Raw genomic sequence first — 144179 nt, forward strand, 5'->3', positions numbered from 1 at the left:
GTTTGTGGTCTGCGACCACGGACGTTACACAGATTCATAACTGGTCAGGGCCTATACTAGCGCTCTGCAGGGGACTCCGGCTCTGGGAAAAGCCCCAGATATCGCTGTTAATATGAGGACAGCGATGTCAGGGGATTGCCCAGAGTCCTGGAGCAGAGCCTATACTAGCACTCTACACGGGACTCCGACTCTGGGGAGGCCCCAGACATCGCTGTCAATATGTGGATAGCGATGTCAGGGAATTCCAGAGTCCCGGAGCAGAGCCTGTACTAGCGGCTCAGCATCCCGCGGGCTGCAGATGACTGCCCCGCGGGAAACGTGTTTGAGACCCCAGGTGTAAGGCCTCATACCCACTACAGTTATTTTCTTCAGGGTGCTATCCATTTTTTAATGGATAGCACACTGACACATTCATTTCTAAGGGGCCATGCACACTTACGTTGTTTTAACCGAACCGTGTGGCCGTTCCGACAAAAATAAGACATGTCCTACTCCTGTCCGTTTTTGACGGAACAGTCTCAGCCATTTCATTAATTTGGTCCATTAATACAATGGACTGCACATGGAAGCCATCCGCGTTTGGTCCGTGTTTCACGGATCCGTCGTTAGGGACCGTATGACGGGCAACGGAATAGTGCATGAGGCCTAAGGGAGTATACACAGGTTGATTAACGGAGCCCCAGACGAAGGCTCTCAGCCGAAACGTACATCGGGTGTGACGCCAGACAGCCCAAATCTATGGGTAAGTTGCTTATACTGTATATCCACATATACTTGTTATGTAACCATTTGTTTGGGTCTGGTGCTGACTGCATCTTTGCCTTCAAATGATTACTCAGACCTGGAACTCTTTGTATATTATCTAGAACACATTACATGTCTCCTGGGTTTATATATTGTATACACTATGTAGAGCACTGAATGTGCTTTCATGGTTGGAGTACACCAAGCCTTACTCATGATACTTTCAAAACACATATATGTTTATTTATTATCCAACTATTGACAACTGTCTGGTCTCAATTGCTTCACACTGTGGTGATCCTCTTTGATTTTAATGTGTGTTTTTTATAACTTGTACCAATAAAATTATTTATTTTATCAGTATAAGCATGGTTTTGACTCTATTTTTAGGTTTTTATTCTGAATGTTATGAGTCACCGCTGACGTCACCCATAGTCATGGGCGTTTTCTAATATATGCCCTCCCCCCATATTATATACTGTATGACCTACTGATATCTATTTAGTTTCTTTATAGAGGGGTATTTAGGTTGTCCTCCATATTGGTTCAGTATATTGATTAACGGAGCCTGTACAGCAGCGGACATAGCCTGTACAGCTCTTGTACATGAGCCCTTAGAATAGAACAGTGAGTAACGCTTATTCAAGTTACCAATTCCTTAAATATCCTTTTATGGTCTTTATTTAATTAAGAAAAACACATTAATTCAAAGCAACTTACATTTTTTGGATATTAAGCTCTATATAAATGACCCCTAAAACCCACCTTACCAATATATGAAAGAGAAGAGGTGGGAGGTGCAAAACAAAATAAATAAAGAAACTTATTCAAGTTACAAACTACCCATAAAGTTTATAAATAAATTATTGATAATAAATCTCAACAAATATTAAGAAAATTGGAGCAGAAAATATATATATGAAAAATTGAGAAATTTTCAGCAGTAAATTTAAGTAATTGGTTTGTTAGTTCATGGAGTCAATCACTGAACTTGTAGAAACTACCCCATTCAGATTGCTTATAAGACTGTGTTTGCAGTGTACGTCGGAGGTATACATCAGAAAGATCTCCCAATGTATACCTCTGACGGAGGTAGCGACGTATCTTACTGTTTAGGCATACAGTAGTGTACGTCACCCATAGGGTCCAATTGTAAAAATATATATACTTTTCTTTACTGGATACCGTTGTATGGAACAGCGTAGTCTGCTATGCTATTCCATACCTTTTTTTTTTTCAGTATATCGCCCCGACGTTAATGGGGTCCTGTCACGATCCTGGGGTATGTGGACCCACTGGGCCGCTCCACCGTAGCGGAGTGGCAGAAGGCCAAACAACTGTCTATGCAAAGTCTTTAGCACTAGGGTACCTGTAGGAGTCCAGACAAACACGAAGTGTAGAAGACGCTTTGACACAGACGGAGCTTGATGTGGCAGATTACACCAGACATGGCGGATGAGACACACTCGACTCCAACTAAAGGCTTAGACTCAGAAACAAACACAGGAAGCAGGATACAGGAAGCAGGATACGGGAACACTGGGAGCAGCAAACAACTAAGGGACCATTTGCAATACGAACATGGGTAAACAACAACAACGCTCAGGCAAGGGTGATCTGGGGATTGGTTGGGGAACTTTTTACATGTGCGCGTGCTGGCCCTTTAAGGCAAGGGACGAGCGCGCGTACCCTAGAGGACCGAGGACGGCCGCGTGTGCTGGTGCCTCCGAGGAGGGAGGCGCTGGCAAGAAGCCAGAGGTCTGCGGTCGCGGCTGTCAGAAGGTGAGGAACAGTGGCAGTCTGCGACTGCTACAGGGCCTATGAATAAATTTAATGTATACGCTGGGAGCTTTAGTAGTGTCCACAAAGCCTTAGAATTTCTATGTCCCATGTCCAAAATTTATACAATCACTAAAATGGTAAAAAGTGGAATATTGTGTCGGATTTATTTATTATATTATTTATTTATTTATTATAAAAAGCATTCCACATATGTAAGAAACTAGTGTCCGCTTTTGACACAATTTTTCCGAAATAAATGTGATAATGACCTACTGCAAATACACTCCCGGAGCTTTTTTCTTATTTGCTACTTGATTCGTATTAAAGCATAGAGCACCTCCAAAATGTAAAGTGCAGTTCCATCTCAAGCTGTTGCAGCTGCTGTAGGAATCCACGGTTGGGAGCAATACGACGATGCTCAGAAACATGGCGGATCGCATCTACTAGTGAGAAACCTTGGTAGATCATTAGGTAGGCCAGGACCAATGTGGCAGAGCGGCTTTTCCCCAGAACACAGTGTACAAGGACTTTCCCTGTAAAAAAAAAAAGTTACATCTTTAGCGCTAATCTCACTGTGGTACAATACGTTATTCTCAAGGTTTATCAGTACTGATGTTCGGCAAAAAACAGATAACTTAAACGTAAGCTTAAAAAGAAAATCTAAACCATTTGGATGTACAAACTAAATACTTTGGGCCATTTGTCATAGTATTGTTGGGCAATTCTTTGAGAATATATTTTTTATTGCAGAAAGTTGGATGTAAATATTTTTTTTAAGTCTCACATTTCATTTTAGTTTTTGTAGAAATTTAATGCCAATCATCTTCTTCCAAAAAATACTTGTAGAGAAATGAAGGTAGATATACCATACTGGGAGTCCATCACCACCAAGACAAAAATGGCAGTTCTTTCTAGTGTCACCTAGATTACATGTGACAGTGCTAAAGGGGTTGTCTCCCCACAACAACCGCTGTCCATATGCCCTATTAGGGCATATGGACATCATAGTATACCGTCCCCAGGTCGCAGGTACAGTTGAATCCAAAGCTGAAGCATGGTAACGGTCAGTTCCCTGCTCCAGCCAGGGACTCCTGTCTTGGCAAAGCCATTGACATCATTGTCCTGGAGCGCGATCATAGACCGACGCTCTATTCTGGGATTCCCCTCCTGGAGAAGCCCCTGGCGTCACTGTTCATATATGGACAGTGACGTCAGGGGCCCCTCGTGGAGCAGAATCCCCTGGCCAGAGCATTGCCGACGCTCTGGCCGGGGATTTCCCCCCTGGAGAAGCCCCTGGCATCACTATCCATATATGGATAGGGATATCAGGGGCTCCTCCTGGAGCGGAATCCCTGGCCACAGAGTGGCCGATGCTCAGGATGGGGATTCCGCTCCTAGTGGCACTATGTGGGCACTATCTACAGTGGACACTGTGGCACTATCTACAGGGCATTGTTGCACTATGGGGCATTATACTGTTCCGGGGACATCTGTGTGGGCATTATACTGTATGGAGGCAGCTATCGGGGCACTATACTGTATGGGAACAGCTACAGGACATTATACTGTATGGAGGCGGCTATGGGGCATTATACTGTATGGGGCAGCTATGGGGGCATTATGCTGTATGGGAACAGCTATGGGGCATTATAATGTTTCGGTGCATCTGTGTTGGCTTATACTGTATGGGTGCATCTATACTGTGTGAGGGCAGGTTTTTGGCATTATACCGTGGGGGGGGGGCAGCTCTAGTGGCATCATACTGTGTGTGGGGTTCTATGGGGGCATTATACTGTGGGGAGTCACTATGGGAGCATGGTACAGTGTGGGTTGAACCGGGGGTGTATGGGCGCGGTAGAGCAACATCTGTTGTCCCTCTCTGCAATACTTGAAAGTTAGGAGGTATGGATATGCTACGAAAAAGTATGCAGCGTATCCGACCTGGAACCCGCATGGAATTCCGGCCAAAAGGCCATACTAAATTGTGGTACAGATTTTCGCCCGAATCCGCCACTGCCGAAAGCAGAGCAGAAAAAGAAAACAATACTTACCCCTACTGGCTTTCTCATAGCGACGCTTCCCTGCTCCCCACCTTGGATATCTTTTGCAGCCCGGCCTCCTGTTTTGATTTTGCATCCCATTTGATTGCTACAGCCTTTGATTGGTTGCATCAGTCATTTGGGATGAAACATTATCCCAGGAGGCCAGCAGCACAGAGAACAGGCGGGGGAACAAGGAGCCATTGCTATGACAAGGCCAGGGAGGTAAATATAGACTTTTTTTTATTACAGCCTGGATGAAGTAGGATGCCCATGGCGGACAGGCTGCTGGCTCCATGAATGAATTGTCAGTGGTGGAGTCCCTGAATTCCAAAGGGCTTCTTCACAAAGAAGTAATTTGTCAGGTCAACCCAAGCGTCCCTGGGTAGAGGCATTACTGCTCCCGTTAGTAGCTTCTAAAAAAAGTTGTCAAAAAAAACAAACAAACCAGGTTGTCTTTGTAGATACTGTGGCTGTATTGGATGAAAGTCTGGAAAGATTTCAGCTGCGCATTGCATACACCAAATGTTTCCACTTTCCCTATATTAAAATTCTGAATCCACATTGGTTAAAAGTCCGAAGTGAAGAAAACTTTCAACAGAAGCAGTGGTGAAATATTAATTCACGAAAGAGTAAATATGTGCCTTAGGCTATGTTCATATCTGCGTTGGAGCACTCATTTCAGATTCCATCATATTTTCCCATGAAAATGGCGGACCCAAAAGCGGAACCTGACGGATCCTATTATAAGTCAATGGAGTCCATCAGGTGCCGTAGGTATTCGTCATATGACATATCTGGCACAGCATCCTGGTTCCATTATAAACTCAACTTTTTCAATGCACACAACTTTTGGCATATCCACTAAGAAAACACACACAGACCCATAGGCTCACAGTGTACGCTGTATGGTGCCTCTGTGGGGCACCGTATTGTCCCCTAGAAGCAATGCTTCTAGTAGATTATACCTTTATAATACTGCCTGTATTGGGATGCCATAATGTTTTTCTCATGCATTCCATATGGATCTTGGAGAAACAAACCTTTCTGTGCCTCTATAAATAATCAGAGGCACACAAAGGCACAGTATGGGCCTATTGCAGTCTATGGGTGGCATGATACAGATCTGTAAAACTCAGCTGCGTAATACGGAAGCGCACATTAACCCTTAGGCCTCATGCACACAGCCGTTCCTGACGGCCGCGGGCCCCACTTTCGGGCCGTGCTCCCATTCGAAGTATTGGAGCACGGCCCGTAAAAAACGAAAAGTAGGATATGATCCATAATTTCCGGCACGGTTCTACGGCTCGGACACCTATGCGTAGCGATACAGAAAGGTGTCCGCGGCCAATAGAACCAGGTGGGTCCTAGATTTTTTACGGTCGTGTGCATGGGGCCTTAGACCACTGTCAGATGTGGCGGGTTCTGCAATAAAATTCAGCGACAAATCGCAGTACAATACATGGATGGGGTTTTCTAAACCCCATCCATATGTAGTGGAAAAAAATCTGTGCGGAATTCAGGTCATACTACAAAGTTTCAAAGATTTATATAGAAGCAAATTGTATTCTAGACACAACTGGATCTTTTTTATTGGCTAGCAATATCTTAAGATACTTACCACTTGGCATATTGAGGGCTTGGTGAATAAACTGTGCCCCTCGATGGAAATATATCCTCATTTTAAATTCTGGACAATCTTCTGCGGTAATGCCATAGTACTGAATATGAGGGCCATAGTCAATGCCGTCTCCTGTGCAATCCCATGAAGCATGAGCTGCATTTAGGATGTGGGTGATGCCCATTTTCTTCAGCTTCTTTTTGTCATTAGCGATCACACTATTACAGGTTTACATCAGAAAGTATGTAAGTATAAGTGAAGTTGTGGATATATTGCATTCTGAGTACCTAAACTTGTCTATTACATTCTTTAAAGTGACTGTCCACATATAAGTGAAAGAAAGTAGAACTAGCGTACTAGGTGCATGAAAACAATTATATTGTACAATAATTAGTCGACCGTCATATCACCTAACGTTAAAGGCCATGTACACCTTTGAATGTTTTATTTTTATTTTTAATATCAGTGTGTTTGGTTTTGGTTTTTATTCAAAATTATTTTTACTGTTTGAGATACAGCAGCCAGGCTCATCTTTCTGACCAACCGCTACACCAACGCCTCTACCCTCTGGCAGTCCCTGCAATGGTTGCCCATTCTATCCAGAATTTAATTCAAACTTATTACTCTCACCCACAAAGCTCTCCCCAGTGCTGCACCTCCTCACATCTCCTCCCTCATCTCTGTCTATCACCCTACTCGGGCTCTACGTTCTGCCAATGATCTAAGACTAACATCCTCCATAATCCGAACCTCCCACTCCCGTCTCCAAGACTTCTCTCATGCTGCACCCGTCCTCTGCAATGCGCCACACCGAACAATCAAATTAATCCCCAACTTCCACAGTTTTAGATGTGCCCTGAAAACACATCTTTTTAGACAGGCCTATAATATTCCCTAATCTGACTCCTTTCCCTGTATCCCCCCTTTTACATTAGACATGAGGTCCCCTCATTCAGCAGTATCCCCTCCTTGCACCCTAATGCACTTCATGTCTGTCATACACTGGCACTGGCTGGTGACCGGCTCATGCAACTTTATGTGTATTACCCCATATGTATAAAAGACGGCTGGACCATTGTACATAAGAATTTTTTGAACTTTATGTCTCCCTTATTTCCTCATAGATTGTAAGCTCTTGCGAGCCGGGTCCTCACTCCTCTTGTTTGAATTGTAAATTCGTTTTGTCACTATGTAATGTCTGATATTGTCTGTACAATGTACCCCCTGAACTGTAAAGTGCTGCGGAATATGTTGGCGCTATATAAATAAAAATTATTCTATTATTATCATTGTATCCTGTATACAGAGCAGCTGTATATATAGCGCTGAGACCTGTATATGTCAGGTCAGTGGGACTGACGGGTTCATTGACAGCGGGTCAGGTCAAGTTCTTACCAATCACATCTAAGTTCCTAACTTAGATGTGATCGATTACAGGTGGATCCTGCGTGTCAGACACTGAACCCGTCAGTCCCACTGACCTGACGGATTTAGGCTTCAGCGAAAGAAATAACATATTCCCAGGTGTACATAGCCTGTAAATGCGTGTAGTAATGCAGCAACATATTTAACCCGTTGTACTGTTTGAGCTTATCGGCGCCGCTAGCAATTGCTCTGATTGAGTTAAATGTGACCTCTATTAGGTTATTGTATCATTTACTACTATAGAAATGCAACTTACATATCTCCAAGGTAAAGGTTTGGGATGACTTCATCCACATGGTGTGTACCCCCTTTGTAGTTTTCTAGAAGTGCTTCCAGCTCTTGTACAGGAGGGGGGTCCCTACAGAACGTCCTCATTTTGGGAGCCCCAGTAAAGCAGCAAAGTGTAAAAAGATTCCCGGGAGTGACAGTTGTGTTCTCGGTCTCTGAAATGACACTTGATGTCAAGTAACAGCTGACTGCCTGTCATTAAATACTGCGTGATGTGTTAAAAAGGGGGTTGGGGAGGTTTAGACACAGAATAATTGTCCCGAGAATGTCAGGAGAATTCTGGTCCTACAATGAACATATTGTATTAGAGAGGGGAAAATAGCTGAAGCAAACAATGGGATTTTTCGTGTCTAGGACAATTGACTTTCCAACCTGCTAAAATATAAAACATAGAATCTATTTCATTTTCATGCAAAATATGTTTATCCTGTTTTCATTTCTTTGAGTTAAAAGGGTTTTCTGGTTTTATGAAAATTAGAGTAATTCTTAAAAAATAAACAGTAAAGCATCTTTCTAGTATGCTTTGGGGGCAATTTTTGTATTCTTTCTACACCAGTTTTCTCCACCCACTTTTCAAAAGGAGGAGCTTACTGGAAGGGGGCAGGGCCACCGTAGCAAAAAAAAATAATTAATTACTATAATTTACACCAGCTCATAGCTGGGGTAGATTTAATTTTAGGCACATCAAACTCCCATGTAATCCAGATTAAGACTGGCGTAAGAAACCCCAGTATCAATAAATTCACCACCTTGTGTTTCAATTCCTTACCATTCTTAACAACTCTGTGCGCTATCAGTGAATGGGAGCTTACTTGTTTACCTCTAAGGGACGAAAACGGATTGAGTTTGCTACAATGGAATTCAGTCTAGAAAACTATTTTAACTAAAAGTAACTCAGAAACTAGAACAGAAATTGCCCTTATAGAGGTTATCCACTACTGAACAAATGATGACCTATCCACCAGATAGGTCATCAGTATATCATTGTGCGGGTCCGACACCCGGACACCGCACCGTTAAGCAGCTCCTGTATCTGGGCACCGGATGTTATGGCCCATTATGCAGTGTACGGAGCCGGAAGCAGTTGGCTCCATACACAGCATAGCGGCTGTGCTGCCGAACTGCAGCTCTGCTCCTATTCATTTGAATAGGAGCAGAGCTGCAGTACGACAGCTTGGCTGCTATTCAGTGGCCGAAGCCAACTGCTTCCGGCATGTACGTCCAGAGCTCGGAGGCAGCCGGAGCGGCTTAATGGTGCAGGGTCCGGGTGTTGGGCCCCCACAGATCATGTACTGATGATCTATCCGGTGGATAGGTCATCAGTTGTCTAGTAGTGGACAACCCCTTTAAGGCAATTATTTATTAAATTATAATTTGTTTTTGTTTTATGATGTATTTTTTTACGTTTAGAGGTACTGGGGCGGCCGCAGGATGGTATTATTCAGCTGGGAAAGCCCAGAAACAGTGGCCCTTCCCACCCTGGTAATGCTAGTCTGCTGCTTCTATATTGTATCTGGATGGTTATGAAAAATGGGGGGGGACCCCATGTCGTTTTTTCCAATTATTTATTTAAATTAGTTTTTTTTTAAAACACAATGCCCCTGGACTATCCGCCCTGTGTGAACATACTCCTTCAGCCCAGAAATGCATGGTTCCAATGGGAAAGTTAAAATATAGGATTTTTACTAATAAATATGACCCGTAGTATTTGAATGGTTAGAAGAGATTTTGTACTAATGGGAAAACCTCTTTGATGCAAAGGAAAAGTGGAAGAATTGCCCATAGGAAATAGCTAGCGCTCTGCTTTAATTCACCTTAAAAATATAAGCGGTTCTCTACTTAGTTGTCAAGGTGAACATCATAGTTCTTGCTTTCCTATACAAATTGCACACGCGATTCATGAAATCCAAAGGTCTTGCAATCTACACAGAGTCTGAACTCCGTTCACATGAACTGTCGATTTAATTTGATCAGCTGAGCAACAGCATTACCTGTTGCAAGGATTTCTGTACCTTTTATTTTAGGCCTTATTATATTTCTTTGGTTTGGCTTCCCGGTTTTAGCAAAAAAAAAAAAATTGAAAATCTGCACCGTGGCAGGTGTGTGTGTGTGTGTGCGTGTGCGTGTGTGTGCGTGTGTGTGCGTGTGTGTGCGTGCGTGTGTGTGTGTGTGCGTGTGTGTGTGTGTGTGTGCGTGTGTGTGTGTTATCCTGGCCTTAGTCTTTTTTTTTTTTTTTTTAAGCCAAACACAGGAGTGAATACAAAAAAAATACACTTCCGCCTTTCCTTTATATTTTTCCTTCTTTTTGGATACACTCCTGGCTTTGGCACAAAAAAACTCAGACGAAAACTGCATGTGTGATTCCAGCCTAAGCCGTTTTGGTTCCTTTTTAGCCCACCTCACCCTAGACTTGTGAATCATGTGTCTACAGAACATGACAAATATATATCCTGCATACAGTGAAAGTCATAAAAGGTTTGTTTTTTACAATGAAAAGTAAAAAAATATATAAAAAAATCATTACAAGCAAATGTAAAAGATACACATATCAGCCAAACGTTTAAATAGCATTATTTGAAATCGCAACGGCTGAACATTTACGAATAAAAAAGTTTTTACATAAACTATGTCCGTTTTTGTTCACCTTTACCCCTTCTCTCCGTGCTGGTTGGTCTCAGTTTGGCTTTGTCTAGTTTGACACAGTTCTTCATCCAGGTGTAGCAGCTGCCGAAGAAAACCTGCGTTTGGGGATATCCAGCGGTTCTTCTGTACAGTGTGAATGGCTTGTACCAAGGAAAGTTGATGATGAATCATTAGGTATGCCAGAATCAGGGTTGCAGACCTACTGATGCCAACAACACAATGGACCAGAATCCTGGCTGGGAAAGAGTACATTTCACTGTCACAAAGAATCAGTCACTCAAGTTTGTCTTCTGTTTGGGGGTACATCTGACATGTTTGGGAACTGTATTATATGAAAGCAGGAGTAAGTGGTACAAGGAGCAGTGTAGCTGTGGAGACAATAAATTCTCTGCTAGTCCCCTGCAGACATCTATAGGCAAAAGGCATTAGTAATAGGTCTGATCTCTGTAGACAAACCATAGATTGTCATAATTTGTGTAGTATATCAAGGGGCTGCAGGGGCGCCGTGGGAAATGTATCTAGATTCATAACTCTCATACTAGCAACAGCAAGTCTACCTCCAAACAAGTTCTGTCTTTTAAACATTATTATATTCTAGAAAAGTGGTCTGCAGTCTATGGATTTTCAACTACAAGTCCCATCATGTGCTGAAAAAATTAAGTGTAGAAACGTATGAATAAATTGACAACTTTGTGTTACCATTCCCCTTGTCAAAGGGGTGTGTCCCTTCACAGTCTTAGGCCTCATTTAGACGAGCGTAATATACGCGCGTGCGACGCGCGTGCTTTTCACGCGTGTCGTACGCACCTATATTACTCTATGGGGCAGTGCAGACAATGCGTGAATTTTGCGCAGCGCGAGTGTGTTGCGTAAAACTCACGACATGTTCTATAATCGTGCGTTTTTCACGCATCACGCACCCATTGAAGTCAATGGGTGCGTGAAATCCACGCAGGTCGCACGGAAGCACTTCCGTGCGAACTGCGTGATTTGCGCAAGAGCTGTCAAACTCTGAATGTAAACAGAAAAGCACCACGTGCTTTTCTGTTTACTAACATCCAAACGGAGTGTCTTAGAGATGAGCGAACCGTCCGAACCAAACCGAACTTCACCGGGTTCGGCCGAACTCGTTTTGACCGAACCCGGCAAAAAAATTTCCGGTACGCGACGTCAGGAGACAGTCACTGTCCAGGGTGCTGAAAGAGTTAAACTGGTTCAGCACCCTGGACAGTGACTTCCGATCACAATAAACATGAACGTGTAAACAAAAAAAATAAGTTCTGACTTACCGATAACTCCCGGCTTCTTCCTCCAGTCTGACCTCCCGGGATGACGATTCAGTCCAAGTGACAGCTGCAGCCAATCACAGGCCAAGCACAGGCTGCAGCCAATCACAGGCTGCAGCGGTCACATGGACTGCCGCGTCATCCAGGGAGGTGGGGCCGGATGTCAAGAGAGGGACGCGTCACCAAGGCAACGGCCGGGAGACCGGACTGGAGGAAGCAGGAAGTTCTTGGTAAGTATGAACGGCTTTTTTTATTCACAGGTTGATGTATATTGTGATCGGAATTCACTGTCGAGGGTGCTGAAAGAGTTACTGCCGATCAGTTAACTCTTTCAGCACCCTGGACAGTGACTGACGTCGACTAGCCTCATCTCTATGATGGCGGCTGCGCGAAAATCACGCAGCCGCGCATCATACACTGATGACACACGGAGCTGTCAAGTGCCTTTTGCGCACGCAAAACGCTGCGTTTTTTTTGCGTGCGCAAAACGCACACGCTCGTGTAAATGAGGCCTTAGGGTAAGGCCACACAGAGCAATACAGACCTGGCCACGATGCAGCAAACAACCGCACATGCCAATAGTCCCGAATTTGTCGGGACTGTCCTGAATTTACAGGGACAGTCCCGGTAACTTGGTGTCCCGGCAACTGCCACATTCAATTGTATCTGCGCAGTATGCAGATATAATTTTATATTATGGCAGAGCAGGAAACTATCCGCTTCCTGCTCTGCCATTCACTCATCCTCAAGCGGAATCCCCAGCCAGAGCAATGCTGATGCTCTGGCCGGGGATTCCGCTCATAGGAATATAAGGACAGTGACATCAGGGGCTCCTCCTGCAGCTGAATACCCGGCTTCCGCTACTGGAGGAGCCCCTGCCATTACTGTCCATATATGGACAGTGACGTCAGCGGCTCCTCCAGAAGAGTAATGGCCGAACAGAGCATCGGCAACGCTCTGGCTCAGCATTCCCCTCCCTGAGGGAGCCACAATGGCTCTTCCTACATAGGTGGGGTGTAGGCACCAGCTACAGAGGGGGCTGTGTGGCACCAGCTACAGAGGGGACCATGTAGCACCAGCTACAGAGGGGACCGTGTGGCACCAGCTACAGAGGGGGCAGTGTTGCAGCAGCTACAGAGGGGACCGTGTGGCACCAGCTACAGAGGGGGCCGTGTGGCACCAGCTACAGAGGGGGCCGTGTGGCACCAGCTGCAGAGGGGGCCGTGTGGCACCAGCTGCAGAGGGGGCCGTGTGGCACCAGCTGCAGAGGGGGCCGTGTGGCACCAGCTGCAGAGGGGGCCGTGTGGCACCAGCTGCAGAGGGGGCCGTGTGGCACCAGCTGCAGAGGGGGCCGTGTGGCACCAGCTGCAGAGGGGGGGCCGTGTGGCACCAGCTGCAGAGGGGGCCGTGTGGCACCAGCTACAGAGGGGGCCATGTGACACCATCTACAGAGGCGGCTGTGGCACTATCTACAGAGGGCACTGTGGCACTATATACAGAGGGCACTGTGGCACTATTTACAGGGGGGCCATGTGGCATTATCTAAAGGAAGCAGTGCGTAACAATATCTACAGGGAACAGTGTGTGGCATTATCTACAGGGGGCACTGAGTGTGGCACTATCTATGCTGGTTTTTACACTACCAGTAGTGGTTAGCACATATTACCTAGCCCTAGTGATAAAGTGAGACATCACCTTCCTGTAAACAACCGGATAACAAGAGACATACTGGTCACCATTAACAGGCTATTTGACAGCTCGGTCAGCGCCGCTCTGTGTGGACTTACCCATAGGGACGTTTCAACTCATGTGACTGATGCAGCCAATACAATGTCATCCCAGGAGGCCAGGCTGTACTCGGAGCAGAGGGAGGCATCACAATGACAATGCCTGGGTAGTAAGTATAAGCTTTGTTCCATGCAAGATTTCTGCAGCGGACATTCAGTCCGAAAAACTGCACCACAACTTCCCTGTGGTTTCCAGGACAGATACTCTGTGTACTTTTACGCAACATATCCGCCTTGTGTGTCTTTACCCTTACACGGTCAGCACGGATTTGACGTTGTCAGTCTATATAAGGAAACACCCTTAACTGGTAACACCCTGTTGTCAATTTAGGATGCTCCAGTATTATTTCATGGGGACTGCAAGTATTTACTAAAACAGTCATGTCAGGAGAACTGTCCTCTTCAATCGATTAAGGACGCAGTCTATATTGGAACTTTAGAATACATTGATTCCGAGAGCCATAACTTTATTTTCTGGTTGAAGTAGCTGTATGATGACATTATTTTGGGTGTACATATAATTTATTCATTAACGTTCATTATTTTTTGGGGGAATCGAAGAAAATAGCAATTCAGACATTATTTTTTACAATTTTATTTCACATTGTCACTGCATGGCATAAATAACGTATTCATTTTTTTTTTTGCCATTTTATATAGTTGGATAAATGGATTTTCGGGGAAAAAAAGTTTTTTTTCTTCTTTGAACACTATTTATTCTGTTTTATTTATTTAAAGTATTATTGTATTTTTTGATGGGGGGGCAAGGTGCGAGGCCCATCATAGGCCTCTACCTATCTGGGCCTCTACCGATCTATGATGCTAAGAGAGGGCGTAGATTTCCCCTATAGCTTACACCTGTTTTCTGGTGTATATGCTCATAAATTTGTCGGGACGCATTGGCCATGGCCTTTTCCAAAGCCACCTTGGGTCCATTGCAGTCCATCGGACCACAAAAAACCCTTGTTGTCCATCCGTGTGCCATCGTTACTCACGGATCCACAACAATTCACCAATCCGCAAATCCGGACCTCAAAATGTTCTGAGTTTTTGCAGTCTGAATTTGCGGAATCCGCACTGATCTGTGTAAATCACGGTCATGTGCATGGGGCCATAGGAAAAAATGCATCCGCAATTTATCAGCAAAAATGCGTATAAATTGCAGCCGCAAAAGCACGGTCGTGTGCATAAGCCCTTAGATCAGGTTACACAAAAAGAGTTTGTTTGTTTCTATAGACACACATTCGTCTAGATAGGAGATGCATAGACAAAACAGTGGAATATTTTTCCTTTTTTAGATGCATTGCATCGAAGCAATAAAAATAGTTGTCATAGACACAAATTACTTTTCTGGATTAATTTTACCTCCAGGTGTAGTCAATGCTGTGTGAATAAATTCTGATGCCGAGTAGAAATATTTACTCATATCAAAATCTGGCACATCATTGGCTGGTACTCCATGGTATGTGATGCTGGCTCCATAAAAGTCAGGGTTGCCTTCGGTATACCTTCGCCCATGAGCTACATTCAGGACATGTGTGATGCCTAGCTTCCATAGCTCATACCTGTTATTCGCAGTGTTCCTGGGGATTTAGAGTAAAATTATAAACCGACATTAAATTGGTTTTCTGAGAAAAAAAATTCTCTGTTCACACTACCATCATGGCATCTGTTGTTAATGGAGCTATGACAGGTATGACTGATCCAGTGCAGAAAAATTAGAGGGTTGCATAAATCAGCATGTATAAAAATGTAAACCTTTGTGATATATATCTTGTTTTGGGATTTTCTTCATCTTCCAGAAGCCTGTAGACTAATTTTCCCTGCCTGCAAGGTCTCTGTATATTTTCGCAACCATAGTGGGGGCACTATGTTGGCATGTTACTGTGTGCAGACACTATGGGGCACCATCTGCATTATACTTGGGGCACTGTCTGCATTATACTTGGGGCACTATGCTGCATTATAATTAATGGGGGTGTGCTGCCGGGCATGATACTGTTTGCAGGCATTATGGGGGCATGATACTGTGTGGGAGCACTATGGGGGCATGATACTGTGTGGGAGCACTATGGGGGCATGATACTGTGTGGGAGCACTATGGGGGCATGATACTGTGTGGGAGCACTATGGAGGCATGATACTGTGTGGGGGCACACCCGGGGCATGATACTGTGTGGGGCACTATGGGATTATTTACAATGTGGGGAGCTTTTTGGGCGCACTACTGGGGCATGATACTGTGTGGGGGCATGATACGCAGCAACGCCGCACAGAACTCCCAGCATTAATTTACATGCTGCGGAATTTAAAGTTGCACCACAGAACACAACTGCATGACTTTTCTAAAAAACAATCAGCGTGTGCATGAGATTTGTCAACCACTGTTACTGAATAATACTGCTACACCATAACCACATAGTGATTAAATAATACACCCGCACTGTTACTGAATAATACCTCCACACCATAACCACAGTGACTGAATAATATCCCTATACTGTTACTGAATAATACCGCCACGCCATAACCACAGTGACTGAATAATATCCCCATACTGTTACTGAATAATACAGCCACACCATAACCACATAGTGACTGAATAATATCCCTATACTGTTACTGAATAATACCGCCACACCATTACCACATAGTGACTGAATAATGCCCCCACACTGTTACTGAATAATACCACCACAGCATAACCACATAGTGACTGACTAATACCCCCATACTGTTACTGAATAATACCGCCACACCATAACCACATAGTGACTGAATAATACCCCCATACTGTTACTGAATAATACCCCCATACTGGTACTGAATAATACCCGCATACGGTTACTGAATAATACCCCCATACTGGTACTGAATAATACCACCACACCATAACCACATAGTGACTAAATAATACCCCCGCACTGTTACTGAATAATACTGTCATACCATAACCACAGTGACTGAATAATATCCCTATACTGTTACTGAATAATACCGCCACGCCATAACCACAGTGACTGAATAATATCCCCATACTGTTACTGAATAATACCACCACACCATAACCACAGTGACTGAATAATATCCCTATACTGTTACTGAATAATACCGCCACGCCATAACCACAGTGACTGAATAATATCCCCATACTGTTACTGAATAATACCGCCACACCATAACCACATAGTGACTTAATAATATCCCTATACGGTTACTGAATAATACCGCCACACCATTACCACATAGTGACTGAATAATGCCCCCATACTGTTACTGAATAATACCCCCATACTGGTACTGAATAATACCCCCATATGGTTACTGAATAATACCCCCATACTGGTACTGAATAATACCACCACACCATAACCACATAGTGACTAAATAATACCCCCGCACTGTTACTGAATAATACTGCCATACCATAACCACAGTGACTGAATAATATCCCTATACTGTTACTGAATAATACCGCCACGCCATAACTACATAGTGACTGAATAATACCCCCGTACTGTTACTGAATAATACTACCACACCATAACCACAGTGACTGAATAATATCCCCATACAGTTACTGAATAATACAATCACAACATTACCACATAGTGACTGAATAATACCCCCATACTGGTACTGAATAATACCACCACACCATAACTACATAGTGACTGAATAATACCACCATACTGGTACTGAATAATACCACCACACCATAACCACATAGTGACTGAATAATACCTCCATACTGTTACTGAATAATACCACCACACCATAACCACATAGTGACTGAATAATGTTACTATACTGCTACTGAATAAAAATAACACTATATAAAGACCAATATTACCACCATATAGTGATCATATAGTGTTAGATGCCAGTTATACACAGGAGCTCTGCAGACGATATAAGTGATTACCGCACATTTATACCCAGTGACTCACGGGTGATGTTTTCTCTGATTAGTTGTTCACTTTCCCTTTTTTTCTCCATCTGTCCCAGACCACTGTGACGACTTATTCCAACCACGACTTGACTCAGAATTCGACACACAGACATGTTTGCATTTCCAGCACATTCCACACCTATACCCCGTCCTCTAAACAAACTTGTAATCCACAGTGCCCCAGATGATAATAATGATCCCTCTGTGCTAGACACAATAAAAGTGCCCCATCAGTACCCGTGCCCCCTTTGTGCCCCCACAGTAATAATCCCCACTTTGTGCTCCCTGTAGATAGCACCACACAGAGCCCCCTGTAGATAGCAACACACACAGCCCTCTCCTATGCCCCATCCTCTAAACAAACTAGTAATCCACAGTGCCCCAGATGGTAATATTGATCCCTCTGTGTTTGAGACAATAAAAGTGCCCCATGATTAACCTTGCCCCCTTTGTGCCCCCACAGTAATAATGCCCACTTTGTGCCCCTGTAGAATGCACCACACACAGCCCTCCTGTAGATAGTGCCACACAGCCCTCCCCCTTTTATATAGTTCCATACAGCCCCCTCCAATAGATAGTGCCACACAGCCCCCCCTTATAAATGGTTCCACACAGCCCTCCTCCCTCGTATATAGTGCCACACAGCCCCCTCCTTTGTACAGTGCCACACAGCCCCCTCCTTTGTATATAGTGCCACACAGCCCCCTTCTATTGTATATAGCGCCACACAGCCCCCCATCTCTTGTATATAGTGCCACACAGCCCCCATATATAAAGTGCCACACAGCCCTCCCCTTGTATATAGTGCCACACAGCCCCCTCCCTTGTAGATAGTGACACAGCCCCCTCCTTGTATATAGTGCCACACAGCACACCCTACCTTGTATATAGTGCCACCCAGCCCCCTCCCTTGTATACAGTGCCAAATATCCCCCTCCCTTGTATATAGTGCCACACAGCCCCCGTCCTTGTATATAGTGCCACACAGCCCCCCTTGAATAAAGTGCCACACAGCCCTCCCCTTGTATAAAGTGCCACACAGCCCCCCTTGTATATATTGCCACACAGCCCCCTCCTTGTATGTGGAGTCACACAGCCCCTCCTCCCTTGTATGTAGTGCCACACAACCCCCTACTTGTATATAGTGCCAAAGAGCCTCTCCCTTGTATGTAGTGCCATACAGCCTCCCTTCCATTGTATACAGCGGCACAAAGCCCCTCCTCCCTTGTATGTACTGCCACACAGGCCCCCCCTTGTATATAGTGCCACACAGCCCCCTACTTGTATATAGTGCCACACAGCCTCCCTTGTATATCGTGCCACACAGCTCCCCCCTTATATATAGTGCCACACAGCTCCCCCTTGTATATAGTGCCACACAGCTCCCCCTTGTATATAGTGCCATACAGCCCCCCCTTGTATATAGTGCCACACAGCCCTCCCTTGTATATAGTTCCACACAGCCCCTTTCCCTTGTATATAGTGCCACACATCTCCCTCCCCTTGTATATAATGCCACACAGCCCCCTCCTTGTATGTGGAGTCACACAGCCCTTCCTCCCTTGTATGTAGTGCCACACAGCCCCTATATAGTACTTATATAGAGTGCCACACAGCCTCCCTTCCATTGTATATAGTGCCACACAACCCCTCATCCCTGGTATGTAGTGCCACACAGCCCCATACTTGTATATAGTGCCACACAGCTACCCCTTGCATATAGGGCCATAAAACCCCCTCCCTTGTATATAGTGCTACACAACTCCCCCCTTGTATATAGTGCCACACAGCTCTCTTCCCTTGTATATAGTGCCACACAGCCCCCTCCCTTGTATTTAGTGCCACACAGCCAGTGCCACAAGCTCCCCCTTGTATATAGTGCCACACAGCCCCCCTCCTTTGTATATAGATTCTTCCCAGCGCTTTATAGGCTGCAGGCCTAACGTGGCCTGCAGCCTATGGTATTCAATTGTATCTGCGTCCTGGGAAGGTGCCTCGGGCCCCGTAGCAGCCGCTATGGCTGCAATAGTGGGCAGGGGGCCCTAAGGGGTTGGAGGCCCTGGGCAATTGCCCAGTTTGCCCCCCTAACGCCGGCCTTGGTTACATAGTATGGCTGAAAAAATAAATATGTCCATAAAGTTCAACTAAGGAATGGGAAAAAGGGAAAGGATGGAAGGAATTTTTACAACTTTGGTTTACCCCTATTGATCCAGAGGAAGGTTTAAACCTTTCCCGTCTTTTTTTTTTTTATGTTTTACTACTTTTACAAGGATAAAAACGGATTGTTAAAGGTAAAATTTAGTTTTGTCGCCATATTCTGAGAGACATAACTTTTTTGTTTTTCAGTCGATTAAGCAGTATGATGGCTTATGTTTCAAGGGCGAGCTGTAGTTTCTATTGGTACCATTTTGAGTTAGGGTATGTGCACACACACTAATTACGGACGTAATTCGGGTGTTTTTGCCCCGAATTACGTCCGAAAATAGCGCCGAAAATAGCGCTGACAAACATCTGCCCATTGAAAGCAATGGGCAGACGTTTGTCTGTTTACACGAGGCGTAATTTACGCGCCGCTGTCAAATGACGGCGCGTAAATAGACGCCCGCGTCAAAGAAGTGACCTGTCACTTCTTTGGCCGTAATTGGAGCCGTTATTCATTGACTCCAATGAATAGCAGCGCCAATTACGTCCGTAATGGACGCGGCGTTCAAGCGCCTGCACATGCCGTTACGGCTGAAATTACGGGGATGTTTTCAGGCTGAAACATCCCCGTAATTTCAGCCGTTACGGACGCCCTCGTGTGAACATACCCTGAGATGAGACTTTTTGATCACTTTTTATTCAATTGTTTGTGGGAGATGAGGTGTCCAAAAAAATAGCGATTCTGGCGTTAAAATTTTTATTTTTTACGGCATTCACCGTGCGTACTAAATAATGATATATTGTAATAGTTAAGACTTTTACAGAGGCGTCAATACCAGTTATGTCACAGTGTCCCCCAGCATGTAGAAATGGGACCAGTCTTTAGCTGGTCATGTGATGTTGTGCTGAAGTTTCATGGGATTGATAGCAAAGCAGAGAGGAAGAGAAAGTTGGGGAAATCTAAGAATTAAGATGGATGCTTTTTTAAAGCACAGACAAGGCAGTAGTTCAAAAAGTAAGTCCAGAATACATAAAAGAAGTGTAGAGTGTGGTATACAGTCAGGTGGGGAATGTAGACATGGAAAGTTGTGTTTCCCCTGGAGGTCTTCTTTAAGTACATTAGTGGATGTATTAACAGCACTGACAAAGCCTACATCAGCTGATCTTTATTCTGTTGTATATAACGAGCTAAGGAACATATTTAGTAGCTTTGTCTTCTCTTGATCCCCCATGACCGACTCCCCAATACAACTATTTAAGGGTTCTACATGTTCTGACCTTGGTTTTTGACATTTACATACTTTAAAAAAATTGGGGATTTATTTTACTATCCTTGGTCACCTACCTTTCATTTTGTATTTTTGTTGATTTTATTACTTTTTTACAGATTTTATTAAGCTTTTTGGAATTTTCAAAAGCTAAAGTGGTACCCTCAGATATCTAATTTTCAAACGCTCTTTTTTTTGTCAATTATTGCCTTTTTACAGAAGATGTAAGCTATGTTTATATTTGTTACCTATAGGAATAATTGTTGCCGTATATTTAACCAAAGTAGATTTTAGGCACTTTCATTTACATCATTATTTGAGATTAGTTGTTCCCAGTCTATGTCCTGAATTGCAGCCCTCACTCTGGGGAAATTGGCCTTCTTAAAATTAAGTGTTTTTGCCCTCCCAGCCTGTGTTTGTTTTTTACAGTATAAGTAAAATATAGATATATTATGATGCCCGTTACCGAGGTTTTCACGAACATTGACGTTCCCAACAAGTTCTGCATTATTAGAAATGACCAGATCCAATAGAGCTTCACCCCTAGTCGGGTCTTCCGCAAACTGGCCCATAAAATGTTCCTGCTATAAGTTAAGTTGAGAAAATTTCTCCCCTTCACAGTTGAAGAACAATGACTCCAAATAATATCTGGGTGGGTGATTAAAATATCCCATTATCACTACAGTACACCCCCCCCCCCCCCCCGTGCAGCCTGGTCCATCTGTTTACATAGCTTACCTTCCATCTCCTCAGAAATATTGGGGGGTCTATAGATTACACCAAAAATAATTTTTTCAGTGTTTACCTCCCTTTGTAATTCCACCCACAAGGTTTCAACCTCCTCACAATCTTCACCCACTACTGTCTCTTTTACACTCCCCTTCATATCACTTCTCACACAGACATACACCACCACCTTCATATCACTTCTCACATACAGACATACACCACCGCCTTCATATCACTTCTCACATACAGACATACACCAACACCTTCATATCACTTCTCACACAGACATACACAACCGCCTTCATATCACTTCTCACATACAGACATACACCACCGCCCTAATATCACTTCTCACATACAGACATACACCACCGCCTTTCCTGTTTGTCCTGTCTTTCCGAAACAGTGTAAAACCCTGCAGATTTGCAGCCCAGTCATGTGAAGAGTCCGGCCATGTTTCAGTAACACCAACTATATCTATATGTTCCTCCAGTACCAAGGCCTCAAGCTCCCCGATTTTGCTTGCTAGTGTTATGGACATCAATTACTTCTTGTATTTGTGAACATACACTTTAACTTGCCTTTTAATTTTTCACATTCAGTATCAGAAATGTGATTATTTGACATTATTTGGGCATTTTTATCTTCAATGCTGTTTTGTAACACAAGGATCTCCTTATCCTGTTGCCTGGGCCTCCTCCACAGTCCATTTCTCAACCCACCAATATAGTCTGATCCCTCTCTAACCTAATTACCCTTTATTTTCTACATTGTCCTCCCTCCTCAGCCCTAGTTTATATACTCCGCCACCCTAGCTAGAATTTGATCCCCCAGCGCAGTGGACCCCCTTCCATTCAGGTGCAAATCATCTGCAGAATACAGTTTGTACCCCAATGAAAAGTCAGCCCAGTGCTCTAGGATCCCAAAGCCTTCTCCTCTACACCAAACCATGCATTTAACTCCCTGAGCTCCCGCTGTCTTTCCTGTGATGCGCATGGCACAGGCAGTATTCCTGAGAATACTACTTTGGAGGTCCTTCCCTTCAGCTTGTAGCCTAGTTTTTAAAATTATTCTTAAGGCTCCTCCACCTACCATGTATTTGGTCATTGGTTCCCACATGAACCAAGACAGCTAGATCATCACCAGCCCCTCCCAGTAATTTATCCACCTGTTCCACCACATGCCAAACCCTGGCACCAGGGAGACAGCAAACCATTCGGTTGAGGCGGTCTTGGTGACAAATTATTCTATCCGTCTTCCTGATTATAGAATCCCCTACAACTATCAATTGTCTTGCCTTACCTGCATTACCATCCCGCCAACTACTAGCTGGGCTGTTCTCCCGGCTGTTAGGGAAATCAGTATCCACTAGAGCTGCCATTTCTGAGACTGACACCCCTGCATCATCACCCAACTTGTCAATTTTGCTTGGAATAACAGAAACAGGATTGGCCTTCCTTTTCTTGGACCCCTTTCTACTGCCCCTAACTACATTAAACCAGCTACTTGCCTGGTCCTGCTCACCCATGTCTTCACCCTCCAGACCTACCCCACTAACTGCATGCTCAGTGAACAGCAAGCTCCGCTCAAGATTGTCAATCGCCCTCAGTGTTGCATTTTGCTCCTCCAGATCTGTAATGCGAGCTTCCAGGAGACCAACATGCTCACATCTGCCACAGAGGTATTCACCCTAAAACTCCTGCTCCAGTCCTGCATACATATGGCAAGTTCTATCATTTCTCCCATCACTTTGTTCAACTTGATGGTACATATGTATTTTTCAATCATGCTAAATATGTAAATATGTTGTTATTACATCCAGCATTAAGATAGCAGTCGAGATCTCCGCAGTACACATACTGCGTGCTCACAGTCTCCCCCCACACACAGTGGGCTCTCCCAGCTTAGAAGCAGGAAGTCTCAACAGCTGTCAGAATCTTATGGGACTTTGACTGCTCACTGCTGCCGACTCCAGCTGTTTACAGCACTCGTTAATTGAACAGTTATAACTTTTTTAATTGTTGGTAGAGCAACTAGCGATTTTTGCAATGTTTTATTTGTGATCGATGCAGTTTTCTTATCTTTTTTAAACACAGAATTTTTGATTCTTTAGCATTTTTAGGCTAAGGGTATGTTCACACGCACTGTTTTCAGACGTAATTCGGGCGTTTTACGCCTCGAATTAAGCCCGAAAAGACGGCTCCATTACGCCTACAAACATCTGCCCATTGCTTTCAATGGGTTTTACGAGGTTCTGTTCCCACTGCTGTCGCATTGCTGTCAAAAGACGGCGCGTAAAAAGACGCTGCGTCAAAAAGTTGCATGTCACTTCTTGGGCCGTTTTTGGACCCGTTTTTCATTGACTCCATTGAAAAACAGCTCCAATAACGTCCGTAAAATATGCCGCGAAAAACGCGAGTTGTTAAAAAACGTCTGAAAATAAACAGCTTTTTCGCCTGAAAACGGCTCCGTATTTTCAGACATATTTTGCTAAGCCGTGTGAACATACCCTTATAGTTTGGAATAAATAGTAAAATCACTCAATCTTTGTGATTGCCCTTGTGTATCGTCATTTTTTTTATACATTACATGTCTATTTTAGGGTAAGTGGGTTAGAGCTAGCTTTACGACGATGATTGGCGGGGGAGCGTTCTTTTGGTGAGGTATTTTATGCGTCATTTTTATAAAATTCTTTTTTGCTTGTTTTTTAAAAATATCACTGCCCATGTGAACGATTAAAAACCGAATTTTATTGAGGTAATTCAAGACACTAAAAAATGGCTGATTGCCCAGGATTCTAAACAGGCATAGGTAGTATGACCAAATGGGAGGGTGCAAAAAAGTTATCACACATCCATGTATACCTCCAGTACCAACATGTTATTCTCCCTTCTTATTAGATAACACTTCGGTCACAGTTACCACTGAAATTGTTTTTCATTTTTGTATTATTATGGCCTGTTCCTCAAAAGGTCAGAAAATAATTGTTTCATTTTATTTTTTTTATACTTTACTTTTTCACTGTAACAGATGCTGCACCGCAAACCCAGTTACAAAGGAAATCAGTCCTGTAATAGTAACCAATATCATTGCTAGGACTGTGCTTGGTCTACTAGCATCCCGGCGATCCCGTGATCACCGGGACCAATAGCTGCCGCGGCCTCTATTGTATATACACACTCATTGAGCGCTGTGTACGTGAGTACAGAGAAGACAAAGGTGGTGAACACTGCTTTTGTCTTCTCCCCAGGGTCCCTGGCACTCTAACTGCCGGGCACCTGACATTCAGCTGCCCAATCGCTCAGGCAGACAGATTAAACTCACGCCATATAATGTGTATATATATATATATATACACAAACACACACACACACACACACACAGTAGGCGGTCCTCAATTATACATATTTGAGAAATGTTTTATATTTTTTGTCTCCTATTACTTCGGGAGGTCTCCCAGGTTGTTTTTTGGGGGGGTTTTAAACCTGAAATCAGGTGTAAATCTAAAAAAGAGAAGTATAAATTATTTTGGTTACATGTGTCCATCCTTTAGTAATGTGACAGATGGTCCATTTGCTTATATTCTCAGTGTTAAATTGGATTATCGAGCAGGATGCCGGATCATGCAGAGATCTAATTTCTATTCCATCTGCAGTGACTTCCCCCCCCCCCCCCCATTTCAGAAATATATAATCTCTGAAGGTTCTTTCTGTAACCTTGATAAAGTTAGCAGTTTATGCAGGAGAAAAGAGGATCATTCCAGGGGCGCTGCTGAGTGGTGGTAATAACAGGATCGAAGTTCGGAGATAATAAAAATGAAGGACTTTATTGGCTACGCGTTTCGACGATGGACAATCGTCTTCATCAGGCCATCGTCGAAACGCGTAGCCAATAAAGTCCTTCATTTTTATTATCTCCGAACTTCGATCCTGTTATTACCACCACTCAGCAGCGCCCCTGGAATGATCCTCTTTTCTCCTGCATAAACTCTCCTCTCAAACGGTCCTTTTGGATGCCGTCTCGGATCTGGCAGCAGCACTGTGGTTACATTTATATGCTTGTTAAACTCCCTACCTAGGTGAGCATAATACTTATATTACGGCATCATTGCCCTACCTTTACCGACTGATCTGCACAAGGTGGCGCCGTGTTTTTTCTCTCTTTATTCCAAAGTTAGCAGTTTGGCTGAACACCCAGACATGAAGTTATCACATTCCTTATTAATTGTCTCTTTTTCATTATTCACAATCATATTCGCAAATAACTTCCACACCTCCTCCATTTAGAGGACAAATAGAGCAAGTCTGATGCAAGCATCTAATGAATATTATAATATTCCATTTGAAATGTTATGTCTGTGATTGGCTCAATATGAAATATTCTCATTTTATGCTATTGGCTGAATTAGAGTTATTGTCATATTGTAAATGATTGGCTGAAATCAAGCCTACACCCCTTTTGAAAGATATTATTATAATTGTTTTGGGCAATTAACCTTTCTGAGCTTGGTGGTTTAAGTGGCTTGTGATATAAGAGGCGTTATAAAACCGGATTGTGTTGCTGTATTTCTGTATTGTGTTGCTGTATTTCTGTGTTTGTGAATCTGTTTTGATTGCTTGCAAATAGAAGATAGCAAAAACTGACACAATTTAAAAACGTTTTTTTTTTTCCTTGCAGATTAATTCCAGCTGAGCAGCTGACTAGGGGGAGGGGTTAATTGGACACAGGTGGTATAAATTAGCCAGCAAAACTCATTTTGAGCTGGTTCTTTCTGAACTTGGTGGTTTAAGCGTATTGTGATATAAGTGGAGTTATAAAACCGGAGTTAAAACCTAAGTAAGTGCTCTTCATTTCTCTTACTTTACCAATTGTTCACTGTTTTGTTGTAACTCGGATAATGGACAGGAAGATTGGAGGTTTTCTTCAGTGCACAGTTTGGGTATGTGCACACACACTAATTACGTCCGTAATTGACGGACGTATTTCGGCCGCAAGTACCGGACCGAACACAGTGCAGGGAGCTGGGCTCCTAGCATCATACTTATGTACGATGCTAGGAGTCCCTGCCTCGCTGCAGGACAACTGTCCCTTACTGAAAACATGATTACAGTACGGGACAGTTGTCCTGCAGCGAGGCAGGGACTCCTAGCATCGTACATAAGTATGATGCTAGGAGCCCGGCTCCCTGCACTGTGTTCGGTCCGGTACTTGCGGCCGAAATACGTCCGTCAATTACGGACGTAATTAGTGTGTGTGCACATACCCTTTGCCATATGTATGCACGACTGGAGCCGGAGTTCCAGGGTGAATATCTCTGTGGCAGATGTGAGCATGTTGGTCACCTGGAAGCTCGCATTAGAGATCTGGAGGAGCAGAATGCAACACTGAGGGCGATAGACAATCTTGTGCGGAGCATGCTGCTCATGGAGCACGCAGTTAGTGGGTTAGAACTGGAGGGTGAAGACATGGGTGAGCAGGATCAGGCAAGTAGCTGGGTTAATGTAGTTAGGGGCAGTAGAAAGGGGTCAAAGAAAAGGAAGGCCAATCCTGTTTCTGATATTCCAAGCAAAATTGCTAAGTTGGGTGATGATGCGAGGGTGTCGGTCTCAGAAATGGCAGCCCTAGTGGATACTGATCTCCCTAACAGCCGGGAGAACAGCCCAGCTAGTAGTCGGTGGGATGGTAATGCAGGTAAGCCAAGACAATTGAGAGTTGTAGGGGATTCTATAATCAGGAAGACGGATACAATAATTTGTCGCCAAGACCGCCTCAACCGAATGGTTTGCTGTCTATTGCTGGGAGGGGCTGGTGATGATCCAGCTGTCGTGGTCCATGTGGGTACCAACGACAGAATAAATGGTAGGTGGAGGAGCCTTAAGAATAATTTCAAAGAACTAGGTTACAAGCTGAAGGGAAGGACCTCCTAGGTAGTATTCTCAGGAATACTGCCTGTGCCATGCGCATCCCAGGAAAGACAGTGGGAGCTCAGGGAGTTAAATGCATGTCTGAAGTCTTGGTGTAGAGGAGAAGGCTTTGGGTTCCTAGAGCATTGGGCTGACTTTTCATTGGGGTACAAACTGTATTCTGCAGATGATTTGCACCTAAATGGAAGGGGGTCCGCTATGATGGGGAGAGAATTCTAGCAGGGGTGGTGGAGTGTTTAAACTAGGGCTAAGGAGGGAGGCCAATGTAGAAAATAAATGGGTAGTTAGGTTAGAGAGGGGTCAGACTATATTGGTAGGGGGAGAAACAGATGGTGGGGAGAGGACTAAGCAACAAGATAAGGAGATCCTTTCGTTACAAAACAGCAGTGAAAATAAAAAAAAGCCCAAAGGTCAAATAATCACTGAAAGTGAAACATTTAAAGGTAAGTTAAAGTGTATGTTCACAAATGCCAGAAGTCTAGCAAGAAAAATGGGGGAGCTGGAGGCCTTGGTACTGGAAGAAAATATAGATCTAGTTGGTGTTGCTGAAACATGGCCGGACTCTTCTCATGACTGGGCTGTAAATCTGCAGGGTTTTACACTTTTTCGGAAAGACAGGGCGAATAGGAAAGGTGGTGGTGTATGTCTGTATGTGAGAAGCGATATGAAGGCGGTGGTGTATGTCTGTATGTGAGAAGTGATATGAGGGTGGTGGTGTATGTCTGTATGTGAGGAGTGATATGAAGGTGGTGGTGTATGTCTGTATGGGAGAAGTGATATGAAGGCGAGTGTGAATAAGACATTAGAGGGTGAAGATTGTGAGTAATCTATAGACCCCCCAATATAACTGAGGAGATGGAAGGTCATCTATATAAACAGATGGAGTGGGATGCACAGGCGGGTACTGTAATTATAATGGAAGATTTTAATTACCGGGATATTAATTGGTGTCAGGGTTCGGGTTCAACTGCAAAGGAGAGAAATTTCCTCAGCCTGTTACAGGAAAATTTTATGGGCCAGTTTGTGGAAGACCCGACTAGAGGTGAATCTCTGTTGGATCTGGTCATTTCTAATAATGCAGAACTTGTTGGGAATGTCAATGTTTGTGAAAACCTCTGTAACATTGATCATAATATAGTTACATTTTACCTATACTGTAAAAAACAAACACAGTCTGGGAGGGCAAAAACACTTATTTTTAAGAAAGCCAATTTCCCCAGGATGAGGGCTGCAATTCAGGATATAGACTGGGAAGAACTAATGTCAAATAATGGGACAAATGATAAATGGGAGATTTTTAAATCTACTTTGGGTAATTATAGTGCAAAATTTATTCCTATAGGTAACAAGTATAAATGGCTAAAATTAAACCCCACATGGCTTACACCTTCTGTAAAAAGGGCAAAACATGACAAAAAAAGGGCATTTAAAAAATACTAATCTGAGGGTACAGCTGTAACCTTTTTAAATTATAAAGAGCTTAATAAAATCTGTAAAAATGTAATAAAATTAGCAAAAATACAAAATGAAAGGCAGGTGGCCAAGGATAGTAAAACAAATCCCAAAAAATTATTCAAGTACATAAATGCAAAAAAGCCACGTTCTGAACATGTAGGACCCCTAGATAGTGGTAATGGGGAGTTCGTCACAGGGGATGAAGAGGAGGCAGAGTTACTAAATGGGTTGTTTAGCTCTGTATATACAACAGAAGAAAGAGCGGCTGATGTAGCCGCTGCCAGTGCTGTTAATATATCAGTTAATATTCTGAATTGGCTGAATGTAGATATGGTGCAAGCTAAATTAAATAAAATAAATGTGCACAAGGCCCCGGGACCAGATGGGTTACACCCTAGAGTTCTTAAAGAGCTTAGTTCAGTTATTTCTGTCCCCCTTTTCATAATATTTAGAGATTCTCTAGTGACTGGTATAGTGCCAAGGGACTGGCGCAGGGCAAATGTGGTGCCTATTTTCAAAAAGGGCTCTAGGTCTTCCCCGGGTAATTATAGACCAGTAAGCTTAACATCCATTGTGGGGAAAATGTTTGAGGGGCTATTGAGGGACTATATACAGAATTATGTGACAAAAACTTGTATTATAAGTGACAGCCAGCACTGTTTTACTAAGGACAGAAGTTGTCAAACCAACCTGATCTGTTTTTATGAAGAGGTGAGCAGAAGCCTAGACAGAGGGGCCGCTGTGGATATAGTGTTTTTGGACTTTGCAAAGGCATTTGACACTGCCCCTCATAGACATTTAATGGGTAAATTAAGAACTATAGGTTTAGAAAGTATAGTTTGTAATTGGATTGAGAATTGGCTCAAGGACCGTATCCAGAGAGTTGTGGTCAATGATTCCTACTCTGAATGGTCCCCAGTTATGAGTGGTGACCCCAGGGTTCAGTGCTGGGACCACTATTATTCAACTTATTTATTAATGATATAGAGGATGGGATTAATAGCACTATTTCTAGTTTTGCAGATGACACCAAGCTATGTAATATAGTTTAGACTATGGAAGATGTTCGTGAATTGGAAGAGAATTTAAACAAACTGAGTGTTTGGGCGTCCACTTGGCAAATGAAGTTTAATGTAGATAAATGTAAAGTTATGCACCTGGGTACGAACAACCTGCATGCATCATATGTCCTAGAGGGAGCTACACTGGGGGAGTCACTTGTTGAGAAGGATCTGGATGTACTTGTAAATCATAAACTAAATAACAGCATGCAGTGTCAATCAGCTGCTTCAAAGGCCAGCAGGATATTGTCGTGTATTAAAAGAGGCATGGACTCACGGGACAGGGATGTAATTTTACCACTTTACAAAGCATTAGTGAGGCCTCATCTAGAATATGCAGTTCAGTTCTGGGCTCCAGTTCATAGAAAGGATGAAAAATACAAAGAAGAGCAACGAAGCTAATAAGGGGAATGGAGAATCTAAGTTATGAGGAAAGATTAAACCTATTTAGCCTTGAAAAAAGACGGCTAAGGGGGGACATGATTAACTTATATAAATATATAAATGGCACATACAAAAAATATGGTTAAATCCTGTTCCATGTAAAACCCCCTCAACAAACAAGGTACTGCAGAGGCGACAAGCCTTCTTTACTGTGAGAACTGTGAATCTATGGAATAGTCACCGCAGGAGCCGTCACAGCAGGGACAGGAGATGCTGCAAAAAAGGCTTAGATAATTTCATAGAACAAAAAAATATTAGCTCCTATGTGTAGACATTTTTCCCTTCCCTTTTCCCATCCCTTGGTTGAACTTGATGGACATGTGTCTTTTTTCAGCCGTACAAACTATGTAACTATATGTAACTATGTGACTATATGTAACTATGTGACTATATGTAACTATGTGACTATATGTGACTATATGTAACTATATAACTGCTTCAGATCAAGTCATTACTTACAAGTCTCCTAAGAAGAGATTTGGCCACACTTCATCCACACGGTGAGTGAAAGAGGTTCGTCTGCTATCCAAGAGACTTTGTAGCTGAGCTACGGTAGGATTTACATCTGCTTGAGACTCTCCTGCCCTGGAGATTGTACTACATTTCTCTGTGTTCTCCGCCATAACATCACAAGCAGGAAATGAAATAGCCCGAGAGAGTAGAAACTGTGACAGATGAACTGTGATTACATGTGACAGGTGACAAGTATGCTTTTCCCTGAAGTAAAGGCGGCACCGCAGCAAAGCCATGATTTTTGTTTTTGTTTTTTTAAAATCAATACAAACATTTTATAAAAATAATGTAATTTTGTTGTTTGCAGTATTAAGAAATACAAAGTATAAACCTTTTCAGTCTTTCATAAAGAGTGGGTGTCTGAGAAACATTCGACCTGGCTCCTTCTCCCCTCAAAAGCCATTCCACAAAGGCTTTGAAAGAATAGCCAAAGCCTATCCAGCATTTATGTATTCCACGAATGCGGGGAAACTCTGTATATAGTTCCCTACATATAGCTCCCTCTATAGATTGTGCCCAACATATAGCCCACCCCTCCCCTCCTGTAGATAATGCGACGCACACTTTTTAAAGAAAAAAACAACTTTACATACCCACCTTGATCCCGTTCCCACAACGTCATGTGTCAATGCAGGCCTGCTCTCTTCTGAGAAGGTCTGCTGGGGCTGAACGATGCAAGCGACACGATGACGTCATTGCGCCTCTTGCATCGTTGAAAGGCGCTGATTGGCAGGGCAGAATGACTTACCCCGCCAATCAGCGTCTTCCAAAAACGGTAGCGGCGCAATGACGTCATCGTGCAGCTAGCGTCGTTCAAAGGCGATGATTGGCAGGGCAGAAAGACTTGCCCCGCCAATAAGCGCACTCCAACAACAGAAGCGGGTCATTATAAGGCGCTGATGGATCGCTGAATGGTCGGGCATTCAGCGCTTATGCATGTAATTGTACCTGCGTTCTATAGACGCAGGTACAACTAGTGCAGGAGGGGGTGGCGGCAGCTGATTTCAGTGGCGCCGCCGCCCCCTCACAGAGGCAGTAGGCCGACGCCTGAGGCGAGATTCTCATCTCGCCTAATGGAAGGTGCGGCCCTGGCTGTATAACACAGCCGTCACCCGCTGAGTATGGAGCGCGCTCAGCCTGTGAGTCCGCTCCATACTTCCCCTTAACGGCTGTCACATACTAGTACGTGACATGTCGTTAAGGGGTTAATTTCATATTATCATTGTACACATAGGATACGTATATCATCAATAAGGTCTTATAGGTAATTTGTGAATCATTTCATAAGAAATAGACCCCCGTGGCAAGTGATTTTTCGGTTTCCGCGTCAAAATCAGCGCCAAAAAACTCCATGTGAACTGACCCTTACACTAGATGGAGCTAACTTGGTATATAAATGTACACTATACAGTTTGCCACCATAGGTGGCTGAATAGTACAACATGGATCCATACACTTCATATGCAGTGCTGCTGAAAGACTTTACCACTGCATATGTGGAATGGAGAATAAGGGGATGTTCATACGGCAACGCCAATTACGTCTGAAATTACGGAGCTGTTTTCAGGCGAAAACAGCTCCTAAATTTCAGACGTTTTGACAAGTGCACGCGTTTTTCGCGGCGTCCATTACGGACGTAATTGGAGCTGTTTTTCAATGGAGTCAATGAAAAACGGCTCCAATTACGTCCCAAGAAGTAACCTGCACTTCTTTGAGGCGGGCGTCTTTTTACGCGCCGTCTTTTGACAGCGGCGCCTAAAAAAAAAAAGCCTGTCTGCACAGAACACCGTAAGATCCATTGAATTCAATGTGCAGATGTTTACAGACAGTTTGGAGCCGTTTTTTCAGACGTAATTTGAGGCGTAAAACGCCTGAATTACGTCCGTAAATAGGGCGTGTGAACATACCCTTAGGGTGTAAGACGAAACGTGCCCGGCCATTCAGTGCTTATGCATGTAATTATACCTGCGTTCTGTTAGAACCTCATAAAAAAACCTGCATCTGAAAACCACAAGCGCATCAAATCGCGGTTAAAAATGCATGTGTTTATCGGATACGGGTTCCATGCCTAAAGCCCTGTTCACACCGAATTTCTTGCTGCGGAAACTGCAGCAAAAAAAGGGCCGAAATCACCTCGCATTGATTTCAATGGGAGGCGGAGATGTTTTTTTTACAGCAAACGAAAAAATAAACAACATGCCCTATCTTTGGGCGTTTCCGACTCGGACATCCCATTGACATCAATGGGAGGCAGAGAAAGCGTGTTTGCAGCGTTTTTTGCCCGCGGCCAAAAAACAGTGAAAAACGCAGCAAAGAGGGTGCAGGCAGGTCAAAATCTAGAAGCAGATTTTTCTGCCTAGAAAAAACTCTGTGTGAACAGGGCCTTAAGGTTGGAATCACACATTTAGTTTTTGGTGCAGTATGAGTTGCATTTTTTTAGCCAAAGCCCAGAGTGGATTCAAAAGGAAGAAAATAAATTAAAACGCAGCAAAAATTGACATGCTGCGGATTTAAATTCATTAACGTTTCCGCAGCGTGGGCATGAGATTTTCAAAATGTCATCCACTTTGCTGCTACTGTAAATGCTGCGGAATTTCCACACTGAATTCTGTTGCGAAAATTCTGCAGCATTTACGCTACGTGGGTACCCGGCCTAAGGGTCAGTTCACACTGCGTTTTTTGGCATTGACTTCTACGTGGAAACTGCATCAGGGTCAGCGCCAAGAAACGCTCTAAATTGCCCTCCATTGATGTCAATGGGAGGCAGAGGCGTTTTTTTTCCCTGACCCTCAAATGAAATCAATAAGAGGCAGAAGAAAAATGTGGCGCTCATTAAAAGTTTTTGGGACTTGATTTGTTTAAAAAAAGCTGAAAAAAACGCAGCAAAAATGCAGCCAACCTGCATGTGTGATCCTGGCCTTACGAAAATATTTTTGCAAGCAGTAACAGCAGGAACAGGTATGTCCCTTGGGGTATGTTCACACGCACAAGTAAAAACGGCTAAAAAATCACTGAGCTATTTTGAAGGGAAAACAATGATTTTCAGCCATTTTTGTAGCCGAAAACATTTTTTTAGGTGTTTTTGGAGCTGTTTTTCAATTGACCCTATGAAAAACAGCTCCAAAAACGTCTCAAGAAGTGACATGCTTCTTTTTTACGCAGCATTTTTTTAAACAGCGGCGTAGAAAAACACCCTGTCTGAACTTAACGCCGTTTTTCCATGCATGAGACCCTAGTTGTTTGTCACGTAGATTTCATAGACTTTTCAGGGCCGGGTTCCCATGGGACGATACGCTGCGTATAAACCACTCAGCGTATACGACCTGGAAACTGCCACATTGTGGTGCGATTTTTCGGATGGAAATTCTGCTGCGTAAATAAGCGCACGTACTTACCCCCTCCCTCCTCTGACGTCTGCTCCGGCCTCCCTGGATGACGTTGCAGGCCATGTGATGCTTCAGCCTGTGATTGGCTGCAGCGGTCACATGGGATACAACGGACTGCAGGAAGGAGGAGGGCGTTCTGGGTAAGTATTATTATTATTTTTTTTACCAGCGTTGCGATTTTTGCAGCGTAAACGCCGTAAAAGTCGCAACACTTGACTTTCTGTTGCGGGCCTTGCATCCCCGTTGAATTCAATGGGTAAAACCCGCAGCAGAAAATCAATGAAAACGCAGCATAAACTGACATGCTGCGGAATAAAATTCTGCACTGCCGGTCATTTTATTAACGTTTACGCTGCGTTTTTAGATTTATGCAAATTTGGTCTTAATGCCCAACTGGGCATTTTATACTTTTCACCAAGTGGGCGTTGTATAGAAAAGTGTATGACGCTGATCAGTCAGCGTCATACACCACTCTTCATTCCTGCCCAGCTTGATCCACAGCACAGCGTGATCTCGCGAGATCACGCTGTGACGTCACTTCATCCCGCGAGTCCTTCAGCGCAGCGATGGAAGACTGAACAGACATCGCCTCCAGCCGCTGCAGATTCGGATATACATCCTGGCACGGCTGGAGGCGATGTCTGTTCACTCTTCCGTCGCTCCGGTGATGGACCCGCGGGAAGAAAGTCACATCACAGCGTGACCTCGAAGAGAAGTGTATAGCGCTGATTGGTCAGCCTTAGGCCTCATTTACACGAGCGTGTGCGTTTTGCGCACGCAAAAAAATGCAGCGTTTTGCGTGCGCAAAAGGCACTTGACAGCTCCGTGTGTCATCAGTGTATGATGCGCGGCTGCGTGATTTTCGCGCAGCCGCCATCATAGAGATGAGGCTAGTCGACGTCAGTCACTGTCCAGGGTGCTGAAAGAGTTAACTGATCGGCAGTAACTCTTTCAGCACCCTCGACAGTGAATTCCGAGCACAATATACAGCAACCTGTGAATAAAAAAAGCCGTTCATACTTACCAAGAATTTCCTGCTTCCTCCAGTTCGGTCTCCCGGCCGTTGCCTTGGTGACGCGTCCCTCTCTTGACATCCGGCCCCACCTCCCTGGATGACGCGGCAGTCCATGTGACCGCTGCAGCCTGTGATTGGCTGCAGCCTGTGCTTGGCCTGTGATTGGCTGCAGCTGTCACTTGGACTGAATTGTCATCCCGGGAGGTCAGACTGGAGGAAGAAGCCGGGAGTTATCGGTAAGTCAGAACTTCTTTTTTTTTTTACGCGTTCATGTATATTGTGATCGGAAGTCACTGTCCAGGGTGCTGAACCAGTTTAACTCTTTCAGCACCCTGGACAGTGACTGTCTCCTGACGTCGCGTATCGGAACATTTTTTGCCGGGTTCGGTCAAAACGAGTTCGGCCGAACCCGGTGAAGTTCGGTTCGCTCATCTCTAAGACACTCCGTTTGGATGTTAGTAAACAGAAAAGCACGTGGTGCTTTTCTGTTTACATTCAGAGTTTGACAGCTCTTGCGCGAATCACGCAGTTCGCACGGAAGTGCTTCTGTGCGACCTGCGTGGTTTTCACGCACCCATTGACTTCAATGGGTGCGTGATGCGCGAAAAACGCACGATTATAGAACATGTCGTGAGTTTTACGCAACGCACTCGCGCTGCGCAAAATTCACGCATTGTCTGCACTGCCCCATAGAGTAATATAGGTGCATACGACACGCGTGAAAAGCACGCGCGTATATTACGCTCGTCTAAATGAGGCCTTATACTGTTTTCTTTACTACGCCCACTTGATGAAAAGTAAAAAACCGCCAAGTTGGGCATTAAGAGCAAATTTGCATAAATCTTAAAATGGTCATAACTTTTTTTGATGTTGTTCTAACCGCGCTGTCAAAACCGCAAAGTGTGAATGGACCTTAAGGCCCGGGCTCCACAGCAACTTTCGGCGAGACACAGGTCATTGCGGACAGGTCGCAGTGGAAAACCTTTTTTTTCCTTTAGCTTTTTAGGTTTCTTAGCTTAGACGTTGTGGAAAATAACAGTGCGGAATTGAGGGTGTGTTCACACAGGGCCTGGACGAAGAAGCACAGAATTCTGGGTAAGTATAAGACTTTTTTTTCTTCCTCAGTTTTCGATTTTTGTGGCACGACTGCAGCTTTTCCACCGCAAAAATCGCAACATCTGCTTATTGTTGCGGGTTTTACCTCCCCGTTGAATTCAATGGGTAAAACCTGCAAGAAAAAAGGCGATTACGTGAACACAATTGACATGCTGCGGATTAAAAAACGCACGGCAGGTCAATTTGCGTGTTTTTTTCCCCGCTTATTTACGCAGCGTGTGGAGATTTATTCAAATCTCACGCACTCTGCTGCTACTGTATTATGCTGCAGATTTTCCACAACTTAATCCGTTGCGGAAAATCCGCAGTATTTATGCTATGTGTGAACTTACCCTTAGGCTGTAATCACACGTGCAGTTTTTCATTCAGTTTTTTATCTAAATCCCTTAGTGGATCCAAAAGAAAGGAAAAATATAATGGAAAGACTGATATAGCTGCTCTCTTATGACTCCACTCCTGTGTTTCCCTCAAAAAAAAAACGCATGAAAAACTGCACGTGTGATTTCAACCTAACAGAGATTACAATGAAATGGCAGACAGCAGAGGACGACTGAAAGATAAAAAGGAAATGTCAGACGATTTTTATACATGGCAGAAATACTGTACTAGTAGGACTGGGTGTGCAGTTATATTAATCATCTAGTATTATGAAAATATGTCCTGAAAAAAACCTGGGACCGGACGTGACCATGCGGCACACTGCTTGCGCGTAATGTCCAGGAGGTGGCGCTGTAGAAGAGCATTCGCAGTACGCTATGATGTGTCATATCACTGTGCGGCGGTGCAGAGATAGACGCTCTACCCTCGTCCCCGAGACTCCTCTTGTTACTGCCGTTTCTATGGACACGCCAGCGGCCTACTCCCGTGTACTAGGCCTGATTTCGAGTAAAACTACCGGGTGACCGAGAAAAGGGACCCTGCTGGTGGATATATCTGGGAAGCGGGGTCCCTAAAACCACTCGGCTCTGTACAGGTGAGAGGCCATTTGGCTATAGATAATCTGTTGAGGGGCTGCAGCTTTACGTGTACACGTTATGTGGCCGTTCCTCCTGCCGCTTCTCGTTTGTTTTCACTGACATCTAACTGCTTATTTGCTTTGTGTTTATGAGCAGCTCGTTCAAGTTCTAATTAATTACTAGAGTTAAAAGGACATTAATCCCCACTGCTATTTCCAACTCTGGACCTTTTCCATATTTTCTATATATATATATATATATATATATATATATATATGTAATATATGCGCGTGACCGTAGAACTTCTCCGTAATTATGGACCCATTCATTTCTATTGACCACGGACATCTTACCATATATTTACGGGCCGTAGAAAGCCGCCACAAACGATAGGACATGTCCTATATTTCGCTTTTTATGGGCCGTGCTCTCATACTCTGGGCGCACGGGCTGGACATGTGGCTGTCCGCGGGCAATGATTACGGGCACTGCCATGTGCATGAGGCCTATGTAGTGGGAGAGGTGAGGGTACCCCACGGGTCATGAGGGTACCCAACGGATCAGCCATGGCATTCTATCTAGTGTCTTATCTGGTAAACCTCTGCACTTACATATATTACGTAGTCCGCGCGTTCGTTTCAGTGGGTGTAGTAGTCCTGGTACGCAGGTGCCAATCTTGCCAAGATTAAAAACAAACTACGGTACGGCGACTACTTCTTTGTTGGGGTCCCAGCTGTGCGATCAGTCACAGTTTGTCCAAACTAGACCCCTCCTTTAACTTTCTTCCTTCCAGATGTGGTTTCATTGCTGAGATCTGTATAAAGGTTGCCATGTACAGGAGTTCACAAGTCCCACAGAATAGCTACTGCCAGACGGGGCTGATCTCCCACAGGAACAAGGAACTGAGCAAGTTAAAAGGGGTTATGTGGGAACCAAAAAGTATTCGTGGTGTAGTCCCTGCAGTATGTCATACTCGCTAATATACATTCCGGTCCCTGTCGCGCTGATTATGGGATTTTTATAGCGCTGGCGGCTGACCGGAAGTCTAGTTGTAGAGCCGCCTTTGATGAAGATACGGCTCTTCGTCATGTGACCGGCCGCGCTGTACTCTATGTACAAGCAGGAGCGGAAATACAGCGATTACATAGAGCACAGGGGGGTCGGTCACGTGATGAAGGGTCGTGTCGTCGTCAAAGAAGGCTGCGCAACTAGACTACCTGAATTCAATGGGGTGCTTAAAGCCGCAACAAAGTGTGTGTTGCGACATTTCACAGGTAAGAAAAAGTTATACTGACCCAGAATTCCCTGCTTATTCTCCATTCCAGCCTCTTGGGATGACGTTTCATCCCATGTGACCGCTGGAGCCAATTACAGGCTGCAGCGTTCACATGGCCTGCAACGTCATCCCAGGAGGCCAGACCGCGCGCAGAGAAGAGGGAGGGGGTAATTATGAACACTTTTTTTTTCCAGCGCTGCTTTAACCCCTTAAGGACGCAGCCTAGTTTTGGCCTTAAGGCTCAGAGCCCATTTTTTCAAATCTGACATATTTCACTTTATGTGGTAATAACGTCGGAATGCTTAAACCTATCCAAGCGATTCTGAGATTGTTTTCTCGTGACACATCGGGCTTTATGTTCGTGGTAAAATTTGGTCGATATATTCAGTGTTTATTGGTGAAAAATTGCAAAATTTAGAGAAAATTTTGAAAAAATTGCATTTTTCAGAATTTAAATGCATCTGCTTGTAAAACAGACGGTTATACCACCCAAAATAGTTACTAGTTCACATTTCCCATATGTCTACTTTAGATTGGCATCGTTTTTTGAACATTCTTTTATTTTTCTTGGACGTTACAAGGCTTAGAACATAAACAGCAATTTCTCATATTTGTAAGAAAATTTCAAATGCCTTTTATTTAAGGTACCTGTTCAGTTCTGAAGTGGCTTTGTGGGGCCTATGTATTAGAAACCCTGATAAAACACCCCATTTTAAAAACTAGACCCCTCAAAGTATTCAAAACAGCATTTAGAACGTTTTTTAACTCTTCAGGCATTTCACAGGAATTAAAGCAAAGTGGAGGTGAACTTTGCAAGTTTCATTTTTCTTGCGGAATTTCAATTTTATTCTTTTTTTTTTTTCTGTAACAGAGAAGGTTTTACCAGAGAAACACTACTAAATATGTATTGTCCAGATTCTGCCGTTTTTAGAAATGTCCCACATGTGGCTCTACTGCGCTCGTGGACTAAAACACAAGCCCTAGAAGCAAAGAAGCACCTAGTGCATTTTGAGTCCTCTTTTTTATTAGAATATATTTTAGGCAGCATGCCAGGTTTGAAGAGGTGTTGAGGTGCCAAAACAGTAGGAATTCCCCAATAGTGACCCCATTTTGGAAACTACACCCCTCAAGGAATTCATTTATGGTTGTTGTTACCATTTTGACCGCACAGTTTTTTCACAGCACGTATTTGAATTGGGCTGTGAAATGAAAAAAATGTCAATTTTTCCAATAAAATGTCATTTGTGATCAAAATGTCTTAATTTCACAGGGAACAAAATACCCCATTTGGTTGCCCAATTTGTCCTTAGTGCGGCAATACCCCATATGTGGTGATAAACTGCCGTTTGGGCCCATGGGAGGCTTCAGAAGGAAAGGAGCGCTATATGTTTGTTGGAGTCCAGATTTTGCTGGATTGGTTTTCGGGTGCCATGTCGCATTAGCAGAGCCTCAGGGGTATCAAAGCAATGGAAACCCACCAAAAGTGACCCCATTTTGGAAACTACACCCCTCAAGGCATTCATGGTTGTTGTTAGCATTTTGAGCACACAGTTTTTTCACAGCACGTATTTCAATTGGGCTGTGACATTAAAAAAATGACATTTTTTCCAATAAGATGTAATTTTTTTTATCAAAATGTCTTATTTTCACTGGGAACAAAATGCTCAATTTTGTTGCCCAATTTCTCCTGAGTGCAGCAATACCCCATTTGTGGCAATAAACTGCCGTTTGGGCCCATGGGAGGCCTCAGAAGGGAAGGAGCGCTGTGTGTTCTTTGGAGTCCAGATTTTGCTGGATTGGTTTTCGGCTGCCATGTCGCATTTGCAGAGCCCCAGAGGTATCAAAGCAATGGAAACCCACCAGAAGTGACCCCATTTTGGAAACTACACCCCTCAAGGAATTCATTTATGGGTAATGTGACCATTTAGACCCCATAGTTTCTTCACAGAACTTATTTGAATTGGGCTGGGAATTAAAAAAATATATATTTTTTCCAATAATATGTCATTGTAGCTCAAAAATTCTTATTTTCACAAGAAATAAAATACTCAATTTTGTTGCCCAATTTGTCCTGAGTGCGGCAATACCCCATTTGTGGTGATAAACTGCCGTTTGGGCCCATGGGAGGGCTCAGAAGGAAAGGAGCGCTATGTGTTTGTTGGAGTCCAGATTTTGCTGGATTGGTTTTCGGGTGCCATGTCGCATTTGCAGAGCCCCAGAGGTATCAAAGCAATAGAAACCAACCACAAATGACCCCATTTTGGAAACTACACCCCTCAAGGAATTCATTTATGGGTGTTGTGACTATTTTGACCCCATAGTTTTTTCACAGAACTAATTTGAATTGGGCTGGGAATGAAAACAAAATTATTTTTTTTCAAATAATATGTAGTTTTGGCTGAAAATTTCTTATTTTCACAAGAAACAAAATACCCCATTCTGTTGCGCAATTTGTTCTGAGTGCCGCAATACCCCATTTGTTGTGATAAACTGCCGTTTGGGCCCATGGGAGGGCTCAGAAGGAAAGGACCACCATTTGGCCTACTGGGGATTTTCTAGTGCGAAGTCATGTATGCAGAAGCACCTGAGGTACCAGTACAGTTGAAACCCGCAAGAAGTGACCCCGTTTTAAAAACTACACCCTTAAGGCATTCATCTAGAGGTGTAGTGAGCATTTTGACCGGAGACCTACACCCCATAAACTGTAATGTGGGTTCTCCCGGGTATGGCAATACCCTACATGTGGCTGTTATCAGCTGCCTGGGCACGCGGCAGGGCTCAGAGGGGAAAGACGAGGGGGGGATAAGCTGTGCGGAGTGCATCAGGGTAAGTAAAATTGGGGTAAATTATAAACCAAGGGATGTATGATAAATTTTAAAACACTCTTTCATACAGAGCTCTGGTTATTCGGGACACGTGTCACATTAATATATTGTGTCATCCATTATCGCCCTCTTATAGCAGACTTTGCACCTCTTTTGACTTTTTTTTTCCCTTCTTGCCAGTTTGGGGAACTTCCCCTGGAAAGCGTTGCCGCCCTGGTACGATGCGTGTGGCCCCGCTTCCAGAAGTACTGGGTGCCCCCCCTTCTTGGTCCCTAAAGATTAGGTTCTTGATAATCACCTCTTGAAATTCCTGGAAAGTTCCCGTCTGGCCTGCACATCGATGTAGCACGTACGCATTGTACAAAGCCATCGGTATGATGTGCCCGGCCAGCTTCTTATACCACACCGCATGGCGCTGTAGGGCTTCAGGGCTTGATCTTACAAGTCCATCCCTCCCATGTACCTATTGTAGTCCAGGATGCAGTCTGGTTTGGGGGTGGCCTTTCCTTCATATATCCTAAACCTGTAGGTATACCCTGATGCACTCTCGCAGCTTATACATCTTCACGCCATACCTTGCCCTCTTACCCGGCAGGTACTCGCGGAATTGAACCCTCCATTTAAAATGTACCAGGGACTCCTCAATAGAAATACACTTCTCGGGGTGTATGCTGGGGAAAACCGGGCACTGGAACGATCTAATAGGGGTCTCCGTTTATACAAACGGTCAAAACTGGGGTCATCTCGGGGTGGGCACGGCTCATTATCAGTATAATGTAAGAAGCGAAGTATTGCCTCATTTATTTATTTTTTTAGGTTCCAGTTCAGTTCTGAAGTTGCTTTGAGGGGCCCATATATTAGAAACCCCTATGAAATACCCCATTTTAGAAACTAGACCCCTCAAAGTATTCACAACAGCATTTAGAAAGTTTATGAACCCTTTAGGTGTTTCACAAAAATTTAGAGCAAAGTAGAGGTGAAATTTAAATTTTTTTTTTTGTCAGAAAATCCTCTTTATACCATTTTTTTTATAACACAAAAGGATTTATCTGTGAAACGCAACTTAATACGTATTGCCCAGATTCTGCAGTTTTGAGAAATATCCCACATGTGGCCCTAGTGCGGTAATGGACTGAAGCACCGGCCTCCGAAGCAAAGGAGCACCCAGTGGATTATGAGACCTCTTTTTTATTAGGCGCCATGTCCGGTTTGAAGAGGTCTTGTGGTGCCAAAACATTGGGAACCCCCCAAAAGTGACCCCAATTTGGAAACTAGACCCCTTGAGGAATCCATTGTAGTTTTCTTGGGGTGCATGCGGCTTTTTGATCAGTTTTTATTCTATTTTTAGGTGGCGTGGTGACTAAAAAACAGCAATTCTACTATTGTTTTTTTATTCTCTTTTTTTTACAGCGTTCACCGTGCGCTATAAATGACATATTCACTTTATTCTGCGGGGCGATACGATTACGGCGATACCAGATGTTTATAGTTTTTTTTTAGTCTTATGGCGTTTGCACAATAAAATACGTTTTGTAAACAATCATTCACTTTTTGTGTTCCTTATTCTAAGAGCCAGAACGTTTTTATTTTTCAATCAATCAAGCCGTGCGAGGACTTATTTTTTGCGTAACGAACTGTAGTTTCGATCAGTACCATTTTTAGGTACATGCGACTTTTTGATCTCTTTTTATTCCATTTTTTGGGAGGTGAAGTGACCAAAGAATTGTGATTGTGGTTCGGTTTATTATTATTTTATTTTACGGCGTTCATCGTGCGGGATAAATTACGAAATAGTTTTGTAGTTCAGGCCGTTACGGACGCGGCGATACCAATTATGTATAGTTTATTTGTTTGTTTATATATTTTTATTAATAATAAAGGACTGATAAGGGAAAAGGGGGGATTTTTACTTTTATTACTTTTAAATCTTTTATTTTCTTATTTTTACACATCTTTTTTTAACTTTTTTTTTACTGTATTACTTTGTCCCACTACGGGACTTGAGGGCAGGAGGCCCTGATCGCTATTCTAATACACTGCACTACATTCGTAGTGCAGTGTATTAGAACTGTCAGCTACTCACTGACAGCAAGCATAGTGGGTCCGGACGTTGTCAGGACCCACTAGGCTTCCGTCTATGGCATAGCCGGACGCCATTGTTTGGTGTCCGGTTGCCATAGTCACCATCGCCGGCCGCTATCGCGTAGCAAGCCGGCGATGGCAGCTTAACCCCTAAAAAGCCGCGATCTCTATAGAACGCGGCTTTTAAGGGGTTAATCAGCGGGGACACAGCGATCGGTCTTACCTGCAAACGCTGTTGCTGCTGCAGAATCAACTGTAGCCTCTGGTGCCGATGTGGCCGTCACGATGCAGGACCTGTGAGTGACGTCACAGATCTGCACTGTCACAAGCTGGGCGTTCTGAAGAGAAGAGGATGTTACTTCTCATCAGAGCGCCCAGCTAGTGAAAGTATTAAAAACGCCCCGATGTACGCACCTAATACACACCCACTTGGACTTTTACTTTTAAACACGCCCAGTTGGACTTTTGCAAGCCTCATTTGCATAACTACAAAAATGGTCATAACTTGGCCAAAAATGCTCGTTTTTTTAAAATAAAAACGTTGCTGTAATCTACATTGCAGCGCCTATCTGCTGCAATAGCAGATAGGGGTTGCAAAATCTGGTGACAGAGCCTCTTTAACAGCTCCGTGTGTCATCACCATATGGTGCGCGGCTGTCTGATTTTCGCGCAGCCGCCATCATTATGACACTCTGTTTGTATGTTTGTAGCACGCGGTGCTTTTCTGTTTTCATTCATACTTTTTACTGCTGTTGCGCGAATCAGGCGCGTCACATGGAAGTGCTTCCGTGTGGTGCGCGTGATTTTCACGCACCCATTGACTTCAATGGGTGCGTGATGCGCGAACAACGCATAAATATAGGACACGTCGTGCGTTTCACGCAGCGGACTCACGCTGCGCAAAAATCACGGACTGTCTGCACGGCCCCATAGACTAGCATAGGTCCGCGCGAGGCGCGTGAAAATCACGCGCGTTGCACAGACGTATTACACTTTCGTGTAAATCCGCCCTAAATGTATGTTTCATACTCCTAATGCCTTTACCAGAGGATTAGCTGCCTGTTGAGTAATTAAAGGGTAAAGTAATTGCTACTTAATTATTAACATATCTTGAGATAATATTACTTGGCATACCCAGCTTAACAGGTTACCTCCTCGTTGAGCAGTAGAGGTTTATGAACACTGGTAATGTGTGCTCCACCTTTGAACTAATTCACAGAAAAATGGGACATACATATACTCAAAAAAACAAAAACAGGCCATACTTACTAAATGGGCAGGTGAACACCAGTTCCCAACAGGATGCAGACAACCATAAATGCGGGGAGAGTGCTCAGGTGCATTAACTAGTGATATCCACTCCCACTTTTTACTACTTTGTTGTTATTTTAAACCTGTTCCCTCAATACAACTGTATGCACAAAAAAAAAGTAGCTTTTTGCTTCCGAGACAATTTTCATACTTTTTTGACATACAGAAATAAAACTTGAATTATAAATTAGAAAAATCATATTATACCCCCATACAAATTTATTTTATGAAAGTGGGCACCTTATACATTGTAAAAATGCCACCCAGCTCTTTACTCTCATAAGCGCCTTCATGCCATTTTTCACACAGGGCGGATTCGCTGCGTAAAAGTACACATCGTATCCACGCTGGTCCCTGCATGGCATTCCGGCTGAAAAACTGCACCAAACTTTTTTTTGTGGTCGAAATTGCTGTGGAAAGTAGCGGATAAAGAAAAACAAAAAGTCCATACTTACCGGAAGTCACGGCGATGCGTCCCTCTGACGTCCTGCAGGCCGGAATCCTGCTATGACGTTTTATCCCATGTGACCGCTGCGGTCTCCTGGAACGGAACGTCATCCCAGGAGGCCGGCCTGTTAGTAGGGGCCGGCTAAGTGCTGCAGTTTTTCGCAGCGGACATTCCGGGCGAAAAACTGCACCACAGTTTGGTTCGGTTTTTCGCCCAGAATTTCCTGCGGTGCACAGGGCAGATACGCTGCATGCTTTTACGCAGCGTATCAGCCCTGTGTGAACTCAACCTCAGGGTATGTTCACACGGAGGAATTTTGTGGCAAATTCCGCTGCAAAATTCCGCCTCCCATTAATTTTAATGGGAGTCGGACGCTTCTTTTTTTCCGCTAGCTAATTATTTCAGCTAGCGGGAAAAATACATGTCCTGTTTGGGCTGGCGTCTCTAACAAACTGGCCGTTCAGTGTATATTACGGTGCGTGAACACATTTTGCTCAGTCTATAACCGTAGATTGAGTAGTGAGGAACCCATTTAACTGAAACCGATTTAGTCCAGGCAAAAATCCATAAACTGTGTGCAAATTGTTGAAAATCAGAAGTAAACAGCCCAACAGGTATTTTCTTAGGCCTCATGCACACTTCAGTTTTTTCCTTCAGGGTGCTATCTGTTTTTGTCACTGATAGCACCCTGAACCCATTCATTTCAATGGGGCCATGCACACTTCAGTTTTTTGGACGGTCCCGTTGCTCCGTTCCGATCCAAAGTAGAGCATGTCCTACTTTGGTCCGGGATTCCGTGACCGTGAGGCCCATGCAAGTCAATGGGGCCGTCAAAAAAACTGCAGGCACACGGGCGGGCAGAAATACATTACAAAAATATTACACTAATCGGCAGCCACTTGTCTCTATCAATAACTGATAGAGAAAAGAGGCTGCTGATTAAAAATAAAATAAAAAGCAGTTCATACGTACCCGGTCGTTGTCTTGGTGACGAGTCCCTCTTCTTCCTCCAGTCCGACCTTCTTTTGTGACGCGGCAGCCTGCGATTGGCTGCAGAGGCGGCGGCAGCCTGCGATTGGCTGCAGAGGCGGCGGCAGCCTGCGATTGGCTGCAGAGGCGGCGGCAGCCTGCGATTGGCTGCAGAGGCGGCCGCTGCCTGCGATTGGCTGCAGAGGCGGCCGCTGCCTGCGATTGGCTGCAGAGGCGGCCGCTGCCTGCGATTGGCTGGAGAGGCGGTCACGTGGGATGAAGGAGGCCTTCTGACGTGCGTGACCGCCACTACAGCCTGTGATTGGCTGCAGCGGCGACATGGATTGAACGTCATCGCTGGAGGCCATGGAGTACCATGCTCGGCGCACGGAAACGGGAATACGGAGTGCACACAGAAATCACACGGCCGCCAAAACGGGTTCACGGACCCATCAAAAGCAGCCGTGAAAACGGTGATGGAAGTGTGCACGAGGCCTTACAATCTCCTTCTTAACTTGAAGTTCACTAGTGCAGTAAGTCAATTGCAGAATCACATAAACAACGTGATTTGTGGGTTCCCCTGTCCTGCCTGAGTGACTTTTCACCCTTCCTATTTCCAGTACTGGCATTTCAGTCTGTGCTGTGGGCACACAAAGTTCCAGCTCACAGGAGAAAGTCACAGTGATTCACCCTCTGTTCCGCCCTACAAGAGGCCGCCCACTACAGGGCTCCCTACACTCGGCACAGATAGGAGTTCCATGCAGAACGACTGCCGCCCTGCTTACATCGATTGCCAAAGTGCACTTGGGAGTCTCGCACGGCCTGTATCACTACTTAGTCATAGTATTCTAGTGTCATTTGTGAAACGCTAGGGAGCCCTTTGCCTCACTCCCTTATCACGAACAATGTGCTGTGTTAGTGGTTTTTTCTTGATTAGTTCTAACAAACTAAACTGTGTCCAATACGTGTCCTGAACATTGGGCTTCCATGAAACTTGACTGAACTTCAAACTTTCTTTTGACGTTTTTGGGAAACTGTCTGCTTGGTTTCCAAACCTGAAGGCTGCAACAACTCTGCAATGATGTCTCCGCAGGTAAGTACTTGAGTTGTGACTGAATGGGAAAATACTTGTATATAATACTAACCAGTGAGAGAGATATGTTATTTATTCCACCTGCTTTAGCTACATACAGATGTGTGCTTGCTATGGTTTAGACAATTGATTTGTTACATTTATATATATATTTATATTGAACTACTTGGAGGAAAATGAAGAGTTGAAGTTTTGATACATCTTGGGCTTCGTTCACATCTGCGTCGGAACAGAATCCAAACTGAAAGCATAGGTTTCCGTTTGCATCGCCATTGATTTCAATGGTGACGGATCTGGTTTCCTTTTGTCACCGTTGTGCAGGGGTTCCGTGGTTTTGACGGAATGAATAGCGCAGTCGACTTCGGTAATGATTCTGTCAAAACTACGGATCCCTTAAACAACTTTGACAAACGGAAATCATTTTGCACCGCATCCGTCGCCATTGAAATCAATGGTGATGTAAACGGAAACCTATGGTTTCAGCTTAGATTCCGTTCGTGGGTTTCCCTGACGGAAAGGTCAGACGGAACCCATAAACGGAGCCCTGACGCAGATGTGAACGAAGCATTCGGCCCCATGCACACGACCATATTTTTTATCTGTAATTACGGACCCATTCATTTCTATTGGCCACAGACACCTTTCAGTATTTTTACGGATGGCTGCCATGCGGAAAATTATAGAACCTGTCCTATTCTTGTCCGTAATTACGGCACTGACTCTCCCATAGAAGCCTATGGGCGCTTCCGTAAATACGGACGGCTACGGATGTGCATCTGCAAACCGTCCGTATTCACTGAAGCGTTGCTATGCGACATGTTGGTGCGACCACCTTTTTATTTATTTTTTTTATTTTTTTTTACATATCCACATTCATTAAAACACACTTTTTTTTTTCCCAAAAAGATTTTGGGGTGAATTAAGAAAAAAAAAAAAAAACCGTATAAACGGTACATAATAAACATTGTATAGAGAATCATCAATATTCCGGTTATCCAGGAGCATTCTTTACCCACGATGCCGCCCAATATCAACGTTTAAACTTTACCAAATACTGGAACTTTTATGCCAATTATGACAGAATAATCAGTTGCCATACTAAAACGTACTTTTTCATAATTCCTGAGATTTAGGGCTTGTCCACACATAGCGGAATTGCTGCATCTTTTCCATCCAGAATAGCGGGCGGAAAATACGCAGCAGAATACAGTAGCTTCATAGTGGGTGAGATATAATAAATCTCATCCACGCTGCCTAAAAATTCAGACCCGAAATTGACCTGCGGTGTGTATTTTTTTGTATCCGAGCATGTTAATTCCTGCTGCGGGAAGTGGCCTGAATTGCTGCGTTTTGATCCACATCTACCAGCATTGAGAAAAACATCAAAATCCGCACCGTTTTATGCAGTAAAAAAACTCAGGAAATGTTGCATTTTTTTCTGCCATCGTAAATCCTGCTAGTTTCTGCGGAATTGCTGCAGAAATTTTCTGCAGCAATCCCGTTACGTGTGGACGAGCCCTTAATCCTAGTTCACATTCCCTCTCCGGTCACTGAGGATAACTGCTATATTCCTAGAAAATGAAATGTCCGGATAATACTAGGGACAATGATTGATTTCAGCTTTTATTTCTTTCATCACATTCCTAGTGGCTCAGAAGTTTATCAGCTACGGACCGTGTCAGAGCGGCTTGTGCTGTGACCTCTCGCGGGATCACAATCTTGTCATCACTGACCAGACCTGGAGAGAGAAGGGCCGTAGCAACGTTGTCTGAGCCGTGCGTGCGCTCTCCTCCTCTGGTCAGACAGTGATGACAAGGTTGCGATCCCGCGAGAGGTCACACAGCACAAGCCGCTCTGACACTGTCCGTAGCTGATGTGGCTGGCCCACTGTGGAGATATGTCATCCCTATTGACTACACGTCATCACGCATGAGTGCAAACAGAGTGGCAACGGTGTGTAGTGTCAATGATATGAACCTTGGTTTTCCCACGAGAGACATGTATGACATGTCCACAGGATACGTCTCTCTCGTGGGAAAACCCCTTTAAGGCTTGTTCACAACTGCGCCGCCATCTGTTATTCTGATCCGTCAAATGACCGACACCCACGTTATGCTGCGCTATTTTGTCCGGCAAATATGACGGAATCTGCAAAGGAGACTCATAACGGATCCTCCAACGCAAATGTGAACAGGGCCTAACATAAATTAAACTTCCTCTGTTTGGAAACTAGGCAAAAACTTGTATATCCATAGAAAATTTTCTTAAAGCCAGAGTTTTTATTAGGTAATAAAGAAGACGTTTGAGAAAAGGAACCTGGACTGATGGACCGTAGTAACATAACAGCGAGGTTCAGGATTGCACATAGCATGTTTAACCCTTGCAGATGAAGAACACGTATGACTAAATAAAGGGATTGTGTGAGATTAGAAAAAATGTTCTGCTTTATTTTCCAGAAACAGCGCCACGCTTGTCAATGGGTTGTGTCTGGTATTGCAGCTCAACCCAACGGGAAAATAAAATAAAGATTTTTCTTATCCCACAACCTCTTTAAGAGAAACATGTAGGTGGCAGAAAAAACTATAACAGATAAAGGGGACGCCCCACGAAAAATATTCCTGTTGGGTGTTTTTATTTTATGAGCATATGTAGGGAAAAGGTCAACCATTTATTGCATTTTTCACTATGCATGTATTCTGTGTAGAAGAATCTGGGATCTTGCTCGTGTTTACTTGGCCTGTTTTTCCCGGCCTGGTTTGACTCCTTAAGGAGAGATCCCGCAACACCACCTCAGTAACCGTGCCGAGGTGGACATACATGTGCAGTGGTAATGCTGTCCCGTCCTGGGGGTGGAAGGATCCCTGGTTTGGCATGAAGTCTCTGACACTGCAGCGTCTGCTTTGCTTATCTAGAGAGACTTCTGAGCAAGTGCCATGGCCGGTCTGACAAGCCGAGAAGTAATTGCATCACCGCTGCGGGCAGCTACTTTGGCATTCATGCCCTCTCACTGGCGGACACTGATTTTTATGGGCACTATCGTAGATGAGTATGTTTGTTAGTTATTACTGCCGCAGCGGGAGCCATCAGACTGGCTTATTACCGCCAAGTGGCGCCCCCTAGCCAGGCACGGAGCCCACAAAGGGCCTTGTTCAGAAGGTAAGCAAAGACATTAGATCTATTTTTAAAAAAAATTTAGGCTGATTGGTATTCAGACCCCAATCTATGCCCGGCTGTACTTTGCAGCCTAACACAATTCGTTGGATTACCCCTTTAACAGAGTAACCAGATTACGATATGGTCTAGTCCAAGTGGATAATTTTTTATTTATTTTTAATCCTGATAAGATTTTTGGCAACAATTTGCAGATTATAGGTATTCTAGCAGCAGAATAACCCAATTTATGTTTGGCATCTTGAAATTTTTGTCTACCAACGGGTAAAAGATCTAACCTTTAAAATATGCGAAGTTGGCGTGAACGGTAATCAATCCAAGCTGAACAATTTTGTCTTTCTTTACAGGTATCTGCTAAAACAATGGCAAGTAACAGTCAGTTATGCATTAGACGTTGGACTACGAAACATGTGGCCAAATGGCTACGAGAAGAAGGGTTTTGTGACTATGTAGATATTCTGTGCAACAAACATCGTCTAGATGGCACCGCACTGTTAGCACTGACGGAATATGACTTGCGCTCTCCACCACTGGAAATTAAAGTGCTAGGGGATATCAAGCGCCTTATGCTTTCTATCCGTAAACTCCAAAAACAGCATTCCAGTGTCCTAGAAGAGTTGGGATTAAGCAGCGAGCCAGCCCCAGGAACCCTCAGCCTCAGTTCACCAAGTCCTGAATGGTTATGTAATGGAAATCTCACAAGGGACTTTGATGGACATGGAACAGATTCTAATGTGGAACCGCACCAGTACTCGAATGGGAAGCACAAACATCCACTAAAGAGGCTGGACCCGGAGTACTGGAAGACGGCCATCAGCTGCGTTTATGTGTTTATCGTTTTCGGCTTTACCTCCTTTGTTATGGTTATTGTACATGAGCGAGTTCCCGACATGCAAACCTACCCACCTCTGCCAGACATCTTCCTAGACAGGTGTGTAAATGTCTTAATCCTAATGTTTTGTATATAAGGATATTACAGTTATACAAGAATCTGCATGGCTTTCTGCTTTTAACAGGGTCTTTTAGGTAGGGCTGGGCAATTCATCGAAATTCAGCCCAATTAATCGACGTCGTCATGTGCATTTGGGTTGCTTAAATATTTTTTTTCTCCCTGTTTCATCTGTATCTGTGTCCTCAGGACGCAGATACAGTTGAGTCCAATGGTAGAGCGGGGAACCATAAAGTCCCTGCCCTACATTCACTATGGATCGCTTCACGCTCACGGCTCAGCGCAGACAGGCGCAAGGCAGTGATGTCATCCAGCCTTTCTGCGCTGAGCTACACGGAGCAGAGGGATCTCCGCCACTCGTCGTTGGAATGGGGTTAGGTATGTATTTTATTAGGCACTACTGTGGCTGTGTGGGCGCAGATGTTGGGGAATTATACAGCGTGGGGGCAGCTATAGGGGACTTTATACTGTGGAGGGCAGTTATGGAGGCATTATACTGTGAAGAGGCAGCTATAGGAACATTATACTATTATACTGTGTGGGGCAGCTATATGGGCATTATACTGTGTGGGGCAGCTATAGGGACATTATACTATTATACTGTGTGGGGCAGCTATAGGGACATTATACTATTATACTGTGTGGGGCAGCTATATGGGCATTATACTGTGTGGGGCAGCTATAGGGACATTATACTATTATACTGTGTGGGGCAGCTATGGGGGCATTATACTGTATGGGGCAGCTATAGGGACATTATACTATTATACTGTGTGGGGCAGCTATGGGGGCATTATACTGTGTGGGGCAGCTATAGGGACATTATACTATTATACTGTGTGGGGCAGCTATGGGGGCATTATACTGTGTGGGGCAGCTATAGGGACATTATACTATTATACTGTGTGGGGCAGCTATGGGGGCATTATACTGTGTGGGGCAGCTATAGGGACATTATACTATTATACTGTGTGGGGCAGCTATGGGGGCATTATACTGTGTGGGGCAGCTATAGGGACATTATACTATTCTACTGTGTGGGGCAGCTATGGGGGCATTATACTGTGTGGGGCAGCTATGGGGGCATTATACTGTGTGGGCAGATATGGGGGCATTATACTGTGTGGGGGCATAATATTGTGTGGGGGCAGCTATGGGGCAAGTTACTGTGGGGGCGGTGTCAGGGGGGTATATTATATACAGTAGTTTACATCAGGCTCGGATAAATAATTCAATGGCGTAGCATGCAAATAGGGGGCGTGACATTCAAAAAGGTGTGTGGTCTAGATAATGGTTCATTAATTGTAATAGAGGTTACATAATCAATTAATCGCGATTTTGATTTAGGTCATAATTGCCCAGCCCTACTTCTAGGTCTGAAATATTGATGGCGTATCCTTAGGATAGGCCATCATGCAGATCTGCTGCACAACTGAGGACCTGCAACAGAAATCCAACGATCAGCCATGGATTTCTGCCGCAGAAATACAATGTGTGAACAGTGGCTAAAGTTTGTATTGATAATCTATGGGGGTCCTTAGTCCTGTAGAAATAGTAAATACAGCCGAGTCCTTGACATTTTCTGTAGTTATTACTCACATAATAGATGAAAGTGAATCTCTCTCCACAGGATTGCTAGGAATTATAGCTATCTTGTCGATGTACTGTGCACGGAGGGTGCTTTGTAAAAGGCTCACTGCATAAGATAGGCACTCGGAGCACAGTCTTCCTCTTCTGGCCTATAAGGGATCAGGTTGGGTAAATTATCAGCCCTTCATTTTTTAACTGCTGCAAGATCGAAAAGACCTTGCGTTACATCCAAATTATAAAGTGTCAGTCAGGCCCCATGCACACGAACGTAAAAACGCCCCTAATTACGGCCCGTAATTACGGGCCCAAAGACTTCTTCTATTGGCCACGGGTACCCTCCCGTTTGCTCCATAGAAGTCTATGGGGCTCCCGTAATTACGGGTGGCTACGTGTGTGCACCCGTAATTACAGGAGCGTTGCTAGGTGACGTCAGGGGATAGTCACTGTCCGTGGTGCTGAAAGAGTTAACGGATCGGCAGTAACTTTCAGCACACGGGACAGTGACTACCACTGGAGTTAATAGTATTAAAAGTTAACTTACCCAGAACTCCCTGCTTCTTCCTCCAGTCCAGCCTCCCGGGATGACATTTCATCCCATGTGACCGCTGCAGCCAATCACAGGCTGCAGCAGTCACATGGACTGCCACGTCATCCAGGGAGGTCGGACTGGATGTCAAGAGGGACGCGTCACCAAGACAACAGCCGGGGTGCTTATGAACTTCTCTTACTTTCAATCTCTGCGGAAACTCTGCCTGAAAGAGCTGCCCCTTCTCTCTATCCAGCACTGATGGAGAGAAGGGGCTGCCGATTAGTGCAGAGAAAACGGGTCCGTAAATACGGGTGGAATACTGGTGCCAACGGACCTGTATTTACAGGCACGGGTCCGTAAATACTGGTGGAATACGGGTCGAATACGTGTGACAAAGGACCCGTATTTACGGGCGGAAAAAATAAGTTTGTGTGCATGGGGCCACAGTGTCTGTTTTGTTTACCCTCCATGCCCGTGCAACACAGCAAGTGGACAGTGCCCTCCCCAATGGTTTATACACGGATGATGAGGGTTAAATACAGGAATGATGGGGGTTACATAGAGGGTTGAAGGGGTAGTATACAGAGATGGTGGGGTCCCCCATCAGTCCCCCATATAACCCCCATCAGCCCTGCATATTACCTCATCAACCCTGTATACAGGGATGATGGGAGTTATATACAGGGATGGCTGGTATATGCAGGGATGATGGGGATTAGATACAAGGATATTCGCTGACTGGTATATACAGGGATGATGGGAGTTATATACGAGGATGATGGGAGTTATATACAGGGATGATAGGGGGTTATATACAGGGATGATGGGAGTTATATGCTGTGGCCCCCATCATCCCTGTATATAACTCCCATCGTATCTGTAAATACCAGCCCTCCATTAACCTTGTATATAACCCCATCATCCATGTATATGCCATTGGGACGGGCACTGTCCGCTCGCCATGGCACGTGGGCCTTGAGGCTAAACAAGAAGTAAATGGGACGGGCATTGAAGACAATGTAGAACAATTGTATGCCTGAAACGCCGGTATATGGCAGAAGTCCAGCGGAATCTGAAAATGTCGTTGGTATGGGGTTAGGTGAGTATGTATTTTATTATTTTTATTAGGCACTATTGGGGCAGCTATGGGGGCATTATAATGCGTGAGAGCAGCTACAAGGACATGATACTGTGTGAGGGGCAGTGTCGGGGGTATATTATATACAGTGCATTCGGAAAGTCTGCAGACCCTTTCACTTTTTTCACATTTTGTTATGTTGAGACCTTGTGCTAAAATAAAAAAAATCCCGTTCTTCCCCATCATTCTGCACTCCATACCCCATAACGACAAAGTGAGAACAGAATGTTAGAAATTTTTGAAAAATTCATTAAGAATGAAAAACTTGGACATAAGTCTTCATTCAGACCCTTTGGTTTGACACTTGAAATTTAGCTCTGGGGGCCTCCCATTTCTCTAGATCATCTCTGAAATGTTTCTACCCCTCGATTGGAGTTCACCATTTGATCAAAAACAAAATGTGGAAAAATGTGAAAGGTCTGAAGCCTTTCCGACTGTATTGTACAGCAGGCTTAGGGTATCTATATTAATTCAATGGTGGGGCGTGGCATGCAAAAATGGGTGTGGCCAAATGTTTTTATTAATCCTAATCGAGGTTACATGTTTAATTAATTAATCGTGGTTTTGCTTTAGGCCGTAATCGGCCAGCCCTTGTACAGCGTGTATAGAGCGATCCCATATGATACATATAAAAATAACGTGTTAGTGTTTTCACAATAAAACTTACATGTGACAACCCCATTAGGAGTCACCGTATATATGCCAGTCTTGTTCATACAGTATAAAACTGAGGGTGCCAAGGGGCACAGCGCTGAGCTGGGTGATTCTGCCCCGTTGTTCTAGCGATGGGTACATGTCCCAGCAAGATCCCAACCTGCTGCTATGAAAACTGCCGGACAGAATGTGAACTTGATGTATGGAGCGATATTTATAGATTACAACATACAATTTATCGGCGAACACTAATGCAGACGGCTCAGGATCGCAGAATCTCAAGAATAAAAGGGAAATTGCATTAATAATAATTGCAAATTGTGTTTTGTGAGAACATTTGTATTAAACTCTATAATGAGGTCAAATGTTTGTTTGTATCAAATAGTTGCTCAATATCAGGAGGAAGAATTGAGTAACACATTGCAACCTTTCTGTCCCAGCCACTGTCTATGCGCACGGAGAGTGAACTAGAGTGACTTCTGAGACTCCCGTCACATGGCTCAAATGTCAAGTGATCAAAACACCGATCTAGAATTAAACCTTTGACTTCAGCAAACAAAATGAGCATGTCAACTAATATTTACCATACCGAAAATCCACAATGAAATTCCTAATATTCTGCACAGTGTGAGGCCTCGTGCCCACTTCAGTCTTTTCCTTCAGGGTGCTATCCGTTTTTGTCACTGATAGCACCCTGACACATTCATTTCAATGGGCCCATGCACACTTCCGTTATTTTGACGGATCCGTTGTTCCGTTCCGTCAAATGTAGAGCATGTCCTACTTTGGTCAGTGATTCCATGACCGTCTGCCCATAGAAGTCAATGGGTCCGTAAAAAAAACAAAAACGGACGGCGCACAGAAGGCTTCCATGTGCTGTCCTTTTTTGACTGGTACGTTGCCCTAGCAACGGCAGGGCGTGGCAAAGTTCACAGAATGGGACATGTGACAAGTTCAATACCTTCCGTTTTTTTCACGGAAACGCAGAAGCCAAACCGAAGCACAACGTCCGTTTGAAACGGAAACACGGAGTACACACGGATACCATAACGGACACACGGATCCGTAAGAAATGGCCGTGAAAATGGTGATGGAAGTGTGCATGAGGCCTTAGCGACCAAATACCCGCTGCTGTAAACCAAGTCAGGCTCTATACACACAACAGGGTCCGAGTGTCGACCGATAAAAACGTTTTGGGCCGTTTTTCCCGGCCGTTTTGCATCCATTCCGGGCCGTGTTGCCGTTTTTAATGGCCAATTTTGACCCGTTTTGCATCCGTTTTTTTTCCCTGTCCGTTTTAAAATCGGATGAATTTCATTTGTAATTTTTTTTGCCACATACTTCTCTCTGTAGATACTTCCACAGCCTCCCTGTAGGTAGTGCCACACAACCCCTCGTAGGTAGTGCCGCGCAGCCCCCCGTAGGTAGTGCCGCGCAGCCCCCCGTAGGTAGTGCCGCGCAGCCCCCCGTAGGTAGTGCCGCGCAGCCCCCCGTAGGTAGTGCCGCGCAGCCCCCCGTAGGTAGTGCCGCGCAGCCCCCCTGTAGGTAATGCCGCACAGCACCCCCATAGATGGCACCTCCCTACCTGTCTGTAGATAGCGCCACCGTTCCAGGAGAACTCCCTGACTTCAATGTCCATATATGGACAGTGAAGTCAGGGACTTCTCCTGGAGCGTAGACACCGGCCACAGGGTCGGGGATTCCGCTTCAGAAGTCCCTGACATCACTGTGTCCGTATATGGACACAGTGAAGTCAGGGACTTCTCCTGGAGCGGAAACACCGGCCACAGGGTCGGGGATTCAACTTCAGAAGTGCCTGACGTCACTGTCCATATGGACACAGTGACGTCAGGCACTTCTGAAGCGGAATCCCCAATCCCCGGCCACAGCGTTGCCGAAGCTGTGGCCGGGGATTGGGGATTCCGCTCCAACAGGGAGCAAAAAAATACCCTCCTCCTCACATGCACTTTGCACCGTGAGGAGGAGAAGGAGAGAGAGCGAACAACGGAAGACACAGCCGTCACTCGGGACACATTCCAGTGATGGCCGTGTGTTACCCGGCCCCATAGACTTCAATGGGGGCCGGGAGAAAGGCCGAAAATAGGGCATGTCCCATTTTTTGACGGCCGGATTTCCCGGGCCGTCAAAAAGTCGGTCGTGTGAATAGCCCCATTAGGGGTCTATTGTTCCTACTGTGGCCGCGTGACGGCCGTTTTATGAATGACAGTCACACGGCCGGGAAAAACTGTCGTGTGAATTAGCCCCCCTGTAGGTAGTGCCACACAGCCCACCTTGTAGGTAGTGCCACACAGCCCACCTTGTAGGTAGTGCCACACAGCCCCCCTACAGGTGGTGCTACACAGCCCCCTTGTAGTCTCCCCCCTATAGATGGCACACCCCCCCTCCCACCTTCCTGTAGGGAATGGCTCCAGGAGAAGTCCCTCGCTTCGCTGTCCACATATGGACAATGAAGTCAGGGACTTCTCCTGGAGCGGAATCCCCGGCCACAGCGTTGCCAAGCTGTGGCCGAGGATTGGGGATGCCGCTCCTACAGGGAGAAAAAAAATTCCCTCCTCCTCCTCACATGCACTTCGCACTGTGAGGAGAGTGCGAGCGACGGAAGACCCAGCCGTCACTTGGAGCACATTCAAGTGATGGCCATGTATTACCCGGCCCCACAGACTTCTATGGGGGCCAGGAAAACGGCCGAAAATAGGGCGTCCCATTTTTTGACGGCCGGATTTCCGTGTGAATAGCCCCGTTAGGGGTCTATTGTTCCTATTGCAGCCGTGCTACTGGCGTTTTATGAACGGCCGTGTCACGGCCGGGAAACCCTGTCGTGTGAAGGTCTTAGGCTCTATTCACACGACAGGGTCCGAGTGTCGGCCGATAAAAACTGCAGTTTTTCCCTGCCGTTTTTTGCATCCGTTCCGGCCTGTGTTTCCGTTTTTACCGGCCGATTTTGACCCGTTTTGCATCCGTTTTGTTCCCTGTTCGTTTTAAAATCGAATTAATTTAATTTGTAAATTTTTTTGCCACACTCTTCCCCCAGTAGATACTGCCACAGCCCCCCTTGTAGGTAGTGTTACACAGCCCCCCCTGCAGGTAGTGCCACACGGCCCCCCTGCAGGTAATGCCACACGGCCCCCCTGCAGGTAATGCCTTGTACATAGTCACCCCCCCACCTTCCTGTAGGGGATGGCTCCAGGAGAAGACCCTCACTTCACTGTCCATATATGAACCGTAAAGTCAGGGACTTCTCCTGGAGCGGAATCCTCAATCCCCGGCCACAGCGTTGCCGAAGCGGAGGATTGGGGATACCGCTCCTACAGGGAGCAAAAAATACCCTCCTCCTCCTATGCGCTTCGCACTGTGAGGAGGAGGAGGAGAGAGCGAGCGACGGAACACGCGGCAGTCACTGGGAACACATTCCAGTGATGGCCATGTATTACCCGACCCCATAGAAGTGCCTAAAATAGGGCATGTCCCATTTTTTGACGGTCGTGTGAATAGCCCCATTTGGGGTCTATTGTTCCTACTGCGGCCGTGTGACGGCCGTAAAGCCGTATGTTTATTTTGAAAAAAAAAGTGTTTTTACTGTGTAAAAGTAGTAAAACAATAGAAAACCACATAAATTTGGTATCGTCGCCGTCGTAACGACCCGCTGATCAAAGTTATGTTATTTATACCACACAGTAAACAGCGTAAATTAAAGATGAAAAAAAAGTGGCGAAATTGCTGTTTTTTTTTTCTTTTACGCCCCAAAAAAAGTTAATCAATAAATTATATGTACCCAAAATGGTGCTATTAAAAAATAAAACTTGTCCAGCAAAAAAAAAAAAAAAAAGTCCTTACACAGCGACGTTGACGCAAAAATAATAACCGTTATAGATCTAGGAATGCGACGATGGAAAAACTTAAAAAATGGCTTGTCATCAAGGTTTAAATTAGGCCGGTCATTAAGGGGTTAAGACATGCCCCTTTTCCCCAATAATATTTCTTCTGGTGTGTAGTAGTAGTGTGTGATATAAAATGAATGTAGAAGGGGCAGGACCTGGGATGTCATGAAAACGGCTGCTAGGTATTTGTTTTTCCTTTTTAACCCTTGAGGCTGGGGTTGCATGGGGACATTCAGTTGGAAATTGTGTCATGATCACGATGTGACTCGAATTGTTTACTATGTAAAACTTTCGCAGTTGTCTGTTGACCCCTAGGGAACAAATGACGTTGCGTTTCAATTTTACCACAATTTTCACGCAAGCAAAAGTCTCGGTGTAGTCCTACCCCGTACGTTCGGGTTTCTTTAATAGTAAGAATCTTGTTCTCTTTTACCAATGTGTAAGGCCTCATGCACACGACCGTATTTTTTCCCACCCGTAAATACTGGCGTAAATACGGGTCCGGTGTCGCACGTATTTGACCAGTTTTGCACCAGTATTTACGGACCCGTGCCTGTAAATACGGGCCCGGTGTCACCCGTATTCCACCCGTATTTACGGGCACGTATTCTCTACAGTGCTCTAATCGGCAGCCCCTTCTCTCTATCAGTGCAGGATAGAGAGAAGGAGCAGCCCTTTCCGAGGTAAAAGTTAAAGAAATTCATACTTACCCAGCCGTTGTCTTGGTGACGCGTCCCTCTCTTGACATCCAGCCCGACATCCCTGGATGACGCGGCAGTCCATGTGACCGCTGCAGCCTGTGATTGGCTGCAGCGGTCACATGGGCTGAAACGTCATCCAGGGATGTCGGGCCGGATGTCGAGAGGGACGCGTCACCAAGGCAACGGGCGGGAGACCGGACTGGAGGAAGAAGCAGGAAGTTCTCGGTAAGTATGAACGTCTTTTCTTTTTTTACAGGTTGCTCTATATTGTGATAGGAATTCACTGTCCAGGGTGCTGAAAGTTACTGACGATCAGTTAACTCTTTCAGCACCCTGGACAGTGACTATTTACTGACGTCGCTTAGCAACGCTGCCGTAATGACGGGTGCACACACGTAGCCACCCGTCATTACGGGAGCTCCATAGACTTCTATGGGCTGCCCGTGCCGTTATTACGGCCTGAAATAGGACATGTTCTATCTTTTTCAACGGCATGGGCACCTTCCCGTAAGAAAACGGGAAGGTACCCGTGGCCAATAGAAGTCTATGAGCCCGTTATTACAGGTCGTAATTACGACACGTAATAACGGGAGTTTTTACGGTCGTGTGCATGAGGCCTTAGATGTGAAACATTTTATAGCAGGAAATCGGGATTTAGGAGGTTTGAGATGTGTCGATACTCAACAAAATCCCTCAATTTCTGTTGCACACTAAATAATGATTCCTAATTATAAGAACATGAAAAGTTGCACAGAACCATCGCGGATCCGTTCTACAGAGCTGCCGTGCACTGCGTATAGTCCTTTTATATCTGATCAGATCGGACATATGTAACCACATTTGTTACCTTACAGAATTCTTTATGTGACTAATGTTTCATCTATTTTTCTATATAGTGTTCCTCGAATCCCTTGGGCCTTTGCAATGACTGAGATGTGTGGAGTCGTTCTTTGCTATATCTGGATTCTCGTACTACTTCTCCACAAGCACAGGTAATAGATTTATATGGTGGTTTTTTTATGTTCAACAATTTCTAGTAGTTTTTCCGCTTAAAGAGGATCGGTCACTAATTTAGTAATGCCCTATGTCCTAGATAATCTAATAGGCGCTGTCACACTGATAATACTAGTGAAAATTGTGTCCCAAAAAGTTTATTTGAAAAGTTGTTTTTTTTTTCTAAATATGCAAATGAGGTTATACTAGACAAGTGGGCGCCAACATCAGTGATTCTCCTGAGGTGGAGCCTCCTCACAGCCTCTGACACTGTCCAATCAGCATGAAGCTGCTTCACACAGTGTGAGAGACTGAGGCTGGAGGGAAGGGGGATCGCTTCAAAAAGCCATATCTCAGGCTGTGGACCACATACAATAGCGGTTCTGGTGGCGTATGAAAGAGGAGATTCTAATTTGTCATATGCCACGCCGTTCTAGCTGTAAAACAACCGGATTGGGCATTTACTAAACTAGTGACAGATCCTCCCTAAACATTTGTCAGTATTTAAAGGATAATTCCATTATGAAACTATGATCTGGTCAGTCACAGGAACATATCGGATGTTATCTGTGGGGTCCTTTATTGTGATTACAGCACTTTGTAGATTGAATGAACCCATTTTGGCAGAGTCTATTTATTTCTGCTATACCAGGTTTCAGAGGTATATTAGTATTTTGTCAGTGATTTGGTCTGAAAGGCTTCAAGTTCGTGGTTTTTTTTTTTTGTTTGTTTTGTTTTTTTAAACCAAGGTCAGAAGTGGACACACAAACAAAGAGAGGTAGTCATCTCCTCCTGAACCATGAAATAGATATGGAGGTGCTAATCTGCTGTGACTTATGCATTACCAGTATCAAGAACATGCAGATGCACACCACAGGCGCTTAGAGATATATATATATATATACACACACACACACACACACACACACACACACACACACACACACACACACACACACACACACACACACACACTATATTATGCATTTCTATTTTAATTGCATTACTGCTATAGTTATGTTTATAAATGCGAGGTTCTTAGTGCTCAGTTTGATCAGCGCTAAGAACCTCACATTTATAGACCTATCTATAGCAGTAATGCAATTAAAATAATAGAAATGCATAATAAACAAAGTGTGTGTGTGTGTGTGTGTGTGTGTGTGTATGTATATATATATATATATCTCAGCGCCTGCGGCGTGCATCTGCACGCTCTTACAAAAGAAATGAGATGCATCAGTCTTTTCTTTATACCTTTTACTTCTTGCTTTGGCTCAAAAACCTGAGCCAAAAACTTCATCAGAACTGTGTGTGATCTTGGCCTAATGCATTTTATGTTGCAGACACCTCTAACTGCAGTAAAAGCACCGGTCTGAGATAGATGCCTCCTGCTTCCCCTCTGTTATGTGCAGCGTCATAGTCTGATATCCATGGCGGTATGGTCATTGCCGTACTGTGCTTCGAATTACCATTTCCTAACGTGTGTTCGTCCTCCAGTCTGGAAGATTCTTGATCGGTTCATTCCTACTTCTTCGGTGCGGGACATCTGAGCGCGTCCTCCATTACTGATCTGACTGACTACTTCAGAATTACTGTCAATATGTGCTGATGCTGGATCTGGTTATGCAACAGCCCACGAACCTTACTGATCAGCCCAAATGATGCCAACGTTTCTGAATGCTTATGTATCCCTGTACTTCTTAAATGCCCTTTATTCTTCATTACTTACTGTTAGACCTTGTTTTCCGCTTCTCCAGGTCTATCCTCTTACGTCGACTTTGTAGCCTGATGGGAACGGTCTTTCTTTTGAGATGTGTCACCATGTTTGTCACATCTTTGTCAGTTCCTGGTGAACATTTGCAGTGTTCAGGAAAGGTAAGACTCTTCCTAATCTCTTTCTTAGTTGTCAGAGCAGGCCCACAACTCCTGCCACATTTCCCCCTCCCTACAGTAGTCACAGCAGCGCCCATGTACTCCCCAGCAGCGTGCCCCCGCAATGCACCCGTTGCAGACAGGAAACTACATACATCATCCTGTTGTCGGCTGCTTTATTTAGCTTTTTGCCTTCAGAGGAGCAGTCGTTAGAGGTATGTGATGAATTCTGCAGAGGGAGCGGGAGATGGATGATGTCAGAGACATGACATCAGCAGGTGGAAGCACCCAGCAAATGAATGAAGGGCATGAAGTAAAATCTGATTTGATTTTCCAGTTGCCATGGTGACCTATTTTTTTTCCTAGCCCTCTTCTCTTCTTTGTGAAAACCACCACTCTACATGAACATTACTGCATTTTGTCTGGTCGACCCAAATATTTCTCTGTATTTGGAAGATTTTTTTTTACTATTTTCACTCTATGTTTATAGTGTGTCCGTCATGTTCCTGCCAGTAGATATCTTCACTAAGCAGTGTCCCAAATGTGACCACCAATTCTAGTCCTAGTTGCCATCTTTCTTTCATTGGCAGCTGGGACAGGAAGCCTTGCTTAGGTTTATGGCTGCGTTCACACGTTTTGCTACAAAATCTGTATGTTACATATGCAGAATTTTGTTGCGGATTTCAACCCCCTCATTGAAAGGAGTGAAAAACCGGAACAGAAATTGGCATGCTGCGGATTTGTCTAAATCTCATCCACTTTGCTGCTACTGTAAAACGCTGCAGATTCCACCCGCAGTTCCGAACAGAAAATCTGCTACTTGTGAACATACCCTATGTTTTTCGTGGGCAAAAATGTATCCCATTAAAATCGAAATATCATTTTTCTCAAAGACAGTGTGGACTAATAACCAAGTCACCCAACCCACACTGGTTTCCATGCATGCAGACAAGATCTGCGGAAATGTATAAAAGAGGCTCTGTCACCACATTATAAGTGTCCTGTCTCCTACATAAGGAGATCGGTGTTATAATGTAGGTGACAGCAGTGCTTTTTATTTAGAAAAAACGATTTATATTCACCACTTTATTAGCGAATTTCGATTTATGCTAATGAGTTGCTTAATGCCAAGTGGGCGTATTTTTACTTTAGACCAAGTGGGCGTTGTACAGAGGAGTGTATGACGCTGACCAATCAGTGACCAATCAGCATCATGCACTTCTCCCCATTCATTTACACAGCACATAGGGATCCTGCTAGATCCTTATGTGCTGTCTTATACTGACACATTAACGATACTGAAGTGTTTAGACAGTGAATAGACATTCCACGGGATGTCTATTCACAATCTCTGCACTTCGTTACTCTGTCTATGGTAGTTACAGCCGAGGAAGAGTGATCTCGTTGTAACCTGTCATTTACCGCGTAATCTCGCGAGATCACACTTCCTCTGCTGTAACTACCACAGACAGAGTAATGAAGTGCAGAGATTGTGAATAGACATCCTGTGGAATGTCTATTCACTGTCTAAACACTTCAGTATTGTTAATGTGTTAGTATAAGACAGCACATAAGGATCTAGCAGGATCCCTATGTGCTGTGTAAATGAATGGGAAGGAGTGCATGACGCTGATTGGTCACTGATTGGTCAGCGTCATACACTCCCCTGTACAACGCCCACTTGGTCTAAAGTAAAAACACGCCCACTTGGGCATTAAGCAACTCATTAGCATAAATCTAAAATCGCTCCTAACGTGTTGAAAACAGATCGGTTTTTTTAAATAAAAAGCACTGCTGTCACCAACATTATAGCGCCGATCTCCTTATGTAGGAGACAGGACACTTATAATGTGGTGACAGAGCCTCTTTAAATGAAATGTCATGTTTGCAAAAATGTAAAGCTTCAGCATTCATTGTGAAATAAGGGTCTCTCATTAGAATTTTATAAATACTGGAAGCACTTACTGTGGTGTTGGGCAGCCCTCTACATTATGGGGACTTCAGATGGGATTCGAGGACCACACACTTCATATGTTATATTAAAGGTCTCAACTACATGAGTTCACGGTATGGTGCTGCCACCTGCTGGCTCCATTAATTAGTTATTCTCTAAAACAGAGACCTCATTATTGAAGCTTGCTAAGTATTTGGCAGAACAGGGCAGGGGAGCCAAGGGCCACATGGAGGGCACCTGCGCACCTTCAATTGCCCACCACTGGCTTAGTGTTCTAGTTGTGTGTAGCGGTATGTAACATTAAAAAGTCAATGTTTATAAATCCAATCTAGATATCTCATTTTCATTTTTTTCCCACACAGTCTTTCAAAAGCCATCATTTTATTTATTTTTTTCCCTTGACGTAGCCATGAAGTAGGGCTTGTTTTTTGTAGGGTGAGGTGTGGTTTTCAATGGCACCATTTAATGTACTATATATTGAACTGAGTAAGTAAAAAAATATATATGTATTTTGTGGGTTGGCATAGGAAAAAGAGGCGATTTCCTTCATTTGTTTTTGTTTTTTCGTTTCCGGCATTCACCGTGCGGTACAAACCGCATATGAACTTTATTCTGCGGGTCAATACAATTACAGCGATCCTTTGATCGATTACAATACTTGTGTATTGTAATTTTTACCCGCTCCTAATAAACCCGGACTGGCAGGGCTTAATAGGAGCACATAGTTAGCAGACCTATGGGTCTTTATTAGGCCCCCATATTGTCGTGACAACAATCGGCAGCCCGCAATAGTCTTGCGGGTGGGCCGATGGGATGACGGAGAGTCATCCCCTCTTCCTAACGGCTTAGTTGCCATGGTCATTGACTACGGCATCTAAATGGTTAACTCCGATCCCGAATGTTTATCTCCAATCCCGGCCGTTGCAGTGAAGTGTTGGTTGTAACGTACATCCAACACCCCCTGAGTATGGAGCAGTAATGTCAAATTTTCGGGAAGGGGTAAAGACAACAATATATTATTTTTTTTTTAGCCAATTCTCGGTGTACTTGAGGTGGCATAAGCAACAGAACAGGGTTTAACATGCCGAGTGAGTTGCTGATTCGCTGGTTTCCCGTCATTCATGTAACCTACAACACTGCGGCTAAATCTCCATGATTTAATTCTCTAACTATTTTAGCGATTTTTGTCGTTTCAGCTCTACGATAATATGTGGGCCAAGCTTCAGCGTGCCTTTGCTATCTGGAGTGGATTTGGGATGACACTTACCGGAGTGCACACTTGTGGAGACTACATGTTCAGCGGTCATACTGTGGTCCTCACCATGCTGAACTTTTTTGTCACTGAATGTAAGTCCATGGAAACCCCCCCGGACCCTGTGTAATATTTACTAGATTCTGGAGATGGGACGTTGATTTATTCTGATTTCGGGGAGGAATTTTTACCCTAATGGGGCAATTGGCATCCGCCTCCTAGTGGCTTTGCCTTCCTCTGGAGTAACACGGTAGGATTATAGGTTGCACTCGCTGGACCTGTGTCTTTTTTTTCAACCTTAGTTACATAGTTGATATGTTTGGAATATACTTTGTGCATCAATTCATCACTATTTGTTTTTAACATTCAGAGGCCGAAACGCTGCCATACAAAATGTGAATCTACCATGTTACAGCAGCATTTGTTAAATTGGGGAATGGATTACCAAAATATATTAAGTGCATTGTTGTTTTTTTTTTAAAGCATTCATGTTTTTGGGTTTTCTGCATTAATCAGTAGCATATGTGAATACATGAAACTTTGTACTAAATCTGATCAGTGTAAAGTGACACTTTCCTCACCTGCCAGCACTCTCTAGTTCCCATATTCCAGCCTGCTGGCTCTGTAAATGTTAAGAAACCTCACCCGTCACCAAACTAAATCCATATGGGATAAAACCGTAAATAGAAGAGGGAGATGCAGCCGCCTCAGTGTTTCGGTGATACAGCATTGTCATTTTGGTTTTGTTAAGCTTAAAGACGACCCGTCACCTCTCAAGTCATGTCTGTGTTTGTAAATACTTGTATTCCTCATAAAATAACAATTCCGGAATATATGTTCTCAGAACTTTGCATTGTGCCGTTCCTCTGTTATTCCTCCTAGAAATGTATGAATAAGTGGATAACTGGGAGGTACCATTTACCTTGTCATAAGGGTGTGTTTGTACGGTCTCACTCTGTCAACACTGATTGGACATTGTCAGTCTGGGTCGAGACACCCCACCCCCCCCGCCCACTACTAACACCCAAAAATCAATGTTAAGTAATTTCTAGAAGAAATCACAGGAACTACAACACGTTGAGTTCTAAGAAAAGATGTCCAAGAATTATTTTACTGAAGCAGACATGTTTCTATTAAAAATAATTTTTACTCTTTGAGATACAGCTGCTTCGTACTTTCCATACGGAACATCTGTATCATTGGCTAAGACCTGCATCTGTCAAGTCCACGGGACTGACGGGTGCAGTGACAGCGGGTCCTGTCTGTGTTTGACACGCAGGATCCACCTGTAATTGATCACATCTACGTTATGAACTTAGATGTGATGTGATCGGTTAGGGTATGTTCACATGACGGCGCCAAATAAGTCTGAAATGACGGAGCTGTTTTCAGGAGAAAACCGCTCCTGAATTTCAGAAGTTTTTACAAGTGCACGCGTTTTTCACGGCGTCTTTTACGGCCGTAATTTGGAGCGGTTCTTCATTGGAGTCAATGAAAAACTGCTCCAATTACGACCCAAGAAGTGTCCTGCACTTCTTTGACGTGGTCATAATATTACGCGACGTCTTTTGACAGCGACGCGTAAAATGACAGCTCGTCTGCACAGTACATCATAAGACGCATTGCAAGCAATGGGCAGATGTTTGCCGACGTATTGGAGCCGTCTTTTCAGGCGTATTTCGAGGTGTAAAACGTCACCATTACGCCTGAAAATAGGTCGTGTGCACATACCCTAAGGCTGGATTCACATGAGCACATTATGTCCGTAATGGACGGAACGTATTTCGGCCGCAAGTCCCGGACCGAACACACTGCAGGGAGCCGGGCTCCTAGCATCATAGTTATGTACGATGCTAGGAGTCCCTGCCTCTCCGTGGAACTACTGTCCCGTACTGAAAACATGATTACAGTACGGGACAGTTGTCCGGCAGCGAGGCAGGGACTCCTAGTGTCGTACGTAACTATGATGCTAGGAGCCCGGCTCCCTGCACTGTGTTCGGTCCGGGACTTGCGGCCAAAATACGTTTCTTCCATTACGGACGTAACATGGTCGTGTGAATCCAGCCTAACACTTTTTAATCCTGCGTGTCGGAGACATACAGAATCCGCTGTCACTGAACCTGATGGGTACAGGATTTAGCAAACTATACAGCTGCTCTGTGTGGAAAATACAAAGCAGCTGTATCTCAAAGTGTAAAGAATTTTTAATAAAAAACAAATTTGGACCAAACGCACTGACTGAAAGTTTTATTTTTAAAATAAAAATGTCAAAGGTTTATTACATTGTAGTCGGTGGAGATGGATTCCAAATGCATCACTTATTCTTTGCTGTTCAGTAATCATAATCCAGTGCAGTAGTGATTGGAGATGTACACCACCCAAAATGTATATTGGGGTTGTGGGAGCAGAACAGAATATATGATTACCAAGAATCTTCTTCCTTTCAGACACTCCTCGAAGCTGGAACTTCCTACATACCCTATCCTGGGTCCTTAACCTGTTTGGCATTTTCTTTATTTTGGCTGCTCATGAACATTATTCCATTGATGTCTTCATTGCATTTTATATTACCACAAGACTCTTCCTCTATTATCACACTTTGGCCAATACACGTGCGTACCAACAGAGCCGCCGAGCCCGAATCTGGTTTCCCATGTTCTCTTTCTTCGAATGCAATGTAAGAGGACCTGTTCCTAATGAGTACTGCTGGCCTTTCTCTAGGCCTGTGTTTCTAAAGAACTTATTCAGTTAATTTATTTTCCCCGTGCAGAAAACTGCCAGGGATTGAAAAAGAAAAAACATTAAACCCAGCAAAAATGAGTTTAAAGCTGCATTTTTTTTTTTTTTTTTATATATATATATTTTTTTTTTTGCTTTATCTGGTTTACTATATGTATGGGTACTTGGAAGCATGAAGCACCCATATTGGCTGCAGAACTTTACTTTATGGAAGGTGAATAGTTTTCGCGGACTGAGTTTAGAAGGAGCGCACATATAAATTCATCTCTTAACAGCAAAGGTTCACAACGTTCACAAAACTTACGAGTACGTTTATAAAAGTCTTAGAAGTAAACTTGGCTTTGGCATTCTTTAAAAAAAATACCATGCATGTAAATCTCTCTGTATCCGGCGTTTATAAGGAACTATATACTTCTGCAAACCTTTCATAAGGTATGTAATAAATGCTATATATCTACATTGATAGCCCTCAAATCAAGTTTGTCAAGAGATGTCGTTAGGAGTTTTTCACAATTTTTTTTTCAAGCCAATACTGTTGAAAAAAAATTATGAAAATCTAATTAATGGTGGGAGGGGAGTTATTGGGGTTATCGCTCCATTCCTGGTTGGTTGCGGTTATGATTTATACATTCATTCCACTTAAACACTACTGTAAGCAGAATGCTTGGTAGAACCTACGGCGAGTTAAGATTTTGTTTTAATGTTTTTATTAATATTGCTGCTATGGTAACTCCAATAACATTTTTGTTGTATTTATTCGATTTATCTGAGATGCAGAATGAGTATTTTTTTCCATGATCTGGGCTGGTCTAGTCTCTCTATTCCTCTCTCTACCTCTGTAATTCTCTCTTTAGCACTATTCTATTTTCCATGGCCACGTGCACATGCATTAGGGGCTGTTCACATCTGCATCGGAGGCTTCGTTAGGGGTTTCCGTCGCAGATCCGGCAGAAATTACCGGAAACAATGCTGCACTATTGTTTCCGGTAAGGCGACGGAACCCATTAAAGCCAATGGGTTACGTCGGCTGGTGGTGGGTGCGTTGCAACAGCACCGTTGCATCCGGTATTCCCTTGACGGAAGAGAACAACGGAATACCCTGAAGCAGGTGTGAACAGGGTCTTAGTTGTGGATTTTAGATGTACTGAAAATCCATGCCAAAAATACAGTACAATACACACTACAGAAAAATGCACACAGATATGAGGGCATGCTGCAACTGGTCCATTTTCCAGCATGCCCTCTCTGTCGCAGATTTGCTATGCAAAAGGTAAAACCCGCAACACAATTTTTCATATAATACATGCAGGTTTCAGGCGCAGATCTCCTCGTGTGAGCACGTGGCCTATAGGCTTCATTTTAGTTTTGCAAATTACGATCCATTAGAAAGCACACAGGAACTTTAGATCAGCACATGACGGTTTTATGGAATTAAAAAAGCAAATGATAAATAAGCCTGTGTATTAAATGATCTACAAACATTTTGGATACGGTTATTTGTATTGTAGGTCAGCAATACATCCTCTGAATGCTGCCTGATGAAGGTTTTTAGGAGTTTCCTTAGTTACTGTGATCTGTTATCTCTTCTAATACACCATGTACCGATGTCAATGACGTGTCCTCTACAAAGAAACTAATTCATTTTCTTATTCAATTTGATCTGTAATGAATATATCAGAACGCACACGGTCAGTGAAATTACTTTCTGAATGATTATTCCCCTAGTTTTGGGATACATATTTGTATGTGTATTTATATACCCTCTTGTTCCCAAATCGGATCTCTTTATTTGCAGGTTAGCCGAAGTAATTTGAATTGTTTACACTTAAAGCCTTTACAAAATTGTATTTAACATTTTGACAGTATTTGGTTTAAGTTCTCATTCGTTTTGCACCTTGTTACTACTGATTACAACACGGGACTGTGTGCCGTTACCCAAGAATGAACATGGGATGTGTGTATTGTTTACATAACTGTGGAAAAGTATTAAACCGGAGACTGAATAAAATCCATCTGTCTTGTCGTTTTATACAGCTTGAAATGTTTTAGCAAATGTGTCAGGTTGTCTCCCGAAGACTTGCTCGGCCTCTCTAAACACAGATCAATTGACTCCACGTCTGGTCACCCATTTAGCATTACATGACAACCATTTAAATAAATGACCATTCATGGAATGCGTGTGTGGGCCAGGTCCATCAAAGCTGAAGCTTCTCATACAGATTGATAAGGAGCACTCGGGATCCCCTCTATAAGGCTGGATTCACCCGAATGTGGGGAAACTCTCAGAGGTGGTCAAGTTTTCACGGATCCCCATAGGCTTGAGCCGATGGAAAGATCTGTGAAAACAGAAGATAATAGCACAGGTTCTATTTTTCAACGGACCCTTCACACAGTCCATTGAAACAACGGCCCCATTGAAAAACATGCGTCCGTGTGACAGCCGTTTTAATGGCCATCACACGGACATCTTCAACGCTCCTGTGAATCAGGCCTAAATCAGGAGAGTCAAGCAACCCCTAGGGCAGGGGTCTCAAGCACGCGGGCCGCATGCGGCACCTGGGGCTGTCATCTGCGGCCCGCGGGACACAGCCGCTAGGTTCGGCTCTGCTCCGAGACTCTGGAATTCCCTGACATTGCTGTCCACATATGAACAATGATGTCAGGGTCTTTCCCAGAGCGGAGTCCCGGGCTGAGCGCTATTATCGGCTCTGCTCCGGGACTCTGGGGAAGCCTCTGACATGGCTGTCCATACATTGACAATGATGTCAGGGGCTTCCCCAGAGCAGGAGTCCCAGTGATGTCAGGAGCACAGCTGGAGTCCCAGGAAGAGCCTACTAGCGCTCTGCCCGGGATTCCAGCTTTTGGGTTGCCCCTGACATCTCTGTCCATATACAGTGAAGGAAATAAGTATTTGATCCCTTGCTGATTTTTTAAGTTTGCCCACTGTCAAAGACATGAACAGTCTAGAATTTTTAGGCTAGGTTAATTTTACCAGTGAGAGATAGATTATATAAAAAAGAAAACAGAAAATCACAGTCAAAATGATATTTATTTGCATTGTGCACAGAGAAATAAGTATTTGATCCCCTACCAACCATTAAGAGTTCAGCCTCCTCCAGACCAGTTACACACTCCAAATCAACTTGGTGCCTGCATTAAAGACAGCTCTTACATGGTCACCTGTATAAAAGACTCCTGTCCACAGACTCAATTAATCAGTCTGACTCTAACCTCTACAACATGGGCAAGACCAAAGAGCTTTCTAAGGATGTCAGGGACAAGATCATAGACCTGCACAAGGCTGGAATGGGCTACAAAACCATAAGTAAGACGCTGGGTGAGAAGGAGACAACTGTTGGTGCAATAGTAAGAAAATGGAAGACATACAAAATGACTGTCAATCGACATCGATCTGGGGCTCCATGCAAAATCTCACCTCGTGGGGTATCCTTGATCCTGAGGAAGGTGAGAGCTCAGCCGAAAACTACACGGGGGGAACTTGTTAATGATCTCAAGGCAGCTGTGACCACCGTCACCAAGAAAACCATTGGTAACACATTACGCCGTAATGGATTAAAATCCTGCAGTGCACACAAGGTCCCCCTGTTCAAGGAGGCACATGTACAGGCCCATCTGAAGTTTGCAAATGAACATCTGGATGATTCTGAGAGTGATTGGGAGAAGGTGCTGTGGTCAGATGAGACTAAAATTGAGCTCTTTGGCTTTAACTCAACTCGCCGTGTTTGGAGGAAGAGAAATGCTGCCTATGACCCAAAGAACACCGTCGCCACTGTCGAGCATGGAGGTGGAAACATGTTTTGGGGGAGTTTCTCTGCTAAGGGCACAGGACTACTTCACCGCATCAATGGGAGAATGGATGGAGTCATGTACCGTCAAATCCTGAGTGACCACCTCCTTCCCTCCACCAGGACATTAAAAATGGCTCGTGGCTGGGTCTTCCAGCACGACAATGACCCGAAACATAAAGCCAAGGCAACAAAGGGGTGGCTCAAAAAGAAGCACATTAAGGTCATGGAGTGGCCTAGCCAGTCTCCAGACCTTAATCCCATCGAAAACTTATAGAGGGAGCTGAAGATCCGAGTTGCCAAGCGACAGCCTCGAAATCAATGATTTACAGATGATCTGCAAAGAGGAGTGGGCCAAAATTCCATCTAACATGTGTGCAAACCTCATCATCAACTACAAAAAACGTCTGACTGCTGTGCTTGCCAACAAGGGTTTTGCCACCAAGTATTAAGTCTTGTTTGCCAACGGGATCAAATACTTATTTCTCTGTGCACAATGCAAATAAATATATATAATTTTGACAATGTGATTTTCTGTTTTTTTTTGTTTTTTTATATATAATCTCTCTCTCACTGGTAAAATTAACCTAGCCTAAAAATTCAAGACTGTTCATGTCTTTGACAGTGGGCAAACTTACAAAATCAGCAAGGGATCAAATACTTATTTCCTTCACTGTATGAACAGTGATGTCAGGAGCAGAGCTGGAATCCCAGGCAGAGTGCCAGAAGCGGCTCTGCTCCGGGACTGCAGCTCTGGGCAAGCCCCTGACATCACTAGGGACACCCCTAGCATCCGCGGAGGGCACTGCGGCAGCATTCGCGGAGGGCACTGCGGCACTATCTAAAAAGGGGCTGCCCAATCTTGACATGTGTGCTAACTGAGCCGCTGGACTGCATTTAGCGACACTTAAACTGGAAAGCTGGATTGTTGAAATAAGCACGTGGAGAAATATCTCCAATTTTAATCCTAGCGCTATTATTATAGTAAAGGCTTTAGCCAGCTTAATGTTTGTTTGATAGATAATGACTAAAATTAGATAAAACTAAGGCTACTTTCACACAGGCGCTATTGTCTATAATAGGGAGCTAATATTAATCTATGAGGCTTATTGAAATTTCTACAGAATGTATCATGTATCTGTATTTCGCACGTTTACAAATCCGTCTGTGAAAGTGGCCAAAGCCGCATTATGTTCTTATTAATAATGTTATATTAGACAGACGTGTTTTATAGCAAATTGCTTAAAGAGGCTCTGTCACCAGATTTTGCAACCCCTATCTGCTATTGCAGCAGATAGGCGCTGCAATGTAGATTACAGTAACGTTTTTATTTTTAAAAAACGAGCATTTTTGGCCAAGTTATGACCATTTTTGTAGTTATGCAAATGAGGCTTGCAAAAGTACAACTGGGCGTGTTGAAAAGTAAAAGTACAACTGGGCGTGTATTATGTGCGTACATCGGGGCGTGTTTACTACTTTTACTAGCTGGGCGTTCTGATGAGAAGTATCATCCACTTCTCTTCAGAACGCCCAGCTTCTGGCAGTGCAGATCTGTGACGTCACTCACAGGTCCTGCATCGTGTCGGCCACATCGGCACCAGAGGCTACAGTTGATTCTGCAGCAGCATCAGCATTTGCAGGTAAGTAGCTACATCGACTTACCTGCAAACGCCGATGCTGCCGAATCATCTGTAGCCTCTGGTGCCGATGTGTCCTCGCTCGTCTGACACGATGCAGGACCTGTGAGTGACGTCACAGCGTGATCTCTCGAGAACACGCAGTGTATCTGCACTGCCAGAAGCTGGGCGTTCTGAAGAGAAGTGGATGATACTTCTCATCAGAACGCCCAGCTAGTAAAAGTAGTAAACACGCCCCGATGTACGCACATAATACACGCCCAGTTGTACTTTTACTTTTCAAGACGCCCAGTTGTACTTTTGCAAGCCTCATTTGCATAAATACAAAAATGGTCATAACTTGGCCAAAAATGCTCGTTTTTTAAAAATAAAAACGTTACTGTAATCTACATTGCAGCGCCGATCTGCTGCAATAGCAGATAGGGGTTGCAAAATCTGGTCACAGAGCCTCTTTAAATATAAATTTCCTAATCCACTATCATTCGAAAAATTACTAATTTTAGCTGTTAGAGCTTTATTACAAAATTTTCCTTCCACCTTCCGAAATTTAAAATACCCACTTAAGCCCCCTGACTACAGATGAATTCTGCCAGTTAAGGGAGTTTTGTCTTATAAAGGTAGCCTGTAAGGTTAGGGTTAAATGTTATGACCGTTGTGACGTCCCAACAGTGACCAGAGGACTTGCACCATTGGTCCATAGGTTTCTGATTGCCAGCAGAGTCCATGGCCTGAACAAACTGTAACGACCAGCAGGTTTGTGGACCCACTGGGTTACGCCACCGTTTTGACTTTGACACTAGGACCCTGTCGTGTGAATAGAGCCCAACGATAAAAACTACAGTTTTGACCCATTTTTCTCAGCCGTTTTGCATAGTTTCCGTTCCAGGCCATGTTTTCATTTTTAACGGCCGATTTTGACCTGTTTTGCATCAGTTTTATTCCCTGTCCGTTTTAAAAATGGATGAATTCCATTTGCCAATTTTTTTGCCATGCACTTCCCCCTGTAGATAATGCCACACAGCGCCCTGTAGATACTGCCACACACTGCCCTCTGTAGATAATGCCAGAGGGCGGTGTGTGGCATTATCTACACACACCGCCCTCTGTCGATGATGCCACACACCGCCCTGTATGTAGTTCCACACAGCCCACAGGGAGGCTGTGTGACGCTACCTAGTGCCATACAGCCCCCTCCAGGTAGAGCAACACAGCCCCCTTGTACATCGCACCCCGGTAGATGGCACACACCCCCCTGTAGATAGCGCCACTGTAGGGGACTGCTCCAGGAGAAGTCTCTGATGTCAGTGTTCATATTGTGATGTCAGGGACTTCTTCTGGAGCGGAATCACCGGCCACAGCGGTGTCAGGGACAGCTGTGACCGGGGATTCCACTTCAGGAGAAGTCCCTGATGTCACTGTCCATATATGGACAGTGACGTCAGAGACTTCTCCTGAAGCGGAATCAGCGGCTGTTGTGGCCGGGGATTCCGCTTCAGGAGTAGGGGACCGCTCCAGGAGAAGTCCTTGACCTCCTACAGGGAGCAAAAAAAAAAAATCTCACATGCACTTCGCACTGTGAGGAGCAGAAGAGAGCGAGTGGCAGAAAGCATGGCTGTCACTCGGATCACATCTAAGTGACAGCCGTGTTTTTTTTACATAGCCCCGTAGACTTCTTGGGAGCCATGTGGCTGGGAGAACGGCCCCAAATAGGGCATGTTCCATTTTTTGACGCCCCGGTTTATTGGGCTGTCAAAAATATCGGCTGTGTGAGTAGCCCCATTTGGGGTCTATTGTTCCTAATGTGTCTGTGTGACAGCCGGTCAAAAAATTGCCATCATACAGCCGAGAATCCCTGTTGTGTGAATAGGACCTTAGGGCCACCAATAAGGGCGTTGTCTAAGCAGCCTCCTCGGTCTTTGCTGTGGGGAGACTGCCAGGTCGCCACTTCTTCTGGCCGACAGATGTGAGCTATGCACAGGTAGATGGTACCTTGACAGATGGGAGCTTGACTGTGGATCACAGATAGTGGAACACCGGCAGGTATCGGGACGCATGCAGATAGCGATAGCGGACTGGATGTTAAAGAGGCTCTGTCACCAGATTTTGCAACCCCTATCTGCTATTGCAGCAGATAGGCGCTGCAATGTAGATTACAGTAACGTTTTTATTTTTAAAAAACGAGCATTTTTGGCCAAGTTATGGCCATTTTTGTATTTATGCAAATGAGGCTTGCAAAAGTACAACTGGGCGTGTTGAAAAGTAAAAGTACAACTGGGCGTGTATTATGTGCGTACATCGGGCCGTTTTTACTTCTTTTACTAGCTGGGCGTTCTGATGAGAAGTATCATCCACTTCTCTTCAGAACGCCCAGCTTCTGGCAGTGCAGATCTGTGACGTCACTCACAGGTCCTGCATCGTGTCGGCCACATCGGCACCAGAGGCTACAGTTGATTCTGCAGCAGCATCAGCGTTTGCAGGTAAGTAGCTACATCGATTTACCTGCAAACGCCGATGCTGCTGCAGAATCATCTGTAGCCTCTGGTGCCGATGTGTCCTCGCTCGTCTGACACGATGCAGGACCTGGGGAAGTGACGTCACAGCGTGATCTCTCGAGAACACGGCTGTGTCTGCACTGCCAGAAGCTGGGCGTTCTGAAGAGAAGTGGATGATACTTCTCGTCAGAACGCCCAGCTAGTAAAAGTAGTAAAAACGCCCCGATGTACGCACATAATACACGCCCAGTTGTACTTTTACTTTTCAACACGCCCAGTTGTACTTTTGCAAGCCTCATTTGCATAAATACAAAAATGGTCATAACTTGGCCAAAAATGCTCGTTTTTAAAAAAATAAAAACGTTACTGTAATCTACATTGCAGCGCCGATCTGCTGCAATAGCAGATAGGGGTTGCAAAATCTGGTGACAGAGCCTCTTTAAATGGTACAGGCTGACCACAGATACCAACAGCGAACTGAATATAAGTTGGTAATGGATAACCGGATGCAGGTTGATAACTGGTAGCAATAGCAGACGATACAGGCCGGTAACTGACAACTGGAGACAGGCTGATAACTGATCAGCAATAGTTTAAATTATAGCTTAATTATTTTAGTTTAGTTAAAAAGCAGACAGGATCAGGTGCATACAGGAACCTGCCTCGATAAGGCCCCATGCACACGGCCATATTTTTCATCCGTAATTACGAACATTCATTTTTATGGGCTACGGCCGCCTTTTCGTATTTTTACGGATGGCTGCACGTGCCGTAGAAATGGTAGAACGTCCTTTTTTTTTTTTCATAATTACGCCACAGATTCCCCCTAGAAGTCTATGGGCGCTTCCGTAATTACGGATGGCTACGGCTATCCTAGATTCGTCCCTGGGTTTTTTTTTGTAGATCCGTAAATACGGATGCATTACGGACACCCTTCCGTATATGCAGATATACAGATTACTACGGATCTGTATTTACGGATGTATGAAAAATACGTGTGCATGGGGCCTAACTCGGGGTTGTTCCAATTCTGCTCAGGCACCTGGGAGGTAGTAAAAGTGTCTTAAAGAGGATCTGTCACTAGTTTATCTAGGAGATATGGCATTACTAATCTAATAGGCCAGCTGTCACACTGATAATACTAGTTAACATTGTGTCCCAAAAAGTTTATTATTTTAAATGTTATGAGCTTTTTTTTCAAAATATGCAAATGAGCCTATACTAGACAAGTGGGTGTCAACACCAGCGATTCTCCTGAGGTGGAGCCTCCTCACAGCCTCTGACGCTGTCCTATCAGCATGAAGCTGCTTCACACAGTGTGAGAGACTGAGGCTGGAGGGAAGGGGGATCACTTCAAATAGCCATATCTCGAGCTGTGGACCACCTTGAACAGCGGTTCTGGTGGCATATGAAAGATCAGATTCTATTCTTTCACCAGGATCACAGTTCTAGCTGTGAAACAACCGGAGATATCAACAAGTTGAAAATTCAGTCGGGAATGGAAGCTGTATACTATATAATCAGACTCGGTTACTTAGCTGAGAACTGTATGCAGATTGGACAGCGTACTACGGAAAACATTACACCGCCCAGAGTGAAAATAAAGAGTTACCGCCCATTTTGCAAGTTTAGCCGAATTAGCATATTTAGAAAAATACTCATAACTAAGCAAATAATAAACGTTTTTAAAAGAAAATAAAAAAAATATCACACTGAAGTTATCATAGGACCTATTAGATTAGTTAGGAGATAGGGAATTAAACTAGTGACAGTTCCTCTGCTAATAGTCCTGGAGAGCACTAGGGAGGATTGGGTGCATTTTGAATTCAGCGCATGCTGGCCATTTAAGAGACGGCCGGGGTACGTACACTAGTGACACAGCACCCACGGGCAGGAGACAGAGGACGTTGGTGGCCTCGGGGAGAGACAGTTTGTGTGCCATGATCTTCCATATAAGAACAGTGACCATTATGACATCACAACATATCAGAATTCTTTTGTTTTCTGAGCCACTTTATTGGTTGGATCTTAAGCAATATTTTGTAAATCCTGCGTGGCTTGTCCAAAAACTTCTGTAACCCAGACATCCAATAATGTTCAAGTATTTCATTTTCAAATGTCTGCATAGATGTCTGTAAGCAAATAGTCCATATTGTTCACACGAACCTCCAATCTCACTTCTTCGGTGGATTCCATAGAGATGGCTTGAGTATCCTGTTACAATACTGGTGAACACTGCCGAAATCTAAGGGTATGTTCACACGCAGTGTTTTCAGGTGTATTTCTGGGCATTTACGCCTCGAAAAACGCCTGAAAAAACGGAAGCTGAACGCCTACAAACATCTGCCCATTAAAATCAATGGGGAAAACAGCATTTAGTTCATATGGAGCATCTTTTTATGCCAGTTTTAAAAAACGGAGTGTAAATAGACGCTCCGTGAAAAGAAGTAGCATGTCATGTCTTGAGGCGGTTTTTGGAGCTGATTTCCCATTGAACACTATGAAAAACACCTCAAAAGAAGCTCCAAATTAAAAGAAGCTTCATTTTCAGCTTCAAAAACGCCTGAAAATCAGAGGCTTTTTGCAGGAGGAAAATCTGCCTCAAAATTCCGTTTGGAATTTTGAGGCAGATTTTGCTCTGCCTGCATGCTGTTTTTAGCTGCGTTTGTCGCCCGAGGCCATTGAGTGCCGCGGGAAAAAAAATGCCACGAAATACACTTTCTCTGCGTAAACGCCTGAAGATAGGGCATATCCCTACTTTTTCCCGCGAGACGGTTTTTCCTTGCGGGAAAAAAACCCCTCCGCCTCCTATTGAAATCAATGGAAGGTATTTTTGGCCGTTTTCCGATGCTGTTTCCGCGTAAAAAAACTCGTCAAAAAACTCTGTGTGAACTCCCCCTTTTCTCTGAAAACCGCTCCGTATATATTTTCAGATGTTTTTAAGTTTGTGTGTGCACATACCCTAAGGTTGAAGGAATGAGCAGAGCACATCGAAGAACTTGTGGAAACGTCCTCAGCAGTACAGCTTGAAGCGGAGATATAGTATGGTAGAAATCCAACATGGAGTAAAACAGTCTGGCAAAGATAGTTCTCTGGGGCAAAAGACTGGAACAAGTCACAATACTCAAGCAATGTTTGGATAGGCTCAAACAGGAAGCAAATGTGTTAACTAATAAATATCCAAGAGCACCGATATTTATCTTTTACCAAAGATTCATAAAAATCTTAAGAAACCTCCAGGACGACCGATCGTCTCTGGAATTAATTCAATTCTTCAACCGTTGGCAATCTATGTCGATTCCTTTTTACAAAAAATTGTTTTCAAACTAACGAATTGTCTACAAGATACCACAGATTTTTTACAAACAATTGCAAATCACAAAATTAATGATAATACTCTACTTTGCACTCTAGATATTAAAAGTCTGTACATTAATATTCCTTACAACGAAGGCAAGATAGCTACAACACACAAATTAAGTTAAGATATTCCCCTCCGCAACGAAAAAATTAGGTTTATCATGTCCTTGTTAGACATTGTTATAACTAAAAATTATTTTCGTTTTGATATCGACTACTACTTGCAGCTGAAGGGGACTCCCATAGGGTCCTCTGCCGCTCCGGGTTATGCCAATATCTTTATGGCTTTTTTCTAATTCCTTTATGCTCCCCTCAAGGAGAACATTGGACTATGGCTTCATTACATCGATGATGTTTTCCTATTATGGAATAGTAATAATGAAAATCTTAAGAAATTTGTGCTATATATCAACGAATACCATATTCTAATTGAATTCTCACTTGAATGCAACTCTAACAAGAGACATTGTCTTGACGTAGAAATGAAAAAAAAAGTCGATAACCAATTAATGACTATTCCTGTCGGTCGGTTTTGAGTATAGTGTAATCTATTGAGTCGTGAGTGCACATTCACTGCAAACATTTAAAGGAATCCCTAAAGCACAATGATAAAAAATATCTTGTACATAAAAATAAAATTATCGATAAACTCACTGAAAGAGGCTACAAAGGAAAAAGATGGAAAGAATAGGATGTGTGATCAATAAATTTGAAATTGATGATTTACCGAAACGAAAAAATAAAAACAAAGCGCAAAAATCCATGTTCATCTCTACCTACGATAGCCATTCAAATATGATAAAAGAACACAAATAAATATTGGGAAATGATGAAATATGTGCCAAAATAAGGCCGTCTATTACGTGAAAAAACAATATTCGTTTACCGTAAAGGTAAATCCCTATCTAATCAATACGAGCGTATTTAAAAGAGAAACTTTCTTGAATACTTCTAAAATGGGAACATATCCAAGTCTATCGTGCCCAATTTGATATGATCTCCTTTGATGATGGAACTACAATCACCCTACCAAAAGTTCTAAAATTACCATTGAGGGTTATTACAAAAAAGTCATCCATCTGTTAAAATGTCTGTGCGGTAAAGTTTACATAGGTCAGACCATTCGTCTTGCTAAGACGCGTATTAATGAACATCGATCAGCAATCAAAACTTTCAAACAAAAAACGAAGGATCAAACAAATTTACTGAAGGATAAACCAAAAAAGAAACATGGTGAAACTCATGTAGCCAAGCATGTCTTTGAAATTAAACAAAGCTTCTGAATTAAAATGGTGCGTTCTTGACGTGATAGAGGGCAATGATGAAGAACACATTAGAACGAAGCTACTCCATTGGATATATACATTAAAAAGTGTTAGTCCAAGAGGCCTTAAAGGGGTTTTCCCATCAGAGACATTAATGACATATTCACGGGATATGTCATAAATATAAGATAGATGCGGGTCCCACCTCTGGGACCCTCACCTATCTCTCGAACGGGCCCCCCTAAACCCTGTTCTTTGTCAGTTCTCGCTGCCTCCCGGCCACGTCCTGGTTATATGGTCAGGAGTTATGAAAACAGCGTAGCTCGCTGAGCTACGCTGTTTCCGTAACTCCCATAGTAGTGAATGGCACTTACGGAAGCAGCGTAGAACGCGAGCTACGCTGTTTCCGTAACTACCATTCATTTTTTGGGGACTTAACGGAAACAACGTAGCTCAACGAGATACACTGTTTTCATAACTCCCGACCATCTAACCTTTTTCATGGTTGGAATTCAGCCGCAACAGAGCAGCAGAACGGGGTTTAGAGGGCCCCATTCTGGAGATAGGTGCGGGTCCCACATCTCCACAGGAAATGTCATAAATGTCAGATAGATGTCATAAAGGTCCCTCGTGGGAAAACCCCTTTAACTGGTTCCCGACCGCTGGCTGTATTTTTACGGCCAGCGTCCTTAAAACCCGCGCCATAGACCATTTACGGCACGGGTTTTAACTTGCTGCCCGAGCAATCGGGCAGCTGAATGTCGGGTCTCCGGCTGTCAGTGACTGCCGGGGACCCTGAGGGGAGGATAGAAGCATCTTTCGCTGCTTCTGTCTTCTTCGATGTCTTTTTACACAGCGCTCAATGAACGCTGTGTATATGAATAGAGGCAGCAGCAGCGGCGCTGTCTCTATTCCTCCCGATGATCATGTGACTGGTCACATGATCGCCGGGTGCCGTTACTGACAGACTGCTGCTGGGTCTTACAAGACCCAGCACAGCCCTATTAGTGACAATCGTCACTATGAGAGGGCTGATTTCCCCTGTAACTGGGGCTGCTGTGCAGCTCCAGTTACAGTGGAAAAACATGGTGTAAAAGAAAGAAAAAAAATATATAAAGTTCCCCAAAGGTCTTTTTTGACCTTTGGGGGACAGACCATAGTGATAAAAAAATAGTAACGTAAAGTGCAAAAAAAAAATATATAATAAATACACATAAAATACCCACCCCAAAAAAAAAACGTTCCCCCCGCAAAAAAAATAGTCGGCCTTATTAATCTTGAAATAAAAAACATTATTATTGCTTTTCTATAGCACAACTTCATAACCTCATTCACCTAATGCATTTATGATATCATCTGAAATAGATATACAAATAATGAACATAACTTCTATCCTTGGTTGTATATGATTATTTGCTGTTCTATTTCTACAATCAGAATATATCAATACGTCGAAGCCAAATTAAAAAGATCTTACACTTATTTTCTATATTTTATACAGTTTCAGCAATTAAAAATGACTATAAAAACTGTAGCTTAACGTCCCTTCTACGTATAATCATATATAGAGGATACGATCGATCTACTATGTAAAAAAATAAATACATTTGCTTAAATATAAAACGCAACATGAAAACGTAACTCTAGGAAAATTCAATCTATATAATAATTTTTTCGATAGAATCCCACTATTCTCAATGCCTGTTTTTATAGTTTTTAAGTTCATACACGTTGAATAATGTTTTATTGATACTTACGTTTTGTAGTCGATTCTGGTACCGCAGCATAAACTATTTAAACTGTTGACGGGTGTGACCACGCATGCTTGAGAAAGGGGGCGGTTCCCCAAAAAGTTGCACCAGGCGTAGTGAGACGCCACTCTATCCACCATACTACACGTCTAGTCTCTGCCGTCTTGTCCGTGAAAGGATGAACCGGGAAATGAAAGCTTGAAACCGGACCGTTGAATGGACTCTTTCACACTGGGTGATATAATTCACTATAATTTTGTTAGGATCAAACATTGTTTTTGACAGCTTGAAGCGGAGATATAGTATAGTAGAAATCCAACATGGAGTAAGAACAGTCTGGCAGGAGACTGGAACAAGTCACAATACTCAAGCAATGTTTGGATAACCCACATGGTCTGGAATAGGCCCAAACAGGAAGCAAGATGGTTCCCATTCCACACAACATTCGCCATCTTGATTAAGGGCAAGTAAAAGGGCAAATGAGGCTCCTCCGGTGGTGAGAAGTGAAACTGCAGCACATTTCTCAAAGTGTCAAACAGCAGCCACTAGTGGTCAAATTGCAGAAAACAACAGAATTCTGACACGTGACCATTGTAAAATCACAACATTAGGCCCTATTTACACGAGCGTATTTCACGTCCGTGTTACGCGTGTTAAAACAACGGACATCACACGGACCTATGCAATTCAATGGGGCCATTCAGACATGCAGTGTTTGTCACGCAGCGTGTGTTCACTGCATGAAACTCACTGCATGTCCTATACTGCGTTTTCTGCGCAGCATGCACCCATTAAAGTCAATGGGTGCATGAAAATCACGGACAGCACACGGACGCTCATCCATGTGCCATGCGTTTTTCAAGCAACAGTTCCTAAAGAAATAATGAGGGGGAAAAAACACCTTCAGTTTATTTTGCGGACGTAAACAACGCGTGACATACGGATGACATACCCGCGTAAAAAGCACAGACATGCACTGTACACGGGACGTCACACGGAACTGCAATGCAGGAAAAACTGTGCTTTTTACGTGCGCAAAACGGACACGTTCGTGTGATTAAGGCCTTAACAATTGTGTCAATACAAAAAAGATGATTGTGACATCACAACAGTAACGGTATGTTCACACGCAGTGACCAAAAACATCTGAAAATACGGAGCTGTTTTCAGATGAAAACAGCTCCTGATTTTCAGACGTTTTTGTAGCAACTCGCGTTTTTCGTGGCGTATTTTACGGACGTTATTGGAGCTGTTTTTCAATGGTGTCAATGAAAAACTTCTCCAAAAACGTCCCAAGAAGTGACATGCACTTCTTTTTCGCGGGTGTCTTTTTACGCGCCACATTTTGACAGCAACGCATAAAATAACACCTCGTGGGAACAGAACACCGTAAAACCCATTGAAAGCAATGGGCAGATGTTTGTAGGCGTAATGGAGACGTTTTTTCCGGCGTAATTCGAGGCTTAAAATGCCCGAAAACAGTGCGTGTGAACATACCCTAAGGCTGGGTTCACACGACCTATTTTCAGGCGTAAACGAGGCATATTATGCCTCGATTTACACCTGAAAATACTGCTCCAATACGTCGGCAAACATCTGCCCATTCATTTGAATAGGTTTGCCGACGTACTGTGCCGGCGACCTGTCATTTTACGCGTCGCTGTCAAAAGACGATGCGCAAAATGACTGCCTCGTCAAAGACGTGCAGGACACTTCTTTGGACGTAATTGGAGCCGTTTTTCATTGAATCCAATGAAGAACAGCTCCGAATTACGGGCGTCAAAGACGCCTCACAAATGCGCCTCACAAAATTTTTAGGCAGGTTAAAAAAATAATAGAAGCATTAATATTTTTTTTTATCAATAAACAAATTACAAAGTGGATAAACAGAAGAAAAATCTAAATCAAATCAATATTTGGTGTGACCACCCTTTGCCTTAAAAACAGCATCAATTCTTCTAGTTACACTTGCACAAACTCACAAAGATCCTAATTTTATTAGTGGTATTAGTAAAAGGTTGCGGGGCTGTGACAACGGCTCATTCATTTCCATGATAAAGAGCTTGTTAATAGCTGATACTGTAGTACTAGGAATGTGGATCTAATAAACACTTCATTAACCCATTCACTGTCAGTCTTCAATGTGCGCCATTCCCCCTGCTATTTTGTGCTGTGTCCCTTGAAACAGAATGGAACTTAGATCACCATACAACCCTATGGTTCAGTGAAATTACAACAGATGTATGCCCTCCCTCAGATTTGCATAATTTCCCATGAGGCATTACCTTGAACTCTCCCTAAGTTTAATAGATGTCCCACTTAAGGTATACCAGAAAGAGATTGAAGCACTCATGAGATTGAAGTGATCTGGAACATTGCATTCTGGTTACTTCTGCTACTTGTGGGGACGGGAGAACTTTGCTCTATAACTATAAGTGCTTATTATGAGTCAACTCATTTTCTGTGAATAAATAAGATAACAGACAATTGAAGGTCACTCTACTGGATGGTCGATCCAGAAAATCATCAGTTTAAATTATTACTGCAAACCTTGTCCAAACATAGTGGAGACTCATTCACGACATCAACGGTGGTCCTGTCTAAGGTGAAGATGCCCTTTAAGTTGAAGCTCCTTGCACTGCTCAGTATATTGACGCACTAAAGGAGTGTCACAGACAAACTTTGAGCCTAGTTAAATTCATTGGCCCCATGGTGCTGATTCAGGGGCGGTAACCTACCTACCGATAACACTAGTTAGGAATAACAAGAAAAAGAAAAAACTCCCGGTGGAGGCGTTCCTGTGTTCGTTCTGTTGAAGTGGAAACTTCAAATGGTGAAGACAACTAGAGTTTCAGGAAAATAAAACCTTTTATTAAAACCCCACCACACAGAGAGTTAAAAGCAGTAAAAAAAAAAAAAAACTGCAACATATTTTAACCCTGTACTATGGACTTCATCAGGCATATAAAACTAGTTATTCATCTGGGTACCAACACTCAGCATGCATCATATGCAGTGGCGGATTAAGTAGACAATAGGCCCTGCTCCCCTTCTCCAACGCCGCCCTGCCGTGCCGTAACTAATGCACTACCTTTTTGTGCAAGCATCAACAATTGGGTATTATGATTCCCCTTGTCAAAGGGCTATGTCCCTACATACTGACAGTTTCACACTGTGCAGAGACTCATCCTCCTGACAAGGGGAATGGTAACACCCATTTGTCTATCAGTCCTGGACTGCACAAAGACTTTTTGTGAAATCCAAGGATTTCCCATTATAAACAGGTCAGGAAAGGTGATAGATTCTCTATAAATCTAGTGACTCACCGGTGACGACTTCTCAGATTCTAGTAGTTTTTCTTCCCCATCCGGTCCAGACTTCATGATGACTTCTCCCTGAATTTGCCATTCAGAGGTCTTCGGCTCCTCACTTTTCCAACATTTCCACACCTATAAACGAAGATAAAATTATCATGGTGCCACACACTGTGCCCCTAAATATAATAGAACCAAACACTGCGCCCCAGAATAAAATTGTGACAAACACTGTAAAGCACCACATACACAGTGCCCCTGTACACAGTCCCTGTAGATAGCATCACACACACCCCCCCCTGTAGATAGCGCCACATACAGAGCCCCTGTATATAGCATCACCTAACATGGCCTGCAGCCTATAGTATTCATTTGTATCTGCGTCCTGAGGTCGCTAGCACCAGGGCCACCTCTGGTGCTAGTGACGCCACTAGGGGGGCCCTTTCTAACTGGCCCATAAATGTTACAGGCTGGGCGGCCATGGGCCACGTGGGAGCCTTGGGCCCCGGGCGGCCGCTCAAACCGCCCTTATAAAGGATCTGCCACTGATCATATGTCGTAGAAGGAGCTATACTGGGAAAATCACTTGTTGAGAAGGATCTGGGTGTACTTGTAGATCATAGACTAAATAACAGCATGTAATGTCAGTCAGCTGCTTCTAAGGCCAGCAAGATATTGTCGTGTATTTATAGAGGCATGAACTCACGAGACAGGGATATAATGTTACCACTTTACAAAGCATTAGTGAGGCCTCATCTAGAATATGCAGTTCAGTTCTGGGCTCCAGTTGGAAAAAGTACTAAGAAGAGCAACGAAGCTAATAAGGGGCATGGAGAATATAAGTTCACCGGAAAGATTAAAAGGATTAAACCTATTTAGTCTTGAAAAGACATGACTAAGGGGGGACAGGATTAACTTATATAAATGGCCCATACAAGAAATATAGTAAAAACCTGCTCCATGTAAAAGCCCCTCAAAAGACAAGGGGGCTCTACCTCTGTCTGGAGAAAAAAAAAGGTTCAATGTCCAGAGGCAACGAGACTTCTTTAGGGTTGGAACACACACAGCGTAAACACTGCGGATTTTCCGCAATGGATTAATTGCGAAAAATCCGCAGCGTTTTAAAGTAGCAGCTGTGTGGGTGAGATTCAACAAACACTGCGGTAAATATCCGCTTAAAAAAACGCACATAAATTGACATGCGCTGTGGTTACTTCAACCGCAGCATGTCAATGAATTCTGCGGATACGCATCTCTTCTGTTGCAGTTTACTCATTGAATTCAATGGGGTGCTTAAACCTGCAACAAAGCAGTGTGTTGCGATATTTGCAGCAGAATCACATCGAAGAAAAAAATTAAAATAAAGTTATGCTTACCCAGAGTTCCCTGCTTCTTCTCCAGTCTGGCCTCCCTGGATAACGTTGCACGCCATGTGACCTCTGCAGCCAATCACAGGCTACAGCGTCACATGGCCTGCAACGTCATCCCAGGAGGCCGGACTACGCTTTGAGAAGAGGGAGGGGGCAAGTATGAACAGGGTGTAATGACCAGGGGGTAGGGAAACGGACAAGTGAGCCCTAATCTACCCGCCACTCTGTCCCTGCCTAATGCAACGACCCGCCCTAGGCGACGGGGTACAACTGGGCGGCGGTCCCTGCACTCAGTAAGTGCACGACAAACATACAAGGGAATACAAGCAAGGGAAAGGGGCAGTTGCCCACGGCAACACCGTGAGCAACCAGAGTGGTGAACGAGCCGAGTCAAGCCAGGAGTGTGCGAGGTACCAAACGAAGAGCAGAAGAGTAGTCAGTAAGCCAGGGTCTGTATGGAGCAGGAACAAAATAGAAGGAGCTGTAGCTGGGCAAGGAAACCACACGAAAAAGAATAACAAGCAAGGAGGAACAGGAAATGCAGGTATAAATAGACAGAGGGCGGGAGCTAGCTGAGTCTGGCAAGGCTGCGATAGGCTCTCCCACTCCTAAGCCTGCCAGCCTGAGTGGTGGAAGCTGGAGTCAGTCTCAGGGATGTAGATTCAGGTGCTGACTGATTAATTAAGGGAGTTAACCCCGAAGCTGTGCCTGGCAGATCCTTTACAGTACCCCCCCCCCTTTTATGAGGGGCCACCGGACCCTTTCTAAGTGGACCTGGCTTACGCAGGTGGAACCTCCTGACCAATACCCCAGCGTGAACATCCCGGGCGGGTACCAAAGTCCTCTCCTCGGGCCCGTAACCTCTCCAATGGACCAGGTACTGGAGGGAGCCTTGGACCATCTTGCTGTCCACAATCCTGGCCACCTCGAATTCCACCCCCTCAGGGGTGAGGACGGGAACAGGAGGTCTCCTCGAGGGAGCCAAGGACGGGGAGCAGCGTTTAAGGAGGGAGGCATGAAACACGTCGTGTATACGAAAAGACGGGGGTAACTCCAGCCGGAAGGAGACAGGATTGAGGACCTCAATGACCTTATACGGCCCAATAAACCGGGGAGCAAACTTCTTGGACGGAACCTTGAGACGCAAGTTCCTAGACGACAACCACACCAGATCCCCGACCATAAACAGGGGGTTAGCAGAACGTTTTCTATCAGCCTGAGTTTTTTGTACGCTCTGGGACGCCTCTAGGTTCTTCTGAACCTGGGCCCAGACTGTGCACAGTTCCCGATGAACGACCTCTACCTCGGGATTGTTGGAACTACCAGGTGAAACGGAGGAGAACCGTTGATTAAACCCAAAATTACAGAAAAAGGGAGAGACCCCTGACGAGTTACTGACCCGGTTATTAAGGGAAAATTCGGCGAGGGGAATGAATGAGACCCAATCATATTGACAGTCAGAGACAAAACACCTTAAGTATTGTTCTAGAGATTGATTAGTCCTCTCCGTTTGACCATTGGTTTCAGGATGGAAGGCAGAGGAGAAGGACAGATCAATCCCCAACTTCATACAGAAGGCTCTCCAAAACAATGAAACAAATTGTACCCCTCTGTCCGAAACAATATTGACAGGGACCCCATGGAGACGCAGGATGTGTTTGACAAACAAGGTAGCCAACGTCTTGGCGTTGGGTAGTTTCTTGAGGGGCACAAAGTGGCACATCTTACTGAAGCGGTCTACCACCACCCACACCACCGACTTGCCTTGGGATGGAGGCAAATCGGTGATAAAATCCATGGAGATATGTGTCCAAGGTCTCTGGGGAATGGGCAACGAACGCAGTAAGCCCGCTGGTCGGGACCTGGGAGTCTTGGACCTAGCACAAACCTCACAAGCAGCGACATAGGCCTTAACGTCTTTAGGCAACCCAGGCCACCAATAATTTCTGGTAATGAGGTGTTTGGTACCCAGGATGCCTGGATGACCAGATAGTGCGGAGTCATGATTTTCCCTAAGTACCCTTAGCCGGAATTGCAGGGGAACAAACAGCTTGTTCTCAGGAAGGTTCCCGGGAGCTGAACCTTGATCAGCAGCAATTTCAGAGACTAAATCAGAATCGATCGAGGAAATGATTATACCTGGAGGCAAAATACAAGCAGGATCTTCCTCCGAAGGAGGGCTGGCCATGAAGCTACGCGACAGTGCATCAGCCTTAATATTTTTAGACCCAGCCCTATAGGTAACCAAAAAATTGAATCTGGTAAAAAATAACGCCCATCGAGCTTGTTTCGGGTTTAGCCTCTGGGCAGATTCTAGGAAAACCAGATTCTTGTAGTCGGTAAGGACCGTTACCTGGTGTCTAGCCCCCTCCAGGAAGTGGCGCCACTCTTCAAATGCCCATTTAATGGCTAAGAGTTCGCGGTTGCCAATATCATAGTTACTCTCAGTTGGCGAAAACTTCCTGGAGAAGTAGGCACAGGGGCGGAGATGGGTGAGGGACCTTGTACCCTGGGACAAGACAGCCCCCACTCCCACCTCAGATGCGTCAACTTCCACGATAAATGGCTCCATTTGGTTGGGCTGAACCAGCACCGGGGCCGAGATAAAGCACTTCTTAAGGACCTCAAAAGCCTGGACAGCCTCAGGAGGCCAGTGGAGGAGATCAGCACCTTTGCGAGTGAGGTCCGTAAATGGCTTAGCGATGACCGAGAAGTTAGCAATAAATCTCCTGTAATAATTAGCGAACCCCAAAAAACACTGTAACGCCTTCAGGGAGGCAGGTTGGACCCATTCCGCCACAGCCTGAACCTTGGCGGGGTCCATGCGGAATTCATGAGGAGTGAGGATTTGACCCAAAAATGGTATCTCCTGTACCCCAAACACACATTTTTCGGTTTTGGCAAACAGTTTGTTTTCCCGAAGGACCTGGAGCACCTTCCTGACATGCTCAATGTGGGAGGACCAGTCCTTGGAAAACACCAGTATGTCATCAAGGTACACTACAAGAAATATCCCCAGGTAATTTCTCAAAATCTCATTTATGAAATTCTGGAAGACCGCAGGGGCATTACACAACCCAAAGGGCATGACGAGGTATTCGAAATGGCCTTCGGGCGTGTTAAACGCAGTCTTCCACTCATCCCCCTCTTTGATGCGAATAAGGTTATACGCCCCCCGTAGATCCAATTTAGAGAACCATTGGGCCCCCTGAACCTGATTAAAGAGATCAGGAATCAAAGGAAGGGGATACTGGTTCCTTACCGTGACCTTATTCAGGCTACGGTAGTCAATGCATGGCCTAAGACCACCATCCTTCTTCCCCACGAAGAAGAAGCCAGCACCTACTGGAGAAGAAGAGGGACGAATGTAACCCTTGGCCAGGGATTCCTGGATATACTCTCTCATGGCTTCACGTTCGGGACAAGAAAGATTAAATATCCTACCCTTAGGAAGCTTAGCTCCTGGTACCAATTCGATAGCGCAATCGTATTCTCTATGAGGAGGTAACACTTCGGAGGCCTCCCTAGAGAAAACATCAGCGAAGTCCTGAACAAACTCGGGTAGCGTATTCGCCTCCTCAGGGGGAGAAATAGAATTAACAGAAAAACATGACGTACAACATTCATTACCCCATTTGGTTAGCTCCCCAGTATTCCAGTCAAACGTGGGATTATGCAACTGCAACCAGGGAAGGCCTAGAACCAAATCGTACGATAATCCCTGCATCAACAGTACAGAGCATTGCTCCAAATGCATGGAGCCAACAAGGAGTTCAAAAACAGGGGTATGCTGTGTAAAATAACCATTAGCAAGAGGAGTGGAGTCGATACCCACTACCGGGACAAGTTTAGGCAAATCAATCAGAGGCATAGCAAGAGACATAGCAAATTCCACAGACATAATATTAGTAGAGGACCCTGAATCCACGAAGGCACTGCCGGTAGCAGACCTACCACCAAAAGAGACCTGAAAGGGAAGCAAGATCTTAGTACGTTTCCTATTTACTGGAAATACCTGTGCGCCCAAGTGACCTCCCCGATGATCACTTAGGCGCGGAAGTTCTCTGGCTGCATTCTTACGCTTAGGACAGTTGTTCACTTGATGCTTGTCATCCCCACAGTAGAAGCAGAGACCATTCTTCCTGCGGAATTCTCTACGTTGTTGAGGGGACACGGAGGCCCCGAGTTGCATAGGTATCTCTGAGTCTTTCGGGGAGGAACGAAGCAACGGAACTTCGGGAGGCATCATGGGGGAGTCGGAGGAGAAAACACATAAACGTTCATGTTGTCGTTCCCTGAGACGTCGGTCAAGTCGTACCGCTAAAGCCATAGCCTGGTCTAGGGAGTCAGAAGAGGGATAGCTAACTAGCAGGTCTTTCAGGGCATTCGACAGACCCAACCTAAACTGGCACCTTAAGGCAGGGTCATTCCACCGAGAAGCTACACACCACTTCCTAAAGTCAGAGCAATACTCCTCAACAGGTCTCTTACCCTGACGTAAGGTCACCAGCTGACTCTCGGCAAAGGCAGTCCTGTCAGTCTCGTCATAAATAAGTCAGAGAGCAGAAAAGAAACAATCAACGGAGGAAAGTTCAGGGGCGTCAGGAGCCAAGGAGAATGCCCACTCTTGGGGCCCTTCCTGGAGCCGGGACATAATTATACCCACCCGCTGGCTCTCAGAACCTGAGGAATGAGGCTTTAATTGAAAGTAAAGCCTACAACTCTCCCGAAAGGAGAGAAAAGCCCTCCGGTCCCCTGAGAACCGGTCGGGCAACTTGAGGTGGGGTTCAAGAGGTGCGGTGAGGGGAACTACCAAGGTAGCATCAGGCTGGTTGACCCTCTGAGCCAGGGCCTGGACCTGTAGGGAGAGACCCTGCATTTGCTGAGCCAGGGTCTCACGGGGGTCCATAGTGGTGTCAGGGACCACGGTAGACTAGGTATGGGCTTGTTATTATGTAAGCTAGCTGAGTCTGGCCAGGCTGCGATAGGCTCTCCCACTCCTAAGCCTGCCAGCCTGAGTGGTGGAAGCTGGAGTCAGTCTCAGGGATGTAGATTCAGGTGCTGACTGATTAATTAAGGGAGTTAACCCCGAAGCTGTGCCTGGCAGATCCTTTACACAGGGTTTTATTTATTTTTCCGGCCCGGCTTCGCAGCGGAAATTCAGTGGGAAAAATGCATCAAAATGTGGTGCCATTTTCCAGACGGCATTCCCTGCAATGTTCAGGGCGGATACGCTGCGCGGCCTAACACAGTGTATCCGCACTGAATACGTTGTGTGTGTGTGTTCCTACCCTGAGGGTATGTTCACACGGCAGCGTCCGTTACGGCTGAAATTACGGTGCTGTTTTCAGGAGAAAACAGCTCCGTAATTTCAGCCGTAATGGCATGTGCAGGCGTCTTTCGCTGCGTCCATTACGGACGTAATTGGAGCTGTTTTCCCATGGAGTCCATGGAAAACGGCTCCATTTACGTCTGAAGAAGTGACAGGCACTTCTTTGACGCAGGCGTCTTTTTTACGCGCCGCCTTTTGACAGCGGCGCGTAAAAAAAATGACCGTCGGCACAGAACATCGTAAGAACAATTCAAATGAATGGGCAGATGTTTGCTGCCGCTTTTGTGCCGCATTTTCGGACGTAATTCGGGGGGTTAAAACGCCCGAATTACGTCCGTAAATAGTGTGTGTGAACCCAGCCTTACTGTGAGAACTGTGAATCTGTGTAATAGCCGACCGCATGAGCCGTTCACAGTAGCTAGAGTAGGTGGCTTTAAAAAGGCTTGGATAATTTCCTAGAACGAAAAATTTGCTTCTATGTCAATGTCAATATATAGACTCGAAACAATTGTGTAATAAAGGCTGGGCACTGTAAATAACAAAACGCACCCCCCATGTCACATAGGCAGCTCCATAACAAATTCACATACTATGAAGAAACAACCAGAGCTTTTGACGCCAATATATATATAAAATAGTAAATTTTATTAAACAAATATCACGGACAATTTAAAATACAAAAAGATACAACTCTAGTGTGAATTGCGGAGACAATGTCAATAAATATTGCTGACTCAGGTGTATGGGTGAACACATAGATAAATAGACAGATGAAAAAGTCTAGACAAATTAGCACCAATATACCCTCCCTCATAAGGAGAAAATCTCTTAAGAGAAATAGCTGTGTAATACAGATCTAATAACTAGTAAAGAACAGGAGATGGTATAATCAAGGTAACAGTGCTGTCAAAGAGTCATATGTCAGATCATGGACTCACCCATAGGCAGCAACAAAATGGTTAGCAATGTCGGCTCCGCTACATGAACCCCAACGCGCGTTTCGCCACGTATGCTTCCTCAGGGGGATGTGTAAATGTGTACGTCCTGTCGTTACCCTTTTATAGTCCCTAAATGTAATTAGTTGGATGTGCTACGGCGCATCTCCGCCGATGCAGCCGGAAGCGAGGCAAACCCCACATCCGGCTCCGAGCACGGCAGCACGTGCCCGGATTCCCGACGCGTCATGGGAGTTCCGGGCATGCGCAGTGCGCTCATGGAGGCGGAGGGTGAGTGCATCGGAAACAGCCGCCGCAGTGGACATGCGCACCACATCACAACAAAGGTCTGTAAATAGATCGGCCAGTGTGTTATACTGAGTTGTACACCCTATCCTCTATCATCACATTATACTAAGGCTATGTCGGGAAAATTGACCCAGGGACCGCAAAGTCCTACTACGCTCACGCATATATAGAAACATATCTATGGGGATTTTTTCTGAATAAGGTCACCCAATAATAGTAACCCTCTATGGGGAAATTAGTGTATATTGTATAAAAAGAAGAATAAGTGCCTACACTTCTAAAAAAAAGTGTGCAAATGTGTGAAAGAGATATTCCATCATAAACAGTAACGATTTAAAAAACGCTACAAATGATGAAATCAAAATAAGAATAAAAAAAGTGAAGGCTGAGGATTATAAGGGTAAATAAAAATTGTGTATAAAGAAATCATAGTGCTGAATTGTGAAAAAACAATACAGCAGACATTTTAAGGGGTACATAGTGACCCAATATATATATATATATATATATATATATATATATATATATATATATATATATATATATATAAAACACCCCGTACACACCAAAAATGAATATATTTTAGAAGAATAAAAACGTGAATGGAAAATTACAAAAATAAACAGTAATTAGATGATGACCATATGTGATTACCACATCAATTATATACTACCAAGTTATATTATATATATACATTTTTATACAAATACACATAGACCAATATTCTCAAAATGATACCTCTCGTGTACCAAGCCCCCAGACATCACATTCCATAGTCAAAATATACCATTTAACATAGCCCAACTATGACAAATATATTTTTTAATATTAAAATGCAACAGTCCAGTTGCTGTGTATAATACGAAGATTCTTCTGCTGCATTTCCAGCCGATCCCGGAAAAAATTATTATATAGGGTGCTTGATGTATCACACATAGAACCTAATAGAAAGGACATTTAAAACACATAATTAATGTACAGAATATTAAAAACGAATGGACGGTAGAGATTGTGGGATTAAATTATAAAAAAGGAACAAAACTGAGATTCTCATTCAGTCCCTGTGGTTTCATAGATCCCAACATGACTATCCACTTGCATTCCCTCTGTGCTAAAACCCTCTTCACATTACCCCCTCTGATGCCACCATGAACTCTGTCGATACCTCTAACTGAAAAAGTTCTGGGATTACAGCCGTGATGTACCTTGAAGTGTCTAGGTATAGTTTTTAATTGTGTCAGATCATCCATCTCACTAGCCCCCACAATGTCGCGTACGTGTTCTCTCGTACGAGTTCTCAACTCACGAGAGGTCAGCCCTATGTATATTTTTGAGCACCCACATGTGGCATAATATATCACATGTGTCGTGCTACATGAGATATATTCACGAATGTCAAACTGTCGTACTCCGTCCGCTGAGGAGAAATTCGTAGCCCGACAAATGTTAGCACAAGCTCTACATTTGCCACAAGGGTAACATCCTTTTCTCGGTCCACGGGAGCCAAAAGGGGATATCTGATGTGGAACATAATGACTTTTTACAAGAAAGTCTTTTAAATTCCTAGCTCTTCTCGCTGTCATTAGAGGTCTATCAGACAGATTTTGGGCCAATTGTGGTTCAGATATAAGAATGGGCCAGTGTTTCTCCAAGATTGTTCGCATCTTGTTCCACTGTCCATTGTACGTAGATATAAACCGTACCCCAGTTTCGTTGCTTTGTTGTTGTTTAGGTTTGAGTAGGTCACAACGTGACGTCGCTTTAGCTCTCCTATATCCAGATTTTATAACTCTGTTGCTGTATCCTCTATCTCTGAATCTGTTCCTCAGATCTGCCGATTGCTGTTCAAATAGGACATCAGAGGAACAGATCCGCCTCATCCTGAGAAACTGCCCAACCGGGATGGCTTTAATGGTGGATGGAGTATTGGCCGATGAGGCATGCAGCAAAGAATTAACCGATGTAGATTTACGAAATACATCTGTATGTAGAAAACCCTGGACATCAGAAAAAATCCGTATGTCCAGAAATTCCACTTGGTGATGGTGATATTTATATGTCAACTTGATATTAAACGGGTTAAGGTTAAGTTGCTGCATGAAACTCACCAGGCCAGACTCCGATCCCTGCCAAATAAAGAAAATATCATCGATATACCGCAACCACATCTGCACCTGGTCAGCGTCGTGGGCGCCGTCCCCAAGGAAGACCTGTCTCTCCCAAAGACCAAGAAACAGGTTTGCATAGGACGGCGCACACGCCGCCCCCATTGCCGTACCCTGCTTTTGTAAATAAACGCAGTCCTTGAATACAAGAAGGTTGTGACTTAAAATAAATTGTAGTAATTCAAGGATAAAGTCACGCAATTGGCCATCCCGGTTGCCGGTCCCCAGGAAGAGACGGACCGCCTCCAGCCCATCTTGATGTCTAATACTCGTATAGAGTGATTCGATGTCTGCAGTCACAAGGTACATATCCGGTTCAATTTGGATCCCATTGACCCTACCAAGGACATCCGTCGTGTCCTTGACATACGATGGCAAATCATATACCAGAGATTTCAGATAATGATCAATAAATTTACATGCTGGATCACATAGTCCATCTATCCCGGACACAATCGGGCGTCCCGGGGGGTCAATGGGATCCTTGTGGATCTTTGGTAAGAGATACAGAGTAGGGATTTTAGGGTCATCAATAATTAGCCCGTCACTTATTTTTTGGGGGATCGTGCCCTCATCAAAGGCCCTATCCACAATTCTCCTCAATTTCTGGGAGAAGAGGTGGATTGGATTTGTCGTCAACTTCTCATAGGTCAACCTATCACGTAGCTGCCTAAAGACCTCTTTCTCATATTTTACTGTTGGCCAAACTACGACATTTCCCCCCTTGTCCGCAGCCTTAAACACTACATCATCCAGGGCTTGAAGCTCTCTCAGTGCCTTTCTTTGGATGTGAGTGAGATTGTCATTACTGTTCCTTGTTGATAATCTTTTAAAGTCCTCCGTAACCATTTTCGTAAAAATTTCTACCTGTGGACATAAGGACAAGGGGGGAAATCTGGCAGATTTGGGCACAACAGCAGATGGAAACATACCTTGTACTTCAGATGTTTGTTCATTTAGGAGATCTTCCAATGCTCGCAAAGCTTCCCTTTCGGCTTGACTATTAAATTCATCAAATCCCCTATTATGTAACTTTTTAAGCACTACCTTTCTTGAAAAAAGGTGCAGATCTTTTAGAGCTGTAAAGAAATTAAAAGAATTGGTGGATGAAAAAGTCAGGCCTTTCCCTAGCACTTCACACTGGGCATCAGAAAGGGCATGTGAAGAAAGGTTTATTACCTCCAAATTGTTTCTGGTAATAAACCTTTCTTCACATGCCCTTTCTGATGCCCAGTGTGAAGTGCTAGGGAAAGGCCTGACTTTTTCATCCACCAATTCTTTTAATTTCTTTACAGCTCTAAAAGATCTGCACCTTTTTTCAAGAAAGGTAGTGCTTAAAAAGTTACATAATAGGGGATTTGATGAATTTAATAGTCAAGCCGAAAGGGAAGCTTTGCGAGCATTGGAAGATCTCCTAAATGAACAAACATCTGAAGTACAAGGTATGTTTCCATCTGCTGTTGTGCCCAAATCTGCCAGATTTCCCCCCTTGTCCTTATGTCCACAGGTAGAAATTTTTACGAAAATGGTTACGGAGGACTTTAAAAGATTATCAACAAGGAACAGTAATGACAATCTCACTCACATCCAAAGAAAGGCACTGAGAGAGCTTCAAGCCCTGGATGATGTAGTGTTTAAGGCTGCGGACAAGGGGGGAAATGTCGTAGTTTGGCCAACAGTAAAATATGAGAAAGAGGTCTTTAGGCAGCTACGTGATAGGTTGACCTATGAGAAGTTGACGACAAATCCAATCCACCTCTTCTCCCAGAAATTGAGGAGAATTGTGGATAGGGCCTTTGATGAGGGCACGATCCCCCAAAAAATAAGTGACGGGCTAATTATTGATGACCCTAAAATCCCTACTCTGTATCTCTTACCAAAGATCCACAAGGATCCCATTGACCCCCCGGGACGCCCGATTGTGTCCGGGATAGATGGACTATGTGTGTTTCCAGCATGTAAATTTATTGATCATTATCTGAAATCTCTGGTATATGATTTGCCATCGTATGTCAAGGACACGACGGATGTCCTTGGTAGGGTCAATGGGATCCAAATTGAACCGGATATGTACCTTGTGACTGCAGACATCGAATCACTCTATACGAGTACTAGACATCAAGATGGGCTGGAGGCGGTCCGTCTCTTCCTGGGGACCGGCAACCGGGTATGGCCAATTGCGTGACTTTATCCTTGAATTACTACAATTTATTTTAAGTCACAACCTTCTTGTATTCAAGGACTGCGTTTATTTACAAAAGCAGGGTACGGCAATGGGGGCGGCGTGTGCGCCGTCCTATGCAAACCTGTTTCTTGGTCTTTGGGAGAGACAGGTCTTCCTTGGGGACGGCGCCCACGACGCTGACCAGGTGCAGATGTGGTTGCGGTATATCGATGATATTTTCTTTATTTGGCAGGGATCGGAGTCTGGCCTGGTGAGTTTCATGCAGCAACTTAACCTTAACCCGTTTAATATCAAGTTGACATATAAATATCACCGTCACCAAGTGGAATTTCTGGACATACGGATTTTTTCTGATGTCCAGGGTTTTCTACATACAGATGTATTTCGTAAATCTACATCGGTTAATTCTTTGCTGCATGCCTCATCGGCCAATACTCCATCCACCATTAAAGCCATCCCGGTTGGGCAGTTTCTCAGGATGAGGCGGATCTGTTCCTCTGATGTCCTATTTGAACAGCAATCGGCAGATCTGAGGAACAGATTCAGAGATAGAGGATACAGCAACAGAGTTATAAAATCTGGATATAGGAGAGCTAAAGCGACGTCACGTTGTGACCTACTCAAACCTAAACAACAACAAAGCAACGAAACTGGGGTACGGTTTATATCTACGTACAATGGACAGTGGAACAAGATGCGAACAATCTTGGAGAAACACTGGCCCATTCTTATATCTGAACCACAATTGGCCCAAAATCTGTCTGATAGACCTCTAATGACAGCGAGAAGAGCTAGGAATTTAAAAGACTTTCTTGTAAAAAGTCATTATGTTCCACATCAGATATCCCCTTTTGTCTCCCGTGGACCGAGAAAAGGATGTTACCCTTGTGGCAAATGTAGAGCTTGTGCTAACATTTGTCGGGCTACGAATTTCTCCTCAGCGGACGGAGTACGACAGTTTGACATTCGTGAATATATCTCATGTAGCACGACACATGTGATATATTATGCCACATGTGGGTGCTCAAAAATATATATAGGGCTGACCTCTCGTGAGTTGAGAACTCGTACGAGAGAACACGTACGCGACATTGTGGGGGCTAGTGAGATGGATGATCTGACACAATTAAAAACTATACCTAGACACTTCAAGGTACATCACGGCTGTAATCCCAGAACTTTTTCAGTTAGAGGTATCGACAGAGTTCATGGTGGCATCAGAGGGGGTAATGTGAAGAGGGTTTTAGCACAGAGGGAATGCAAGTGGATAGTCATGTTGGGATCTATGAAACCACAGGGTCTGAATGAGAATCTCAGTTTTGTTCCTTTTTTATAATTTAATCCCACAATCTCTACCGTCCATTCGTTTTTAATATTCTGTACATTAATTATGTGTTTTAAATGTCCTTTCTATTAGGTTCTATGTGTGATACATCAAGCACCCTATATAATAATTTTTTCCGGGATCGGCTGGAAATGCAGCAGAAGAATCTTCGTATTATACACAGCAACTGGACTGTTGCATTTTAATATTAAAAAATATATTTGTCATAGTTGGGCTATGTTAAATGGTATATTTTGACTATGGAATGTGATGTCTGGGGGCTTGGTACACGAGAGGTATCATTTTGAGAATATTGGTCTATGTGTATTTGTATAAAAATGTATATATATAATATAACTTGGTAGTATATAATTGATGTGGTAATCACATATGGTCATCATCTAATTACTGTTTATTTTTGTAATTTTCCATTCACGTTTTTATTCTTCTAAAATGTATTCATTTTTGGTGTGTACGGGGTGTTTTTTTATATATATATATATATATATATATATATATATATATATATATATATTGGGTCACTATGTACCCCTTAAAATGTCTGCTGTATTGTTTTTTCACAATTCAGCACTATGATTTCTTTATACACAATTTTTATTTACCCTTATAATCCTCAGCCTTCACTTTTTTTATTCTTATTTTGATTTCATCATTTGTAGCGTTTTTTAAATCGTTACTGTTTATGATGGAATATCTCTTTCACACATTTGCACACTTTTTTTTAGAAGTGTAGGCACTTATTCTTCTTTTTATACAATATACACTAATTTCCCCATAGAGGGTTACTATTATTGGGTGACCTTATTCAGAAAAAATCCCCATAGATATGTTTCTATATATGCGTGAGCGTAGTAGGACTTTGCGGTCCCTGGGTCAATTTTCCCGACATAGCCTTAGTATAATGTGATGATAGAGGATAGGGTGTACAACTCAGTATAACACACTGGCCGATCTATTTACAGACCTTTGTTGTGATGTGGTGCGCATGTCCACTGCGGCGGCTGTTTCCGATGCACTCACCCTCCGCCTCCATGAGCGCACTGCGCATGCCCGGAACTCCCATGACGCGTCGGGAATCCGGGCACGTGCTGCCGTGCTCGGAGCCGGATGTGGGGTTTGCCTCGCTTCCAGCTGCATCGGCGGAGATGCGCCGTAGCACATCCAACTAATTACATTATTTAGGGACTATAAAAGGGTAGCGACAGGACGTACACATTTACACATCCCCCTGAGGAAGCATACGTGGCGAAACGCGCGTCGGGGTTCATGTAGCGGAGCTGACATTGCTAACCATTTTGTTGCTGCCTATGGGTGAGTCCATGATCTGACATATGACTCTTTGACAGCACTGTTACCTTGATTATACCTTCTCCTGTTCTTTACTAGTTATTAGATCTGTATTACACAGCTATTTCTCTTAAGAGATTTTCTCCTTATGAGGGAGGGTATATTGGTGTTAATTTGTCTAGACTTTTTCATCTGTCTATTTATCTATGTGTTCACCCATACACCTGAGTCAGCAATATTTATTGACATTGTCTCCGCAATTCACACTAGAGTTGTATCTGTTTGTATTTTAAATTGTCCGTGATATTTGTTTAATAAAATTTACTATTTTATATATATATTGGCGTCAAAAGCTCTGGTTGTTTCTTCATAGTATGTGTTCTATGTCAATGTGTAGAATTTTTGTTTCTTCCCTTCCCTTTCTCCCATCCCTTGGTTGAACTTGATGGACATGTGTCTTTTTTCAACCGAACTATGTAACTATACTAAAGCAGGACGGTAGTGACGAGGCATTAAATAATTGTCACGATTTGTGGGTATGTGGACCCACTAGGCCGCACCGCCGTAGCGGGGAGGCGTTAGCTGGCCAAACAACAGAGTACCCAATCAATACAAAGTCCAGCACAAGGGTACCTGAATAGTCCAGACAGTCGCAGTGGCTGTCACGTTGGGTACATGGAGCCACTGGGCCGTACCGCCTTGACGGTATGGCAGCTGGCCAACAGGACGCAGGTCACAGTCTACAGTTCGTATAGTGTACCTGTGGCAGCTCGGACAGTAGCTAGACAGGCTCGGCTGGGACTAGGCAGCAGGCAGACGTCAGGAGTGGTGTAGCAGGACAGGCGTGGTATACGGCACTGCACGACTTCAGCTCAGCATGGCACTTAATAAGGATAGCACGGGATACAGGATACAGGTAAAGGAACGGGCAACACTGGGAACTGGGAAACACTAGGAGACCATTTGCTTAGACAAACTTTTGGTATGACAACAATGCTCAGGCATTGCAGGAAGAGGCTGGGCCCTTCTTATAGTCCGGGGTGCTCATGGGCTAATTTAGTACTAATTTCAGGTGCGCGCGATGGCCCTTTAAGAGTGGGCATGAGCGTGCGTGCGTAAGCTAGGGACCCGGCCGGGAGAAGCGGAAGTGAGCGCTGGCGCCTCCTGAGGAGATGGGGACCAGCGCTCACAGTTCCATGGCTGCGGGTGTCAGGAGGGGAGTGAACCTGACAGCCCGCGGCCATGGGTATGACAGTGGCTAGGCACAAGGCGGAGGATGCCACACGTGGCGGAGGGTATCAGGCATGGTAGATGACACCAGACGTGGTGTACGATAGCAGGCGTAACCGATGACAGAACACGACTCCAACACTCGATAGGGCAAGGAACCAACACAGCACAGGATACAGGAACAGGTAGTATGGCACGAGAACACTTGGGCACAGGAGAACACTGAGGGATCATTTGCTACGACTAACATGGGAATTACAAACAATGCTCAGGCATGGAATGAAAGGGCAGGGCCCCATTTATTGTGCAGAGTTATTAGGGCTAAATTGTAATATAAAATTCATGTGCGCACACACCTTAAGGCTGGGCACGAGCGCATGCGCGCACCTTTCGGGACACAGCAGAGCAGAAGTGAGTGCTGGCGTCTCCTAGGAAGGAAATGCCGGCCAGTACTCACAGATCCATGGTCGCGGCCGCCAAGGGGTGAGTAGGAATGGCAGTTTGCGACCGTGGACGCTACAATAAATTATAAAGAAAAAAATACGTTGTGTAAAAGACAAATAAAGGCAGAAAAGATTGAAACAGAGAGACTTGTTGCCAAAGAAAGTAGAAATAACCCAAAAATATTTTTCAAATACATAAATAATAAGAAACTGAAAACGGAAAGTGTCGGCCCCCTCAAAAATAATCTGGGTATAATGGTGAAGGAGGATGAGGAGAAGTCAAACCTATTAAACGCCTTTTTCTCATCTGTATTTACACAGGAAAATGTAATGTCAGACGACATGTTTGGGGATAAAGTAAAGTCTCCATTAAAGGAAGGGTGTCGTGAATTTTTTTTTTTTTATATCAATTTGCTTTTAGTGTTTTATTAAAAAATGTTTTATTTATTTGTGTGTTTGTGTTTTACTTTTTTTTATTTTTGCACTTTTTCTTGTCTATGGGGGCTGCCATTTTTTTTTCCATCTCTGTATGTGTCAATTAACGACACATACAGACATGGAATACGGCACATACAGCCCCATAGTGAATGCGAACAGGGCCCGTTCCATTCACTATGCTGTACTATGCTCCCACACAGTCCAAATGGAAGGTCTTCGGCCGAGCGACGTCCGGCGCCATTTTCTTGTGGACCGGAAGCCGCGACCGGACAGTAAGATTACTACTTCCGGTCGCGGCTTCCGGACTTGTGTTCTAATGCAAGCACTTGGAGCGGAGGGAGCAACGGAGCTGACGGACCGGAGGGAGCGGCGGCGGCAGGAGCAGGTGAGTTATTTCTGTGTATGTACGTGTTTTAGTGTGTGATTACTACGGTATGTAAACCTACTACACTGTGTGTTACCTCAAAAAATGGCGACACACAGTGTAGGAGGTTTGACCGTTCAATCCCCTCCTTTCTCCTGGCACTAGCCAGGATAAAGGAGGGGGCATTGTTTGAGCACACTAGAGCGAGTGTGTTTTCTCAAATTTTGCAGCATAAAGCAATGTGCTTGCTTTACCACATGCCAATGCTGAAATTTTGGGAATTGCTCCATCTAGTGACCAGCACTGGGAAGTGTTATAAATTAGAATCTAATTTATAATATTTCCTTACTCGTGAAAAAAATAAAAAAAATTAGAACAATGTTTAATCATTTATACACTAACTGTTTAACTTAAAAAAAACAAAAAAACTTTCTAGCGCCACATTCCCTTTAAATGTCACCTACTTAACCCAGCAAGAAGTGCAGCGCCGACTTAAAAATACAAAAATAGACAAATCACCAGGTCCAGATGGTATACACCCCCGCGTTCTGCAGGACTTAAGTACCATGATAGATAGACCCTTATTTCTGATGTTTAGGGATTCCATCGTGACTGGGTCTGTTCTACATGACTGGCGCATAGTAAGTGTGGTGCCAATATTCAAAAAGGGATCAAAAAGTGAGTCCTGTCAAACCGATCTGATCAGCTTCTATGAGGAGGGAAGTTCTAGACTGGACCTGGGTAAGGCTGTGGATGTGGTGTATCTAGACTGTTCAAAGGCGTCTCATACTGTGCCGCATAAAATGTTGGTATATAAAATGAAAATGCTGGGACTGGGGGAAAATATGTGTACTTGGGTCAACAACTGGCTCAGTCAACCTAAACAAACCTCACACCAAAGAAATGGCGTATGTTGGGGTCCCTTAATGTAAGTAGACAACCTAAAAGCGAACCAAAAAGGGACATAGCCCTTAAAGAAATAGTATACTAAATAATATACAAAAGTACAAAAAATCTTTATTAAATATACTCAACAATAACATGTAGTAGAATAAAAAAGGGATACATCATACACGGAGATATATACAGCAAGGTCAGATGAAATAGACAAAACAGTCAACCATCCAAGGATGACCAGACCACACTCAAGTAGTCCACAGGACAGAAAATATAAATCGTGGGCATAGGGTAATAAAACCCACATACGATATAGTGCTGCCTACTAGGTATAGCAATGTACAGGATTAGACTAAAAAGTCTACTGCTACCTGCAGAATATATAACAATCAGCAAAATAAAGCTGAAGGCGTCCTAAGTAAACATGCAGGCTCAAATTAGCCACAAAGAGGGGCAAAAAATAACTGGACACAATGGAACAATCATGTAGAAGCTAGAGACCAGCACATACCCTGGGACATGGTGAGGAGCGATGGAGATCAAAGACGGATGGATGAGGCATACTCCCTTTTTGGTTCGCTTTTAGGTTGTCTTCTAACAACTGGCTCAGTGACAGAAAACAGAGTGGGTCGCAGTTACCAGTGGGGTTCCACAGGGGTCAGTATTGGGAACTCTTCTTTTTAATATGTTTTTTTAATGACCATGTAGAGGGTTTACAGAGTATAATTTCAGTAATTGCAGATAATACTAAGCTCTGCAAAGTAATCAACACAGAGGAGGATAATGTAATACTACAGAGGGATTTGGGGAAGCTGAGGGTTTGGGCAGAGAAATGGCAAATTAAGTTTAATGTGGATAAATGTAAGGTTATTCAATAAAGCCGAGGAAATGAATTCTACAATTATGCATTAAATTGTAAGACACTAGGTAAAAATGCTACTGAAAGAGATTTGGGGATATTGGTAGACAGTAAATTTAACTTTAGCAACCAGCGCCAGGCAGCTGCTGGCAAGGCAAATAAATTATGTGATCAAAAGTAGCATAGATGCTCATGACAAGAACATAGTTTTGTCTCTATACTAATCACTAGACAGACCACACATGGAATATTGTGTACTATTTTGGGGACCTTTGTACAAGAAGGGCATGGCTGAACTAGAACGGGTGCAAAGAAGGGCAACCAAGGTAATTAAGGGAATGGGTGGATTGCAGTACCAAGAAAGGTTATCAAACTTGGGGTTACTCAGTTTAGAAAAAAAAGACGCCCCATGCACACGAACGTATTTTTTTCCTCCCGTAAATACTGGCGTAAATACAGGTCCTTTGTTACACGTATTCGACCCGTATTCCACCAGTATTTATGGACCCGTGCCTGTAAATATGGGTCCGTTGTCACCGGTATTCCACCCGTATTTACAGACCCGTTTTCTCTGCACTAATCGGCAGCCCCTTCTCTCTATCAGTGCTGGATAGAGAGAAGGGGCAGCTCTTTTGGGCAGAGTTTCCACAGCGATTGAAAGTAAAAGAAGTTCATACGTACCCCGGCCGTTGTCTTGGTGACGTGTCCCTCTTTTGACATCCAGTCCGACCTCCCTGGATGACGCGGCAGCCCATGTGAACGCTGCAGCCTGTGATTGGCTGCAGCGGTCACATGGGATGAAACGTCACCCCAGGAGTCCAGACTGCAGGAAGAAGCAAGGAGTTCTGGGTAAGTTAACTTTTAATACTACTAACTCCAGCGGTAGTCACTGTCCCGGGTGCTGAAAGAGTTACTGCCGATCAGTTAACTCTTTCAGCACCCTGGACAATGACTATCCCCTGACGTCGCCTAGCAACGCTCCCGTAATTACGGGTGCACACACGTAGCCACCCATAATTACGGGAGCCACATAGACTTCTATGAGCCTTCCCGTGCCGTAATTACGGCCTGAAATAGGACATGTTCCATATTTTTCAATGGCCCGGGCACCTTCCCGTAAGCAAACGGGAAGGTACCCGTAGCCAATAGAAATCTATGGGCCCGTAATTACAGGCGTTTTTACGTTTGTGTGCATGGGGCCTAAGGGTACGATCTAATTACAATGTACAAATATATAATTGGACAGTACAGAGATCTTTCTAATGATCTTTTTACACCTAGGCCTGTAACAATGACAAGGGGGCGTCCTCTACGTCTAGAGGAACAAAGGTTTCACCACCATCAGATAGGGATTCTTTACTGTGAGAGCAGTGAGATTATGGAACTCTCTACAACAGGATGTTGCGATGTTTGATTCTTTGAACAAGTTAGAGAAGGGCCTTGATGTCTTTCTTGAAAAATATAATATTACAAGTTATAAATACTAGATTCTGGAGATGGGACTTTGTTCCGGGGATTCAGTCTGATTGCCATATTTGTAGTCAGGGACACATTTTTCCCCTAATGAGGCAATTAACATCTACATCATTGGGATTTTTCCTTCTTCTGGATCAACATGGTAGGATTATAGGTTGGATTTGATGTACCTCTAATATACTATGGAACTAATCTGTGAAAAGTGGACAGCATACGGATGTTGTTCATGTGCTGTCTGTTTTTTCATGCACCAATAGACTTTAATAGGCAAGTGCGCAAAAATCTACAAGAATAGGTAAGACATGCTGTGAGTTTCTGGCAACCACACACACTTCATGAAAAAAAATGTATGTGTGAATGGCCCCATTAAATTTCATTGGTCAGTGCGCTGTCCATTGTTAAATCGGAGAGCACACTGACAAAAAACACGTTTGTGTGAATAAGGCCTAAGGCTGGGTTCACATGACCATGTTACGTCCGTAATGGACGGAACGTATTTCGTCCGCAAGTCCCGGACCGAACACACTGCAGGGAGCCGGGCTCCTAGCATCATAGTTATGTACGATGCTAGGAGTCCCTGCCTCTCTGCAGGACAACTGTCCCGTACTGTAATCATGTTTTCAGTACGGGACAGTAGTTCCACGGAGAGGCAGGGACTCCTAGCGTCGTACATAACTATGATGCTAGGAGCCCGGCTCCCTGCACTGAGTTCGTCTCGGGACTTCCGGCCGAAATACGTCCGTCCATTACGGACGTTAATGTGCTCGTGTGAACCCAGCCTAAAGCTGGTTCACACGTTTTTTTTTTTCTTTCTGGTACATAAAATTTCAACTCTCTCAATCGGTGTTCATCAGCCAAAAAAACCACAAAACTACATATTAAAAATGCAACAAAAATGCCGACCTAAAGTGCTAATGTGCTTACAATTCATTAAATCTATAAATAAGTTGTAAAACCACAATTGACAAGCTAAAGTATTTACAAGAGCCAAAAATGGCTTATACAAAAGTGCTAAGCTGTGCAACAATCATTCATAAACCAATACATATAGGTTATTGTGCCAAAAATAAAGTGTCAAAATTATTAAACTTCCAAAATGTGTACAAATTAATTAAAATGATACTAAAGTGGTACAAATTATATAAAAACAACTAAACCTGAAAGCGCTTGTATCAATATTCAAATAAAAGGTGCAAATTTAGAATGCAGTGTCCCCAATTTTTTTTTTTCTTCAATCCTTTTTTCCCTTACGTCCTACCAGCAGCACAATAATGGGGTATTAGATGACATTTTTAATTGAATCAAATTAAACACTAATTAACTAGGGCCCCTGACCCCCCAAAAAGTTTTCATTATTTCCCAGATTAGAGTTTCCTTGAGAAAATGAATATTTGCATGAAGAGGAAGCCTCTTATTTTATTTTATGACTACACTTTATGCTTTAAAATATTTTGGGAACTAAGTCGGAATAGTTGGAGGTGCAGTAGGTGAAGCTTCGCCTTTCTTTGGCTCCAGTTCCCACTATTTAAGCTGGGCATAGTGCTGCATTGCCTCACTGAACGCAACTATCCCTTGGTTTTATACTAATTTTCTGTGAAACCAGATACGTTTTTGTTTTTCTTGGTATATATTTATAATTTATTTATTTTTTAGATGTCTTCAGCAGGTTCTGGCAACAGAGGTTGGGAGGAAGAAAAACAAACTCCAATTGAAAGCACTGTAGCTGCAGAGGTTGTGATATCCCTGCCTGTTAGCTATGAATTTCTAGGTGCCAAGATTGTCGCCCTCGTGACCTTGCTAGTGAACCGTATCTGCAAGATGAGCTGATATGAGTTAAGGACTCTGTCCAAAAATCCATGCGGAGATGAAAAAATCAGCCTCCCTTCTATCAGGAAAGTCTAAGTGTTGCCATGGGCAAGCCCCCAGTAAATATATTATTCTAATGGATACCCTGAGGAAGGGGAGGAAAAAGTTGTAGAATATTTTTTACCGTAGAAAGAACACAGAAATTGTTGAAGTCCATTCATAGTTACATAGTTGATAAGGTTGAAAAAAGACACAGGTCCATCAAGTCCAGCCTATAATCCTACCGTGTTAATCCAGGGGAAGGTAAAATCCCCATGTGGTTGATGCCAATTGCCACATTAGGTGGAAAATTCCTCCCCGACTCCAAATATGGAAATCAAAATAAATCCCCAGATCAACGTCCCATCTCCAGAATCTAGTACTCATAACCTGTAAAATATTTTTCAAGAATTGCATCAAGGTCGTCCTTGAACTTGTTCAAAGAATCAACCATCACAACATCCTGTGGCAGTTCCATAATCTCCCTGCTCTCACAGTAAGGCTGGGTTAACACGAGCACATTAACGTCCGTAATGGACGGACGTATTTCGGCCGGAAGTCCCGGACCGAACTCAGTGCAGGGAGCCGGGCTCCTAGCATCATAGTTATGTACGACGCTAGGAGCCCCTGCCTCTCTGCAGGACAACTGTCCCGTACTGTAATCATGTTTTCAGTACGGGACAGTAGTTCCACGGAGAGGCAGGGACTCCTAGCATCGTACATAACTATGATGCTAGGAGCCCGGCTACCCGCACTGAGTTCGGTCCGGGACTTCCGGCCGAAATACGTCCGTCCATTACGGACGTTAATGTGCTCGTGTGAACCCAGCCTAAAGAATCCCCGTCTGTGATGCTGGTGAAACCTTTTCTCCTCTAGATGTAGAGGATGTCCCCTATGTCCTTGTTACAGGCCTAGGTGTAAAAAGATCATTAGAAAGATCTCTGTACTGTCCAGTTATATATTTGTACATTGTAATTAGGTCGCCCCTAAGCCGGCTGTTTTCTAAACTGAATAGCCCCAAGTTTGATAACCTTTCTGGCTACCCCCATTCCTTGCAATACCCCCATTCCCTTAATTAACTTGGTCGCCCTTCTTTGCACTCGTTCTAGTTCAGCCATGTCCTTCTTATAGATAAGTGGCCAAAATTGTACACAATATTCCATATGTGGTTTGACTAGTGCTTTGTATAGAGGCAAAACTATGTTCTTGTCGTGAGCATCTATGCCTCTTTTTTGCATCCCATAATTTTATTTGCCTTGGCAGCAGCTGCCTGGCACTGGTTGCTAAAGGTAAATGTACTGTCCACCAATATCCCCAAATCTTTTTCAGTAGCAGTTTTACCCAGTGTTTTAATATTAAATGTATAATTGTAAAATTTGTTTCCACTGCCCAAGTGCATAACCTTACATTTATCCACAATAAACTTTATTTGCCATTTCTCTTCCCAAACCTCCAGCTTCTCCAATTGCCTCTGTAGTATTACATTATCCTCCTCTGTGTTTATTACTTTACAGAGCTTAGTATCATCTGCAAATCATGAAATTATACTCTGTACACCCTCTACATGGTCATTAATAAACATATTAAAAAGAAGAGGGTCCAATACTGACCCCTGTGGACCCCATTGGTAACTGTGACCCAATCTGAGGATGTGCCATTAGAGGGTGGTTATCACTGAGAGTTGTTGACCCAATTACACATATTTTCCCCCAGTCCCAGCATTGTCATTTTATATACCAACCTTTTATGCGGCACAGTAACAAACGCCTTTGAAAAGTCTAGATACATGACATCCACAGCCTTACCCAGGTCTAGTCTAGAACTTACCTCCTCATAGAAGCTGATCCAATTAGTTTGATAGGACCGATCCCTCATAATCCCATGCTGATGCTGCGTTACCAGTTTATTTTCATTGAGATACTCCATGATGGCATCTCTTCGAAAAGCCTCAAATATTTTACCCACAATGGAGGTTAAACTTACGGGTCTATAGTTTCCAGGCTCACTTTTTGACCCCTTTTTGAATAGTAGCTGGATACAGATTGGCAGCGGATAGCTGGATTCAGGCTGGTAGCGGATAACTGAATAAGGGCTGATAGATGATAGCTGAATGCAGGCTGATAACAGAAAGTAGGTGAGGACTGGAATCAGAATGCAAACAGGAACCTTTGAAGGAAACAACTGCTGAGGCACTAGGTGATCTGTGGAGGTGCCTTAAATGGTCCAGGAGTAAACAGGGATTGGACAGTAGGTTTTTCAATGGCCCTAAGGAAAACATGGCTGCAAGCAGGGGGGAGAGGAAAGCTACAGATCATGCAGGGCAGGAGGACCAGTCTGCCGGCGAGGCAGGTTTGAGACCCGGCGGCAGTGACCGATGGTAGGAGTTGCACACGCCATCGGCCTTACAAGACTTGCATCTAAAAAGCCAGTCCTAATAAATTGCCCACATTGTTTCGATTTTATTTTCTACAGTATTTTATCATGTGTCAAAAAATCCTCATTGCATGGTGCTATGCATTTCACTGTAACATGGTGCCAACACATTGCTTTAAAGAGGTTATTCCGAGCACCAAAAATTGCATTGGATTACTATTTTTATGTGAAAAGAAGTCAGTTACTAATGTACTTTAATTTTTAATTCGGTACTAAATCAAGCCCGGTGAATTGTTCCCGGAAGTCCTGTAGCTTTCCTAATATTTATGACGCGCCGACACGGCCCCACATGACTGGGGGCTTGCTTGCTGTGCTGTTCGTGTCGGCGTGTTATCAAGCGCATGACCGCAAGCTGCTGTCACATTGCCTATTGCGGGACTCCAGCACTCCTCCCGACGCCACTGTCCATATATGGTCAGTGACTTCAGGGGTTTCCGGTCGCTGGAGTTCCCGAGCGGAGCATCAGCTGATTCTCTGCCCGGGGACTCCAGCACTGCTGTCGACGCCACTGTCCATATATGAGAGTCTTAGTAAACTTATTTTCACATAAAAATAGTAATCCAATGCAATTTTTGGTGCCCGGATAACACCTTTAACCTTCTGCACAAATAGTTTATATTTTATATAAAAAAACTTTATCTAAACATGCTTTTTTTTTTTTTTTCAAAGCCAATTGCCATATGTTCAAGCCACATTCCAAGCTACCAATACTCCAATACTTCCTTGGATATGACACTGTACAGGTGAAGCTTTGTGGACATTACATTGAAGTTAGATAAATGGAAAAATAAAAAATTTAATTTCTGCTTTTGTGGAATACATTTGTATAAAATGTAGATCTAGCATTTCGTGCAATGCTATGTGTGACTTTAGTCACACACATTTAATTATACAAAACAGGCGCATTGTAATGAATTTAATTTTGCTTTGCTAGCCAGTATAAATAAAATTATCTAACGTCCTCCAAAAAGTTATTTGCGTCATACCTTTATCATACCCTTAAATAAACAGGTGACCATTACATTAAAACAATTTATCACAAGTTTCCAACTGTCCCAGATAACCAGCTCTGAACTCGATCATAAAAGATCATACCCCCTGTCACCAAGGTGATGGAAAAATTCCCATCAGATTTCGCTCCACTGATTGTTAAGGTGTAGATTCTAAGGGGTGCAGATATATATAAACCCTGACTGAGCTTGTTACATTCTATTCAAGCCTGAGTTTTCGCTTATACATCTAAATAAGACTTGGAAATCATGAAGTTACTACTTGTCTTGGCGCTGGTGACTCTGGCAGAATGTGGCGTGGTCAAGTATGTAAAGCACATTTTTGTATTCTCTTTTTTTTTTTTTTGTGCCTGTTATTAGGCCCCAATCAGGACACGCTTTTGGCATATGTTTCTCGTATATATGCCGGGAAAAGCTCTTGACGTGTAGACTAAGTAGGCTGTAATGCATACCTAAAAGTGGCATCCGTCACCCATTATGACATCCTATACCTCATGAGCTTTTCATGATGTATACATTAAACGGATGTCATAATAGCCTATGGGTGACTTATTCCACCCATCACCCATACACCATTCTGGTATCCTTTTAATGTATAAGTCGTGAAAAGCTCATGATGTATATTTTAAACAGATGCCTGTGATGGATGCCATACAGGGGCATCCGTCACCCATAAGCTCTCATGTTAAAAAACGCGGTATACTTTTCTTATGGGATTCTATTGTATTGAATAGCGTAGTCTACTACGCTATTCCATAATTTATTTTTTTTACAGTATACTGACATATACCACCCAGACGGAGACCAAAATGACTCTATTTTGGCCTCCTGCGGGCTAACGTAACACTATGGACAGTGGGAGCTTTCCTTACAGGACCTTAGTGTCAATCCTGCCCAAGCTAGGACTCCTAAACAATTTATATTTTCTCTTTTATCCATCAATCAAACCTCCGTGTTTTCCGAGACAGTTTACATAACAAAGTGACATTTAATATTCATTTCCAAAGCATTCCGTGCCTAAACCCATCTCTCAATTTCTTCTTATAGAGTCCCCCTGAGAAAGGGAGAGTCTCTCCGGAGCCGTCTAAACAGATTGGGGTTACTGGGCGACTACCTGCATAAACATAGTTATAATCCAGCAACTAAATATTTTCCTAGTTTAGCTCAGGCATCTGGTGAACCTCTGCAGAACTACATGGACGTGAGTAGAAATTTTCATGATCTAGAAATCATAGAATTATCACGATTGTATGTATTGCTTGAGTGGAACATTACTTTAACATGTATTTTATAAAGTTATATTAAAGTTAAAAAAAAAAAAAAATCCCCCAAAAATCATGTGTAGCATGTTGAGATCATTTGTGTAAAAAAAAATATTAACATTAATGATTATTCAAAGAGTATAAAATGTAGGTCTGCTTTTTTTTTGCGAGGCAAACAAATACTTTAAAGGCTATGTAAACCTATGTAGCCATTTATTTTTATTAAAGCATTGTTTTTTAGTGTTTTGTGCAACTTTGTAATTTATTTATATTAAAAATAATTTTAACTTTTTGAGATACAGCTGCTTTGTATCCTGTATATAGAGCAGCTGTATCGTGCACGGAAACCCGAATCTGTCAGGTTAGCGGGACTGACGGGTCCGGTGGCAGTGGATCCAGCTGTTATCGATCACATCTAAGTTCATATTTGATAGAAAAGTGTCTAGAGCAGCGGAAACTGCTCAAAAGTCACAAAATAATTTTTACCCTTAAAAATAATGTGCTTTTTTTGCTCTAAGTACATGAATACCAAAACACAAAGATTGAGGGCAGTTGTTTCTTTAGCAGTTATTAAGCATTAATTTCCAATCTAGAATCTCAACTGTTTTTATCTCTCTAGATTGAATATTTTGGAACGATTTCCATTGGTACCCCGCCACAGTCCTTTACGGTCATTTTTGACACAGGATCCTCTAACTTGTGGGTGCCCTCAGTTGCCTGCTCCAGTCCGGCTTGCAGTGAGTGTCTAAAGTATCTATAACTTTTTTGCCCCTTTCTGGCTCTACCCTACTCTCTTCCCACGGACCACAGTTCAATCTAAAGATGTATTATCTATGCTTCTGTTTTAAACTTATTGTATGTCTTAAACTGGCCTCAGATGCAGCAATAACTAAAAAGTTCATCCACAGGACAAACCCGGTTCATATTGCACGAATATGCCCGATAGGGGCTGTTTTAGAGTCGTTTTCTATCACACTATATCCTATGCAATTACCCCTTGTAATAGCGCCGTTGCATATTCTTAAATACTGTTACCTTCTTTGTATTATTTTTTAACAATATGGGGAAGCGGGGGGGGGGGGTCAAATACAGAAAAGAATGGAAAAATATGTATCTTGAAATGTTTTTACATCCATTGTTGTATGCTAGTTTACAGTCTAAATAAAAATGGTAGGGTAACCTTTCAACCATTTTTATTAAATGTTGCTTCTGAGTTACCCCTCTTTGCAATTTATAGAGACGCATTTATATTTTTGCTGCCCGCTTGGGATGGAAGTATCTGCTACAGAAAAAGTTGCACATACCCCAAAAGCTTGGATTATGTTTACACCTGTCATTGTCTCTACAGGTTATAAAAAAATGAGTTACCAAACTTTTCTAGAGTACCCGACGTAAACTTACATTACTCATAAAGGGCAGTAACCAATTTACTGCAGCTCTTTCCTAAGGGTATATTCAGACAATGCTGTTGAGATGCAATTAAAACAGAATTTAAAAAAACGCATGCTTTTTGGTGCATTTTCCAAAATTGCAGGTTTTTTTTTATGTGCTATTAACTGCACCTCAGCAGCAAATTATCAATTTTTGGTGGCTACCGGTGTTTCTATACACATTGGTATCGGAAGTAGCAATGGCTTCTTAACAAGTTGTCCAAAAATGTTCACTTTTTACGGGCAGATGCCTGCCGATGTTTATACACACGGTGGTCTCGAAAGCAATGACTTTTTAACAATCGGTCCAAAATGTATTTTTTTGGAGGCAGATGCATGCCAAGGTTTGTACGCACTGTCATATCGGAAGAAGCAATGGCCTTTTAACAAGTGACCCAAAAATTAATTGACATCAGGCGAATGTGTGTGAGAATCCCTACGGATCCATGCCGGATTCATTTTCACAAATAAAAAGTTTTACAATCTTGCGGAGGACAATTTTTTTCGTTTCGGTGTGATGACGCCAGCTGCCGCGCTGAATATCCTCTCCGACAGCACATTGGAAGGTGGACAAGACTGTACATGGATGGCAAACTTGGCCAGTTCCTGCCATTGGTCCAATCTGCTGACCCATAAATCTATGTAGTCAGGGCTCAGGGTATCTACAGGAGAAAGGGCACAGTCTAGGTACGACAGAACCCGGTTGTTCAGGCGGTGCGTGTGCATTTGCGGATATGTGTTATTTTGAGTGATTTGTGAGGGGCAAATCCCAAAAGTTTTCGATTTTCTAAAATTCAAAACTTTTGGCAAATTCATAGCAAATTAGATTTGTGTAGAATCGATTCACTCAATTGTAATGAGTGATTCAAAGAGGAAACTAAAACAAGCTCCCAAGGTTTAGGCCAGCAGTATTTTGCTTCAGTAGTAGTTTGCAAAAAAACAGGAGGTGGTCCAAAACATGGAATCGGTGCAACTTTTTCCATTATACTTTTTCTGTGACGGTTTTACTCCTAGTTTTGATCTCCAAATACTGACCAAAATGCTGCTGTGTAAATGTGGCCTTACTAATCGGAAGAGGACATCAACTGAAAAATTCTCTAGGCTTACTTAGTAAAAGTTCTCTAAAACATATACAGTGTCTACAAGGTGATTAGGGGAAAGTATTATTCTTTATTATTCTTACGCCTTTTTATCTGTTGCAAATGCCTCAAAACTCGGAATTGCACTTAAAAATTTACTTTTGAGAGGTGGCCCTCCACTGTCCTTAAAATTCACCTTAATTTGCACCAGAAACTAATGTCAAATAAAGCTCATAATCTTCTCCATCTCATAGCCGAAGTAGATTTGATTTTCTGGCACACGGACGGCCAGTGATGCACCTCTTAATAAATTAGGCACATCTTACTCCGGCACCTTTTACATGAAGACTGGCATCTGAAACGCCAATCCTAATAAATACCCCCATTCTTTTGATTTGATTTTCTACAGTGTTTTAGCATGTGTCTAATTATTACGATATTTTAGAATGTTTTTGTTTTATACAAAAATACTTTATCTAAACATGTTTGTTTTTTTTACAGCCAATCACCATATGTTCAACCCACAGGAGTCATCCACATTCCAAGCTACCAATACTCCATTATCTATCCAGTATGGCACTGGAAGTATGACTGGCTACCTTGGATATGACACTGTACAGGTGAGACTTTGTAGACATTATAGTTAAATGAGACGATTTGAACATAAAAATATGAAGAAAAAAACAGTTAAATGTACCAATTGCCTATGGATGATTGCTATGCAATTACACTATTAGAAAAAAATGGGAGGATTCCTCCAGCTCACCTTATCACAGGTATAGTGTAATGGGCGCACGGGTCCTCATGTCGGCACACGGTTTAACAGAGACAAAGAGGTAGAGAAAGGATCCAGCGCTGAAACTTGTGCATCTGTTAAAAACGGAAGCTTCTTCCAAGTTTTAATTTTACAAAAAGCTAAAACAGTGAAAAATAAGTGTACGGGTGAATCCAGGGTACAATAGAGGGCTAGTAGCACCGCTCATACTACTAGCCCTCTATTGTACTCTGGATTCACCCGTACACTTATTTGTCACTGTTTTAGCATTTTGTAACATTAAAACTTGGAAGAAGCTTCCGTTTTTAACAGATGCACAAGTTTCAGCGCTGGATCCTTTCTCTACCTCTTTGTCAATTACACTATTGCATAAAATGTTAGGCCCCACGCACACGACCGTGCCCGTAATCATGGTCCGTAAAATAGAATTAGAGCACGGTTTGTCAAATAAATAAATAGGACACGTCTTAATTTTATGGAAGATTTCTGCAGCACGGACACCTTCCCGTAAATATACGGGAAGGTGTCAGTCGGCCATAGAAATGAATAGGTCCGTAATTACGGACTAAATCTACGGTCGTGTGCATGGGACCTTAATGTATATTATTACTTATTATTTACACACAGTTTATCACGTCATGTTTTTTTTCCTATTGAAGGCAAACATGGCCCAAAAAGTGTGTGTATTTTTTTGTTGCATACGTTTTTATTGAGTTTTAGTGTGCACAAAAAATTGAACACTAATGAAAATAATAACAGTAGCTAAAGCGGTGGTCTCAAAACCAATTTAGACAATAAATCACAGAGAAAAGTACTATATTAATATAAAATCACTGAAAAAGGCCATACTTTCTCATACAAGGGCAGGTACACACACCACTTCCCAATAGGTGATCGCTCAGGTGCAATATACTGATGAACAGCCACTCTCACTCCAACTATTCATGAAGTGGGGGCTGCTTAGTATTATCATTGCACACAGATATAGCTTCTATAAGTGTGCCAGTCACACGGGTGCATGTAGTGCACCATGCTGGCATACAGCCTATTAGTTACGGCCATACTATTAGATCAGGCAGGCTGCCCAGCTGCTGGTACGGAGCCATGAGACTAAATACTATTGGTGCCAAATCTGGAAAGTTCTGGTAGGGATGGCGTTTAAAGGGTAAATTCTCAGCCAAACGTGCTGTCGTTAATAGCTGGTCTTTTGTGCGATAGAAGTTGAGATTGGTTATTCTGTCCCTTGGGGGCCATTGGGGTTTCGATTTATAAGGGCCCTGGGGACTCAATTTCCAAGCAGTCAATCTGTATGTTTGGTGCCAGTTTCTGAAACAATGCGGTTACTGTGGATTGTATACACAAAATGGATTCTGGAAGCCCAATGATGTGGAAGTTGCCCCTTTTGTCCCAATTTTCTGCATCCTCGAGTTTGCTATTAAGGGCAAAGATTTGTTCTTGAAGTAGTTCAATTTCTCTGTTATGAGATTCAAGGACCAAAGTAACGTTATCCATGTGGTCCTCTAAGGCCTTTGTTCGGTGGCCAAGCTCCCTTATTTTTTACGTCAAGGTAGCCGCTAGCTTGGCTGACATCGTCCCCAGCTCTGTTTGCTGCATTGTATGAAACTGTGACAGTAAGTAACTGAAACAGCAGATTAATCAGGTAGCTACTCATCTAAATACTCCAGTCACGATGAGCCTGACCACACAAGCTCTGGAGAGGAGTCAGAGCAGCCATCGGGCGCTTGTGGTGCCATATTGATGTATCAGAGGAGTCTTATCTGTCGGCTTCTTTTGGAGCTTGCGAGGCAGAACGGCCCAATCCTTGAAACCAGTAGACTTTGGTAAGTTTGTTCGCCGGGTTCAGTGCAGATAGTCATGGTTTTGACACGGGATTGCACCCAGTGAGAAAGGGAGCACTCAGAACACAACCATGCTCGTGCGGTTTTATGTTACATCACTTGACTTTACTGCAGTACTCAATACCTGATTCACTAATTCCAATAAAAACAAAAAATTCAGGTGAGGCTGCAGTTATTCCAATGTTCCACTACCCAAAAATGTCAAAACGGGGATCAGTTTGTGAGGAACTCAACAAATCCTCATATGTCACCTTCCTTTAACCAATGTCATGGTGGCTTCACATGCAGTGGTTTTTTGGTGGCGTTTTTTATCCAGCAAAAAACACTCCAGCCAGATGTTAGCTGGAAGTCAATGCTGTAATGTAGAATGCACTACAAAAATTGCAGTTTTTTATGTTGCATCTTTTTCTTTGGTCTTGCGTATTTTCCAATATACGGTAAACTCGTGAAGACAGCTCTCTCCCCCCACCACAGTGGTGGTTGATGGCGAGCTGCTGTGTATCTGTATACACATCAGCCGGTCAAACACTGAGGAGAATACAAAAGAAAAAATGCAAAGCGCACAATAGTGCATGAACCAGTGGTGGTGCTGGTCTGATAAAGGTAACAATATCTGCTCACCTTGTGGAGTTATGCTCGGAGCATAATATCCACAGTCGCGTGGAATAAAGGAGGAGATCCTTTGTAGCAGTGACAGCTATGGTTCAGGTGCAGCCGGGGATCCAATTCGAGGACTGTAAACAGACTCGATGTTTCAAAAGCAATAGGGAATGGATGGAAAAAAAGGGATTTCCCTCTGGCGCATCCTTCGGTGAAGAGTATTTTCATTCGAGAGAGGTGTTTCAGTAGAAAACTGACTTTATTCAGGTACAAATACAACAAAAAAAAAAGTTTCGAGATCGTACTGATCTCTTCCTCAGGTAGTGTACGAGTGTTTAACAATGGAAGACAGTCTCTGTTTTATAACACAGACGAGGAGTTAACAAGGGAACAACTACCGGGTCAAATTGACAGGTCAAACAGCAGCATAAAAGAAAGGTATGTATAAACAATTAGTTTTTCTGTTAAAACTAATTGTTTATACATACCTTTGATCCGGTAGTTGTTCCCTTGTTAACTCCTCGTCTGTGTTATAAAACAGAGACTGTCTTCCATTGTTAAACACTCGTACACTACCTGAGGAAGAGATCAGTACGATCTCGAAACTTTTTTGTTGTATTTGTACCTGAATAAAGTCCGTTTTCTACTGAAACACCTCTCTCGGATGAAAATACTCTTCACCGAAGGATGCGCCAGAGGGAAATCCCTTTTTTTCCATCCATTCCCTATTGCTTTTGAAACACTGAGGAGGGCAGGGAGCGTGCTCTCCTTAGGAATACACTGGACTAGAAGTCTGTTGTATTCTTTGTCAAAAATGGCTTCCCATGGTTGCAACTTTCTGCCCACAAATACAATAAAGGAGCACCAAGGGAGCACAAAAAGCTACTTTAACAAATGAAATACTGTGCAGACCAACAAGACCCGTAGGATTCATCAGGATCCTTAAGCTTTAATTATTTAGGCAAAATTGAAGAACATTTTTATATATTTAGATTTTCACACTAAAAGCAATTTTTCCAAAATGTTATTTTCAAATGATGTTGCGTTCTTTTGGATGTTACTGTTTTCTGTTCCTATTTTTAGGTTGGAAATATACAAGTCACAAATCAGATATTTGGCTTGAGTGAAACTGAACCTGGGTCCTTCCTTTATTATTCTCCATTCGATGGAATCTTGGGGCTCGCATTTCCAAGTCTGGCATCTGCTCAAGCTACTCCAGTATTTGACAATATGTGGAGCCAGGGTCTCATTCCCCAAGACCTATTCTCTGTCTATTTAAGCTCGTGAGTTCAGTTTAATTTGCTTTGCTTAATATTAGATTAAAAAGAAAGCAAAATGATATGTAAAGGCCGTTTTACACAGGCCGACGATGGGGCAAACGAGTGCTTTGTAAACAGGGCGGCGATCAGCAGATGAATGAGCAAACATTCGTTCATCAGATTATCGCATCTTTTCTGCCGCCAAGAAAATGCTTTGTTTATCGGCAGCACATCTCCCGTAACAGGGGATGTTCTTCTGACAAGATACAAAAATGTATCACATAATGGAGACACATGATCGTTAATACTCTTGATCATTGCCTATATGTAAATTGAGCAAATGAGCAAAATACAGACTGACTATGAATAAGAGCAGTACAGGATTTTTAGGTTAGGAGCCTATAGGCACAGAATGCTTGCCTCCTTAGGCCGGGCCCTTTATTTCATAAGGAAATATATATTGTAACTTTTTGTAGCAAATGTTTCTATGAACATTTACTAGAACCAGTGCCCCCTTCCCCTGTAGTCACACCCCGGCTCCCCCCCATTCACCCAGTATTTACAGCTCATCTCCCCACCTGTTACTCACAGCATGGCCCCAATTCTGCAGTAGTCACAGTAGGACTCAAATGCTCCGACAATGGGTCTTCTGTTGGAAGAAGGTTCCCTCTCCTGTAGTGATCTCCGCTAACAGGGGCAAAGGGCGGTGGAGGCCACCACTGCGATCATTATTTGACAGACGCCGCTGTTTGATCTTTCTGCCCAGCAATATTAGTCTGTGACCACCCCTGCCGGTACCCATCAAGCAGGGCCACCCAATAGACAAGTGCATCCAATGGTGAATCTGGCTCTAAGAGAATGTGTCTTGAAACCGGTCAGTGTTTCTTCCCTTTTGTATATGTCTTCTGTAATTTATGCAAAGTAGCAAAGGAAAGTAGGTTTATGAAATAATTTTACGTAACATTTCAGTTCCTTGGTTTGGTAGTGATAAAATCATACTCATAGAATTGTTGGTGTCATACACATGTATGCTATACAGTTGTTTTTTTCTATTATAGTCAAGGACAGAGTGGCAGCTTTGTTCTGTTTGGTGGAGTCGACACTTCATATTACAGTGGGAGCTTAACGTGGGTCCCTCTGACTGCTGAGACATACTGGCAAATAACAGTGGACAGGTGAGTGCATGATTGCCTACAGTACACAAAAATCTCCGCAACTTGGGCTATGTTCACACGTCAGATTTGCCGTAGGCAAATTTAACCTGTATCTATTGCAGGATTTGCGGTAGAAATCTGAGGCTTATGTCTGATTTCGGTTGCAGATTTTCAGTTTGATGTGCGGATAAACCACACATAGAAATCCACCAAATTTTTTATTTGGATTTTAAATCTATACAACTTCTGCTCAATGGAATACGATCAGAATATGCACTATAAAAATTACAACTTCTCTTTTTATTCCTGGGTATAGCATATCAATCAACGGACAGGTCATCGCCTGTAGCGGCTCTTGCCAAGCCATTGTTGATACCGGTACTTCCCTTCTCGCTGGACCATCCAGTCCCATTGCCAACATTCAGTACTATATTGGCGCAACTCAGGATTCAAATGGAGAGGTATGTTAAGTTCCACATACTGTCAGTCAAGTAATTGTAAGAAGTACCACGGAAGAATATTAATTTTTTTTGTTATTCCTAGTATGTGATTAACTGCAACAACATTAGCAACATGCCAACTGTTGTCATTACCATCAACGGCGTACAGTTCCCACTACCAGCCAGTGCCTATGTCCGTCAGGTAGGTTAAACAAAACATTTGAGGCTGAAAATACTTTTTTGTGAAAAGAGACTCCCTCTCCTGACATGCTTTATTTTTCTACAGAATCAACAAAGTTGCACCAGTGGATTCCAGTCCATGGATCTGCCAACCAGCTCAGGAGATTTGTGGATCCTGGGAGACGTATTTATCCGTGAAAATTATGTCGTTTTTGATAGGGCCAATAATTATGTAGCATTTGCTCCAGTAGCGTAAGTAATATCTACACATGCTGTCACCTGAGTCGGTGCTTAAACACTTTTAGTAGTGGAGCCTAAGCAACAAACTGTTTAATTTCTCCAACGTTAAGAAATTATGTAATGCAATATATGAAGCAAAATATCCTAAAAATAAAATGCTAATTCATAATAACAATGTTATTCTTTTATGAACTATTTAAAAAAAATAATTAAAAAAATATGACCTTATATAAAGGATGAGGATGTATGGCTACCGAGCATCTTTATGCATTCACCCATACCAAATCAGTGATAGCCTTGATATAAAGTATCAAAGGTCAATATTAACTCCTCAAGGACGCAGACAGCTATGGCCTTGTGGTCACAGCCCAATATTCAAATCTAACGTTGGACTTTGGAAATAATTTACTTATCCATGTGATTCTAAAAAGGTTTAATCTTGACACATTGTACTTTATGTTAGTGGTACATTTTGATTGATACATTCTGGGTTTATTTGAGAAAGCACAAAAATTATTGGAAAATTTAGGGAACATTTTTTTTTTTCTAAATTTGAATGGATCTGCTTGTAAGACAGATCATAAAACCACACAAAACTAGTTACTAATTAAAATTTCCCATATGTCTTTTTTATGATGCCATCATTTTTTGAACATCCTTTTATTTCATAAGGACATTAGAAGGCGTAGAAGATTAGCAGTAGTTTTTCACATTTTCAAGAACATTCCAAAACCAATTTGTTTTAGGAACCAATTAAGTTCTGAAGTTGTTTTTGAGGACCTATATGGTAAATAAATCACCCCATTTTAAAAACTGCACACCTCAAAAGTATTCAACACAGCGTCCTGTGCGAAAAATTGAGCACAGATGCCGAGCAGTTAACGATCACATCTAAGTTGATAACTTAGATGTGATCGATAACAGGTGGCTCCTCCGTGTCAGAGACCGGCAGGACCCGCTGTCACTGCACCCGTCAGTCCCGTGAACCTGACTGATTTAGGTCTTAGCACTAGATACAGCTGCTCTATATACAGGATACAAAGCAGCTGTATCTCAAAAAGTAAAAATAATTTTTAATAAAATGTATTTAAGAAATTGCACCAATCATACTGATGCACATAGCCTTCAGTGTATGTTCACAAATTGCATTTTTGCAGATTTCAAACTTCCCATTTCAGTAGAGAGGTCATGCTCATGCACACTGCTGATATCAGCCGGTCGTCAGCAGAAGATGGAGGAAGCTGTGGGGAAAGGCTTCCCCCTTTATTGCCAAGATTTCTTTAAAACTATTCATTTCTGCACCTTGCTGAAAGTAGTGGACATTTTAAGGTGTATTTGTTTTGTTTTTTTAAAGCCTAGTATCTCTTTAAGAGAAAAACACTTTCCAAAAATAAATGTTAACATAAGAAAATAGGCAAAAAATCTAAAAAGGCCACAAATGTTTATTACATTACATCATTATATTTTGTGCTTTTACTGGTCTTTCGAATAAGTGGTTTGTCAAATGCAGTCTTACAATTGCTCTGAAAAGAGCGATCATACAAAATTATCAAAGACAAATGTATCAAAAACAAAATCGTAAAATAATGTAAATTAGGATTATATAAATATATATGACAACATTAATACAAGTATGGAATTCACAACAAGCAACCAAAATTTACCCAACTCAATCCAGGTTATTGCTCTGTAGAACTGATCCAGTGTTATCTTGTAAAATTTCAAGCTCACACAGTTTTGCTAGTGCCTTAATAGATTACTAAAACTTTTGGTATATATTCCTAATAAAACGCAACATTTTAGATTAGTAAAACACAATAAATTAACCCCCAGAAAATCTGATCATGTACAAAACAGCGCCAGACTTGTCCATAGGTTGAGTCTGGTATTGCAGCTCATTCTGGGGTTGGGATGCAATACCAGACACAGACTGTGGACAAAAGAGCCACAGTTTCTGTATAGAAAAAAAAAGCTGATTCTCCCCCCCCCCCCCCCAAATCCTGGATTAGCTATTTGTAGCGGTTTGGCCCTTCGCAATATCTGTTTTAAGTATTGCACTAATTAGCAGGTGTACTTTGTATGCAGAACAGGTATACTTTATCAGGTTTAAAAGACTCAGCTTATCTCGACCTATAAGGCCACGGCCAGAAGTGGGAGATTGTTGGCCACACGATTTTGCAGATACCCGGCAGTATCGCACGGCCATTAAAAAGCAACTTGACAACTGTGCCAAGCAGCATGCCGGTGGGGTTTTTGCCCACTTCATTGTAAATAAAACCATTAAAATGTATCGGCCCCATTTTTTCAATGAAAAAAAATGGAATATTGATCAGAAATATGGAAATGTACGCACGGCCGAGAACTGCATGGCAAAAACGTACACGGTTTACCATTAAAAAAACGAATTTCTGCTGAAAGTACACGTGAAGCACATAAAAAAAAATGTGCTTCACCTCCTGTACTTGCCACAAAATGTAGATTGCGAGCATTTTTTGCCACGTGTTTCTCAGCCGCAAGGCAATTAACGTGGATCTGTCACATTGTATATGGGTACCCTCATGCTTTTTTCAACTAGTCTCACAAACTGGCATCGGACTGCATCATTTTTCCAATCTCTCATCTATTTAGAAAAAAAAATAAAAAAATTCCAAATGATGGAATGGAGAATAATTTTTTTTTTTAAATCTAAACTGAACAGAACATGAACATACAATAATAAACTGCTGTAATTAATAACGATCTTAGGTCTGAATAGGAATTCAGAGCTTTGTGTACACACAATAAACCTTCTTTAACCGAAGCCGAAACACTTGATTCCTACTGGAGATTGAGACGATATTACACAGCCGGAACATCAGTGGTCACCAAGTCATACACAACTGCAAAAAACGGATCGAATGTGCAATCGGGAGGAACCCATCAGCCAATGTTTATATAAATCACAGTGCTACAGTAGCGCTTTAATGCACGGACATGATGAATCCTCTTTGTATACCTTCCCCCATTTAATAATAATTTAGAATAGAGCTTTTAAAAACGGGGTTGACAAACACTGAATTATAGCAATGTTTTTCAGAGAAATAAAAAAGGTAGCCGTCAAAATACGAATTATTTGCACAGGACTAAAAATCATGAACAAAATGTGTTTCTAAGCAATGCCAAAAACAGTACACGTACCGCGGACTCGTACATTTTTATTTCAGTGAAGAGGGACTGCACGCGTACAGCCGCCCCTCAACTGAGAAGAAACAGGACCCTGTAGTTCTGACGCTTTAGGCCAGGATCACACAGTTTTGATGCAGTTTTTGACTCCGTTTTTTGAGCCAAAGTCAGAAGTGGAACCAAAAGGAATAAAAGGTATAAAAAAAAAATTGAGGCATCTCCTTTTTTTAAGTGTACACTCCTGGGTTTGGCTAAAAAAAAACAATAAAAACTGCAGCAAGACCGTGTTTGTGTTCCAAGCCTTAAGAAGGAGTTCCACTGAAAGCGTAAAAATTTTCTAATATTCGTAAATCTGAAATTTTTCCTAATCTATGTCAATTTTTAAATTTTGGGTGGTAATCCTCTTTAAGATACAATTTATATATACACAACAGAAGAACGTTTTATTCTTAACCTCCTGCTTTACATTTTTGTTTAACACGGTTTAATTAACTAGTTCACTACCATTGTTAAATTCACTAACTATAAAATCATCAATTATACTTCATAATAAAATTCCACATATTGAACAAGAAATTCTTTGCAGTAACTACGAAGAATTTGAACAGTTTTTATGATTAAATATTAGTTCTCTTCCAAAATAAAAAAAAAATCTATAGAACACAAAGACGACTGCAATAAATATGTTTCGCTCTGCATCTGCAAATGTTGCTTCTTACAAAGACAATTTTTTGAAAATTCCAAATTGCACGAGTGTAGTCCATATATCGATTGCCTTGCTTCTTAGAGAGGCTCTGTCACCAGATTTTGCAACCCCTATATGCTATTGCAGCAGATAGGCGCTGCAATGTAGATTACAGTAACGTTTTTATTTTTAAAAAACGAGCATTTTTGGCCAAGTTATGACCATTTTTGTATTTATGCAAATGAGGCTTGCAAAAGTACAACTGGGCGTGTTTACAGTAAAAGTACAACTGGGCGTGTATTATGTGCGTACATCGGGGCGTTTTACGAAGTTTATCTAATGTGTATGGACAGCTTAAAACGACATCCAACCATCTCTTACATTACAATTTAGCTTGGCAAACTTCTCCAGTTCTGCAGGGTCAAATCTGGCCAGGCATTTATAGCTAGCAATAAATCGTTTTGGATACCCACACGCAAATGTCATACACTACCGTTCAAAAGTTTAGGGTCACTTAGAAATTCCGTTATTTTTTTAAAGAAAAGCACAGGTTTTTTTCAATGAAGATAACATTAAATTAATCAGAAATACACTCTATACATTGTTAATGTGCTAAATGTCTATTCTAGCTGCAAACGTCTGGTTTTTAATACAATATCTACATAGGTGTATAGAGGCCCATTTCCAGCAACCATCACTCCAGTGTTCTAATGGTACATTGTGTTTGCTAACTGTGTTAGAAGGCTAATGGATGATTAGAAAACACTTGAAAACCCTTGTGCAATTATGTTAGCACCGCTGTAAACAGTTTTGCTGTTTAGAGGTGCTATAAAACTGACCTTCCTTTGAGCTAGTTGAGAATCTGGAGCATTACATTTGTGGGTTCGATTAAACTCTCCAAATGGCTAGAAAAAGAGAGCTTTCATGTGAAACACGACAGTCTATTCTTGTTCTTAGCAATGAAGGCTATTCCATGCGAGAAATTGTCAAGAAACTGAAGATTTCCTACAACGGTGTGTACTACTCCCTTCAGAGGACAGCACAAACAGGCTCTAACCGGAGTAGAAAGAGACGTGGGAGGCCCCGCTGTACAACTGAGCAACAAGACAAGTAAGTACATTAGAGTCTCTAGTTTGAGAAATAGAAGCCTCACAGCTCCTCAACTGGCAGCTTCATTAAATAGTACCTGCAAAACGCCAGTGTCAAACATCTACAGTGAAGAGGCGACTCCGGGATGCTGGCCTTCAGGGCAGAGTGGCAAAGAAAAAGCCATATCTGAGACTGGCTAACAAAAGGAAAAGATTAATATGGGCAAAAGCGTACAGACATTGGACAGAGGAAGATTGGAAAAAAGTGTTACGGACAGACGAATCGAAGTTTGAGGTGTTTGGATCACAAAGAAGAACATTTGTGAGACGCAGAACAGCTGAAAAGATGCTGGAAGAGTGCCTGACGCCATCTGTCAAGCATGGTGGAGGTAATGTGATGGTCTGGGGTTGCTTTGGTGCTGGTAAAGTGGAAGATTTGTACAAGGTATAAGGGATTTTGAATAAGGAAGGCTATCACTCCATTTTGCAACGCCATGCCATACCCTGTGGACAGCGCTCGATTGGAGCCAATTTCATCCTACAACAGGACAATGACCCAAAGCACACCTCCAAATTATGCAAGAACTATTTAGGGAAGAAGCCAGCAGCTGGTATTCTATCTGTAATGGAATGGCCAGCGCAGTCACCAGATCTCAACCCCATAGAGCTGTTGTGGGAGCAGCTTGACCATATGGTACGCAAGAAGTGCCCATCAAGCCAATCCAACTTGTGGGAGGGCCTTCTGGAAGCATGGGGTGAAATTTCTCCCGATTACCTCAGCAAATTAACAGCTAGAATGCCAAAGGTCTGCAATGCTGTAATTGCTGCAAATGGAGCATTCCAAGACCAAAGCAAAGTCTGAAGGAGAAAATTATTATTTCAAATAAAAATCATTATTTCTAACCTTGTCAATGTCTTGACTATATTTTCTAGTCATTTTGCAACTCATTTGATAAATATAAGTGTGAGTTTTCATGGAAAACACAAAATTGTCTGGGTGACCCCAAACTTTTGAACGGTAGTGTGTGTGTATATATATATATATACACATACACACACACACACACACACACACACACACACACACACACACACACACACACATATATACACAAACTTCACAACATTGAAACTGCAACACCAGGAAGGCAAGCCATAAGGTTATGCAACTCGAGGAAGTATTCGTTGTCACGAAGATCTCCAAATGATCACATTTTCAAGCACCGAGCTCCAATCTGTGGCATGTGGGAGAAGAATAAAAGGCAGATTGAAAGCAACGTTTTTTTAGCCACACGAAACCTCAAAGATCAGATCAAGTGGTGTGGGATGGTGGTGCGATGCCTCCTGGTCATCGTTGTGCCAGTTAACGCCACTTGTTGCAAACTGAGGACAGAATCCTTGAACTGAGAGACCTTGGTTTGTCACTCCGGCAGATCGCTACACGCTAAGGCCGAGATGTCAGCACTGTTCAACGTTTCGTGTCCCACAGGACAACAAATGAGAATGTCAGCAAGAGGTGCGCAGACGGATCGTCTGATTGGAAGAATGGTGCGTAATGATCCATTCTGTACTGCAAGTGAAATTGGACGTCACATCCCAAGCCTATGGCGGCAACCAGTTTTGACACAAACCATCAGAAGTTGTTTGCACAGTAGCCGGACCCCTCTAGTCTTCATTTTGGGTACACTAACAGCTTGGCGTTATTTGGTCGTGGAACCAGTGGTACGGCCATTTCTCCAAAGTGTCCCAGAAGCAGTTTTTCAACTGGACAACGCTAGGCAGCATGTTGTTCGTGTTACTGTAAGCAGCCTGCGTGGCGTAAATGTGCTACCATAGCCTGCACTGTCTCTGATCGAGCGCATCTGGGACATCATTGGTCGGCAATTGCAAAGGAAGCTGCCAGCAGCCAATCTTGATGATTTGCGTGCCCAAGTGCATTGAGCGTGACATGACAACCATTAATAACCTCATTGATGGCATAACAAGGCGTGTATTTCTGCGTATGGTGACTCATACTCTATACTGAATAAATTAAGAGGTTTGGAATATTTTGTTTTCATTTTTTTTTAATAATTTGCATATCATTAACAGGTCTACCGATCCTGTGATTTCCACAATTCCAAAACGTTTCCTTCTTGGTGTTGCAATTTTGAGGAATACATACATACTATATATATATATATATATACATACATACATGAAATAGAGCCGCACAGCTTTCAGCCTCTGGCTAGGGTGCAAGCCTCAGGACTTAGATCTCTTGTCCCTCCAAAAATTTTAAAAAATAGGCAGCAATCCAATGGTATAAAGTGGGCAAAAATAGGACTTTATTAGCCCATATGTGCGACATTTCAGCCCTCTAACCTGGGGCCTTTCTCAAGCAATGACATAGTGTATCTAGTGAGCATAAATTGTTTCAAGTTACACAATCAAGTTATCAATTAAAATTATGTACATACAGTATGACACGTGTTATGGGTATTACCCAATAGAGTGGGTCAATACCATATTACAAAATGCTGCCATAAAGTGCCCAGTGCATGTGAGATAAATAGATTTACAAAAATGTAGTAAGAGGCTTGATTACAAAAAAATCAAACATACGTGAAAACAAAATTAGACTCACTGGACAGAGTCCATAAACGCCTCTATTACAGTCTCGGCGTCTTACTGGCACTACTGCACATGTCTATCATTTAAAAACGTAATCCACGTTATGCACTAATGTTCACGCAGGCGCAATAGATAACTTGTACATTGACAACATTGTGACCGCATCACCATGTGCAAAAAGGTCAAAAACTGCCCCTTGACTTTTTATCGCCTATATTATATTTGATGCCACTTTGCATTCAAACCAAATATTAGCAAATTGCCCGGCTCCCTTTGTGAAACTGACCTTTATATAAGAGGCACCGTCGCTAAGGGGTACACCAACTCCCACGATCCATACACAATAGACCATGGTGTCGCTATTACCTACTATTGAACCTTTGGCATCATTATTGCTATGGGTGCATGCCAAACAAAGCTGCACATCTAGTCATGCTTAGTATTATACGTTAATCAAAAGTTTGCCCAATCCATACCGCAACGTACCCGATCCATATATCATGGACCCTCGTGTCACGCAACCTACCTTAAAAAGGGCAAAAGAGTTTCATTCCGTTATACGATGGTCCATAAACGAATATGTTATGTCAGATGGCTATTAGGCAACGCTTTGGCATGCACTCTTAGCAATAATAATGCCAAAGGTTCACTAGTGGGTGATAGCAACATCAGAGTCCATTATGTATGGATCGCGGGAGTTGGTGTACCCCATTACTTTGGCGACGGTGCCTCATATATGTCAGCGAAGGGAGCCCGACAATTTGCTAATATAGGATTTGAAAGCAACGTGGCATAAAATAGAATATAGGTCGTAGAAAACAAGGTTTTAAAGTTATCTACTGGTCTTTAAAGTTAGATGATTGAGTCTATGGGCAGGTTTTGCCCTTTTGAGCACAGCAACGAGTTTACAAGTTACCTATTGCGCCTGCACGAACATGCGGATTAGACATTGCATGATGTGGATCATGTAGACATGTGAAGTAGTGGCAGTAAGATGCCGAAAATGACCGCATGTAATAGAGTCGATCTATGGACTCTGTCGACGGAGCCTAAATTTATTTACACGTTTGATTATTTTGTAATTAAGCTTATTAATAAATAAATAGTTACATGGTTAACACAGTTGAAAAAAAAAAAAAGACATATGTCCATCAAGTTCAACCAAGGGATAACATTTTGTAAATATTCTTTTATAACATGCACTTGGCACTTCATGGCGATACTTTGTAATACGGTTAAATTCTGTTATTGGTAGATAAAAAAAATAGAAGTCTTCGGATAAATAATGTATGGATTAGAGGTATTCCAGAATCTTATTTACAGGACTCTATATCCAAGATAATGGCTCAGATTTACTAATGAGAACGTGCCAGAATTCCAATGCTTTTTAGGCAGTTTTTGTGACATCCTACAAGCGGGGGTGGTTTAACAGGGTAGCTTGGATAGGTGGCGTTGTTTAAGGGGCGCCAAATTGGTCTAAAGTAAGGTAACCAAGTGGTGTATTAATTCAAATCAGATCTGCCCCAAATCTATACTGATCTCCTGTAATCAGAGAAAACAGATAACATCCTCATAGAAGGAGTTCACAGGGCACTCAAGCCAAGGTCTCCTCAAAATGACCCTCCAAGAGATGTGATCTGTGGACTCCTCAGCTTTATTGATACTTTCCAAAGCAAGGGCACAGAGAGAAGTCCCATTTATATGGGCCAACTTAAAGCTTTTCCAAGATCTAGCTCCTTCTACTCTGCAGAAACGTAGGTCACTCAAACCGCTGATTCAGAAGCTTCGCTCTTAAACCAGTTGAGGCCCGACCGATTGGGCAGCTCAATGTCAGATGCCCAGCAGTCAGACACTGCCAGGGACCGTAAGAGAAGGCAAAAGTTTTTGATCAGGAATGAGGGGGAGAAGGTGGCATTTACCCCGACTCTAGCATATAGAGACAAATAAAGCGTAGAAATAGCACTTATGATTTGGAGGGGCCTAAATTTAGAGATGGCCTGATAGATGTATCTTAGTAGTCATACCTTATAATGTACCCTGCCAAACGCTGCTTCGGCCAAAAAGGGTCAACATGGTTTTTGTTTTATTTGCATAAAACAAAGATGCCCTTTGTCCCTACTTTATTTATAATAAATCTTGAAACCTCAATTCAAGAAATTCGCAAGCAATTCAATTTCAAGGGACTGAACATTTAAATTTAAAGGACAGATATTGAAAGAAGCAGAGAATCGGTTATGGCATTTGCCAATGACTTGTTGCTTCTAATCACCAACCCAGCTAAGGCATTATCAAATTTCAAAGTCAATCTGACTAAATAATATCCATCTTAGACCAAACAAAAGGATACTTAGTCGATAAGTCTAGCAACACTTAAAGGAACAGTGTCACCAACATTTTTTTTTTTTATATCAGTTTTATGTTAGGGTTTTATTAAAAACGTTTATATTTATTTGTGTGTTTGTGTGTTACTTTTTTCTATTTTTACACTTTTTCTTCCCTATGGGGGCTGCCATTTTTTTTCTCCATTTCTGTATGTGTCGATTAACGACACATACAGACATGGAATACGGCAGCTCCAGTCCCATAGGGACTGCGAACGGGGCCCGTTCCATACACTATGGTGTACGCCGTGTGTGTGGGAACGGCGCATGCGCCGCTCCCACACAGTCTAATTTGAAATGCGCGCCGTCCGGCGCCATTTTCCTGTGGACCGGAAGTCGCGGCCGGGCAGTAAGATTACTACTTCCGGTCGCGGCTTCCGGACTTGTGCAATGGAGCAGCGGCAGCAGACGGAGCACACGGACCGGAGGGAGCGGCGGCAACTGGAGCAGGTAAGTGATTTCTATGTATGTTCGTGTTTCAGTGTGTTTTACTAGTGTATGTAAACCTTCTACACTGTGTGTTAGCTCAAAAAATGGCGACACACAGTGTAGGAGGTTAGACCGTTCAATCCCCTCGTTTCTCCCGGCACTAGCCAGGATAAAGGAGGGGGGGATTCTGAGAGCTCACTAGAGCGAGGGATTTTTTTCCCAATTTTGCAGCATAAAGCAATGTGGTTGCTTTACCACATGCAATGCTGCAATTTTGGGAATTGCTCCATCTAGTGACCAGTGCTGGGAAATATTATAAATTGAATCCAATTTATAATATTTTCTGACTCGTGAAAAAAATAAAAAAAATTAGAACAATGTTTAATCACCTACACACTAATTGCTTAACTAAAAAAAAAAAACATGTTTTGCTGGCAACACATTCCCTTTAAGGTAGCATTACACTAGTAGCTAGTATCGGTACGAGCGCTCGTTACTCCGAACGCTCGTCCCCATATAGTTCTATCGTGTCGGCAGCACATCCCTCTGTTTACACAGGAAGATGTGCTGCCGACGATAAAAGCTTATGCATTTAAACCTATACAATCAGCCGACGAACGAGCTCGTATTTTACTGAAAGGGTTGATTAATACTTGGAGATTAGTAAACAGATTTCTTTCCTTCATTATGCCAGTTAACATGATACCCTCCGTATTCAAGGATCAGTTTGATGACCCTCTGGGTATTTGGCCTGCACTCTCAGACACTCACTTAGACCTCCTGAAGGGCCAAACAGTTAGGCGAACTTCGATCTAAAAACAGGTATTAACTGGTCCTCATTGCAATATTGGCATTTGCTAAAACTTCCTGAGTTCTTGTAACACACTTACGTAGTTTTAAACACTTCTGGGTTTCTCTATCAAAACGGATTTCTAAACTTTTTGACAATTTACTAACAAAATATGGACCTAGTAAACCTAATTTTCGTTCTTCCCGAAAGAAAGACCCCTGCAGTACGTCCTCTCCTCCTGAAGTTGAACAAATATTAAAACGCACACATTGTTTTTCAAGCTATAGATGGAAAACTCATTCAAACCAGATGATTGCCTAAATGTTTCCAGATTCGCCTAATATATGCTGGAGATGTGGCCATTGCCAAGGTTCTCTCTTACAAATTTGGTGAGATTGCTCCCAAATTTCCTCCTTTTGGAAAACACATATAAACGATAGATCTTCTACAAAACTCTACTGTGCCCTACTATCATTGAACTTCCCTTCCAAAGATTGTAACCCTTCTACACAGAATCGACTCAGCTTTACGGATTATGGCTGCAAATTTACTAGTTCCACTTCATTGGCTTAGTAAGGAGTCACTGGATATCCAGATGTGGTTTAGAAAACGTAAAAAAAACTCTTCAGCCTTGAAGAATTGTCCAGCTGGGAATCGAAGTCGCATTAAAAATGTGTTGACCTGTGGGCACCATGAGTTGCCTGGGCATCAACCAGTTCTCCATGTGATAGGACCCCTTTCCCAACCCCTTCTGCAGTTACATTTTGGGCTTCTTCTCATGTCAATATGTACAATGTATGCAATAGCTTTTACACATTGAGTTCCCCTTCAAAGTAATTTACAAAAATGTTATATATCAATGTATAATCATAACTGATCACATGGATATTTATCTCACTTAGAGGCAAACCTTTGTACCGAATACTTGTTCTACTTTTTATTGTATTATTTGTTAAAGAGTCTCTGTCACCGCATTATAAGTGCCCTATATTGTACATGATGTGATCGGCGCTGTAATGTACATTACAGCAGTATTTTTTTATTTCGAAAAATGATCAATTTTCACCAAGTTATGACCTATTTTAGCTTTATGCTAATGACTTTCTTAATGGACAACTGGGCGTGTTTTACTTTTTGACCAAGTGGGCCTTGTGGAGAGAAGTGTATGACGCTGACCAATCAGCGTCATACACTTCTCTCCATTCATTTACACAGCACATAGTGATCTAGCTAGATCACTATGTGCAGCAACATACACACACATTAACATTACTGAAGTGTCCTGACAGAGAATAGACATCACTACCAGCCAGGACGTGATGTCTATTCAGAATCCTGACACTTTGGTAACGTTTGTGTGAGATTTCCAGCAAGGCAAGCGTAATCTCGTGAGATTACGCTGTAAACCGTCATTTAAAACGAGATTTCGCTTGCCTTGCTGTAAATCACACACACGTTACCGAAGTGTCAGGATTCTGAATAGACATCACGTCCTGGCTGGTAGTGATGTCTACTCTCTGTCAGGACACTTCAGGATCTGGTAAGATCACTATGTGCTGTGTAAATGAATGGAGAGAAGTGTATGATGCTGATTGGTCACTGATTGGTCAGTGTCATACACTTCTCTCCACAACGCCAACTTGGTCAAAAAGTAAAACACGCCCAGTTGTCCATTAAGAAAGTCATTAGCATAAAGCTAATATAGGTCATAACTCCGTAAATAAATGGATTGTTTTTCTAAATAAAACACACTGGTGTAATCTACATTACAGCGCCGATCACATCATGTACAAGATAGGCCACTTATAATCTGGTGACAGAGACTCTTTAAGCAATGTTTTTTTCTCTTACTGCACACCAGAGACAGATCGGTCATATGCCTTCTGCACATTGCAATACATGTTTATATTGTAATAACAGCCTCATAATATGTTTGTAAAACATTTACTAAAAAGGTATTTGAGAATTGAAAAGAAAACGAAAAAAAAAAAAAAAAAAACAACACCTAAAAATAATTGGTCATGCTCCACCCATTCAGGCTCTAGTTTCTGAATTTCAAGAACGGTCTCTAAACTTTTGTCGTTCTACTGTCAATGGGTTAACTACTTTAAAGGGGTCTGTCTTCAACATTTATGGCATGCCCACAGATTATGCCACAAGGCCTGATCGTTGCGCTTTAAATTATCCTCGTTCACAGATTCACGCTACCAACTTTTTTTTAATAGAAGTGAACAGAGAGATTAGCTGAGCCCCAACCTCTCCCCCCCCCCCCCCCATATGTTGCAGCAACATTTATGGAAACCAAAGAGAATGGAGGTGTTTCTGTAAACTTGTTTAACCCCTTAAGTACCAATTTTCGTTTTTCCTTCCCCGCGTTCCAAGATCCATAACTTTATTTTTGCATCAACAAAGCCTTATGAGGGCTCGTTTCTTGTGGGACGAGTTTAATTTTATAATAGCACCATGTAATGTACTGAGAAAAATTATTTTGTTGGGTGGAATGTAAAAAATACAGCAATTACTCCGTTGTTCCTTGGGTTTCGCTTTTACGATGTTCACCATGTGCTTAAAATGACGTTAACTTTATTCTATGAATCAATGCAATTACGGAGATACCAAATTTAAATACATAGGAACAAAATTATTGGGACGCTCCGCTTAGTCATTGAGTCTCGTAGCAACAGGTGCATCAAATCCTGCACCGAACCACGCAGCCGCCTTTACAAACATTTGTGAAAGAATGGGTCGTCCTAAAGAGCATAGTGTAATATGTAATGTGATAGTGTAATAGGATGTTCGTGTTGAAACAAGTCCGTTCATGAAATTTTTTCCCTCCTGAATATTCCATTATTAAGTGAGATTAGTGGTAATAGTGCAAAGTGGAAACATTTAAGAGCCACAGCAACTCGGCCATGAAGTGGCAGACCACGTAAAGTCACAGAGTGGGTTCTCGGAGTGCTCAGGAGCATGGTGCATAAAAATCGCCAACGCTCTGCTGACTCAATAACTGCAGCGTTCCAAACCTCCGCTGGCATTAACACCCGCACAAACACTGCCCACCGGGAGCTTCATGGCATGGGTTTCCATGGTCGAGCAGCTGCATGCCAGCCTTACATCACCAAGAACAATGCCAAGTGTTGGATGGAGTCGTGTAAACCCGCCGCCACTGGACTCTGGAGCAGTGGAAACGTGTTCTGTGGAGCGAAGAATCACGCTTTTCTGTCTGGCGGTCTGATGGACGAGTCTGGGTTTGGTGAATGCCATGAGAACGGTACCTGCCTGACTGCATTGTGCCGACAGTGAAGTTTAGTGGAGGGATAATGCTATTAGGTTGTTTTTCAGGAGTTGGCCTAGGCCCCTTAGTTCCAGTGAAGGGAAATTGTAATGATTTAGTATACAAAGACATTTTGGATGATTGTATGCTTCCAACTTTGTGGGAACAGTTTGGTGAACGACCAAAAAAAGATTTGGAAATATTGGTGGACAGTACATTTACCTTTAGCAAATCAGTGCCAGGCAGCTGCTGCCAAGGCAAATAAAATCATGGGATGCATCAAAAGAGGCATTGATGCTTGTGACAAGAACAGTTTTGCCTCCATACAGATCACTAGTCAGACCACATACATCACAGATGGGGATTCTTTACTGTGAGAGCAGTGAGACTCTGGAACTCTCTGCCACAGGATAATGTGATGGTTGATTTTTTGAACAAGTTCAAGAAGGGCCTTGATGCCTTTCTTGAAAAACATAATATTACCGGTCATGAGTACTAGATTCTGGAGATGGGACGTGATTTATTCTGATTTCCATATTTGGATTCGGGGAGGAATTTTTAACCTAATGGAGCAATTAGCATCCACCTCATTGTGGCTTGGCTTCCTCTGGATTAACACGGTAGGATTATAGGTTGGACTGGATGGACCGTTGTCTTTTTTTCAACCTTGTCAACTATGTAACCTTTTCTGTTCCAGCATGACTGTGCTCCAGTGCACAAAGCAAGATCCATAAAGGAATGGTTGGGTGAGTTTGGTGTGGAAAAACTTGACTGGACAGCACAGAGCCATGATCTTAAACACATCGAACACCTTTGTGATGAACTAGAATGGAGATTACGAGCCAGGCCTCTCCTCCAACATCAATGTCTGACCTCACAAATGCTCTTCTTAACGAATGGGCAGAAATTCCCACAGACAAACTCCAAAATCTTGTAGAAAGTCTTCCCAGAAGAGTGGAAGCGGTTTTGGCTGCAAAGGGGAACCAACTCCATAATAAATGCCTACAGATTTAGAATGGGATGTCATAAAAACTCCCATAGGTGTAATGTGTAGGTGTCCAAATAATTTTGTCCATATAGTGTATACAGGTTTTTTTTTCGGTTTTACAGCTTTTACTAAATAAAACCAAATTCATTAAAAAGTGTTCTGTGTCGCCATATTCTGATACCCATAACTTTTTTATGTCTACATCGACTGAGCTGTGTGAGGGTTTATTTTTTTTGTGGGGCGAGCTGAAGGTTTTTATTGGCACCATTTTGGGGTACATATGACTTTTTGATCACATTTTCTACATTTGGGGGGAGGTGAGGTGACCAAAAAATAGTAATGCAGACTTTATTTTTTACGGTGTTCTCCGTGTGGTATAAATAAGGGTATATTCTAATAGTTCGGCCTTTAACGGACGCATCAATACCAATTTTGTTTAACTTTTTATATTTTATTTAAAAATAAGAAAAGGTTTTTTTATTAAGTTAATTTCTTTTTAGTGTTAGACTATTTATTGTATTTTGACTTTTATTTATTTTTTGTTAGTCCCTCTAGGGGACTTGAACATACGATCGTTAGATCACTAATACCACACACAGCAATACCATTAGACAAGGGTGTCCTTTGTAATAAACAGGTAACACCGGCAACATATGGAGCGAGCTCAGCCCGTGAGTGTGACACTCCAGTTTTCTCCTCACCCATTATGACGTACCGTCACATCATCATAGGGTCAAGGTGTTAAACTTTAATACATAGTGAAATCTGTACAATGTATAAAGTGTATTCCCCGAGCTGCAGCGTTCTCCAACCATGTAAACTTCTAAACGAAGAGGAGAATGCAGAAACTCTGGAGGTACACAAAGTAAAATCTTATTATTGAACAAAGTGACTGGTCTGTGCTATATCTTACCTTGTATCTTACCCTACCCGACGTTATAACTAGTTTTCTTCTTTAAATAAACGCTCCATAACAAGATTTCCCGATTTCAATCTTACGTTCTATTAAGATTGTCGATTGGACGTCTATAATATGTGAAGATCACCGGATTTAAAATCTCATCCTTTGAACAAGAGATAATGTGGGTCCTGATGCCTCATTCTCTTATGTCTTATATAGCACTGATTTATATAATACAATATGGATATTGCTACACGAGGCCCGTAGATTTTCCCCAAATGGAAACCTTAAGCTTTTGTTCCTCATCGGCTCTTTTACCGCAATAATTTTTGTTTGTGACTAAGTGATTTTTCTTACTCTTGCTCCCACTAGATCCATTCCCCTACCCCTTAGTCCTTCTTTTTTAATACCATCCTGATGAGGAGTTTCAGCTCGGATCCTTTCCATGTAGCTCAGGATTTCTTGAGGTTCTCTCATACCCATATCCTTACATACCCAAACAATGTCCTCCTCACTAGCCACCAAAATAGACTGCACATTAGGATCATTAGGTGCTCTCTCATTTCTTTTTTCTCCTGGAGTAGTAGTAGTTGTTGTTGTTTTAAAGGACATAACTTCCGATCGTTTCGCTTCTAAATAAGCCTTCGAATTATTTGTAGACGTAGAGAATAAGCTGGCATCAGAGTGACATTCACCATTAGTCTCAGCCTCATGGCAATTTCTTACAGGATGGAAAGTACTGGTCAGACTTTGAGAACCCAAGTTCCTGGCGTCCCACTGCCCTCTTTCCCCCTCTTCCTCGGCCACTGCTCCTTGGGATTTTGGTCCATCAGCATTCGACCCTTCTAACCATACCCAGTTTGGGGCCTCGGGATTACCAGGGCCCTCATGTGCTGATTTTTTCCTCTGCCTTCTTATAAAAGCCAAACAGCTAAAAAAGAACAGAAGAGTAAGAAGAGAGAATATGGCAAGAAGTCCATAGAGTCCTTCTTCTAAGCCCGGTATTCCCCACCGTGTTGTAACAATGTCATCAACACCCGAATAAGATTGATCATCTTCCATCGTAGTATCATCACTCCTAAGGATTATATCACTGGTTCCTGGAATAACATTGTTGGCACTTGAGATAACGTCCCCATCCCTGGTGAGTAGGACGGTATCCCCTTGTATTATGTCTCGATCAGGATGTTCATCACCTTTTGTCCCATTCCTTGGAAATGTAACTCTGATATACCCAGCACTGAGCAGACCCGTGGTTTCCTTTTCTTTACATCTCTCAGGCAAGAAAAGAGACATGCGCAGTAGAGGTCCTTCACCTGGATTTTCATATATTAATACCGGCATGGACCAGTAGTTTGCGGATATCACGGCACGACCAACAGACAGAACAGAAGAATCAGAGGACACAATAGACAAAGACAGCTCTTGAGGATTATAGATGGTTATCGGAGCGACGGACATATCACTGAAAAGTAGCCAGACAGATAGAATAGCCTCCTAGAAGAAAAACAAACAAAAAAGGAAAACAATATCAATCTTCATACCTTTAACCATTGTGCGGTCAGAATAATTGTCATACTTCTAAAATATTAAATTAAAATGTAAAATTATAAAATAAAAAAATAAAAATCATTTCATAACCCCCCACCAGTATATCTTCTGAAAGTAGTAACCTGGCATTTTTGGCGAATGTCATTTAGCACTTTACACTTAAGGATTCCTTCATGTAATTTTGCTTTATATTATATAATGGAGCGGCTTAAGGGGTTAAAGAGGCTCTGTCACCAGATTCTGAAATCCCTATCTCCTATTGCATGTGATCGGCGCTGCAATGTAGGTAATAGTAACGTGTTTTTTTTGTAATGTTCATTTTTGGCCAAGTTATGAGCTATTTTATATATATGCAAATGAGGTTTGAAATGGACAACTGGGCGTTTTTTTTTTCGTTATGTCCAGCTGGGCGTGTATTGTGTTTTTAACTGGGTGTGTTTACGTGTATGACGCTGACCAATCAGTGACCAGTCAGCGTCATACACTCCTCTCCATTAATTTACACAGCAGCGATGTGCAGCCACATACACAGAGATTAACGTTACTGCAGTGTCCTGATAATGCAGTGTCTTCTTAACCTCTTCTTAACCCCTTAAGAGACTTTGTCACCACATTATAAGTGCCCTGTCTCCTACATAAGGAGATGGGCGCTGTAATGTAGGTCACAGTAATGCTTTTTATTTAAAAAATCTTTTTTCACAACGTTAGGAGCGATTTTGGTTTATGCTAATGAGCTTTCTTAATGCCCAAGTGGGCGTACTTTTACTTTCGACCAAGTGGGCGTTGTACAGAGGAGTGCATGACGCTGACCAATCGGCATCATGCACTCCTCTCCATTCATTTACACTGCACTAGCGATATAGTTATATCACTATGTGCAGCCTCATACACAAGCCCTAACATTACTAGTGTCCTGATAATGAATACACATGAAATCCAGCCTGGACGTCATGTGTACTCAGAATCCTGACACTTCTGAATCTTTTCTGTACAACGCCCACTTGGTCGAAAGTAAAAGTACGCCCACTTGGGCATTAAGAAAGCTCATTAGCATAAACTTAAATCGCTCCTAACGTTGTGAAAAAAAGATAGTTTTTTCAAATAAAAAAGCATTACATATAGGAGATAGGACACTTATAATGTGGTGACAGAGACTCTTTAAAGGGAACCTGTCACCAGCATTTCACCTATTAAACCGACTATACCTGGTGGTAGTGGGTGAAAAATCATTTCTATATAACCTATAATTATCTTCTTAGTCGGCTCTGTAGCTTTAGTATTTAGCTTTTTAGTGTTCCCACACAGTATGCTAATGAGCAGAAAAGAGTCAGATCTTCATTTGAAAAGAGTCAAATCTTCGTTTGGAAAGAGTCATCTTCATTCCTCAAGTCTTTCCGAGTTTACCCCGCCTCCTTACTTTTGATTGACAGCTCCTCACCTTCCCCCAGCACACAAAATCCTGCGCTTGTGCATTGATGTCCTCTTTTGGTGTTTGCGCACAAAGGGACACCGCATAATTACGATAAAAGGCGCAAAACGTTTGCAGACCGTTATTTACAGTCGGAGGAGGAGTTTAGGAGCGGGGATAACGGCAATGAACTTTTTATAGCAGCGGCCAGTGAGGGAGAAGTAAAGTTCAATAGGTGAAATGCTGGTGACAGGTTCCCTTTAAGGACGCAGCCTAGTTTTGGCCTTAAGGCTCAGAGCCCATTTTTCAAATCTGACATATTTCACTTTATGTGGTAATAACGTCGGAATGCTTAAACCTACCCAAGCGATTCTGAGATTGTTTTCTCGTGACACATTGGGCTTCATGTTCGTGGTAAAATTTGGTCGATATATTCAGTGCTTATTGGTGAAAAATTGCAAAATGTAGAGAAAATTTAGAAAAAATAGAATTTTTCAGAATTTAAGTGCATCTGCTTGTAAAACAGACGGTTATACCACCCAAAATAGTTACTAGTTCACACTTCCCATATGTCTACTTTAGATTGGCATCATTTTTTGAACATTATTTTATTTTTCTTGGACGTTACAAGGCTTAGAACATAAACAGCAATTTCTCATATTTTTAAGAAAATTTCAAAAGCCTTTTTTTTAAGGTACCTGTTCAGTTCTGAAGTGGCTTTGAGGGGCCTATGTATTAGAAACCCTGATAAGACACCCCATTTTAAAAACTAGACTCCTCAAAGTATTCAAAACAGCATTTAGAAAGTTTTTTAACCCTTCAGGCATTTCACAGGAATTAAAGCAAAGTGGAGGTGAAATTTGCAAATTTCATTTTTCTTGCTGAATTTCAATTTTTTTCAATTTTTTTTGTGTAACACGGAAAGTTTTACCAGAGAAACACTACTAAATATGTATTGTCCAGATTCTGCAGTTTTTAGAAATGTCCCACATGTGGCTCTAGTGCGCTCATGGAATAAAACACAAGCCCCAGAAGCAAAGAAGCACCTAGTGCATTTTTTATTAGAATATATTTTAGGCAGAATGCCAGGTTTGAAAAGGTGTTGAGGTGCTAAAACAGTAGGAATCCCCCAAAAGTGACCCCATTTTGGAAACTACACCCATCAAGGAATTCATTTATGGTTGTTGTTACCATTTTGACCGCACAGTTTTTTCACAGCACGTATTTGAATTGGGCTGTGAAATGAAAAAAATTTCATTTTTTCCAATAAAATGTCATTTGTGATCAAAATTTCTTATTTTCACAGGGAACAAAATACCCCATTTTGTTGCCCAATTTGTCTTTAGTGTGGCAATACCCCATTTGTGGTGATAAACTGCCGTTTGGGTCCATGGGAGGGCTCAGAAGGAAAAGAGCGCTGTGTGTTCTTTGGAGTCCAGATTTTCCTGGATTGGTTTTCGGGTGCCATGTCGCATTTGCAGAGCCCCAGAGGTATCAAAGCAATGGAAACCCACCACAAATGACCCCATTTTGGAAACTACACCCCTCAAGGAATTCATTTATGGGTGTTGTGACCATTTTGACCCCATAGTTTTTTCACAGAACTTATTTGAATTGGGCTGGGAATGAAAACAAAATTATTTTTTTCAAATAATATGTCGTTTTCGCTGAAAATTTCTTATTTTCACAAGAAACAAAATACCCCATTCTGTTGCCCAATTTCTCCTGAGTGCCGCAATACCCCATTTGTGGTGATAAACTGCCGTTTGGGCCCATGGGAGGGCTCAGAAGGAAAGGACCACCATTTGGCCTACTGGGGATTTTCTAGTGCGAAGTCATGTATGCAGAAGCCCCTGAGGTACCAGTACAGTTGAAACCCGCAAGAAGTGACCCCGTTTTAAAAACTACACCCTTAAGGCATTCATCTAGAGGTGTAGTGAGCATTTTGACTGGAGACCTACACCCCATAAACTGTAATGTGGGTTCTCCCGTGTACGGCAATACCCTACATGTGGCTGTTATCAGCTGCCTGGGCACACAGCAGGGCTCAGAGGGGAAAGAT

General features: G+C 43.0%; 4 protein-coding genes across 7 annotated transcripts in view; 2 read left to right on the plus strand and 2 right to left on the minus strand.

Annotated features, from left to right (window-relative positions):
* Positions 1-2982: 2982 nt before the first annotated feature.
* Positions 2983-37590, minus strand: LOC142663294 (dual specificity protein phosphatase 13A-like). Of its 3 annotated transcripts, none has more exons than XM_075841863.1 (5): positions 37292-37590; positions 31050-31255; positions 14981-15198; positions 10544-10778; positions 2983-3059 (listed from the first exon to the last, which is right to left on the minus strand). In XM_075841863.1, the coding sequence occupies exons 1-4, from the start codon at positions 37385-37387 to the stop codon at positions 10546-10548; spliced, it is 753 nt and encodes a 250-aa protein (XP_075697978.1). In that variant the 5' UTR covers positions 37388-37590; the 3' UTR covers positions 2983-3059; positions 10544-10545. The 3 variants fall into 3 exon arrangements, with proteins under 3 accessions (XP_075697978.1, XP_075697977.1, XP_075697979.1); XM_075841862.1 differs by lacking the exon at positions 2983-3059 and adding an exon at positions 7970-8054 and having other exon boundaries at positions 37292-37588; XM_075841864.1 differs by lacking the exons at positions 2983-3059; positions 37292-37590 and adding an exon at positions 7970-8054 and having other exon boundaries at positions 31050-31374.
* SAMD8 (sterile alpha motif domain containing 8) lies at positions 37387-71029 on the plus strand. Of its 2 annotated transcripts, none has more exons than XM_075841861.1 (6): positions 37387-37593; positions 51099-51682; positions 61108-61203; positions 62962-63079; positions 66227-66377; positions 68730-71029. In XM_075841861.1, the coding sequence occupies exons 2-6, from the start codon at positions 51114-51116 to the stop codon at positions 69032-69034; spliced, it is 1239 nt and encodes a 412-aa protein (XP_075697976.1). In that variant the 5' UTR covers positions 37387-37593; positions 51099-51113; the 3' UTR covers positions 69035-71029. The 2 variants fall into 2 exon arrangements, with proteins under 2 accessions (XP_075697976.1, XP_075697975.1); XM_075841860.1 differs by lacking the exon at positions 37387-37593 and adding an exon at positions 47281-47580.
* Positions 71030-112818: 41789 nt separating this feature from the next.
* LOC142663989 (pepsin A-like) lies at positions 112819-122863 on the plus strand. The gene is made up of 9 exons (XM_075842851.1): positions 112819-112874; positions 113617-113770; positions 114451-114568; positions 116842-116960; positions 120658-120857; positions 121892-122008; positions 122304-122448; positions 122531-122629; positions 122714-122863. The coding sequence occupies exons 1-9, from the start codon at positions 112819-112821 to the stop codon at positions 122861-122863; spliced, it is 1158 nt and encodes a 385-aa protein (XP_075698966.1).
* A 15996-nt stretch (positions 122864-138859) lies between these two features.
* The window catches only part of TMEM132A (transmembrane protein 132A), a 43778-nt gene continuing 38458 nt past the window's right edge, over positions 138860-144179 (minus strand). The window contains exon 11 of the mRNA XM_075841866.1: positions 138860-140655. Within this exon, the coding sequence (XP_075697981.1) occupies positions 139498-140655 (1158 nt within the window). The 3' untranslated portion in view covers positions 138860-139497. The remainder of the gene's footprint in view (positions 140656-144179) is intronic.

This window comes from Rhinoderma darwinii, chromosome 11 (assembly GCF_050947455.1).
Source record: "Rhinoderma darwinii isolate aRhiDar2 chromosome 11, aRhiDar2.hap1, whole genome shotgun sequence".
Lineage (NCBI taxonomy): Eukaryota > Metazoa > Chordata > Amphibia > Anura > Rhinodermatidae > Rhinoderma > Rhinoderma darwinii.

Bases quoted from the DNA above. Each gene is read 5' to 3' on its own strand.
- LOC142663989 (XM_075842851.1), top strand. From the start codon at position 112,819: ATGAAGTTACTACTTGTCTTGGCGCTGGTGACTCTGGCAGAATGTGGC. The intron at 112,875-113,616 runs GTATGTAAAGCA...TTCTTCTTATAG, and splicing joins GCAGAATGTGGCGTGGTCAA to AGTCCCCCTGAGAAAGGGAG. The intron at 120,858-121,891 runs GTGAGTTCAGTT...TTTCTATTATAG, and splicing joins TTCTCTGTCTATTTAAGCTC to TCAAGGACAGAGTGGCAGCT.
- SAMD8 (XM_075841860.1), top strand. The intron at 51,683-61,107 runs GTGTGTAAATGT...TTTTCTATATAG, and splicing joins CCAGACATCTTCCTAGACAG to TGTTCCTCGAATCCCTTGGG. The intron at 66,378-68,729 runs GTAAGTCCATGG...TCTTCCTTTCAG, and splicing joins GAACTTTTTTGTCACTGAAT to ACACTCCTCGAAGCTGGAAC.
- LOC142663294 (XM_075841863.1), bottom strand. From the start codon at position 37,387: ATGACACATCATAGCGTACTGCGAATGCTCTTCTACAGCGCCACCTCC. The intron at 15,199-31,049 runs GTAAGTAATGAC...CTAAATCCCCAG, and splicing joins AATCTCTTCTTAGGAGACTT to GAACACTGCGAATAACAGGT. The intron at 10,779-14,980 runs GTAAAATTAATC...ACTCTTTCCCAG, and splicing joins AGCATTGACTACACCTGGAG to CCAGGATTCTGGTCCATTGT.